Consider the following 140,439-nt stretch of genomic DNA (forward strand, 5'->3'; position numbering starts at 1 on the left):
TGGTGTTGCATGTGGTAGCTTAAACCACTGCGCCACAATGCAGGCCCCTGCAGCTTTAGTTTTAATTATATGACAAACATGGTTATGCCTTGCCCAAGTTACAGTCTCCCCGCACTGCAGCCAAACTACAGGGACCCATTCAAATCTCCCCCCGCATTCTGTTCTGCAGTGTAGAGCAGCCCGTTTGTCCCCTCTTCCCACCAGTAGCCTATGCTTCAAGGCCCCTTGAGACCCAGCACAATCACACCCAGGGTCCCTGTCACTTGCTGGGGAAGGGAGAGCTATCGCCAGCCCCAGCCCAGCTGCCTGGCATCCTACAGCTCTCACCAAGCCCCTGCCCTATCAGCACGGTACCCCAAAGGGTCATATGCACCCAGAACCTCAGAATATAGAAGGAGGGTCTTTGCTGATGTAAGTGATTGAAGAGGTCAAGATGAAATAAGCCTGGACTCAGAGTGGGCCCTAAATCCTATGACTGGGATTCTTACAAGACGATGAAATGGGGGGGCCAGCACAGTGGTACAGAGGTAAAGCCGCCGCCTGCCACACTGGCATCCCATATAGGTGCCGGTTCGTGTCCTGCTGCTCCACTTCCCATCCAGCTCCTGCTAATGCACCTGGGAAAGCAGCGGAGGATGGCCCAAGTGCTTGAGCTCCTGCACTCATGTGGGAGACCCGGAAGAAGCTCCTGGCTCCTGGCTTCAGCCTGGCCAAACCCTGGCCATTGCAGCCATTTGGGGAGTGAACCAGCGGGTGGAAGACCTCGCTCTCTCTCTCTGTCTCTCCCCCTCTCTCTCTGTAACTCTTCAAGTAAATAAATAAATCTTTTTAAAGTGAGGAAGAGGAAGATACACAAGAGAGAGAAGACCAGGTGAGGACGGAGGCAGAATTCGGAGCCAGGCTGCCACAAGCCACGGACACTGAGGCCATCAGAAGCCGAAACAAAGCCAGAGTCTTCCCTAGAGCCTGTGGCCTCGCTGAACGTGAACCTCTAGAGAATCAATTCATGTGATTTTTAGGCCACCCAACCTCAAGTACTTTGTTTTGGCCACCCCAGGACATTTGAACTCCATCACACCCCATCCCTGCAGCCCCAGCAGGAATGCAAGCCAGGGCCCGCTGCCCTGTGCCAGGCCTGGGACACAGACCGGACTGTACCTTCACATGACCCGGCTCTGTCCACACTCCCCTGCTGAGCAGCCCCAGGAGAAAATCTGAGCAGCTCACAACAAGCCCAGGGCCCTGGGGGTGTCGGCTCCTGCTCCCGGTCACCTGCCCTCCCTCGGGAATTTTCCACTCTCCCCACCCCCTTGTCAAAGTCATTAGATTTAATCATTAACCGGGCGGGTGTTAATTAGCGGAGCAGGGTGGTCACCCTTGCTGGGGAGGACACAACCACACATCAAGAGCGCTGCTCCGACAAAGGGGCCGGGGCAGGAGGAGCAGATGTCCAGCACACACCTCTGTCCCGGGGTCCAGGAAAGCCCCAGGCTCCAGGCCTGCTTTCCCTGGAGTCCAGGGAGAAAACTTTCCCAGGTACTTCTCGGCTTGCGTCATCCCAGCCCTCACTGTAGATACCGGGGCTGCCTGTCATTCATCTACTTTTAAGGGTGAGGAAACTAAAACTCAGAGAGGTCAAGCAACTTGCCCGAGGTCACAGAGCTGCAAGGCAACACAGCTGGTATCTGAAGGTGGCCAGAATGCCCCAGCGGCTGGGGATTTGAATGCCACAGTGTGGGGGGTGGGGGTGGGGTCTGAGCAGTCGGAGGTCATGCTGGCTCCTTCCTGCCCCCACTCCCCCATTGCTCCCTTTCGAGTGATGATGGCTCCTTGGTCACTCCACCAGCGCCCTGGCTCCCGCCAGGCTGTAGTTGGGACAGAAGCTCTCTGTTTTCCGCTCCACTGGGTCCCTAGTGCTCAGCACAATGCTAAGCACATACCAATCCCCAGTGTGGCACCCTGGCGTGAGCATCAACATTTTTGAAAGGGGGCCAGCGGCTGCAGCTGCGGTACAGCCAGCGGGTTAAGCTGCGCCTGTGGTGTTGGTATCCCATAGAAGGCCAGTGCAAGTCCCAGCTGCTCCACTTCCAGTCCAGCTCCCCACTAATGGAAGATGACCCAATTGCTGGGGCCCCTGTACCCCCATGGGAGACCCAGATGAAGCTCCTCCTGGCTCCTGGCTTCAGCCTGGCCCAGCCCCAGCCACTGTGGCCATTTGGGGAGTGAACCAGCAGGTGGAAGAACTCTCTCTCTCGCTCTCGCTCTCTCTCTTTTCTTCCTATGTAACTCTGTCTTTCAAATAAGTGAACAAATCTTATATCCACATGTAAATATTCAAAATTCAACCTGTGAGAGAGTTGGGGATGGCAGGGGCTGACCGGGGTGCTGGGGACCAGAGGCTACACTACATCTCGAGGGTCATCTGGGCCTTGCTGTTTCAGTCTGCTTCTCCCAGGAAAACACAGGCAAGCTTCCAGGCCTTGAGGGAGCTGCTTCCTCCCTCTCTCGGGCCTCAGTGTGGCCCTCCCAGCCCAGAAGCTTGGCCCGGCTGATCCCACAGGCTGTGCCCCCTACCCGTGCCAGTGGTTTCCACAGTTTGCAAAGAGGCAAAGCACTTGGGAAGTGAGCAGCCCCTCTGTGTGAGTCAGCAGCTCTGGCCTCATTCCCAAGAGCGCCAGCTGCAGGGCTGTGCACCCCAGCCTGGCAGAACGGCTGCCATGGGCTTTTTCACAGGCACACGGAGCTGCACACCGCCCCGGGGCCTGGGCCTCCCAAGGTCTCCCCGGGGAACCCACGTCACTATTCCAGTGCTGCTCCTGGGGCTCCAAAGAAGCTCTACAGATTCCTAGGTGGGCTCTGGCACCCCTGGGGGACGAGGGGACACACAGACTCCACAGGGCACCCATGCTTTGGCTCCAGATCAAGGCCTGCCCCCTACCTGGCCTCCCTCCCTCTTCATAAGACTTGGCCCCTAGAGACTCTGAGCCATTTCCAAAAGAGCAAACCCCGCAAAGGTCAAAGACTACCCCCCCGGGGGGGGGGGGGAGAGGGCAGGTTTTCAGAGCATCTGTCACAGCTCTGAGATGCAGCCCTTAGTGCAAGCACATGGCTTCCCGGGAGGCCCCTGTGGGTGGGGTCATTGCTCCTTCCGGGGAATGAAGGCAGCTGCTTGGCTTAGCAGTCAGGGCGCTGGACCTGGTGCCTGTGTCCCACATCAGAGTGCCGCTTTTATGCCCCCAATTCCAGCTTCCTGAGAATACAGGCCCTGGCAGACTCGTGTAATTGAATTCCTGCCACCCATGTGGGAGAACTAGATTGGGAACCTGGCTCCGGGCTTTGCCCTAGCTCAGCAGTTGGGGAATGAACCAGCAGAAGAAAACACTTGCGCTCGCTCTCTCGCTCTCACTCTCGCTCTCACTCTCACTCTAGCTCTCTCTCACCCTCCCCCATCTAGCTCTCCCTCGCTACCTCCTTCCATCTGCCTTTCAAACACATAAAAATTTTAAAACAAAAGCCATCTCCAGCCCTAGGTCTTAAAGCTGTATGGGACACAGCACGTGCGCACCCTGTATTCAACAAGCAGGAGCCTCCCGCACCACCCCAGCTGGATAAGGAGAAATGCAAAGCCAAAGACAAGGTCCCTCTCTGCTGGGTGCTAAAAGCTGGGTTCTGAGATGTCCTGACTGTGTGACGCCCCCCCACCCCACCCCGCAACTCAGAGTGACAATATTAGGACAGGAAGAGACCCCCATGGTTGCCAGATCCCTGTCATAGGGCATGCAGGCATGTGTGTGTACATGTGTGCACTGTGTGTGTACATGTGTATGTTCATGTGTGCATGTGTGTGCCTGTGCGTGCATTGTTAGGGGAGGACTCACCCAGGGAGTTGGCAGCAAGGGTGGGAATTGGACCCTCACCTCCCAGATGCCAGCCCAGGTGGCCCCTGTCAGCAACCCCGCCCTACAGTTTCCTTGGAAAATGAAGACCCTAATACCTACCCCTCCACCCGGTTGTTTGTGAGGATCGGCAAATTAATGCAGCTGGAGGTAGGTGGGAGTGAGCAGAGTAGATAAATAAAAGCAGAAAGTGCTGAGGGCAACAAAGAATGGCCCCATTAACCTGGAGGAGGGGAGAGGGGGAGCCGCTAAGTGGCTGCATCACCCTGTCACAGCCCTGTAACCTTAAATATTCATGGACTCAGAAGTGTACCACGCGGGGCAGCTGCGGCTCCAGCCCCGGCTGTGGGATGCCAACACCTGCACACTGAGGCACACCTGATGTGGGCTCAAGCAAGCTGCGGGAGGGGCTGGCACCCGGTTCTACCTCTCGCTCGATCTAGCAAGGGCTCCGAGAGCAGGTGCAGTCCGTGACAGCTCCCCAGCCATGCGTGGGCAGCCCAGGCTTCTCACACCCACGAGCCCAGCAGGCACTCACACAGCTATGGGTGTAAATAAAGGTCACAATGACACACACACACCTTTCCAGATGGCCCCCGCCAGCCACACTCCCCTCCCCACCACCCACACTGGCCCACCTGCCCCCAGGCTCCCCCTGCTGCTCCTCCTCTGCCTCCGCCCCAGCCACAGCTGCTCCTGCCCCTCTTCCCACACACACACACACACACACACACACACACACCCGCCAGCCACCTCTGCAAAGCCCCAGCTCTGTCAGCCCCGTCTGCACCTGCAGCTCTGCAGACAAGGAGGTCTGAGGATCTAGCACCTATGGGGGCCACACTTGAAGGGTGGGTGTGAGACTCGGGGAGGAATTTCCACAACCAGGCCGAAGTTTGAGAGAAAGAAGGGGATATGGAGGAGGCCCAGGCTAAATAGCGGGAGAGGTGGTTGTGGCACAGGGGGCTAAGCTGCAGCTTGGGACTCCCACATCCCACATCGGCTGCTCCGCTTCCGATCCAGCTCCTTGCAAATGAGCCTGGGAAAGCAGCAGAAGATGGCCCAAGTGCTTGGGCCCCTGCACCCTCATGGGAGACAGAGGGAGTTCCTGGCTCCCAGCTTTGACCTGACCCAGCTCCAGCTGTTGTGGGCATTTGGGGAGTGAACCAACAGATGGAAGAGGCAGGTGCACTCGCGTGTGCATGTGCGTGTGTGTGTGTGTGCGTGTGTCCCAATCACTCTATCTTTCAAATAAATGAAGGAATCTTTCGTTAATAATGGACATGGGGTAGCGGCGTGGATCTGAAGAGAAGCTGGAGAGCTGCCTCCCAGTGCGGCAGCCGGGCTAGGAGCGGGCGAAACAGAAATAGCAAGGTGCCAGGTGCCTTACCTCCTCGGACGCTCAACCCCAGGAGGCAGGAACCAGTATGCCCATTTGACAAATGAGATCAGGGCTCAGTGAGCAGGGCCTCAGCCCCCAGAGATGAGGGTGTGGGAGGGAATCCTGGCTCCAAGTCCTACCCATGGGCCTGGCAGAACAGGATGAGAACAGAGAAGCCACCTATTTTAGAGGATTCCATTCTGTGCGCACAGGAGGTGGAGTGTATGGGAGGAGGCTGGAGCAGTGACTTGGCCCTAATGGGCCTGGCAGCTCCCCCCACCCCCACCTCCACCCCACACACACCCTCATTCCCTCTGCTTCGGTGCCTCCACAACAGCTCCCTCCCTCCCGCAGGGTGGGGGGGTGCAAAGCTGGGGGTGGGGGCACCACTGGGAAACCCCCATGTCCAGAGAACCCCACAACAAAGGGGCTCTGAGGGAGCAGGCTGGGTGTAGGCACCGTGGCTGGAGGCCAAGTGAGGGCAAAAGGGGGCCGCTTAAGCAAAGCAAGGCGAGGGCTCCTGGGTTCCTCTAACCCAGCCTGGCCCAGAGAAAACTGAGCCCAGCAGATGTAAAGGGATATGGCCAGGGGGGAGGGCAAGAGAGGTTATTTTGGGAGGTAGGAGGGGAAGGGGCCACGTGCAATCCAGGCCGGGGAAGGGCTGCCCAGAAGAGGAGGCAACTGGGAGTTGAAGATGATCCTAAGAGCCCCAGAGAAGCAGCCAGAAACCTGCAGGGAACTCATGCTTGGCTTAAGATTCAAAAGAAACAGATTCCTCTGACCCAGCCTAGGCTGCTCCCTCAGCACTCCTGGTACCTCTCCCCACCCCCTGCCTGCCCCCAACACAGAGGCGGCCAGCCAGCCCTGCCCCTGTCCTAGACCCAGCACCCATCTCCCTCTGCCCAGCGATTCCCTGAAAGCCCTGGCTCCCTCACTCCATGATATGGATGGACGCCTGGGCTCTCCCCCAAACAAGTAAGTTCTTCACGTAGTCTAACTTGCACCCCTTCAATCACAGATCATTTCCACGGAGGCCCAGTGTGTAAGTAAACAAGCCATCAGTAAACAAGCCGCCCCATGGAAAGGCCTTTCACCTACTTTCCAATCCCTATAATTTAGCAAGCAGAAAGTGGAATCTATTTCACAAGCTTTGTTGGCTGCCCATCCTATGCTACTTCTGCCCAGTCCCACATGAGCCTCTCTCTCTCCAAGCCCCACACCACCACCCCCGCAAGGGGGCGTCCAGAGAGACGCCCCCACCCCCAACCCCTCCCCGCCCGGGGCTCAGCTCCCCTCAGGGTTTTCACCTCCACCAGTGTGTCCTCTCCGAATCTAACCCTAGACCCGGCTGCTGCACGCCCAAATCCCCCTTCCGGCCTTTTCTCTGGGAGACACCCCCCTGGAAGACCTTACACAAATTCTTCCTCTGGGGTTTGCGCCGCCTCCTCTCCCGCAGCGCCCCTCCACCTACCTGCCCAGTCCCCCAGACCTGCCCCAGCTTGGAAAAGTTCCTCGCAGCCGCTCTCCACCTCTACTCCCTGGCGAGAACTCCGAGGAGAGCCGGCCGGCCGCTGGCACAGTCCACTCAGACTGCCACCCGGCCACGCCCGGGCCTTCGCACCCGCCCGCGGGGCGGTGACCCCCGCCGCCGCGGGCGCGGCCACGACGGGGTTAAGGCTACGGGCTGGGGGAGGGGGAGGGGGCCGGGAGGGGCGGGTGCGGAGCCAATCGGCAGCCACAGAGTCCCCGAAGCCGCGAGCTGGGAGCGCTGAGCCGGGAGCCGGGAGCCGGGAGCCGGGAGCCGGGAGCCGTGCACGCCGGGCTGGGGCCGGGGCCGGAGCGGAGCGGAGAAGGGAGCGCGCCCGCCCCAGCCCCGAGTCCCTCCGTCTTTCCCCTCGCCGCCGCAGCGCGGGCGCAGCGGCCGCCGCCCCAGTCATGGAGCAAGACAACAGTCCCCGGAAGATCCAGTTCACGGTCCCGCTGCTGGAGCCGCACCTTGACCCCGAGGCGGCGGAGCAGGTGCGGAGCAGGGCGGGGCGGCAGGGGACTCGCCCAGCGGAGGACGGGGGACCGCTGGACCGGGGGCACCCAGGATCCCTGCCTAGTCTTGGCGGCAGCAGCGCGCCCCTTTGAGGACAAACGCGCTCCTTTGGGGGTCTTCCGTCCCCTCCCCCACCGCCGGAGCCACATCTGCCCATCTGTGCCTTGAGACGGACCGCAGGAGGAGCGCCTCCACCCGCTGCCTGTCCCCGCGAGAGTCACTCCCCACGCCCCAGCCCTGGGGGAGGGGGCCTGCCCGAGGACACGACCCCTCCCCCTTTACCCGTCTTGCCTCCCCCACCCAGTCAGCCCCCGCCAGAGTTTCTGAGGTTGGTGTCTGCTCGGGGGGCAGGGAGGGGATCGGTGAGGGAGGGCGCGGGCGGATAAGGTGGGAGTTGGAGAAGCAGCTCTCCCTGTCCCCTCCTACCTGGAGGCACACCTTGCAGGCTCCAGGGAGTGTCGGCTTTGGGAAGGGGCTGAGGACAGCCGCCCAGAGGCCTGCAGCTTTGGGGGAGGGGGCTGCTCGGGTCTGTAGGCTGAGGCTCCTTCTCCTGTGAGTCTGGACACGTGGGTCCAGAGTCCCGGCTCCTGCCCTTCGGATGCTGGAGTGGGATGGGATGGAGTGAGTGGTGCTCAGAGGCCAGAGATGGGGGCTTTCTAGAGATGGGGGTCCCAGCTTTGCCACAGGAAAGGAAGAGGCACAGTGACAGCCCCGCTCAAGAGGTGGGAGTCCAGGGCCCTGGCCCAGCCTCCTGGCCTGGCCTATTTTTAGCTCAGCAGCCTGGCAGAGCGGCAGTGTCTGAGCTGTGAGCAAGTGCGTGTCTCAGCGAGAGAGTGAGCAGTGAGCGTGTGTGGAGAGGGCGGCCACCCATGGTCCTTACTACTGCCTGTTTGCCAGATGCCTCCGTATTCGCCCATTGCTCCATCTCTCTGTATTCTCTGCCCACCTGCCTAGACACCCATCCCTAGAACATCCCATTCCCGCAAGGTCAGCTCTCTGCTTCCCCCAACAGCTGCCAGGCCCTGGCTGTGCTGCAACACCCCCCCACCCCCAAAGAAAAACCGGTGAGCCCTCTTGTTGGGGTGGGCTGGGAGAGGGCCTCTGTGGTTGCTACTCTGGCTGTGTGGCAGCCTCAGCTGTGGATGATGGGAAAGGGCAGGTGCACACTCCACAACTCCTGGGTCTCTACCCCACCCACCCCTGGCCTGGGCTGAGTGGCACCTGCAGCCTCTAAGGTGTGACTGTGGGAGGGGCCAGATGCAGCTCCACAAGCCTCCTGAGAATGAGGAAGATGGAGAGAGCTTCTAGCACGAAGCGTTCCCTTGGGGTCAAAGGGGAAAGCTGTTATGCTTGGAGGCAGGGGACTGGCTACAATGACCTCACACCCCAGAAGAAGGCCCAAAAGTTGGGCTGCGGTGGGGTGGGATGGGAGGTTCCAAATGCCTCTCACTGGCCCAGACAGGGCCTGACACCTGCTTCTGTTTGCTGTTGGAGGAGGCAGGTGGAGTAGGTGTGGGTTGGTGGGGGGGGAGGGGCAACTGGCTTAGGGATTTGGGGGACAAGGGAGGAGTGTAGGGCAGTGCCAAGGAGCAAGATGGAGCCAGAGAGCTGGGATGCAGACCTGCCTTACTGAGATCTTTAGAAATCTGTGTCTCTACGGCCTGAAATTCTACCTGCAGTCGAACCTCGGCCCCTCCTGCTGCGTCACCAAGTGTATAGGCAGAAAGTTCCAGGCTTGGCAGGAACCCCTAACCCAGCCCTGCATGGAGCGGCCAAAGGAGTTGGACACTCTGAGCTACGGAGCACAGAGTGGCGGGCGGCGAGGGAGGACCCAGCTCCCAGGTCCTCGGCCTGACTGTTGTGGAAATAAATAGAGAAGCAAAGGCACCGTGTGACCTTGAGAGCCAGAATCGAGAAAGGTGCGAGGCGAAGAGCCCCAGCAAGTGTGACCTCCCTGCCTCCCGCTGTAGGCTGTCTCCAGGATTCAGAGTGATTAGAAACCTTGTCCAAGGCAAGAAAATAGGATAAGGGAGGGGCTTGTCCAGGGTCGCAGAGCCCCGCCACCCTCTCAGGCCGCCACGTTGGCAGGCTCTTCTCCCCGCGTGGATGGCCATCTCAACCGAGCCACCCCCACCGCCGCCTCCCCCTGCCTCTTCCGCTCTTCTGCCCTCCCTGCAGGGAGGAAGAGTTTCTCCTAGTAAAAAGAGGGCTCCACCCCCTTTGCACAGATCGCCCAGGAATGGGCAGAGACAATCGACGGTTAATATCTGAGCAGTGCGTGCACACACACACAGAGGACCGCTACTGCTAGGGACCTTGAAATGTCACCAAAAACAGATGCTACTCGAGGCTCCTGGGAAACAGTGCCCCACTCCCACCAGCCCCATTGGGAGCCCCTGCTTCTTCTTTGGGGAAAGCCCCCCTCACTCAGGCTTGCACAGCCCCCCTTCCCTAGCTAGCACCACTGGTATAGAGGAGGGCCGTGTTTCACCACCCCCCACCCCACACTGCCAGTGGCTTTGATGCCGAGTAAGCCAGCTGCAAAGCAGGGGGATTTGATCATTCAGTGTTGTTGGTCTTCCTCCTCGCTGCCCTCCTGGAGGGAGCTGCCGCCTAGACTCCAACCCCCTTCATTCCACTCATTTCCAAGGCTCTGAGTCCAGAGGAAGGGGAAAACTACATGTCCCAGGAGTCCTTGGGCTGACTTCAACAACAACTGACTTTATTGGCAGCATGACAGAAGAACAGCAGCAGGGGAGGGGGTGCTCCGGGGGTCCAGCAGTGCACCAGCTTTGTGTGTTAATGTCTTAGAAGGAGACCTCAAAACTCAGCATAAGAGCTTCCAGCTCAACTTTAAGGCCTGACCCGGGTCCTAGCTGGGGCTCCTCCCGGTGTTGTAGATCTGCTGGAGGATCAGAAACACGCTGCATCCAAGGACTCTGAGGGGAAGAGAGGGGCTCGGAGGGATGCTGTTGGCCCCCTGAGGGTTAATGTCTTCTTGGGTGGGGATGGCTGAGAGCCAAGGGAAAGGCCTGGACCCTCCCGGGTTATTTCTGACCATTGATCCAGGATGGACGGAAGGACTGCTGGCCAGAGATCGATGCACTAGAGCAGATCTGGCCACTAAGATGGAGCAGCCAGACGGGGCGAGGGGGCGAGTGTGAGACCCATGGGCTCTGGGTGCTCAGGAGCGGCTCCCCCCAGGAAGGGGGATGGGCACAGTGGGTCCAGGGCACTGTGGGGTTTTCTGAGGTATGTTAAGGGGCAGAGCGTTCATGGTCCCATCTGTCCTTGACCTCTTCCCACTTCCCCACCTCCCCCCCCAGATTCGGAGGCGCCGCCCTACCCCTGCCACCCTCGTGCTGACCAGTGACCAGTCTTCCCCAGGTAACCCAGGGACGGATCACTGATGGGACTGGGGGCCTGAAGCAGACAGCTGCTGGGTGCCGGTGGGAGAAGTAGGGTACCAGGTAGCCAGAGAGCAGGGCCCTGGGATGCTAAAGGCCAGCAAATGGTGGCTACAGTAGCAGGATCTCCTCCTGCGGTTGGCAAGACAGGGCAGTGCCAGGAAGCTGAAGAGACCACCCAAGTCCTAACCCCCCAGGAGGAGTTCGGTGGTCATCGGAGTGCCGGTTGCTGTGGCAACAGCCTCCCAGGTTTCTCCAGCACTGCTGCCCCCACCCCCAGAGGCAGTGACAGCTGTGAGGGGGAGGGCCCGCCTCCACCAGCTTGCTTGGCGGCCCCCAGAGGGGACAGGGAAGGTTAGAAACAGCCCCGGGAGCAGCTGGGATGCTGGCCGCCCATGTCCTCATGAAGGGCTCGGAGACCATGGAGGGCCAGTGAGCTGGACGAGAAGCCGGGGGCAGGGGGCTCCACCTCCTGGGAATGCCAGAGCCTCTTTGGCCCCTGCACAGAATGAATTTGCTGTCGTCTCTCAGTGTCACCTACTGTACAGGGCCCAGGGGTGGGGAAGAGACCTGGAGAGGGAAAGAGTGGCTGGAGGTCCCTGCTTTCAGGGACCTCTGGGGCTGAGGCAAAAATGGAGTCTCCAACTGACCTCGTGGTCAAGGACAACACTAGGGGCATGGGTCAGAGCCAGCCAGCAGAGCAGGAGGGGAACTGGAGGGAGAAGGCCTGGGGCAGGCATCAGGGCCAGCTTCTTGGAGGTGGAGGTAAGGGACACCAGACTGCAGAGCTTCCCCACCTTGGTAACTGTGGAGTCCCCTGGGTCTCCTGTCCTTATCACCTTCTCCTCTCCCTGTCCCCCTCAGAGGTCGATGAAGACAGGATCCCCAACCCACTTCTCAAGGTGAGCTGGCCCCTTCCACTCGGCTCAGCCCAAGGGACCCACAACTCATTGGGGTGAGGGGGCAAGTCCTCAAAACCCTGCATCCCAACAGGTGGATGGGTGGACCTACACACACACACACACACACACACCTCCCTATACCACCGAGCAGGTGGCTGGGGAAGCAGGAATTCTTTGCCCTCCCTTGCTGAAGCCCCCTCCCCTCCGACCTGTTCCCAGCCTCCGATCCAGCATCGAGGCATGGCAGGGGAGGAGGGCGAGGAGGGCTGGCACCCATCTGTGCTCCGTGTTCTTCACAGCCCAGTCTGGCAATGTCTCCACGGCAACGGAAGAAGATGACAAGGACCACACCCACCATGAAAGGTTCGCCCCCCGCCCCGAGGGCCCGTTTGGAAGGGGTCCTGGGGGGGGGGGTCCCTCAGGTCTGCCTCTGCCTTTGTCATGGCGGAGCTCATGCTAGATGACTGAGGGCTGCCGCTGACCGGAGAAACTGCCTGAACATGAACCTCGAAGATGGCAGAAAAATGAAAAACACTGGCGACCCCACAGCATAGCGCGCAGCTCATAGCAGCTATGCAAAGGCTGCCGGAGTCTTTCCTTCCCTTAGGGGATGCCCTGTGTCCCAGCAAGCCCAGTATCTTTCTTGTTTGTTTGGGTTTTTTTTTTAGAATGATTTTATTTGAAAGGCAGAGTGACTGAGAGAGAGGCAGAGACAGGGAGATAAGATCATCCATCTGCTGGTTCACTCCCCAGAGAGCTGCAATGGCCAGGCTTGGGCCAGGCCAAAGCCTCCTTCCATGTGGTGGCAGGGGCCCTAGCACTTGGGCCATCTTCCGCTGCTCTCCCAGGTGCATCAGCTGGGAGCTGGACTGGAAGCAGAGCGGTCAGGACTCGAACCAGCGCCCCTATAGGTTGTTGGTGTTGTAGGCAGCAGCTCAACCCACTATACCACACCAGCCCCACCAACCTTTGGAGGAAGTATTTTAAGGTGTATTTACTTAGTTATTTGAAAGGCAGAGCAAGAGAGAGAGAGAGAGAGAGAGAGAGAAGATCTTCCACCTGCTGGTTCACTCCCCAAGTGGCCATGACAGCCAGGGCTGGGCCAGGCTGAAGCCAGGAGCCAGGAGCTACAGAACTCCATCCAGGTGTCTCCCATGAGTGACAGGAGCCCAAATATGTGGGCCGTCTTCTGCCGTCTTCCCAGGCGCATTAGCAGGAAGCTGGGTGGGAAGCAGAGTATCCGGGACTCAAAGCGGCTCTCTGATATGGGATACCGGCCTCACACGCAGGGGCTTCACCTGCTGCCCCGGCAGAAGCCCTTCTTGTGGTCTAGCTTTTGTGCCTCCTTATTGCCCAGCTCGGTGCTCTCCTTGTTCAAATCTCAGTGCCCTCGGGGAGGCTGCTGAGTTCAGGGGGACCCCAGGCAGCCGTGTCCACTGTCGCCTCCCCCTCTCTGTGCCTCCAGAGCTCCAGATGATGGTTGAACACCACCTAGGGCAACAGCAGCAAGGAGAGGAGCCCGAAGGAGCCGCCGAGAGCACAGGGGCCCAGGAGTGCCAGCCACCTGGGGCCCCAGGCACAGGAGCCGAGTCCAGGCTGGGCCCCTCAGCGACAGCGCAAAGTATGTGCGGGCCCCAGGCAAACCATTTCCCCCAGCCCAGCAGAAAACAAGATTGCACACTGGGGAGGGTGAGGGCCAGGGCTCAAGGCTGGGGATGCATCTACATGTACTCCAGTCCACACCTTTCCTTTCTAACCCCACCCCTCCCACCTTGGACCCCCAAGGCCCCCCACGGGGGCGGTGTCGGGGAAGCTAGAACCCTAAACGTGTCACTCAGCACCTCCTCTGCCCAGAGCAGAGCTCAGTGTATAAAAGAGAAGGTGCCGCTGTCCACTGGGTGGTGTGTGACTATTAAATGAAACTGTAGCACAGCCCCTGAAATGCACAAGCCCACCAGCCTTGCAGTAGGCATGGTGCTAATGTGTCCACAGTCTTTATTCTAGCTGTATTCCATAAGCCAGGAGTTTGCCAACAGCATGAAGGTGATACAGTGTCTATGCTGTTACACAGTACTCCCCACAGGGCACCCACAAGCCAGCACATTACTATTTCTGCAATGCAGTGCAAAGTATGCTGGCATGGGTGGCATAAAGACCAAAATAGTAGTGGTCTCCTGTCAGTTCAGGTCCACACGGAGTGTCTGCTCCAACTCTTCCTAACATTCTGCAGAGGTTTGTTTTGGGTGGCTCTTGTGTTTCCTGTTGTTTTTGCGATTTTGCTGATGGCAGATTGTTAAGAAACAGCAGTGAGCCTAAGGGAGCCATGGTGACCAGAGAAGGCACTGCAGGTCCTGGGCTCCTCTCCCGGCTCCTCGCAGCTCAGGACGCAGGGAGCAGGGCTCTGCCCTCTCCAAGTTCCCCACAAATGCCACCTCTCCCTCCCCAGAGCCTGCACAGCCCAGCCCCAGAGCTCAGGAGAGGCCCGGCGAGGAACCCTCCACCGCGAAAACATCGCAAGACTCCCAGGGAGCCAGCGCGGTAAGCAGGGCCAGGGGCTGGGCCGCCCGGCCCGCAGAATAGGCCATGTTCTTAAGGGCAAGGGGGCGGGAGGGTGTCTCTGGCAACAGAGAAAGGGAACTCATTTCTGTCGCTGAGAACTTATCCTCTCTGGTAAGAGGACTTGGGTCTCCTTGGACGGGCCCACAGCGGAATGGGACTAAGCTGCAGCACCAGGGAGTGAGGTCAGACTCCATGTCGGACCTCTGACCCCCGCAGTGGGGAACAGGTGACCAAAGCCAATTTGGGGATAATGGATGTTGACTGCCAAAGGGTGCTCCTCACCTTTCCCGGGGCCAGGATGGCAGGAGGGACATTGGTGAGAGGCCCTCCTGTCTGAGAATACTTGCTGCCCCTGCATAGACTAGAAACAGGCAGAGACCCGTGTCCCGCGACACCGGGTGCTGGGCAGGTGGCGGGTGGGCAGGTCAGCGCGCATGCGCAAGGGGACCAGCTGGCTTTGGCTTCAACCTTCTCTTTCTGCCTCCTCCCTCACCACAGGTCTGAGAGAGGAGGAGGTGTCCTGGAATCAAGGCCGCGGTTGGGGGATGCATGGACACTGGATTTGTTTCTTATTTCCTCACTTTTGGAGAAAAAAAATCTCTTGTTTTTAAAAAGTGATAAATTTGGTTTTAGGTCCTTGGCACTTTCCTTTTTTCTGGACCTAGAGACTCTTCCCTCCAGCCCGGCCGCCTGGGGTGGGGGCAGAAGCCTGCGCTGCTTGCTGCAGATAGAGGGGTGGGGGCCAGGCAGGTGGGAGTTCTTTTTCTAGTAAGGAAAGGCGCCACCATCTGCCCCGGATGCCCTGCACCTGACGACTGAAAGCTGTTAACTGTGCCGTGGGTGCCGCCTGCTGACCAAAGTGGGGAACTGCACTTGGACAAGGCCCTCGGGAGCCGGGATACCGAAATGGGTGGGTGCCCCCTTGACAGCCCTCGCAGCCTCTCCTGCCTTCTTTATGGATGGGTTTCTTCCTCCAGCTCCCTCATTCCAGCTCTATCCAAGAGGCGCTGGCTGGGAGCTGCAAGGGTGCTCTCTCCCTTTGAGGGGCGCAAAGCAAGGGTGTGTTAAGACCCTCTTCCTTCCATCCCAGACCCAGGCCTCTCCTGCCGCTGTTTAGACTGTGCCAGGTAGTGCAGGGCAAATGGGCAGGGAGGCAACGCCACAGAGAACAAAGAGCAGAGCCAAAGACGGGCACAGGGTCGCACCTGGGGCAGGGCGAGCTCTCCGTGGGCCTCAGCTTGCCAGGACCTTCCGGAGCCTCAGAGAGCTTAGTGCGTGCAACGGGGCTCGGCCGACTTCACCCAGTGAACACCCGACACAGGCAAGGCCCGGTCTCCCTTCTTTATTGATCTCTGGCTATAGAAGGGGCGTGGGAGACCAGGGCGGGCGTGAGTCACATGCGTCAGGGGCGAGTACTGGGGTGGCGGGTCTCAGACCGCGGATGCGGAGCTCACACGCACGGGGCCCACGGTACAAATGCATGGCTCGTATGTACACGGGCGGAGGAGGGCGGTCACCTGGGGCAGGGGGCGGGAGGGGCCTGGGGAGGGGAAGGGGCACCAGACGACCTGATAGCCGCCGCCTGGAGCCCCTTCCCATCTGCCCAGCACACGCCCCTCCCCAGGGTCCCTGGGGAGGGCCTGGTGGTGCGGGAGACTGCACAGGGTTCCGGGGCCACGCCTCAATCGCCCCCCACCCAGCTCTCTCCAGCCAGAGCTCTAAGACGCTTCCTGAAGACACCCCGCCCCTTTTACAGACATTGGTCGGATGGGAGCCTCTGAGTCCCCCCCCAGGGGGGTTGGGGGGAAAGGGGGAGGAAGAGGGCAGAGGGCTCAGCCGGGGGCCCAACCCAATCCTTCCAGCCCCTAGCCCTCGTGGCTCCCCTGCCCCGAGTCCCTGCGGCAGAATGGGAGAGAGGGAGGGATGTTGGCAGGGAGTCAGGCTGGGCCGGGGGCTGAAGCAGTGCAGGTGCGGGCGCCGAGGCTGCCCCCAGCCCACTCCCGGGGGGCCCAGAAAGGAACTAGGCCCCGAGGAAGCCACTCCCCTCCCCCCACACTTGGGCGGGGGGGACCCCAGCTTTCTACCCTACTTCAGCCCTTCCCAGGGGGAGGAGAAGGGGGCCCCAGACCTGCCAGCTAAGATCTGGGGTGGGGGTGCGGGCCGAGGGAACCCCCGAAATGTATTGCTTAGAAACTTGGAGGCAAAAAGGATGGGGGAGGGCCCGGGGGCTGGCAGCTCTGACCCTACCCCCAGGAGGCTCCCCAGCTCCCAGACAGCCAAGGCCATGGGGGGAGTCCAGAGGCAAGGGGATGGACACAGTGACCACTGGGAGCCTGGGCTTGCTCAGTCCTGCCGCCCAGAGATTAAAGTGGGACCCAGTGGGTGGCAGGTGGAAGGGGCCCTCCCCCAACCCAAGATCTCTGGCACGTGGCCTCCGGGCGGGCGGCCCCTTGGAGCAGATGTCCTGATGGATGGTGCTGATGACATCGAACACTCTGGACTCGGGAGAACCTGGGGAGAGACGGGGAGGCCTCAGCGCCCTGGCCGCTGCCTTCACCTGCAGGCTGGCCTGCTGTCTGAGCCCTGCCAGGCCCCCACTCCCGGGAAGGTGACCCTCCAAGGGGAAATCACCCATCTCCCCGGGCCTGGCATCAAGGCCGGCACCTCTTCTCTGTGGCCCTCAACAGGCACAGACCCCACCCTCCGGCTCCCAGGGCGGGGCATTGCCTCCCTCATTCCTGCCGCAGGGGCTGGGGGACAGAGCAAGGTGGGGGGCCCTGCTCCCGCCCATGCCCTGACTCAGTACTCCACCGGCACTCCCTCGGACCCTCACATCCACAGACCTCCCCCCCACCAGATGGCTGACGGCTGATGCTGTATGGAACCCCCAGCTCCCTCCTGCACCCCAGGCTCACCCGGGCCAGCCCCAGGGCTAGTCCAGATTTCCATTCTGGTTGTGTTCATCCTCAGCAGGCGAGGGCGGGGCCTCTTCTTCACAGGGGGACAGCTCGTCAATGGACATCTGGTTGGTGACGCCTGCAGGGGGCGTACAGGCAGCCAAGGCTGGACCACCGCCGCCCCATTGCTAGGCTACATTCAACCAATCCCCACCTAGGACAGCCTTTCGGGCCTCACTGAGACTCACAACCCTCCAGCCCCACTCGAGGGCCATCCGAGCCCCAGGTGCCCTGGGGCCCATGTGCAGAGGCCGCAACACGCCTGGCCCCTGGGTTGTAGAATGTTACAACTGCCACTGCCCTCTCTCCCGCACCCATTCAGCCAGTTTCGTCTTTCCTGGGATCTAACTTGAGTTTGAGTGCTTGTAGTCCCAATTCCCAAAGTCTGCTCCGGGGGCTTAAGGAAAACGGACCTGCCTGCAGTACCACTGGCTGCCCCCAGGGGGTCTCCCCGCCCCGCCCCCACGGCACCCACCGCTCGCTGCCCTTTCCTTCCACTTCTGCTTGTTCTCCTGAATGTACTTGGTCCAGGTGGAGCGGAAGCTGACCACGTCAGGGTTGGGGTCCCCCACGTCCACATCCAGAGAAGGCTGGCGCCACTGGAAGCTGAAAGCAAGCCGCCCGCCCCCGCATCCAGTGATGAGAGCCAGCCCACCCCAGAACTGCCCCAGACCTCAGTGTGGAGGGGACGGGGAGGCCGTGAGGAGCTCTACAGAGCCAAGGCCTCTCTTCCTTCTATTGCACACACCCAAGTCCCTGCCCCCCTCCTCCGCCTCCCCCCCCACACACACATGCACTCCACATCTTCTCTCCAGGCAGAACAGAAATAAAAACATGGTTAGCCAAAAGGCAATGCAGAAAGAGCCAAAGGAAGAAACAGTCACAGCGGAGGGCCGCACAGATGCAGGCCACCCCCTCCGGGCTTCATCCTGGGTGACAAGCAGCACGGGGGACTCCCACGGCCTCCGCGGCGGCCACACCCAGTGGCAGACACACACACACCCTCTCCCCGTAGGGCCCAGAACCAGGAGAGCTGGCGCCCCCTGCCGTCCTCACCTGGGCTGGTTCTTAGACTTGGAGTCCTCATCTACCAGGGGCTGCACACTCTTCTCAGCCACGTCGGTGAGCACGGAGAACGTGGGCTCCACTATGAAGTCAATGAAACCTGCGGGGCAGGGGGCAGCTCAGTGGAGGGCCAGCCCCCCCCCAATGTCCCCAGCTGCACAGAGAGGTCACCTGGACTGGCAGCTTCTCAGTGGGCACAAGCCCAGAGACGCTCTCCCACCACTAGCAGCCCCTGGACTCCTGGCCCCAGCACGGCAGGCTTTCCCCCACACAGAGTGGCTTGGGGGCTTGGGCACCTGGCACAATCCTAGCCCGGGCCCAGGAAGCATCCCTGTGCCTCCCCCATCTTGTCTGCCCTGCGGGGCGGGACACTCACCAATCTGGGACTGGGCCACCAGAGTGGAGGTGCGATCACAGAGCGGAGAGAAGGGCAGGCCCAGCTCTGCCTCCTTGTCACCCTGCAGAAGAGGGAAGTGGGGGACACTGGATGGAGACCCTGGGTGCAGCTGGGGAGGAGAGGGGAAAGTGGCTGGGGGAGGGGGAAGAGGACAGGAAAGTCCTCACTGCTGACCTGGAAATGAGTGACAGGCAATGGAATGGAATACAGCTATCGGTGACCACCGCGGGGCTGTTAGGATAATGAGATTTTTATCCCCCCGTATTTGGGATCAGGTCAGGAGGGGGAGGTAGCAGAATGATCTGGAGTAGGAGTAGGGAACTTGGAGAGCAACAGGGGCAGGGGGTGGGCAAGACGCCTCCGTACCTGGCGGAAGAATTCCTCCATGAGCGCCTTGGTCCAGCGGCTGTGCACTGCCCACTGCTTGGTGGGGTGGCTGATATCGGCGGCATGCAGCAGGAGGGACAGAGCCTTGGACTTGTCGATTCTGGTGAGGGCAGGGGGCAAACAAAGGGAGCCTGGACTTGTAGGGAAAGGAGGCTTCGACCGATTCCCATCTCAAACCCATTCCTGCACATCCTCTCACCTGTCTTCAACACGCACACGCACAGGAGATACTTCCAAATGACCACACAAGTGGAATTGAAAGATAAATTTATTTTGGTGCACACACACACACACAAGATACTTGAAACCCATGCATAGGAGAGATCATCAAAGAGTTCCTGACAAGTGCACACTGTGACAAACACTGCCTTTCAACTTCCTTTGCCCCAAAATAAATGTAACCTTTTCATCCCATTCCCATGAACTTTCTGAAGCACCCTTGTGTGTAGAAGCAGCTGTGCAGGGTGGTAGCCAGGAGGAACCCTGGGATCCTAGCATCCGAGGATCCGGCTTCAAACCTGTACCATACCTACCACTCAGCAGCCGCCATCTCAATCTGCACATTTCCTGTCCCTCAACCCTCCCATGGAAAGCAGCGGCTCGACTCCGAGAAATAAATGGCACCAACAAGTGAGTATTTGGAAGAGCGCGTAGCTCATAATAAGCGCTCGGCAGGTGTCGTTAGAATCATGCCCTCGACAATGACCTGCCGAGACACCGCACACATCCGGTACACAGACTCACATCCGGAGGGCCTGCGCAGGCGCACACAGCCCGCTCTCCCTCATCCATTCAGATTACACAGACTCACATCCGGAGGGCCTGCGCAGGCGCACACAGCCCGCTCTCCCTCATCCATTCGGATACCCCGCCGCCCACCTGAGCGCAGCATTAGATGCAAGCGCGGCACTTGCTCTGGCCCCCTTTGCGGTGACTCTCACAACAGGGCTCTCCAGCAGAAAGCTGGGGGTGGGGGTTTGGGCTGCAGTGGAGGGGGCCTCACCTTTTCACAGAGAAGGGTGCTGCAGCCCCAGGGCATGGGGGCACTGAATAAATGGCCCTCAGATTTCACAGGCAGCCCATCCTGAAGACGTGACAGAATCTGCCCCGACCCCCAGCCCCAAGCCCTCTCTAGATGCTGTGCTGTCTGTACACCCGGGGGCCACATTCTCTCTCTCACACACACACACACACACTCAGATACCTGGAGCCAGGACAGGTAAAGACCCAGTCCCCAACTCCCCTCCGTGCTACCCCCGCCCCATTCGCACACCCATCCCGCCAGCCCCACCCCGCCCCACGCCACCTCTCCAGCTGCTGCAGCGCAGTCTTCATGGACTTCACTTGCTGGAAATGGCAGGACATGTCGGTGGCCAGCACCATCTCGATGACCAGGGCCCGCAGCTCCCTGGAGAGACCAAGGCAAGGCGTGCTCAGTGGCCCGTGCGCCACGATGCCAGGAGGACTAGGAGAGGCTGTGTGAGGGACACCCCGGGGCAGGCTCTGCTTACGCAAACTCGTCCTTGGTGAGGTTGATGAAAATGTTCATCTCGTCATCCTGCATCATGCGGAAGACGGAGCTGATGTGGTGGTTCTCCAGCACCGAGCGGTCATTGTACAAGATGGCACACTCCGACCTGCACAGCCAGAGGCGGCCGCGTCCAGCGCCCTGCGAGGAGGGATGCCGGCACCCACACTCCACTGCCCCCGCCCCAGCCCCTCCTCCTGCCCCTGCCACGTCACCGGTCTCACTTGGTCTGGATGTGGAAGCTGTTGGTGGTGCCCGTGTGCTCATAGTCATGGATGGCCGCGGCGAAGATGATGGCCAAGACCTCGATCTCCGACAAGCAGTGCTGGGCAGACACAGACGGCCTGAGAGACAGCCGACCCGCGCGGGCCAGTCGCCGCCCAGAGACCGCAGCCAGGCTATACCACCAGCGGCCCCTCCCGCCAACCTCCAGGGCCAGCTCTTGGGTGAACGCAGCCAGGTGCCTGCGTCCCAGCCTGCAACACGCCCCCCGCATCCCGCTGCCCATCAAGTGCAGGCCCCCCAGGAATTCAGTAAAGTGAGTCCGTCCTGCCACCACCAGGGGCTGGAGCGAGGTCCAGGGCGCCACCTACCACCATCCCCGTGCGGAGCAAGAAGCAGTGGACGGTCTGGGTGACGTCGGCTGCATGGATCTGGTTGTGGTAGGGATTCTTGTACTTGCCGTAGCCCGTCTCCAGGGCGTCCAGGAGAGTCATCAGGAACACAGTAGGTATCTGCAGCGGAGAGAGGCGCTGCAGCCACGTCCAGACGGGCCAGGCTGACCTCAGCAGCCCCAGCGGAGGCAGAGAGCAGGGGCGCCACAGCCAGGTGAACCTGGCCGCCCATCCTGGCTCCACTACCTGCCGGCTGTGCGACCTTGGGCAGGTCATGTGCCGCCCTGTGCCTCAGATACCGAATTCCAGAAGGCAGCTAATACCACCTACCTGGAATTTAATGAGATAAGTACAAGGCAGTTAGTAAGTACTCTCTCGAGAGTAGCTATAATTATTATTATTTCCCTGGAGATTTTTAGTAAAAGGGGAGAAAGCTTCTCTCCTCCCTTCCCACTACCCTGCCCCATCCCCAATTCTAGTATCATGGAAAAGGACTCAGAGGCAGGGGAAAGAGTGACCAGGCAGCCACACAGACCCTTGCAGCCACACGTGGATCAACTCTCCTCCAAGAAGCCTTCCCTGACCACAGCCAGCCCATGTGCACTGACATGTGGTGCACAGCGCGCGCGCACGCACACACACACACACACACCATAGCCAGTGCTCTACCCAGGGGCTCTCAACTCCACTGTATCTCTGCGTATTGGGGTAACTCAGTCTCCTTGGGAAGCCTGGGGGCTCCCAGGGGGCAGGGCCGGAGGGGTCTTTCCCTGTCCCTGGATCTGCTGCCGCTCAGGCCTCGGGGGAGCGCCTTCAGAGAAAGCCACAGAGTGGCAGAAGACACGGGAGACGTGCTACCACTCGGGCAAACCCTGCGTCCCCACCCCTACCCCTGGAGGGCTGTGCCCCAAATTCAGGGAATCTAAAGGACTGTTTCCATGACAACTGCCCTTGCTTTTGCGTTGCCATGGCGTCCCTGAAGGGAAGGGAAGGAGAAGGGAGGAGCAGAGGACGAGTTTGCATAGCTTGAGAAGGGCGGCTCCACCGGCTGGGTCTCCACCACCAGAGGGGACCAAAGCCACATGCACCCTGCTTTCTCCAACTGCCCCAGGCCAGGGCAGCCTGGGCCTGGGCCAAAGCCACGGCAGTGCAGTCCCCCAAGGCATGCGCTGCCAGGTGAGCAGGCAGTGTTTAGGAGTAGCCGATGTGTGAACCTGACCTGAGAACCAGTCTTGAGAAACAGGAGCTGGGGAAAGTCTCGGGAAAGGGGGACCCTGCTGCTCTGTGTCCTGGAGAGGGCAGGATGGGAAGGGAGAAATGACATTGCTGAAGCAGGGGCCTGGGGGGTGAACCCCCCAGTGAGCATCCAGCCCCCTGGAGGGAGCCGTCTCCTTAGCTGCTATAAGAGGAGAGGTCAAAATCACAGACGGGCCCACAGGACGCGCAGTGTGCGATGGGCAGGTGCAGGCCGGGATGGAGGGACCGAGCTCCCTAAGGCGGTCACCTCCCGGGACGGCCGCTCTCCGCCGCCCCTAGTACACATGTTTCTCTCCACCTCTGGCTCCGACTCCCTCTTAACCCTGCTTCTAAATGTGTTTTGTCCTCATGGAAATTTCTTCCTGGCCCTTATTCCTTCCCCAAAGAGGCTCTCTCCCACACAGGCTCTGGAGGAGACCTTAATCCAGGGCTGGCACTGTGGCATAGTGGGCTAAGCCTCTGCCTGCAGTGCCAGCATCCCTCCCGTATGGGCACCAGTTCGAGTCCCAGCTGCTCCACTTCCGATCCAGCTCTCTGCTATGGCCTGGGAAAGCAGCAGAGGATAGCACAAGTCCTTGGGCCCCTGCACCCACGTGGGATACCCAGAAGAAGCTCCTGGCTCCTGGTTTCAGATCAGCTCAGCTCCGGCCATTGTGGCCATTTGGGGAATGAACGAGAAGATGGAAGACCTCTCTCTGTCACCACTTCTCTCTATAACTCTACCTCTCAAATAAATAAATAAATCTCAAAAAAAAAAAAAAAGATTTTAATCCAGGTTATTCTTCCCAGCTAGCCAAGCTGAAGATGCAGGGGAACTCACATACCTTCTCTCCCAGCCCTGCTGGGGGAGGGTGGGACAAGTTTTTTCCCCCTCTCCCGTCCCCAGGAAACAATGGCGAGACCCCAGTCCCAAAGCACCCAGCCAGCAATATGCAGACTCCAGGTCTCGGGGGTCCACGGGCAGGAGACAAAATAACTGAGAAGGGGTTGAATGGCAAGGCAAGCTGGGGTGCCAGGAAGGCAGGACCCCAGGCTACACGGTGGCAGATCAGCAATCAACCAAGCCAGAGGCAAGGGCTGCAGCAAGTGCAGGTGGAACGGGGTGGCAGCCCTGACCTGGAGCCTCCCAGAACAGCGGAACCTTCCAGAACAGGCGCCCCACCTTGAAACGGCTGATGAGGTTGTGCCGGGTCAGCAACTCGAAAACAATGGTCCTCAGGGCATGGTCATCGGCTGCCCGGTTCAGGGCGAAGACGTCAAAGCACCAGAGGTCCAGATTCTGCAGAGAAACAACGCATGAGGCAGGGAGGCCCCCGCTTCACAGAGCACCACTGCAGCAGCCAGGGTTGGAGTCAGACTTGAAGGAGGACTTCCCAGCAATGGCAGGGACACGGGAAGCAGGAAGACCGGGGCGGGGGGGGGGGGGGGGAGGTGACATGGGTCTCGCTTCCCACGGTCCTCACGGTATGGGGGAGCCAAGGAGGCAGGGTGTGTGACCCAGGGAAGAAAGGTTACAAGTCAGGCCATAAGCAGAGCTTGCTGTCCCAACAGCTGCTGCAACCCTAACCCTGCCCCTCGCCCGCCAACGCAGGCATCACCTTGAGACAGTTGTGGACAGCGGTGGAGTAGGTGGGGCCCACAGCGGTATATGTTCTCCGGAACATCCTAGGAGAGAACAATGGGGAGAGCCCAAGCATAAGGGTCTGGGAGAAGGGGTGCAGCCGAGTCAGGGGCCCCAGGGCCACAGGGCCTAGGGCTGGGAGGGAGGGGCTGAGCGCGGGCCAGCCTTACCTTTCCACGAAGATGCCGGCCTGCACGGCGTGCACGATGCTGCGGAACTTCGGCTTCTCCTCCGCCCGGCGGCCTTTGGCCCGGGTCTGCTGCGTGAAGGTGGACGCCAGCCAGTCACGCACCTCCGAGGGCACCGCATCTGACCGCAGCTCCTGCAGCTCGTCCTCCGTGTCCAGGATTTGCCTGTGGCCCCAGAAGAAGAGTCACCAGGGAAGGACAGCAGGTGCCTCCCTCCGCACCCCACACCCTGCACTTGGCAGCCCTCGTGCCCCCCCTCCTTGAATCTCTCTGTCTCTGCATCTCTATCTGCCATCCCCAGGAACGATACAGGCCACACCATGTGGGGTAGTGAGCTCTCCAGCTATCAGGGGATTCAAGCAGGCATTGGGATGCCATCTGTCAGGGGTGCTCTAGAATAGCACTGTTCAGTAGAAAGAAATTGCACATCACATGTGTGACATTTTAAACTAGCTAGTTACTACCATAAAAAGATAAAAAGAAACAGGTGAGATTTGTTTTCACAATAAATTTTATTTAACCCAATACCTCCAAAATATTATCATTTCAACATGAGTCAATCTAAAATATTTGAATGACATATTGCATAAATCTTTTTTTGTTTCCTAAGCCTTGGAGATCCAGCATGTCTTTTCATATAAATTTCAGCTCACCCTCAGCATATCTCAAGCACTCAGGAGCCACTTGGATCCAGGGGCCCCGCACAGGTGGGGGCTCCGAGGACTCCACGCTGGGGCAGCTGTTTGGCCTAGCAGCTAAGACACCCACATCAGAGTGCCCAGGGCTGAGACCCACCTCTGGCTCCTGACCTTAACCTCCTGCCAGGGCACAGCCTGGAAGGCAGCAGTAACTGGGCGCCTGCCACCCACGTGGGCACCTGGATGGAGCTCCCAGCTCCCAGGTTCAACCCAACTCAGTCTTGGCTATTTGTGAAAACTGGGGAGTGAACCAGCAGATGGGAACATACTTCCTCTCTCTCTCTCTCTCTCTCTCTCTCTCTCTCTCTCTCTCTCTCTCTATATATATATATATATATATATATATATATATATATATATATATATATCTCCCTCTGAAACAGATAACAACTACAATACGTTTAGCGGTATTTCACACTATGAGACTTGCGGTCTGATGCGGGAACAGCCTTCTCTCCCTCTTGTCCTCTGCGTCTGTCTCTGCACCTCTGCTTGTCCCTACCTCTGTCCACAGCCCTGTACACCTGCCCGCCCCGCCCCGCCCCCGGCCCTCTGCAGGCCCACCGTGGCCTCCCCTCACCGTGTCTCGTCGATATAGACGGCCTCCAGCAGAGAAGCCGTGTACTCCAGGTTCTTCTTCAGCTCCTCGATGTTGACCTCCCCATTCTCCAGCTGCTTCACCATGTAGCGCAGCCTGTGGGCAGCGGGGCCATACAGCCGACTCAGGCACGGCCACCCAGTCCCACCGCCTCTGCTCTGCTAGAAGACGCCTCTCTCTCTCACACACATAGAGGCTCGCCCGTCTCCCATCCGCAATCACAACTCAGACCTTCCTCATCGTAAGAGCAGCCAACGTCTTTCACCTCGCCGCCTACCTCACTTCACCTACCCCTAACGTGTAAGCCCAGGCTGTCCTGCCTCGGCCATCACCCCACCCTCTCCTCTCAACACCACCGCCCTACCCCCAAGTCAGGGTTGGCTGGAAACAGCCAGGGCCTGGCAGAACGAGGCAGGTATGAGCCTCTCAGGTGTTGGGGGGGGTGGGGGGGGGATCTGTTTCCCAGTCTGGAAAATCATGATCTGAAACTGCTTGTCCCCACCCCCCCAACCCCACCCCAAGAGAAGGTTTCTGCACCAGCAGCCATCAGAGTAGCCTGAGGACTCCCTCATTGTCAAGGCCCAGAGCGGGTGGGAGTCCACACCCCCTCAGTCCCTAGCGGGGACAGCAAAAGCTCAGAACAAAGACCCATCTGAATGCCCTCGCCTGGCCTCGCTCCACGCATGCAGAGCTAATGGATTATGATTCCAGAATCCATCAACCAGGACAGAGCTGGATTAACCCCCGCCTCCCCGCCTTGCACCAGAGGCGACCTCTGGCAGAGTTTCTGTCGCGATGCATGGAGTCTGCCCCAGCTGCGGCTTCTCCCAGGACAGAAGTGGGGAGGCAGGCCCAGGGACCTCATTGTCTGGCCGCTCTGCCTCAAGGGGCAACGCACTTATGAAGTCTTGGGGGGCGGGGGTCAGTAAGGAACCGACCTACTGAAGGTGTCGTGGAAGGCTGGCGAGTCCAGCTCTTGGACCTCAGAGTGAGCCATTGAAGGTCCCCCTCTTGCTCCTTCCCCACCCCTCCCAAAACCAGGGTGAAATCACAGCCATCACAATGCCCCCCCAACCTGGGAAAGGGGCTTCGGAAACCCAAGGGCACCCTCCGAGTCAGGGAGGAGGAGAATGAGTCAGGGACCAGAGGCTGAAATTAGCATCGATTCCCAGGCTGCCAGGGGAGCGAGAACAATGGCATTCCCGAACAGCAGCAGCTCGGGAGTCCTGGGGTCTCCGCGGCTTCTTGGCTTCTTCGGAGTAAGGGCCTCCCAAAATAGCCAGCCACAGGCAGCCTCCCTCGGCCCTGCAGTCCTGGCCCGGGGGGCTGAGAGCAAGCAGGAGGCAGAGAAGGAGTGGGGTGCTGTGGCCTGCGGGGGGGGCTGCCCTCAAGTCTCACCCCCAGGCCCCTTCCTGCCGGCTTCCCTGTGGACGAAGCAGGGTATTTAAGAGACAGGACAGCAAGCACAGCCCAGCTCTGGCTTCATGAGGGAGGAGCAACAGAGGTAGACATCATAAACAGTCCTCCCAGGCCAAGGAGCTGGGGGAGCTACCAGCCAGAATCTTCCAGAACACTACCGAGAGATCACAGACAGAACAAAGAGGGTGACACTGAGCCTTTGGGACCCAGGCACAGGCACGTCTCCCGGGGCTCTCAAATCTGGGGACCCAACCCACCTCTCCCCCAGATCCTCATCCAAGCCCTAACCTTTCTCTGCCCCCAGGGGTCCACATTTCTCCCCACTCCTAAAAGACACATCCCAAAGTGAACAGCCACACCCATGGGATTTGCATAATCACTAACAATGCTGCCAGCTCCACATTTTAAGAAGCAACAGTCTCCTACATTGTCTCATTTTATTCTCACAATGGGCCTGCCAAGGAGGGAGGTAGGGGGAGAACTGTAACCCCATTTCCAATGCAAAACCCAAGTCTCTGGCACTCAGCAGCAACCCCAGGTTCAAAGCTCTCTCTCTGCCGTGAAGCCTTGGGCAAGTCACTAATGCTGGATCCATGTTTATTACAACATGGCCTGCCCGCCACCAGCACCACCATTACCTTGTCCACATGCTAATAACGTGGATGGGCCGGGTGTGCGGCCGGCAGTGAAGATGCAGGGTAGGACCCACATCCCATCCTAGAGCTACCTAGTCCCAGTCTGTGATTCCAGCTTCCTGCGAAGGCACACCTTGGGAGGCAGCAGTTATGATGGCTTAAGTAGTTGGGTCTCTGCCACCCACATGGGAGACATGGCTTGAGTCCCAGACTCCTTGTGATGCAGCAGTTGGGGAGCAAAACAGCATATGGGAGCACTCTCTGTCTCTGAAATAAATAAATAAATGGAGGCCAGTGCTGTGGCATTGAGGGTAAAGCCGCCGCCTGTAGTGTCGGCATCCCATATGGGCACTAGTTCAAGTCCCGGCTGCTCCTCTTCCGATCCAGCTCTCTACTATGGCCTGGGAAAGCAGTAGAAGATGGCCCAAGTCCTTGGGCCCCTGCACCCACATGGGAGACCTGGAAGAAGCTCCTGGCTGCCGGCTTCGGATCAAGCCAGTGCATGGAAGACCTCTCTCTCTCTGCCTCACCTTCTCTCTCTCTCTCTCTCTCTCTGTGTAACTCATTCAAATAAATAAATAAATCTTTTTTAAAAAATAAAATAAAATAAAAATCATAGGCCTCACTGCACACCTGCAGAAGCAGAATCTCTGAGGGTGTGGTCCAAGGATCTATACTTTTAAACATCCCACACACACACCCCAAACAACCCTAATGCACACTAAAGGTTGAGGACTTTTATCTTAGAGCCTTAATCAGCTCCTCTGTAAAAGTGTGCGGATGACAATAAACCACCTCACAGGGCTGTTAACAGGAGCATTAAGGGAAGGGATACGAGCCAAATGCCTGGGACACTCAACTGTCGCTGTAAATGTAGTCTGCAAAGGAATTAACCAGCCGGCATCATGTTCACGCTACCCAGCCCTACCACCCTCAGATCCAACACGCAGGGCACAGAAGGTTAAGCAGCCACTTGGGGTACCCGCATCCCATATCCATGAGCGCCTGGAATCCAGTCCCGCCCCGGCTTTCCATCCTGCTTCCTGCTGAAGTACCCAGGAGGCGGCAGGTGATGGTTCAAGTACTTGGGTTCTTGCCACCCACATGGGAAGCCTGGATGGAGTTCCTGGCTTATGGCCTCAGCATGGTGTCGTCCTGGCCGTTGCGAGCGAACCAGCAGACGGAAGCTATCTGTCTCTGTCTCTCTGCCTTTCAAGTAAATAAATAAATCTTAAAAAAAAAAAAATCCAACAAGCACCTGCTTTCACTATCCAAGTCCAGGTGGAGCAGAGTGAATCCAGCACACTGGTAATTAGGAAAGGAAGGGAGGGAGGGAATGGGAGCGCGACAATGGCTATGACCTCCTGCTTACAATCATCTCATCTCACGAGCACTTCATGAAGGGAGCTTACGTACTTGTCCTGTCCACCTCAGGTTGGCGAAGCCTACAGCTCTCGCCCGTGGACCCCAGCTGTGTCCCACAATGAGGCAGGTGTAGGAGCAGGGCAAGCGCACGCACAGAGTGAGCCTGTGGCGAGGCCGAAGCCCACTCCCCACAGCTCCCCAATCCCCCTCAGCAGGGCAACCTTCCTGGAGTGCTGGTGGCAGGCGGCCCGCAGGGGAGACTGGGAATGTGCTGGTGGCGCTGACGGTGACTTGTTTATCCTGGTCTCCATGCTCAGAGCACACAGGACGCGCCCAGAAAGAGTTCGTTAAATAAATAAAAGGGAGAGGAGGCAAATTAATCAGGTGTGCGCACAGCCTGGGATGTCTGAGCCAGGGTTTCTGCACCGCTCACAGCAGGCGGAGAAGAGCGAGGTCAGGGTAGGCCGACTCACAGCACATCTCTCCCTCCCTTCCAGACCCCGTCCAGGAGCTCCGGTATGGCTTCTGTTGGAATCTCAACGCAACAGGATCCAGACACCGGAGAGAGGGGGCAGGCAGGGAAAGAAAGACCAAAGAATCAGTCTGACAAACAAGAAGTCCAAGGGGAGGCTGCTGAGAGGAGCCAGGTGCTGCAGCCAGATCCGGCCCCTATATACACATCACACACACACACACATATCCATACACACACATCACACACACATACACCACACACATACCCATAAATACCTACACATCACACATACATACACACCCATACACATACATCACACACACATACCCATAAACACACACACATACACACCACCACACACACACATACACCACACACATACCCATAAACACCAACACATCATACATACACACACTTACACACACACATACACTGCACACATACACATACACCACACACATACATCACACACATAGCCATAAACACACATACATATACACCACACACATACATCACACACATAGCCATAAACACACATACATATACACAATCACACATATACACACATCACAAATACACATATACCACACACATCACACATACCCATAAACACCTATACATCACATCTACACACACATCACACATACACCACACACACATTTACATACACTACACACACATAGCCATAAACACACACATATGCACACATACACACATACCCATACACATACACATATATACCCACACATCACACATACACATACACCACACACATACATACACACCCACACATCACACATACACACACACATTCATAACACCCACACATCACACATACACACACATACACTACACACACATATACCACACACATACACATACATCACACACACACACCCATAAACACCCATACATCACACACACATACCCATAAACATCCACACATCACACATACCCATAAACATCCACACAGACACACACCACACACATCACATATACACACATACACCACACACATACACTACACATACCCATAAACACCCACACATAGACATAAACACATATATACACATGCACCACACATACACACACATACACTACACACACATATACCACATGCATACACATACATCACACACACACCCATAAACACCCATACATCACATACACATACCCATAAACATCCACACATCACACATACACACATACACACACACATACCCATAAACACCCATACATCACACACACATACCCATAAACATCCACACATCACACATACACACATACACCACACACATACACTACACACATACCCATAAACACCCACACATACAGACATAAACATATATATACACATGCACCACACATATACACACATACCCATAAATACCAATACCCACACATACACATACACACATATATACACTACACACATACACATACACATACATACAGACACCCACAAATACACATATACCATACATACATACCCAGATACCTACACATACACACAAACACACACATACCCATAAACACCCACATATACATACACACATGTACATACTATACACATACACACATACATCCACACCACACACCATAAACATACATACCCACACCCACATACACATGCATACACACACCACACATATACATACACACATACATACACATCACACACATACCCACAAACATGTCATATGCACATATACACTACACACACAACACATACATAAACATACACACATATACACCCTCACCCATACATATGCCACACACATAAACACACATGTGCGCACACTATACACAACATGTATACATTCATATACACACCACACCCGTACACATGTCACACACATACCACATATGCACATACACACACCACACACATGAACACACATACATGCATGTACGCACGCACACATGGCACCGTGGGCCTGCAGGGACCCCTGCCCGTCTCTCAAGGCTTCAGGGTGAGGGTCTCCGCAGTCCCACCCAACCCCTCACTTGGATACTCCTCTCCAGGAAGTGCTTCTCCCTCCCAGCCCCAGCAGTTCCCATGCAGTTCAGCCCTGGGGAGACAGGGCACTGCAACGGTCCCCTTCTGTGCCGCCCAGGCTGGGCCACATCAGGACCCCAGGAACACCTCCCTCCTGCCCCCTCCCCACACCACTTCTGTCTCCTCTTCCTCCAGTCCCCGCACAATGGAAAAACGCCTTAGCTCCTGCCCACCCCGGGGAAGGCCCAGGTCTCTCCTAGCTCCAGGCGGCCAGCTGGGAGGACTCCCGGCAGGAAGAACCCCAGCACCTCCGCGGAGCTCAGCGTCCCCAGCCCCCACCTGCTCACTTCTGCGCTCACTACAGAGCTACGGTCTGGGGATTTCCAGTACCCTCTGCCACTTCTCCCAGCACCCACACTCCCCAAATGACCAATAGGCGACTGGGACAGGGCAGCCTCCAGGCAGGGGCTGGGAGTTCAGAGAAGACTTCTGTCTCCAGCTTGTGTTCTTAAGGCAAGATGGGGACATTTCAAAGGGATGGGAAGTCCCCAGGATGCTGGGGTTAGGAGAGAGGGGGGCAGGGGAGGCACTGCTACATCACCGTCCATGGCCGGCAGGCAGGCAAGCAGGATGCAAAGGGGACAGGGAGAAGGTGAGGGGCGACACGGAGGGAGTGGGAGGTCAGGGAAGGCGGCACACAGGTGCACAAGACACACAGGGTCCTGTCTCAGGTCCTGACCCTCCCTGGTGCTACACTACAACTGGTGGAGCCTCAGGCAACCTGTCCTCCTCCTCCTCCTCCCCTGTCCTCAACCCTGCCACCTACCTGAGGATGGGGCCCTGAAGGTGGCTCCTCTGAACAGGAGCCCGGCTGGCCATGGGGATCCAAGTTTCCTACTGCAAAGTTCCAAGGTGCTGACCCCGGGGCAAAGGGGCCCAGGGCCCCTATCGGGGGAACAACGCCCTCTTGAGCCCCTGGCTTCCTCCTCCAGGTCCCAGAAGTACTGAGCAACTAGCCAGAGACAACCCTGGGGAGGGGCTTGGCCCGGGGAAGCAGGCAGTGATGAGGCAGAGACCCAGCCCACAGGAACCGGGTGAGAGGCCGCGGGAAAAGTTTCACATCTGAATCAGACTGAAAACAAGAATCCGCTGTCAGGAGAGTCCCAGAAAGGCCAGAAATAGCACGGGCCAGCCCCCTGCTCCGAGGAGGTGGGGCTGCGCTCTGGGAACAAGGGGTTAGCAGGAGGCTGGGGATGTGGGGACAGGAGGCCATCCTGAGCCAGCAGTGGGAGGGGAAGGGGCTCTGCAAGAGGCCCCTGGCCCCCACCCCACAGGGGGCCACGACGCGCCCTCTCCGGGGGGTCTTTTTCCAGGACCACTCTCCAAAAAGAATGGAAGCTGGGAGGATGCACGTTGCACCGGGCATTGGAAATGCAGGGCAGAGGGGCTTGCCGAACGAAGGGCGCGGGGAAGGGCTCCCGGCCCCCAGGAGTTGGCGCGTGTGGCTTTCACCTTCCCAGCCCTGGTTTTCTCATCTGTAAAATGGGGCTTGGGGCACCATCGAGGACGAAACTAGAAACAGGCCAGTCCGGCCCAGAGGTGGAGAAGCGAGGAAACCGCCCAGAAGCGGCCGAAGCTGGCACCCCAGAGGGTCTCAGGGCCCAGGACGCCCCGCTCCGCCCGCCGGCAAGCAGCCGGCCCTGCAGCACCCGGGGGACGTGCGCACACAGCCCCAGCCGCCTGCCGATTGGCTGCGCGGCGACGTCACCGCGACGCGGACTCCCGAGCCGCGATTGGCCGGCTTGCGGAGCTGGGCGGGGCGGAGGCAGGGCGGGGCTGGGGACGAGGCCGACCGCGTCCTGGGCCGAGCTGCCGGCGCCTTCAGTCTGCGTCCTCTGGGGTCTCGCGCTGGCGGTGCTGTGGGGCTGTGGGGCCGAGGAAGAGGAGCGAACGGGGAAGAGGCTGGCGAGAGAAGGAACGGGCCTAGAGCTAGGGCTTTGCGACGGGAAGCCCCCTCCCTCCCTCCCTCCCCGCCATCCACCACCACCCCAAAGTGGGGAGAAATGAAAAAATACCTCGTCACCGTGCCCAGGCCTTGAAGTTCGGGAGTCTGGGCTCTCTCGGGGGCCACGGAGCAGCGGGTGGGAGGAGTGTAAGGGCGGTTTGACTGTATCTACAGTTGTTTTCTGGTGAACTCGCAGCCCCAAGCAGGGCCGCTGCAGGTTTTGCAAAAAAAAAAAAAAGGACCCACTCTGCACCCCTCCCCGCAGCCATCACAAACTGATGAGTGTTTGCAGAGAGAACTGGAGCCAGCGTCAGGGACCCTGGAGGCCCATCCCCAAGGGGCCAGGGATGCCGCACGCGGCCCACTGTGGGACCTGCTGGCGCACGCGCACACACATACATAGAGTACACCACCCCTCCTAGCTGGCTGTTACTGCCTGCTCCTACTGAGGACGGATACTGGCCCACCACCATGCCTCCTGGGGAAGATTTTGCACACACACACACCACACTCTACCTCTGAGGCCATCACCTGGCTGGGAGGCCGGATTTAGGTGTGCTAACCTCAGCAAAAGGTCCAGCATGGGTTTTCCTAGAACTTTCCCATGGAGCCTATAAAGAGAAAGGTAACTGCTGTGTTCCCAGGCCCGGGCGCCGAGGGGTAGAAAAGTGAATGCATAAAAACAGAAAGGGGAAGGGGCGGCGCTGTGGCATAGCAGGTAAAGGCACCGCCTGCAGGGCCAGCATCCCATATGGGCACCAGTTCGAGTCCCGGCTGCTCCACTTCCCATCTAGCTCTCTGCTATGGCCTGGGAAAGCAATAGAAGGTGGCCCAAGTCCTTGGGCCCCTGCACCCACGTGGGAGACCTGAAAGAAGCTCCTGGCTTCGATCAGCTCAACTTCAGCCATTGTGGCCACTTGGGGAGTGAACCAGAGATAGAAGACTCTCTCTCTCTCTCTCTCTCTCTCTCTCTCTGCCTCTCCTTCTCTCTGTGTAACTCATTCAAATAAATAAATAAATCTTAAAAAAAAAAAAAACACCAGAAAGGAACCCAATCGTGTCGCCTTCCTCTACCCATCCCCAGCTTTCCCCCTCTCTGCAGTGAGGAATAGAAGCTGGGATAGGGAGCAAAGGATGGGAGACTCTGCCCCCAGTTAGAAAAGAGGAGTGCTGGAGAATGGACTAACTGGCTGATCTTGAGGCCCAAAAAATTTCAGAAATTGAAAGAACCAAAGAAATCATCAAAATCCAATAGAAAGAGGACATGAGTTAAAACCAGGTGATCTTGCCTGGGACTCCTCGCCATGTGTGACCTTGGGCAAGCCACTTGTGCAAGCCCATTTCCTTGTCTAAATAGCACAGGCTCCACTGTGACAGCACATTGGGTCCATAAAGTGACAGCTGAATGCAAAGGGTCATGGTTTACTCAGCAAATATTAAGAGTTCCTCATAAACACAATTCCCCCGGGCCCACGCTTACAGCCAGGACTCCTGATTTTTCCATCCAGGCCCCAAAAGGCACCTGGGTTATGTGTGGAAAAGCTGAGGTCTCCCTGCCACCAGCTCTCCAGAGAGCTAGGTCTTCTTTCTGACTTCTTAACTCTGCAGGGACCAGGGAGGCAGTGGAAGCAGAGGCCGGGGAGCCTGAAGAGCACAGAGCTCCAGAAACCAAGAACAACCAGCTCGCATCACCCAGGCACGCCCGCTCCTCTCATTCCCCATAGCTAGAGGAGCAGCCCAAGCCCTGGCAGCTGGCTGGGCATAGTGGCGGGGGTGGCTCCAGAGATAAAAATAGCTCCCCTGGTGGCAGAGCTGGGAGGTGCAGGCCCCAGGTTGCAGCAGCAGCAGTGAGAGGTCTCAAGACAATGGACAGAGGCGAGGGACAGGGCACAGCCAAGGGAAGACTAGGAAAGAAGGGGGTAGGCACAGGAACCAGGAGAGCGGAGGGGCAGGAAGAGGGCAGGGAGGGGAGGAAAGGAGATTTGGACGCCGGTGCTGCAGAAGACGGCCTGGGAGACCCCGAAGGAGGGGCTGTCTAAAGGAGCAGGAGCCCGTGCTCACAGGTGCAGCTGAAAGCAGCCCAGCACTGCTCAGCTGGCAGGAGGAAGGCAGGGACATAAACCAGACCAGGAAGAGCCCAGGCACCCCAGCTCCCAGCCCAGAGCACGGCCGAGTCACCTCTGCCCTTGAGATGGGGAGAAATTAGGAGGGATTGGGCTAGACGGTCTGATGGAAGGCGGGCGGGAGAGGAGGCCCCCAGGCTCCAGCCAGAGGAACTCCCTCCAGCTCCCTTGTCCACCTCTCTCCTCTTCCCTGCACCGCTTAATTCTGCTCATTAACCATCTCCACGTGGACCACCCCACCAGCCCCCACACTGCTTCCTGACAGCTGTTCCCAGCAGATGGCCAGCTTCCAGGAGACCTCACAGATGTGGAAGGCAGCCTGGGATGGGCAGGGGAGTAGGAAGCTTGGCAAGGGCCTGGCTGCAGGTGTGCCGGGGCCAGCACTAGATTGCGCATCAGCAGGATTGGGGTCTGGTCCCAGCGCTGCCCCTCCATACCTGACCAAGCATCTCTGCGCATCAGTTTCCACTGCCTCGGGATGGCTTCCAGATTCAGGGCCTGGGCCAGAAGCAGCAGGGAAGCAGGATGCCTGAGCCTGGATCCTCAGGTTCCAGAGGGTATCCTTTCTGCCCAGCTCACTGCTTTCCCCAAATCAGCTCTGAGCCGGTGCTTCCGAGAGCAGTGTGGCTCTCGTCTTCATCAGAGGGAGGCCAAATCCTGACTCCATCCATTTTGCAGGCAATTCTCCTGCATACCTACCTTCAATCCATGTCCCTGCCAATAAGACAACAGGAAACCTTCTTGGCATCTCCAAGGAAGAGCAGAAGCAAAGGGGCTAAGACACCCTCGGGGTGAGGCTGGAGCAATTGGATGTATTAGACACCTTCCAGGCTGGAATTTCCAAAGCTCCAACTTGGTAGAGAGGTGGCCAGGGTTCAGGGATGTGGTGGCGATGCCGCTGGCATATGTACTCACTCAGTCTGGGCTCAAGAAGTTTCCAGACCAGGTGGGCACAGAAGAGAGAGCCAGGGAGCTGGTGTCAAACTGGATATGCAGAAACTGATAAACAGGGCAGCAGGGGAGCCAAGGAATGGGAATGAAAGGAGGAACTTCCCGAGCCCCTGGTCCTGCACGCGCCAGAGAGTCACAAAGCACCTGCCCCCCAGCCCCCCGCGAGCCAAGCTCCCTGCCCAATCTAAATGGTGCCCACACCAGCTGGCAGCCTAATCGCCCCGCTGCAGCCGCCATAATTATTTGCAAATCTGACTTTTCCTTGCAGCTGTGGAATCAGACTGACCCGGAGCCTGGCTCTAAGCAACAACATCCACTAAAGCGCCCCCACTTCCCAGTTCTTCTCCCAGCCTCCCACCCCCAGGTGTACCTCCCTGGACACACCTTGGCCCTTTTCCCACCAAGCCTGCCTCTCTCCCAAAAGCCCATCCCCGCTCCCTCCGTGGACTCTGCCAGGGCCGGGAGGCTGGAGAGATGAATCCCAAGTTGCAGTCTTCTCCCGAGATGGGACTGCAGCGGCAGCGGCAGGGCTGGGAGATGCGGGGCAGAGGGCAAGAGCACTGGCACGAGGGGCTGCCCCGTGCTCACTGGCTGACAACCCGGCTTCCTCCTCTTCCTGGCTCAGCAGCCCCTCCTCCCTGCTCAGTTCCTGGCCAGGCCCCTCTCCAGGATGCTCTCCCAGTTCTCTTGGACCATTCAGTCCTGCTCCCTTGGGGGGACGATCTCATTATCTAACAGCTTCCAGTCTCCCCGGTGGTCTCACCTCCACCCCACCTGCTGCCCTGCTTCTATCTCTCTGTCTCTCTGCTGCTGTCCTCAGAGTTGGAAAATAGCTACTCAACTTCCGGACCTGCAAAAGCAGCCTCCCGAGATTCAAAGGCAATTACGTGCTTCCTCCCGGGAGGGTCTGGGCTGGGCGGATGAAGTCACTGAGAAGGCCAAAGGATAGGCCTTGCAGAAGTCAGGAGTTAAGGGCTGGACCCCAGAGGGGGCCTGAGGCTGGGGGTCCAGCACCAGTACCAGCAACACCTGGAGGGAAGGGGGCGGCACCAGCCCCGGAGGAAGAGGAGGAGGAGGAGGGAGCAGACTGCAGGCTAGAGCAAGAGGCTAAGTCACAGGAAACAGGCCAGAGAGACAGGAAACGGGGCCGAAAGGAATAAAACTGAGCCTGAGCTCCGGAAAGCAAAGGAACTGAGGGCTAGAGTTCCAGACTCCTGGCTGCTGCAGGCATTTGGAGAGTGTCTGTCTGTCACTTTCTCTCTCTCTCTCTCTCTCTCTCTCTCTCTCAAGACTCAAGGAGAGCCAAGAACTGTTCCAAAATTTCCTTCTCTAGGGGAAGGGAGACAGAGGAGGGGGTGGACGCTGGGCTGCAGCCACTCAGTTCACTGGTCGCAGAAATCCCTGGACCTGGGACAGGTGTGGAAGGGTCTAGAGATGTCCAGACTTCTCTCCCACAGCCTGCCAGTCCCACAGCACCCCCAAGCCCCCTCATCTTCCTCTGGTCAAAACCGACAAAGCATCTTGTGAAGCCAGCATCCCATACAGGAGTGCTAGTTTGAGTCCCAGCTGCTCCACTTCCAATCCAGCTCCCTGCTAATGTACCGGGAAAGCAGCAGAAGATGGCCCAAGTGCTTGGGCCCCTGGTCCCATGTGGGAGACCCGGATGGAGTTCAAGGCTCCTGGCTTTGGCCTGGCCCAGCCACAGCTGTTGTGGCTATTTGGGAAGTGAACCAGCAGCAGATGCAAGATCTGTCTGCCTCTTCCCTCCTGCCTCCTACTCCCATCACTCCGGCTTTCAAATAAATACAATCTTATTTAAAAAGTAAGAAATGCAACCTGCAATGTGACATCGCATCTCTATCTCTTTGGCTCCTGGACAAGAAAAGCGATACCTGGTTCCAAGGGCCTTTGGAAAGTATCTAAAGTAGGTCACGGCCACCTGATGACATTCCCCTCCCCCACCTCCACCAGCCTGGGGAACCCCAGTGCTCCCAGAACCAACCCTGGCAGCCCCTGGCTCCCCACACTCAGCAGTCTCCTGCAATTGCTCCATCCATGTCTGGGCTGACCGCTGGGCTGAACACAGGAACCCACATCCTCACCTGCACAGCCCTCCTCCAGCCCCGCCAGCCTCCCACTCTCTAAGCTCAGGCTCCTGGCCCTCACTCCTGCCCTCGTTCATCAACAACACTCTTCCAAATCCTTTCCCAGGCACTGGGATTTGAATTTATGAGAACGCATATTCTGGCTTCTTGTACCTGGATCCTTCTCCCCTACCCCAGCCAATAGTTACCTGTTCATTGCCATTCCTCTGCCTCTTCACAAATCAAGCTCTCTCATGGTGAAAATTCTCCAGGTTTAGTATTTAAAATCCACTTTCCTATGGATGCTACCAAATGATAGGAAGGAGACTCAGAGAGACCATGTGACCTCAAGACCACACAGCTGGTGCCTGGCAGAGTGGGCATGAGAACTCAGATGCACAGGTCCCAGTATTCCCTACACTCTTCCAGCACCACCGCCCCCGCCTCCCTCTTTGGAAGAGGTTCCTGAAGTGCATCCCTTGGTCTGAATCTGATTTCCCTATCTCTGCACCTCCCTGCAGGAATTTTCCATCCTCTTCTATCCCACGGATGCCACACAGTCCTCAACTCAATCAACACTGCTGGAGTAAAACAACAGAAGACGCCTGATGGACCCACAGGGGAGAGGTCCTCTTTGCCATGGTTGGACGTAAAGGAGGAAGGGCTCACCCGCGGGGCGGGGGGGGGGGGGGGGGGAACAGCGCTAAACATCGCCGCCACCATGGCCTGGGAGAAAGGGTTCTCTTTTTTCTCCAGCAGTTCAGGGAGCCACACTTTCTCCTGCAGTCTTCACAGCAGCTCCCCAGCCATATGCAGAGAAAGGAGGATGCAGCATCATTTTCAAAATTGGTGAGAGCCACCCAGGATCACCCCCTGGGGCACACAGCAAATGAGGACAAAAGGTGGGCCGAGTCAGCGGGGCACTCAGGCGGGTCCCTCAGCATCCTGCTCCTGTCCCTGCCTCGCCCCGGGACTGCCAACAAATGTGAGTGCCGCACATATGTCAGCTCTCACTCACACACACACACATTATCCCATTACTTACACACAGTCACACACATACACATACTGTACATGCACACTCATACACACACATACATATTATACATGCACACTCACACACACATATCCCATTACCTACATACACACACATACACATGCATATTGTACATGTACACTCACACACTCATACACACATACATACTGCACATGCATACTCACACACACATACACACACATGCATACTGCACGTGGCCACTCATACACACACATATATATTGTATATGCACACTCACAATTATCCCATTACCTATATACACACATACATACTGTACATGCACACTCATACACATACATATTGTACATGCACACTCACACACTCATACACACACACATACTGCACATGCATACTCACACACACATACACACACATGCATACTGCACGTGGCCACTAATACACACATACATATTGTATATGCACACTCACAATTATCCCATTACCTATATACACACATACATACTGTACATGCACACTCATACACATACATATTGTACATGCACACTCACACACATACACACATACATACTGTACATGCACACTCACACACATACATCTATATTGTATATATACTCACATACATACATACATACTGTACATGCACACTCACACACATACATATTGTACATGCACACTCACACATACATATTATCCCATTACTGGCATACACACATACATACATATTGTACATGCACACTCACACACACATACACATACATCATCTCATTCATCCCTAAGACAATTTCAGGTACTCAGCAATCCTGAAATATGCATGCCACCCCAACATATTTATTATCACAACGCCGCTTCTGAACATAACAACCAAGAGATCTCACCATGACGCTCTGCTCCCACTGTCCCCAAACGCATGTCAACCTTTACCCACAGGTATGCACGCGACTCAGGCACTCCCAGCTTCACCCTGACATATCTCACGCACACATCCTAATGCCTCGGCTTCTGTGTCCTCTCTGTAAATCCTTTAGGCCCGGGCTCTGTCCTGAGGTCACCAGTTCCAAAAACAACATCACCATCCCCCTTTCCTCCACCTCCATTTCCTGTCTCTCCCACCCCAGCCCCACACAGAGGTAGACACAGAACCGGCTCCGAGACATCGATTCATGCGTTAATACCTTTGCTCATTTCTTTCCTTAACAGCATTTATTGAGCGTCTATTATGTTCAGGGCACCACACTGCTATACTCCCAAGAAAAACAAAAATCAGCAAAGATAAGCCCCAGCCTGGCTCTTGGCTCTGGCGCACTTGTACCGACCTTGACCCACAGCACGCGACTCAGCCTGAACCATGGGGGTCCCAAGAGCATGCGACGCAGGAAAAGGAGAGGGGAGAGGGACCATGTCCAGACCGTCCCCCGAAGGGAAGTGGAAAGTTCTATCTAAGTGTAAAATTCCTAAAGAAACTGAGAGATGAAAGTGAGGCTTGTCCTATCCAGGGAGAGAAAACTCACCAGGCCTTTCCTGTGTGCATGACGCCCTGTGAGCAAAAACTAGGCAGAAATCCAGCACAGTGGACTGCCACTGCTTCAGTGCATGTAGCAAAAGGAGGTACACCGTGCCTCCCCCACTCTCTACACCCTTAGGGAGCTGAACCAGACTACAAGCTCCATGGGACCAGGGATGGTGTCCACCTTGTAAACTGTGTATCCCCAGCACCCAGCACCTAACCTGGCCACCAGAGGTGTTCAGTATATACAGAGACACTTCAAAACGTTCATAGAAACTGGAATTAAATCTTCTTTGGTGGCCAGCGTTGTGGCGCAGTGGGTGAAGCTGCCGCTTGCAACACCGGCATCCCCTATCACAGTTCCGGTTGAATCCCTGCTGTTCTGTTTTTCATACAGCTCCCTGATAACGTACCTTGGGAAGCAGTGGAAGATGAACTAAGTACTTGGGCCCCTGCATCCATGTGGGAGACGGATGCAGTTCCTGGCTTCAGCCCCAGCTCTGGCTGTTACAGGCTTTTCGGGAGTAAACAAACAGAAAATCTCAATCTCTATCTCTCCCTCTCTCTCTCTCTCTCTCCCTCTCCCTCTCCCTCTCTCTCTCTCTGTGTCTCTGTCTCTCTGTCTCTCTGTCACTCTTTCAAATATTTTTTTAGAAAAAGTTTATTTTGGTGCAAAAACATTGAAATCTGTGCATATGAAGGTTCTTCAAAAGGTTCATGGGAAATGCTTATTATGGAAACTTGTGAGTGAATTTTAGATTTTTTGGCACCAAAAGAAACTTACCTTTTAACTCTCATTTTCCACAAACTTTCTGAAGTGCCCTCACAGTTGCTGAGCTGAGGATGGCAAACCAATCCCTGCTCGGGGTTCATCCGGAGTCACAAAAGGCACAGAAAAGTCCTCCTCTGCTGGCCCTCCCCACGCCCGCCAGAGCCCTCTGGGCTCAGAGAAGGGGAGACAGGCAGATGAAACCCTTCCTCGGGCGCTAAGGCACCATGAAAGTCATCCTGGCCAGCGCTTCGTTTCCAGACACTCCCTCAGCCCTAGCTGATGAGACGGCGCAGTTAGGAACCTTTCCTGCCAGCCAGAGGTAAGCCCCACAGTTAGGGGAGACGCTCCCCAGCTCACGTGCTCCCGACTCTGAATTCCTTGACAAGCTTCTAAAGAGGGCAACAGGACTCTGGGCGCTCTTCTCAACAAGAAACCGCCCTGCCCAACTACACTAGCTAGGTTTCTTATTCAGAGAGGCAAAACACCAGGCCCGGCCCCCTGAAGACAGCCTAGAAGTTCAAGATTAGAAATGGTAAAAGTAGAGAGGAGAAAATAGGATAGATTGAGTAGGCGGTCAAGATACATACAGGGGCCGGCGTTGTGGCGCAGTACATTAGGCTGCCGCTCGCGATACCTGTATCCAATATGGAAGGGCAGTTTGTGTCCTGGTTGCTCCACTCCCAGCCCAGCTTCCTATTAATGGCCTGGGAAAGCGGCAGAAGATGGCCCAAGTGCTTGGGGTCCTGCCACCCACATAGGAGACCTGGATGGAGTTCTGGGCTCCTAGCTTCAGTCTGGGCTAACCTTGGCTCTTGTGGGCATTTGAGGAGTGAACCAGCACATGAGAAATATTTCTCTGTGTGTGTATGTGTGTGTGTTGTTCTGCCTTTCAAGTAGATGAAAACAAACATTTTTTAAAAGACATCTATCTAGATAGACATATTTTTTCCATCTGTCTTCATTTTCACTCGGGGCCGAGATAGTCCTGTCGACCCGACTGCTTCCGGAATAAACAAGTCCTTCCTCCTCTGACCCATCCGTGGGGAGGAGCTCTGTGTCCATTTAAAAGCAGGAGCACCTCTTCAGAAACGGCCGGGGGAACTTCGGTCCTCCTACCCAGCAAAAGCCCTAAACCCTTTGATTTCTCTGCACCAGCCTGTCACAGCGCCCCCAGTACCCAAAGAAGGCTGAGCGCATAAAGCCCTCAACCCAGGATCCACCCTGCCTCCTTTCCTGCCCTGAGGAAGTGAGAGTGGGAATGCGTTCGCGGCGATTAGTATTCAGGAGACGGTACCTTTCTGGATGAGTTATTGCATGTAGCCGGCATGCATCAGGACCAGACTGTGGAAGTGAATGAAGACTAGGACAAACCAATCAGAAAGATCCTGGTCCACCACGCTCCCAGGAGAGGCCATCGTCCACTCGGGCACTCTGCAGGGGCAGCTACCTGTGCTCGCTTCCTCCCCAGGTGTCAATGCCTCCTTCCCACGCCACTGGGCACTTCCCACACCAAAGGGAGAAAGAGCAATTCGTTTCCAGGAAAGACTTTTGCTTAGAAGGGTGTGGGAGATGGTGAAACAGGTAAAGCCCACTCTTGCGCAGGGCCCTCTAACCTGCCGTGGAGGGGATGTGAGGATGAGCTGAGCCACCACACCCTGGGTTTGCAGTAGGCGAGGCGGGGGGGGGGGGACCGTCCTGCCACACTTGTCCCCTCAACTGACTCTCAGGCCTCTCTGTTGCCTTCCAACCACTTGCTCCCCTGTTCCCCTCCTCATCTTAGTCACCAAAAGCAGAGCATCATTGTCTATGAAGAATCACCCATGCTCCTCAAATAAAAATCAGTTCAATCCGGTTTTCCATTTCTCCACCCCAGAACTCATTCCAAGGCTGCGCTTCATGGAGCCAGGCAAATTGCATTGGCCAGAGACAGCACAAGACGGGGCTGAGGAGGACGTTTGGATTCCAAACCTTGGTGCCCACCATGTCCGGGGTCTCCCTAAGGCCTCTCTAAGCAGCCAGCCTATCAGTCAGGCCCACCTGCCCCATACAAAGGCCTCCTCTTCCTGCCCCAGGTGAAGTACGACACAGCCAGACGCACCCACCTCCTCCGCTCCCTTACAAGCCCAGTGCTCCCCACTGGGGATACTGGCAGGGAACTGGGCTCCGGGGCTGTGCCTCCTCACTAACCATCCACACTCCTCTAGCTCTTGCTGCTCTCCTGGGACTGTGGGGAGGCGTCTCAGGGACAGGGGCCCCTGCCCTCGCTCTCGGAATAAGAACCCAGCATCACAGAGATTACCGGATGGCAGCTGACCCGGACGCAAACAGGGGGCATGGTTGGTCTTTGACCCAATCCTCTCCTTTTCTGAGAGGCAGGATAAAAAGTTCCTCTCCTCCCCTGAGACTGGATATGGGACACCTGAGTCCCTCCTTTACCCATTTATTCCTCCCCACACGCTCTGGTCCTGAAACAATAAGACGGATGCCTACGCGCTTGCTGGCAGGTACTGGAAGATCCTATAGAAACAAAAAGGCTTTAATTAAGCCAATTACCTTGCTCCTGTCAATCAATGTCTTCACTGCCACCCCCTCTTTCCAGCTCCCAGGTGGGGGCACCATCCCCCTCCTCCAGATTCCAAGTGGGGCCATTAAAAACATGCAGAGTGAATTTCCAGGTCCCAGGAGAAATGAGCAGTTTGAGTAGGGGGTGCCCCCTTCCCCTCCCCGACCTCCACTCCCTGTAGGATGCCGGAGGCTGAGACTCCCATCCCAACCAAAGAGCCATAGGACCCACAGGTTGGCACTAGACCTGCCGCTGTGTGCAGGACACTGAGGCACACACATGTGCCATGTCTCACATCTACACAACCCTGCATGCACATGGATACGTGTGAGTCAGCCTGGCACCTCCTGCTTGTCTGCAGCCCTACCACACCGCCAGTGCTGTGCCGCCTCTCCTGTCGGCGCTGCGTGTGTCACCGGGGGTCCACGGGCACAGGCATCTCATTAGCTTTGCAACTCCTAAGCCGCGCCAACCAGCCGACTCGCTCCGCACATGCCTGGCACATGTGGGCCGGCCACGCGTGTCAGGGCCCTGTGTCCTCGCACCTGCCAACATGTGTGCCCTAGAGAATCCACCAGCCCGGCTCTGGCTAACCCCCCCCCCAAAAAAAATAAAAAATAAAAAGAACGCCGCCAATCCAGGTTCCCGGAGGTCCCTTCCCCCCATTGCCCAGCCGAGACTCACAGGGACCGGAGCTTAATCCACATCTTCTTGCTGGGCGCTGACTTTAGCTCCAGGGGTGACGGACAATCCGACTCCAGCATCTCCGGAGGGCTGCGGGGGGACAGCTCCATGCTCAGCCACCGTCTACGGAACTGGAGGAGACAGTAGCTCTGCTCAGCATCAGCCCCAGAGCCGAGAGCCCCTCTCACCCTCATCCCAGCCCCTTCCCACCTGCGGCTGGTGGGGCCAGCCAGGCCGGTGTCTCTAGGCTCGGCCCAAGCTGGCAGAGATGCAGCCCCTGCGGCTCCTCCTCTCCCGCTGCCCCGCCGAGCTCTGGGCTCCCGGTCCACGCTCTCCGCGCCGCCGCCGCCGCCGCCGCGCGCTGCCAGAGCCGCCTCCTCGCCTCTCTCCGCCTCCCCCGGCCCGGCTCCCCTCCCTCTGCTCCCTCCCTCCTCCTCGGCCTGCCCGCCCGTCTCTCACTCCTCGCAGTCGCTCCTCCCCCTCCCAGAGGCAGGATCGGGAGCCGGGGGCACACGCAGACCCAAGCGCCCAAGGGCGAGCGCACGCACACCCGCGCCCGGTGCGAGCGGCTGCGTGTGCCCTGCGCGGGCGGCTGCGAGCGCGAATGCGTGCTTATCCCGCGCAGCGCAGCGCAGGCGGCCTGCGGGCAGCGCTCGCCTGTGGGTGGGTGCCTGGGCGCCCCCCTCCGCGTGTGTTTTGAGTCTCTGTGTCCGTGCGTGTGGCTTCGTATATGCACGTGTGCCCCGCCGCCTGGTGTGTCCCGCCCCTATCTCTCCGGGGGTGTGGGGGGGAACCAGGACACTGGTGGACTGAAGCTGCCCAGCCGGACCAGACCCCACCTGTGCTCTGTCTTTTTAGGGCCAGCTTGCGGTCTGCTCTGAGCCGGACTGGCATCCTGCACCTCTCCAAGCTGCCCTGCGCGGACCTGAGATTCCAGAGGGCTCCCTCCGTGTGCCTTCCCCGTGCTGCCTGCATCGACCGCAGGGCCCCTGGAAATCTCTCCTGAGATGAAGGCTCTTCAGACCAGGCAGTTCCACAGACACCTTCCTAGGCTCTTAACAGCCGGGAAATATTTCTCGATAGCTCTTCTCAACCCCCACCTCACTCTCCCCAGCCGTTCCAGCTCATTTCCTTTCAGTTTGTCTGCAGAGAGAGGAACCTAAGAGCTCAAAGCCTAGCACAAAACCACCTAGCTGCTTGATCACCGCTGTGGAATGAGGGAACTGGTGTTTGATCAAGACCTGGTAGCAGGACAAAGCCTGGTGTATCCCCCTGAGCCCTGCTGGGACTCCTCAGGCCTGCCTGTCTCCCTCGGGCAGGCACGTTTCTCTGCTTCTCAGGTGAACACCAGCTCTAGCTTTGGGGAAACGCCTGCAGAAATGGAACATGCATTCACTTAACTGCCGGCTCCAAAACAAAAACAAAAACAGGCTACTAATCCAGGATCCCAGACCGTGAACCTAGTGCAAGAGCTCTGATGGTTGGAAGGAGAGGTGATGAGGAGAAGGCATTTTCTTGACTCTTGATATCAGTGCCCCCCCTCCTTCCTTTCCCAGGCAAAGGGGGAGAAGAGAACAGAAATGGAGTGGTGGAGTGAAGATGGACTCTCACAGCTGAGACTTCCACCGTAAAGGAATGGCCATGGGGTGTGCATTTAGCCCTGTGGTTCAGGTGCCCACATCCACATCAGAGCGCCTGGCTTTCACACCTGGCTCTGACTTCCAGCTCCAGTTTCCCGCTGGTGTAGACACTGAGAGGCAGTGGTCACAGTGCAGGTGATTGGCAGCCTGCCACCCACATGGGAGACCTGGATTGCATTCCTGGTCCCTGGATATTTCGGGCATTTGGGGAGGAAACCAGCAGATGGAAATACTTTCTCTTGCGTGCACGCGCGCTTTCTCTTTCTCTCTCTCTCTCTCTCTCTCTCTCTCTCTCTCTCTCTCATTAATTTTTTTAAAAGGATCACCAAATTAGGTCAGGGCTTCAGATCAAGCAGAAGCAGCAGCAGAACCAGCTCCTAGGATGCACCAAGGCGGGAGGAGATGGCAGAGTCATAGATGGAGGAAAAGTGGAAAGAAAACCTGGGGCTTGGCGCTCTGCACCCTGTCCGGTCAGCCTGACTTCAGCATACACAGCCAATTTCCCTCCAGGAGAGAAGGGGCTGCCTCTGAGACCCTCACACTCCTGCACAAGCCCGCTCTCAATTTGGGAGCAATCTCCTTCCTTATCAGCAGGAAAGAGTGGGCTGGAAACTACAAAAGAGTTGTAAATTAGGATTAGCACTAAAGGCTTCTAATTAGCAAATTAGGATTGGAGCTAAGGAGTTTCCTAGTTCCGAGCAGGGATTTAAACTAGACGAGATGGAAGACCTCCTTCCACAGGTATCTCTCAATGCTTTTTTTTTTTTTTAAGATTTATGTATGTATTAGAAAAGCAGGGAGAAAGGGAGAGAGAGAGACAGAGAGGGCGAGAGAGAGAGAGAGAGAGAAAGAGAGAGAGAGAGAGAGACTTCCATTCCAAATGGGTGCAGCAGCCAGAAGCAGCCAGAGCTGGGTCAGGCTGAAGCCAAGAGCCAGGAACGCCATCGCGGTCTCCCACAGGGGTGGCAGGAACTTGAGCCATTATTTGCTGCCTTCCCAGGTGCATTAGCAGAAAGCAGAGCAGCCAGGCCCCCCCACCAAGGGATGCAGGTGTCCCCAGCAGCGGCTTAACCCTTCGGGCCACTGTCAACACTGAGGTGCACCCTGCTCTCCCAGGTCCCCAGCGCTGAGCCCATTTCAAGGAAAGAGGAATTCACCGACAAAAACAAATGACGAATGAAACGGACTTCAGAGTCTATGTCATCTAATCCCCTTGGTATAATAATGGAAAAATTAAGCCCAGAAAGATTATGGGTCCCACGGAGAGTCAGGGACAAAGCCAGAGCCGAGTCTCCAACCTTCAGCAGCCGCCTGCTCGTCCCCCCGCGGCTCTCTCCCACTTTCTGTAGCCACCGCTCCCGGTGTTCAGCCTCAGGCTCGGCCTCGTTCCTCGCCTTGCGATCCTGTCCTGTTTCTGCTTTACTGCACCTCTAAAGAGACAAGAATGGGGTACACATGTTCCATTCACAGGCTCAAAGACAGCTCTCCTTTTCTCCCTGTCTTTTCCTCTTGTCCCCCAGACCCCCACTTCTCCCAACCTCACCTTTCGGCTTCTGAGCTGTCCCCTGCCCCTTGGGGACCCTGCCTCCTCACTCCCCTGACCCCACAGTCCCTTCCAACAAGCTTGGAGTTTGATCGCGACCCAAAATGCTGCTTTGGCAGTGGTGACGGATGGATGTGATCTGCCTCCTACGGGAATGCTATTTAAAGGGGCGGCCTCCCAATCCTCTCCTTCCCGGTGACAAGAGAAAGCCTGCTCCTCAATCTCTCCAGAGCTGCAAACTCAGCTCAAGTTCACTTCTGAGTTCTTCCACCTGCAGCCTGGCCTGCTCCTGCTTCCCATTCAGGTGGGAGGGAGAGTACTTGACATCTCACTGAGGTGTGGGGGCTGGGGAGGGGTTCATCTTCATCTCCTGTGATGACAGGTACTTAGGAGAGGCAGGAGGCCCTGTGGGGAGGAGGGTGGAAGAACACTCTTCCCCCAGCCGCTGCGTGAGTGTGTCCCCACCCCCCGCCGTGCACCAGCTTCTGCTCAAAGTCAAACTTTGTTGAAGAAGATCCGGCACAGATGTGAGACCCAAGGCCAAGGAAGCCCTGTCCCCTGCTGGGCCCTCCCCCTCTCCTGGTGCTCCGCTCCACACACACAGTTGCTCCCTCCTGCAAGGAGAAAGGCCAGAGGCCAAGATCCTCTTGGCCAGGCTCCAGGCCCGCTGCACTTGGAGGGTACCCTCCTCCCCCGGCCCCTGGACTGAACCCCGTGTTTCCTCTGCCCACAGGGAAGAGAGATGCTCTGTGAGCATCACGTGTCTGCGCTCTGGCTTGGTGGGAGGGATGATTCCATCTCATTACTGCAAACAAGTTAATGGAGATTTTAATGAAAACACTGCGCTAATGAAAATGGTGAGGCTGGATCCTACTCTCTGCCTGCAAGACAAAACAATTGGGGTCAGACTTTCTCCCCGATTTTCATTGCTCCGTTCCTCTTGGAAGCGGGGTGGGGGGGGGGGGTGTGTGAAAACACAAAGGAGCTCACCGTTGATGGTGTCCCAGGTTGTAAGAGGCCAGAGACCCTCCTGGGCAAGGAAGCAGACTGCCTGGCATGTCAGAGTCCGGTTACCTCCTCTGTCCCTAGACGGCCACTTATTGTCTCAGCTGGCAATGGCCATCGTGTCCTCCCCTTCTCTGGCTGGCTTGTTCTAGGCTCTGTAGAACCAAAGCAGGAGGTCTTCCCACATGAGGAGGCATTTGGGACAGGCAGGACAGAGCTAAGACTGAACGCCAGACTTGGGTCCTGGTTCTAGTTCTACTGTTAAGCCTGTGGCCTTCATTCAGTCATCTCACAGTGCTGGAAGTTTCTTGCCCTGGGGTAGGGAAGCCTTCCCTGGCCGCCCTGCAGAAGTGCTCTGAGAGTGCAAAAGCTCTTTGAAAAAGAATAGGCTGTGTGTGTGTGTGTGTGTGTGTTTATAAAAAGATTCAGTAACAAAGTGTTAAAGCAATCTGTGCGTTGCCAGGGGCCAGAGAAGAGAAACAGATTGCAGGATTCGGGAAGCGAGTATGGTTACAAAAGACCAACAGGAGGAATCTTTGTGGTGATGGAGCTGTTCAATATCCCAGCTGTGGTGGCGGATCCAGAAACCAGCACGTGTGCCAACGCCGCATTGAGCCGAATAGGCATCCACAGAGCAAAACTGGAGACATCTGAATGGGACTGGTGGATTCCGTCAATGTCCATAGCCTGCTTCACTATGGTGCTAAGCTTTGTGAGATGTTGCCATTGAGGGAAATTGTGTAAAGTACATGGGACCTGTTTTTTAAATAAATGTTTATGTATTTCATTTATATAAAAGACACAGATCTCTCATCCACTGATGTGCTTTCCAAATGCCTGCAGCAGCCAAGATTGGGCCAAGCTGAAGCCAGGAGCCAGGAACACAATCCAGGTCTCCCAAATGGGTGCAGGGACCCAAACACTTAAGTCATCATCTACTGCCTCTAAAGGTGCACATTAACAGGGAATAGAACTAGCAGCAGGGGCCGGCGCTGTGGCGTAGCGAGTTAAGGCTCCGGCCTGCAGTGCCGGCATCCCATATGGGTGCTGGTTCAAGTCCCAGCTGCTCCACTTCCAATCCAGCTCCCTGCTAATGTGCCTGGGAAAGCAGTAGAAGATGGCCCAAGTGCTTGGGCCCCTGCACCCACGTGAAAGACCGAGAAGAAACTCCTGGCTCCTGGCTTTGGATCAGCCCAGCTCCAGCTGTTGTGGCCATCTGGGGAGTGAACCAGAGGACAGAAGACCTCTCTCTCTCTCTCTCTACCTCTGCCTCTCTCTGTAACTCTTTCAAATAAATAAAATTTAAAAAAAAAAAAAAAAAAAAAAAAAAAAAACAGGAGCAGAGCTGAGATTCAAATCCAGGCACTCAGATTCTTTCTTTCTTATTTTTTTTTTTTTTTTTTGAGCGAGAGAGACAGGTATCTCCTACTCACTGGATCACCCCCAAATATCAGCAACAGTTGGGATTGAACTGGGCCAAAGCTGGAAAGAATTCAACCCAGGTCTCTGGTGTGGGTGGCAGGAGCCCAAGTACTTGAGCCATCACCACAGCCTCCCAGGGTCTGCATTAGCAGGGAGCTGGAGGCAGGAGCCAGAGCCAGGAAGGGAACGCAGGCTGTCCAACACACGACGTGGGCGTCTCCACTGATATCAGCCACCAGGCGGTACTGTTTCCTACAAGTGTAAGTGGATTAGCCATCTCAACAGATTTTTCAATTTGGCTCCTCCAAGCAGGGTCTGGACCACAGGTGGCAAAGAAATCCCCACCCCCTCGGGCAGAAGGACCCAGCGCAGATGTGGTGGGGGAGGTGTTCAGATGCTCCCGAGCCTTCTTTTCCTCGGCGGCTTTGCCCTCTGCCCCCGGCAGGCCTGACACTGAATCACTGCTTGGAACACAGTGTCCTTCCCACGGCAAAGACGGATGATCGGCTGATGCAAGAAGCAGGACGCTCTGCTGCTTCTGTCCCCAGGAGCTGACAACTGTTGCTAAGAAAACCTTGTGTGTTGATTATGGGTGCCAAGGTAAGGAAGTATTGACTAAGCCTGGATCTCGAGAAAGAAAAAACAAAGCACACATAACGAAATCCGAAAATAGCTTTACTGGAGGCCGGACGTCTGACTCCCACAGTTGCTGCCCGGGTTTGGACGTGACCTTCATGAATCGACGGGCTGATTGCCTCTGCCTGTCCTGGGCACTCTGGACCAGTTGCCGAAGTCTTCCCTGGCAGTGGACGCCCAGCGGTGCTGGACGAGGAGGCCACGGTTCCCAGCTTCGGAGTTCACTACACCTAGTTTAGTGCGATCGTGAACGCCTCAGGCTCTGTGACCCTTGAAATTCTAATTAGTGCAGAAAAGGGCTCGGTTGAAACAGCTTGTGCTCCCTTAAGGATACCCACTCTCCAGGCCCTACAACCTAATGAGGTCTGGGCAATGTAGGATTTAGGAGAGAAATCCCTGCCCCTAGCAACAGCTGTGCCCAGGCTGAGGCGAAGGTGCGGGGTTAAATCGGTCCCTCCAGGCAAGAGGGAGAGGACCCCCAAACGGTATAGGAGGGAAAGCCAGCCCAAGTCTGGTCTACCGAGCTGCCGTATGGCTGTAATTGACCGAAACCGTCCCTGCTCCCAGAGAAAGCAGCAGAGGCTGAGGCAAGGAAGGAGGTGCTCCCCACCCAGGGTGGGAGTGGAGTAGTGGGCAGTGCGCATCTCTTGGGGTCACTGCCTCCTTGCCCCAGGGAGGCAAGGCAAACTGGGGTGAAGGAAAGAGACACAATGACCCCTCAAAGAGGCCCCCCAAGGCGAAGAGGGGGGATCCTTGGCTCCAACTGTGCACGCAGTAGGAACAGGCTGCGTGTTTGCCAAACACACTCGGAAAAGGAAGAGAGGAGCTAATGGTCCTAATGAATGTGCAGGAGACAATTGCAGCTCCGGTGGGAGGATTATAAGCTCATTATGGTTTAATATGATGATTGATCACCCCTGCCTGCCAGCGCCATCCTAGAATAGTGATGAAGGTCGGAGAGACCCATGCAGAGCCCAAGCCCCGGTCCCCAGGAGGTAAAAACTGGTACTGGTTTGTCACTGCTTTCTCATTGTCCAAAATCATGGCCTCCATCCCCCACCTTCCCCCACACACTGTCCCCCACCGCACTGCACAGCCCCGGGGGGTGCCTCGGTCACCTCCTCCTCAGCTCTGGCTCCAGCCCCACCCCCCACGACCCCTCACCCTGCTCCCGCCCCCACAAGCAAATGTCCACAGACTCCAGTACAGTGCAGGCTCGCATAGCTCCAAGGGACCCTTCAGTGGGTGCTGGCAGGCACCCGGTTCAGGTGGAAGGCCCGGGAGACATCCCTGTAGGCGTTGCGCAGCAGGACGTAGGGGAAACAGGACTCCAGCATGTCCAAGGTCAAGAAGGACGACTCCTCCACCACCTGCAATAGACGGAGCCAGGTGGTGAGAAGCCCGGGCAAAGCGTCTGTTTCTCATCTCGCAGGTCCCGGGAGCCCTCTGAGACTCCCTCACCCCCAGAGCTACAAGTGCCCCACTCTGTCAGGCACCAGGAAGGCAGCGCGGCCTCCTCGGCTCTGTTACAACGGCCCTGATCGGGGTCCTGCCGTGGCACAGAAGCCGAAGGCAGGAAAGAGCCAGTCTCCTCGTGGCTGGATGCAGCATCGTGCATGGGTGGGCAGCACAGATGCAGGTAGAGACAGACAGAAGTGCGAATGGTAGAGCTTCGCACAAGAGAAGCAGGTGCCACAGCCGGCCAAGGAAGAGGGGCTGGCATCCACAGTGGTCCTCTCGTGTCTCTTCCTCTCACAGCACAGCACTCAGGGAACAGCGAGGACACTGCATAGAGGAGCAGGCATGATTAATTAGTTTAATTAGAAGCCTGCATGTCGTGGTAATCCCAGCAGCCCCCACAGGCAAGCAGGAAGATGGATCAAGATGCCTGGATGAGACTGGGGGTGGGGGAGAGAAGGGCATATTCACAAACAGCAGCCCCAACCCAGCGTGGCACACCAGAGGGTCCCCACCCTTGAGGAAGGAGCAGGTGTATTTCCCTGGTAGGTCAGGGATGAGGACTCATGCTCCAGGCCCACCCCACACGGCTGGAAATCCACAGAAAACCCACACATCCACTCTAGTGTGCTTCTATGTCTCAAGTCCGACTTGTGAAATGTATGGGGGTTTGCTGTCACACACACACACACACACATATACACATGCACATTCACAAGACACACAACCGCCTCGGAGGAGAAGACACTGCTGCTGGCTGAAGGCAGAGAAATCTGCTGGCTAAACAGCAGCCCTGAGCTTCCGTCTGATAACAAAGAATTCCTTGGGGTCAGCGTTGTGGCACAGCAGGTGAAGCTGCTGCTCACCATGTGACGCTGGCATCCCATATCAGAGCGCAGGCTCAAGTCCCAGCCACTCTGCTTCCAATCCAGCTCCTGGTGACGCCCCTGGGAAGGCAACTGAAGATGGCCCCAGAGTTTGGGTCCCTGCTACCCACATGGGAGACCCATATGGAGTCCTGGCTCTTGGCTTCAGCCTGGCTCAGCCCCGGCTGTTGTGGGGAGTGAACCAGTGGATGGAAGATTCTCTCTCTCTCTCTCTCTCTCTCTCTCTCTCTCTCTCACACACACACACTGCCTGTCATATAAATAAATATTCTTTAAAAAGAATTTCTTGCTCAGTGGGTTTCAGACCCTAAATCAGGAGAGAGGTGAGCTCTCTTCTCCAAGACACTGCTCTCAGGTCCAGGAAAATGAGGGATGAACTCAAGAAGGATCCACTGGGCTGGCTCCTAGCTGGCAGGTGCTCTTGGAGGTGGAAGCAGCCCTGGAGTGGAGGCCAAGGAAGGGGTTCTGGAGCCACCTTGGTCCATGTGTCACAGGGAGGCCCTGGGTACCACGCTCGCCTGCCTCTGCCTCAGTTTCCTGTAAGTACGGAGCCAACTGGCAGGATCTGGCGTGCTTCTGACATCCAGGGTTCCTCGAGTTAGCTCCTGCCCTCTCCCCCCCCCCAAAAAAAACTCGGTCAGGAGCTCAGGAGCAGGCCAGCAGCACGGGGCGGCCGCAAACTGCCCCAGGACAAGGAGAGGTGTGAAATGAGCAGTAGAGAGGGAGCTAATCCACTATGTACTAGGCACTTTCAAATTGATTTATCCCACAAAGTCTTAAGAACCACCACCCACTTTTATGGATAAAGAATCAGAGTTAATTACTTTGCCAAGGTCAAGCTGTTCCGAATGGGGTGCTCTGCCTCACCTACCTCCTTCCTCTGCCCTCACCACACACACACACACACACACACACTCCCCTATGTATTCTCTCCTCCATCACAACCCTCAACCAGTGTCCCCTAGGCTTTCTGCTAGCTGGAGAAACCGAGGCACAAACACCACTCAATGCCCGTGTGCTGGAGGGGGTCCCAGGAACACCTGCCCCTAACATTTCTGGGCCTGGGCCTAGAGCACAAAGGGAGGCCCACACACTGTAGACTAAACAGAGTAAACTGACACACTCAGGTTCTCTCCTCCCACCGTGACCATGTTCCCGCATAATCCCATGGAAGTCTGGGCTCCCGGTGGTGAAGGTGGGGAGCCAGCCTCCTGGTCCCTCCCTGAAGTCTGGGAGACTCGTACCCACGGGTAGACTTCTCTACCAGCACATAGAACTCCAGCCATGTGCTCCCAGAGCAGCACCGGCCCTGGGGCGGACCCCACACAGGCCCCAGGTGTCTGCGGAGTGGGCCCAGTCTCCGGGTGAGCTCCTCCTCTCCTGTGCGCAGAGGTGGCCTCGGAAGCACTGGGTCCAGGGCAGGAGCCCCTCCTGTCCACGCACAGGGGCAGAGCTCACCTGGAGAATCCAATTCGTGGAGCAGAAGTGAGTACCAGTGTCGGAGACAAAAACAGGCTCACGATGGGGGAGATTTTCAAACACTGACTTGAGTCAGAATTGCCGCAGCTTTCTGCCAGAGCGGAGGGGGCACCCCCAGCCCGGGAAGCAAGGGGCAGTCTGACTCACGGCCCGCTGGGCCCCTTGCCGGCCAGCTTCTCTGTGCAAGCTGCCCCTCCTCCCAGCCCCCATCCACGTGCCCCACCCCCTCGGTTCAGCTCTGTGCTAACCAGGACCCTCTTCAGAGTCCCCCAGAGAGGAGAAATGCAGTGGCAGGAAGTTACCGCCAAAGCCTCTTACTGGACAGGAAGTTACCGCTGTAGCCACCTCCTAGACAGGAAGTTACCGCCAAAGCCACCTCCTGGACAGGAAGTTACCGCTACAGCCACCTCCTGGACAGGAAGTTACCGCCAAAGCCACTTACTGGACAGGAAGTTACCGCCAAAGCCACCTCCTGGACAGGAAGTTACCGCCGTAGCCACCTCCTGGACAGGAAGTTACCGCCAAAGCCACCTCCTGGACAGGAAGCTACCGCTACAGCCACCTCCTGGACAGGAAGTTACCGCTGTAGCCACCTCCTGGACAGGAAGTTACTGCTGTAGCCACCTACTACAGGAAGTTACCGCTACAGCCACCTCCTGGACAGGAAGTTACCGCCAAAGCCTCTTACTGGACAGGAAGTTACCGCTGTAGCCACCTCCTGGACAGGAAGTTACCGCCAAAGCCACCTCCTGGACAGGAAGTTACCGCTACAGCCACCTCCTGGACAGGAAGTTACCGCCAAAGCCTCTTACTGGACAGGAAGTTACCGCCAAAGCCACCTCCTGGACAGGAAGTTACCGCCAAAGCCACTTACTGGACAGGAAGTTACCACTACAGCCACCTACTGGACAGGAAGTTACCGCCAAAGCCACCTACTGGACAGGAAGTTACCGCTACAGCCACCTACTGGACAGGAAGCTACCACCAAAGCCACCTCCTGGACAGGAAGCTACTGCCAAAGCCACCTACTGGACAGGAAGTTACCGCTAAAGCTACCTACTGGACAGGAAGTTACCGCCAAAGCCACCTCCTGGACAGGAAGTTACCGCTAAAGCCTCATACTGGACAGGAAGTTGTTCACTAAAGGTACACACTGGACAGGAAGTTACCGCTAAAGCTACCTACTGGACAGGAAGTTACCACCAAAGCCACCTCCTGGACAGGAAGTTACTGCTAAAGGTCCCAACAGCACTCCCAGGTCGGACTCGGGAGCACTGCGGGAAAAGTGGCGCCCAGGACATGAGGACTAGAGCCAGGGGGTACCAGGTAGCTTTTGTCTGATGACAAAGGCCTGGACCAAGAGACCTGAAAGAGGACTCCCCCCACCCGGCCCCGGGGTCCTTCTCCCTCTCCCCCCAGCAGCCTGAACAGGACACATACCAAGCGCATGAGCAGGAAGATGGACTCCCGATTTCTGGTCTTGAGCTTGTCAGTCTCCTGGCCCAGCTGCAAGAGGCTGACAGACGCCACCTGGAAGGGAAGGCTTTGTAAAGCAGCAAATTTTTATAGAGGTCACCATAGGACATCCTCGGGCTGCAGGAAGTGAGGAAAAGATCAAGGCGGAGAGTTAAGAAGCCCCAGCAGTATTGGTGGGGGAAAAGCGGCAGGTCCCGGAGGCTACTGAGACACACAGGTGCCTGGAGAGCAGCCCGGAGCCTGTGGGTCCCCTCCCAGTGCAGCCACTAGCGCGGGGGGGGGGGGGGGGGGGGTTTGCAAGGGGCAAAGAGGAGGCCTAGAACAAAGGCAGGTGAGGCTGTCTTCTGCCCGGAGATTAATCCCAGGCGGCCTCCAGACACCACGTCTGGGCTGTTTGCGGGCCTCTGATTCAGAGCGGAGCCCTTAGTATTCTCCTCCTGTCAGCTCCCCAGCGGCTGTCATCTCCCTTCACCTCCCGGCCCCAGCAGATCAAAGAGAGAGGAAGAAATCTGATTCATGTATGCCAGCCCCAGGTTACCTGCATTTAGCAAACAAACAGGATAAGAGGGAGGCTGCAGGGGGCTGGGGTGGGGAGGAGTTGCCTTCTTTCTCACCCCGTCTTCAAGATCGAGATCTGATGTGAATCGGTTGTAAATCTAAGAGGCCCAGAGCCCCTTCTGTCGAGTTGGTTGTCCCAGCTTAAACAGAGCCCCTCTAACTGGGGCGACAGGCCCTGCCGTGGATTTCTCAAGACAAGGAAATGATTCCAGAGAGCTCGGTATGATTTACTACTGTGTTCCTCCCGGAGAGAGACAAATGAGGCCCTAGTTCTTAAATCAGGACCACGCTTTGCAAAAGCATAAGCTCCTATTAACTGAGAACGCGCCGGCAGGCAGTGGGTAATGGACCATGTATCCAAAGTGTGTGGCTGGGACGCCTCCGTGGAGGATTCGGGACGAAAAACTCTAGGGCCTCTTTCAACAATAGCAAGAGGTTATTTATTGTGTTTTTCCGGAGGCAAAACGAAGATCAATGGTGATAGTTATAAGGAGTCAACGTTGGCTACAAAATAAAAACATTTTTCAGCAATTTTTTCAAACATAACTTGCAGCAGCAATGACTGCCTGGCTGCAAACTGTGGGCCCTAGAAACCTGGACCAGCGGTTCTCCGAGTGAGACCCCAAGACCACAGCCTCATCACCTGGGAACCTGCCTGAAATGCAGATTTGCCGGAAATGCAGGTTTGCCAGCCCCACCCTCATTCGCAGAATCTGGAAGCCTCCAGGTGATTCTGATGGACAGTCAAATCTGAGAACCGACCCTGTCCACTCTCCGGAAGACCCGGGTGAGAAACACAGAGGCCGGCACTCACCCCCGTGTGCTCTGATTCAGCGGGTCCAGGCTAAAGTTCAGACAAGGTACACACCCCACCTGGATTCATTTACTCTCCCTAAATTTACAAATGAGAAGGCACCCGGAGTTTGAGGCCACACTGCCTAGTTAGGCAGATCCAGAACCAGAACTCAGAGCTTCTGACGCTGTGTGCAACCACCTTGCCGGATGTTCAAGTGGCAGCGGAAACACTGGTTATTAGGGGAATCAGAGAAACACCCGCCTTGCACAGAGCAGCCACTCGCCCTGTTATATATTAATGTTAGCCATCGCAAAACACACCGGACACAGGAGTAAGGGAAAGGGTTTATTGGGAACACCCTACAGACCGGAGTGAAGGGGCGGTGAAGGGAAAAGAGAGAGAGTATAAGAGAGAGAGACAGAGAGGAGGGAGAAGAGAGACCAGAGGAGGAGACTAGAAAGCAGAACCCAGAGAGCGCAGGAGAGAAAGGCCAAGAGAGCACGTGTTCAGGAACAGGCCCTTTTAAAACTTCGCCTGAGGGTGGGCAGGGAAGCAGGAGCAGCAAATCCCATTAGGATGGGGGTGGAGCCTGGCTCAGGTAGCTGGGCAATGCAGCCACCTGGCTAAAACTGCCCCAGTTTCCTAACACGCGCTTCGCTGAGCGCAGTGGGGCTTAGACCCAACAGCCTGATCCCTGCTGACCCTGTGTGGATGGAAGCCAGGCCCCCCGCAGCCCACTCACCACCAGGAATTCCTTGAGGTGAGTCTCGATGTTCTTGTTGTAGAGCGTGAAGAGGGCAGCGGACACCTGGATGATGGCTTTGGTCAAGCAATGGATGTTGTTGTTGTAACCTGGGGGCAGGGGACAAGAGGAAGGGACAGTGTGAGTCTCCCGCCACTGAAACCAAACAGGAAGTGGCCATTTTTTCCAGGCTGGACCACCACCTCTAGGTGGCATCAAAAGACTAAAGGCCTTTGGGGTCAAGGGGGGGCTATTTCCACAAGGGTTTATTAGAAGGGGATTTTTTTTTTTAGCCTAGTTCACTGTGCAGTGCTTTTGGAAGTAGAACTTCATCTCTGGGTCAGAAGTCTGTATTTTCCAGGAAAGCATTTCAGTTCAGCTCTCGACCCCCAGACATGGGCCTGGGCCGGACCTGGCCCGTACTCACCGTCCTTCTCAATGCTGTAGAAGGAAGAGGGGTCGGTGGCGAGGAGCGGGAGGGAGACGGCAAGGAAGACCAGGAGCAGGCAGGCCACCTTGTACTCCTCCTCAGGGGATGTGCTGTCTGGGGAGGGCAGAGGGAGGGGAAGGTCAGCGAGCAGGAGTTGTCTCCTACGGGCTCACAGAACCACTGTGAGGACCACATGGGAAAATACCGGTGAACACACTGCATACACTGGCAAGTGACCATCGCTGGACGGGGTGGGACAAGCAGCCACTGACGGCAAAGGGTCCGTCCTGGAGAGAACCCACAGACAGCAGAGGCACCTGCCAGCCTCCTGATGGGCGGAGAGGCAGGAAGAGAAGACTCACCAACAGGGAAGGGCGGGGTGATGGATGGGCTGGATGCCAGCCCCTAGGCTCCACCCTGTGCAGACTACGAATGGGCCAATCCGCAGGAATGCGTAATGGCAAACGGAAGAGACGAGCGGAAGGCTGGGAGGAAGTGGACACGAGAAAGAGAGTGCATGGGAGGGGACAGCACAGGACGGCTGTGAGAAACTGAGATGCTTCACCACACAACCCAGCACGACACCCCATGCTGTCTTGCACGGTTCTCTCATGCAAACACAGGCTCCTCTGATGCCAACACCTCCCCGTCCTCAACCCTTGTTGAGGACGTCCCTGCTCCCCCCGACCCCAATCTCACCAGCTTTCAGATTGGCAATGGCAGCCACCAAGGCTGGGTCAATGTCACAGCCCACACCTGCAGCAGATGCCAGCTCAAAAACACTCAGGGTCACCTGGCAGGAAGAAAAATGAGAGTCTGGAGAGGATTCCAGAGAGAAGGCCTTGGCAGAAGCGACGAGAAGCCGGGATTCCTGGGCCACAGGCTTTAAACTTCTGGAATAGTATCTTTTTTTTTTTTTAAGATTTATTTATTTACTACAAAGGCAGAGTTACAGAGAAGCAAAGACAAGAGGGAGAGATCTTCCATCGCTGGTTCACTCCCCAAATAGCCACAATGGCCAGAGCTGGGCTGATCCAAAGCTAGGAGCCAGGAGCTTCTTCTGGGTCTCCCACGTGGGTGCAGGGACCCAAGGACTTGGGCCATCTTCTACTACTTTCCCAGGCAGGCCACAGCAGGGAGCTGGATCAGAAGTGGAGCAGCCAGAACTTGAACCAGTGCCTATATGGGATGCCAGCACAGTAGGAGACAGCTTTACCGGCTACACCACAGGGCTAGCTCCTATCCTCTTTTTAAGAGCTTCCTTTCATAGCTCTCCCTAGTCTACAGGGAGAAAAAAAGAGCCCAAATGCTTCAGCGTGGAATTCAGGATGCTCCACAGTATAAACTTCCTTGTTCAACCTTATTTTCCCAAAGGCTTCCCCTGCCGTTGCAGCCAGCGTCATCTGTTCACTTCCTCTCTTGCCTCCGTGCTCTGGTTCACATCTTCCTCCTCCTATCCCATCCCTTTCTCTCCTCTGTGTCTCTTCTCTTATGTCTAAGTGATGCTTAGTCATAACTAAGACTTCACCTCCTCTGTGGAGCCCTCCCTGATTTCCTGGTTCAAACCTATCTCTCCCTCCTTAAAGCGGAACGCTGACTTAGCATCAGACGCACACAGTCTGTATACAGTTATCTTTTTAGGTAGGAGGTGAGACTCCTGGCTTAGCTCACCCAGGGGAAGGCATAAAAGGGCTTTGGAGTGAGACAAATCCGGGGTTCCAGTCCTAGCAACACCACTTAGTCACTGTGTGATTTTGGCCAAAAATCACTTAATTCCTTGAGCCCCAGTTTTCTCATCTTAAAACTGGGTGATAATAATGCTCACCTCACCATGAGCCACATGCATAAAGCATTGATCTTCAGTGGCTAAAGTGCAAACGACCCGCCTTTATTGCCTCTCCCTTTACCTTTCTTTCCTTGACGATGTCCTGTTTAATTTGCGAGCTGGGGAAACCCTGAGACAGACAGACAGACAGACAGAGCCCTCTTCCGCGAGCCACTCCCCAGATGCCTACTCCACACCTGCACTGAAACTTTTCCTTGATCTCGAAAGCAGGGACTCTGCACTTCCCCTTGTGCGCTGCAGTGTTTGGCCCCGGAGTCCCTCCTTGTCCTTAGAACCAGGCTCTCAGCCATAGCCGCAAACCACCACTCCCACCCCAAGCCCTGGGAGCCCTTTGGATGCTGACCACAAGTTGAATTTGACGGTTCTGAGAAAACAAAGAGAAGGGTCCCAGCACCAGACCGCTACGTGTTTTCCACAGACACAACCCACGCACTCACAGAAGCCACACTCTCGCCTCCTCCAGCTCTGCCCCTTAACAAGCCCCCTCCTGCCCTGGAAGTGGCCACTGCTTGTGGCAACCTCCACCTAGGAGACCGTGTGGCTTCCTGGAGGAAGAAGCAGATGATGGAGGAGTCTCATGTTCTGTTCTCCCAATCTTCCCGCCCCGCCGAGGCACCGGCAAGCTCTCTCTCTGACGGACAGGCTGTCCCCCTCTCTCTGTCTCCCCTGCTTGTTTGTACAGGCATGCGGAGCCTAAAGCAGCCCAGGACATATCAGCTGGCTGAGCTCCTGCTGCGCCGGGGCATTTGGCCCTGGCAGGAGGGCAGGCTCTGCATAAGCCAGCTGTGTGGATGGTACTGCCCTCACTGCCCCCACGGCCACTTGGCCCCTGTGTGGTTCCTGGCAGGTGCAGGGAAGTGGCTTCACTCTTCCGATCTCAAGGTGAGGACGTTTTTCTTAACCTGGAACTTTACTCCTCTGGCTCAGCAAGGTACCCTTTATCACAGCCCTCTCTCTGTTAAAGGAGGCCATCTGCATGGGGCAGGGGCGGGGGGGGGGGGGAGGGGGGTGCGGTATTCCCAGGCTTTGGCTGTTTCCTGTGCAACACACTCGTTTGCTGCAGGGCACTCAAAAGACAAGGAGGGGGCCAGCGCTGTGGTATAGTGGGTAAAGCTGCCGCCTGCAGTGCCGGCATCCCATATGAGCGCTGGTTTGAGTCCCAGCTGTTCTACTTCTGACCCAGCTCTCTGCTATGGCCTGAGAAAGCAGTAGAAGATGATCCAAGTCCTTGGGCCCCTGCACCCATGTGGGACACCCAGAGGAAGCTCCTGGATCCTGGCTTTGGATCGGCACAGCTCTGGCTGTAGCAACCATTTGGGGAGTGAACCAGCGGATGGAAGATCTCTCTCTCTCTCTCTCTCTCTCTCTCTCTCTCTCCCCCTGTGCCTCTGCCTCTCTGTAATTCTGCCTTTCAAATAAATAAATAAGTCTTAAAGAAAAAGAAGACAAGGTCGGGAAGGGTGGGGCGTGACTGCGTGCTCGGGTAGGCTTTGCCTCCTGTAGCAATGGGGCATGCGAGTAGGTGGTACTGACACAGAGGAGCCAGAAAGGTTAAGAATTGGGAGGACGCAAAGGCCAGGAAAGAAAGGAGACTCTGAAGGCAGGCTGGGGATGGGGAAGAAGGGATAAGTCTTCCCCAGCAAATACCAGGCTCCTGCCTGAGACGCCAGCAGCGTCTCCCACCCTCTTGGCCCTGGTGTCCCTGCAGTGCCCCTCTCTCTCTGCAGGAAGATCCGCCCAAGCAGTTCTGCGATTCAAACCCTGGCTTGGCACAGCACAGCGCATCCCAGGCTGGAGTGCCCCAGGCTTGAGTCGAGCGAACCTCCTGCTAACGCGCACCCTGGGCGTGCAGCACCTGAGGGCTCAGGCACTTGGGTTCCTGCCACCTCCATGGGAGACCTGGAAGGAGCTCCTGGGTCACAGCCTTGGCCTGCCCCAGCCCTGCCCCACCTGTTGCCAGCATTTGGGGTGGGGGGTGGTTAAACCAGTGAATGGGAGCTCTCTGCCTCTGTCAAAGAAATAAATAAAACTCACGAAGCCCAGCTCCACCGCCCAGCACATCCTCCAGCGCCCTCCTCCCTCACAGGCCCTCATCTCTCGCTTCCCACCAGCAGAGCGTCCCAACCCCACTCCCCCACGTTCCCCCCCACCCCACACACACCTTGATGTCTGTGTCTGGAGTGACGAACTCCTTTAAGCACTCGATGGGCCCCATAAGGAACGGGCAGTGGGAGGAGAAGACCTGGAGGAAGGAGAAGAGACATCCAGGACAGCGGCCGGGGCCTTCGAAACCAGCTGAGGCTTAACCCAGGTCCCCAAGCCATGGCCTCTCCCATGCCTCTGCGGGCTCCCCAAACTTCCCCATCCCCAGGCTCCTCGCAGGACCCCTTCGAGACTAAGCCACATCTCAGGGTTGGCTGGCCCCTGCCACGCCCCCCCCTCACCTCCCGAAGTCCTTCCTGGGCCATGGCCCTGAAACTGAGAATCACCCCGATGATTGTCATGCGCTTCAACACGTTCTCAGCGCCTAGGACAAAGGGGACAAGGGCACACGGCGGCCGTGGCGGTGGAACCCCTTCAGGCCCAGCCTGTCCCCCCGTCCCACCCTGCCCTCCCCTTACCCATCAGCTGGGGCAGCAGGGAAGCCAGCAGGCCTGGCTTGCTGAAGTTGGATCTGATCTGCACAAGCACATCCATGTTTTCCACCACCAGCTTCTGCAGCCCGGGAGCACGGAGATGTGAGGCGGGGAGGGACCAACGCCTCTGCCACCCGCCCGCCCGCCTGCTGTCTCCCTCCACCCCAGCCCAGCCTCCCGCCCCTCTCCCCCACCCCCAGGGAGGGTCATCATCCTCGTCATCCCTCTCCCCGGGACAGAGGGGGGGCTGGTTTCCACAGTACCTTCAGCTCCACGATCTGAGAAGTCACGTGCCACATCAAGTTTTCACTCAGGAACTTCATGCCATAGGGGCCCAGGAGCTCAGCCAAGGCCCGCATCTCTGCAACAGAGTTACAGAGGCCCAGCTGGGACTCAGAGAGCCCTGGGCAGCTCCGGGGGCGGGGAGCTGGATGGAGAGCACGCCGCCCAGCAAGCAGAGCAGGAGGGGAGTCGCCCAACACCCTGCACGCAGGTGGCAGGTGGCAGGTGTCTGGTCCCCAGCCGTGGACCATCTGCCTCCTCCCTCCCTGCACACACCTACCACACACAGTAAGCATTTACTCTCTTTCATGCAGCTCTGCTCTCCCAAGTCCTGTCAGGGTTTTCCACCTGCTGTACCCACTCTGTGAGATGTGAAACCCCCCAACAAGTCATCGAGCTTCTCTTTGTCAAGTGAAGAACTTACTATCTGTCATGAAAACCTGACAGGGGGCCGGCGCTGTGGCTCAGCAGGGAAAGCCACCTTCTGCAGTGCCGGCATCCCATATGGGCGCTGCACTTCCGATCCAGCTCCCTGCTAAGGTGCCTGGGAAAGCAGCAGAGGATGGCCCAAGTCCTCGGGCCCCTACAGACACATAGGAGGCCCAGAAGAAGCTCCTGGCTCCTGGCTTTGGCTTGGCCTAACCCTGGTTGTTGCAGAGTGAACCAGCAGATAGGAGATCTCTCTCCTCCCTCTCCCTCTCTCTGCTTCTCTCTCTCTCTCTCTCTGCTTCTCTCTCTGTATCTCTGCCTTTCAAATAAACAAATCAATCTCTTTAAAAAAAGAAAGAAAACCTGATAACGTTGACGTGCGTGCAGATAAGATACCACATTATAAAACCATCTGAGACTATAAAGATATATATATATATATATATATATATATATATATATGGGGGCCGGCGTGGTGGGTAAGACCATGGCCTGCAGTGCCAGCATCCCATATGGGCGCCAGTTCGAGTCCCGGCTGCTCCACTTCCAATCCAGCTCTCTGCTGTAGCCTGGGAAAGCAGCAGAAGATGACCCAAGTGCTTGGGTCCCTGCACCCATGTGGGAGACCCGGAAGAAGCTCCCGGCTTCTGGTTTCGGATAGGCACAGCTCTGGCTGTAGCAGCCATTTAGGGAAAAGGAACCAGAGATGGAGGGCCTCTCTCTTTCTCTACCTCTCCTTCTCTCTGTGTGTAGCTCTGACTTTCAAATAAATAAAAATAAATCTTTTAAAAAAAGATAATCTGAACAATGGATGCTTATTAGGAGATTGATTGACAGCTGTCTTGGGCCCATGGCACAGGCACTGTCATGGTGGTTTTGCAGCGCGGGCCCAAGTTCACGGAACCACATCCAGAGCTACAGCCTGACACGGTGCGACGTCCTGCTGGCCCTGATGTGTTGGCAAACACAACTGCTTCCCAGCCTGAGCCAGAGCTTGGCCCACGTAGCTCCCTCCACGGCCCTGACTTATGCCTCCCTGCCCGAGTTTTCCTCTCTTCCTTCATGATTGGCACATGTTCCCCAAAGCGTCTAAACCCTTCCTCCATCCAGTCTGCCCCAGTGCCTTCTCCCTCCTCCGCGTGGCCTGCTCTGGCCCTTTGTGACTTAGATGAAGCCCTCCCAGAGAAGTCCCACGTCAGGAGCACCAGCGGCCAGTTCAGACAGGAAGCAGAGCTATGATCTCTGGCCACGGGCCATCCCAGCAGGGAAAGCCATGAAAGACCAGAGGCAACATCAACAAGTCAGTGCTGGAAGAAAGACAGGCTAGATAGCGTGAATAACCGAGTTCAGACAGAAAAGGAAGTCGGGGCTCCACGCCCGGGTCTTTGAAGGTGGGACCAGTTGTTCTCCACCCGCACGGACGGCGGAAGAAGCGGAACTGGCCGCCGCCGCTGATGGACAGCCGTGTCCAGAGGAGACAGCGGACATTTTTAGAGTCACCTATTTACAACAGGAAGCGCCGAGCTGGGAACTATAAAAGGATCTCTCAGCTGGCCAGCTCATTCGGTGCAAACGCGGCCGAGAGAGGGGACGAGGGGCTGAAAGGCCCCACTCCGGGGCTGATCGGCCAGACCTCTGTACTCTGGTCTCCTCTTCCCCCCTAGGGCATCCTTCTCTTCCCATCTATCTATTTTTGCAATAGCATTGCCCCATCACCATGGCAACCCAGGGAAATTGGGGTGGGGGTGGGCGAAGGGGAATGAGCATCACCTCCTGCTGCTTGTCACTTGTCAGCGAGACCTAGAGTTGCTTTTGGAGGCTGCCTAGAGTTTGCGGGTGGAGGGGGGGGGGGGGGGCGGCCAGCTGAAGCCTCCGGCAGGCAGGGAGCAGGGTGGGGAGGACTGTGAGGAGGCCCAGCTGGACAGCGGGACTGTCACCGGAACACCTGCCTGTCCAGATGCCACACGGGACCTGTGACTTGTGTGCAGGGGAGAAGGACGAGGAGGGAGCAGGACAGTCCGTACGGCTCGGCTCCTTACCCCGCCATCGTCAAGGGCAAAGGCCCCACAGCCCATTGCTAAGAAGGATGGCGCCGTGACATCAGAGCCCTGGGGAGGAAGCCCCAAGCACAGAGCCAAGTCCTCCTCTTTCCACTCGTCCTCTGCCCTCTCCATTCGTCTTCATGCTGGTGGAGAGCAACCATGTGTCCGTCCCTGCCTGACTCCTAAAACCCCCTTGGTTTCCCCCTCTCCGCCCAGTTCTGGGCCTTGCTCTCTCCCTGCTCAGGCCCTGCAGGTGGAGTCCGGCAGAGACGCCCAGGTGAGCAGAGAGTGGGCCCCGGCAACAGCAGAATTCACAGGGGCTTCCGCGGCCCTGGGTGGAGGAGAAAGGCTCAGCTCGTGGGCAGGGTGGGGCCGGGCCCTGGACTCACCAGAGATGTCGGAGTACTCCTCGGCGCTGAAGCTCTGCTCCCCCTCTCGGGGGAGGCTGACGAAGGCCTGCATGGCGGGGCACAGGAGGATGGTCCCGCTGCTCGCCTGCCTCAGCAGACTTTCCAGGTACCTGCAGCGAGAGCCAGGAAGCACAGGAGAGACACATCCATGAGGCTCGGGAAGCGGAACCTGCCGGACGCTGGGGCGGGGACGAGGGTGGCAGAGGAGACCCGGGCCGCTTGTCCCCCCAGTCCACCTGTGCTCTTTTCCCACAGCTGCTCTCCCCTGTCCTCGCTTTGCTGGGCAGGGAAAAAATTCCTACTGAGAATGAGAATGTTGGGCTGAGAACATCCTGGATGGCAGTGTCCAGCCCGACCTCCGTGGGCGCTGCGGTCATCCGGCCTCCAAATCTTCCCTCGAGCACGGAGGGGCTGAGCCCCAGCCGCCGGCAGCAGACAGGCCTGACCGACCCCTGCCTCTTACCCAGCCACTAGCCAGCAGTGTGTGCCTACAGACATCACAAGCTAGCCACCGGTGGGGCCAAACCCACCCATCCAACATGGGCTTTTTTTTTTTCCTTTTCAATTAAATTAGTGATCAAAAGTTTGACACAGATTTTTACATGGCAAAAGTCAGGATTTAGTGGGGCAGCAAGCAGGTGCAGCTAAGAGGTGGTCGTCTCCTTTAGAGGGTGTCCCCTCTCTGACTCCTCAAAGTCCCCACCTGGCCCAGGCCACCCATTTACCTCAGCTGCCCGGCCCCTGTTGGCATTTGTCTATTTGCAAACTTTCTGTCCCCTTCCCCAGAGAGTTTTTCTCTGCCACCTGGATCCTGCTGGGCTGATATTGGATTAAGAGCGCCACCCAGTGGCTTGAGGCAGTACGAATCCAGTTACTTTCCATTCCTTAAAATCTCAAGAGAAAGGGGGCTGATTCCCACCTTCAATTTGGGAAAGGGGGCCCTCTTCCCTATGAAGAACAATCTATTCAGTCTGAGCCGGTCACCTCTGAGCATGAAGGGGTAGCGATCGGGAGAGCCGCAGGCAGCAACAAGCCTCCCTGGCTGGGGCCCTGGGCATGGTGTGCAGGGAAAGCAGGCGCTGCACTGACCAGTTGGTGTAGAGAGTGGTGATGGTCTGGTCTCCACTTGAGTCCAGCGGCTGCGTCTGCTGCAGGAGGGCATTGCGGATGATTCTGGAGGCGTCCGCACCCACAAACTGGGCCAGCGACTGGATGAAACCGATGTACGCTTTCACTCCTGCCAGGAGTTCAGACGGCCTTACGATTTCCTGCGTGCTGGCGTTGTAGCCAGCCAGCCACACGATGGCTCTGGGTGATAGAAATCATCGTTCCAATCACAATGGGAAACACAGCAACAATTACTGAGGGTATACCATGTTCTGGATCCTGTGCTATGGTTTTACTGCATGTATTATCTCATTTAAACCTTATAGCAGGGCCCAGCGCTGTGGCGTAGTGGGTTAAAGCCCTGGCCTGAAGCACCAGCATCCCATATGGGCGCCGGTTCTAGTCCCAGCTTCTCCTCTTCCGATCCAGCTCTCTGCTATGACCTGGAAAAGCAGTAGAAGATGGCCTAAGTCCTTGGGCCCCTGCACCTACATGGGAGACCCAGAAGAAGCTTCTGGCTCCTGGCTTTGGATCGGCACACCTCCAGCCGTGGCGGCCACCTGGGGAGTAAACCAGCAGATGGAAGACCTCTCTCTCTCTCTGTAACTCTTTCAAATAAATAAAATAAATATTTTAAATAAATAAATAAACCTTATAGCAACTCAACAAGGTGGGGTTGGGTTCCCATTTTATGGATGAGTAAACTGAGACACAGAGATAGCACAGCACTTGCTGAAGGCTGTACAGCTGGCTAGTGGCCGGGCTGGGCCTCGAATCCAATAACATTTGATTTCTCACCACGCTAGCCTCCTGCCTTCTCTGAAGAAATCAGGTTGAGTGGTAGCACGGGATCCCAGATTCCACCCAACACTGCCTGCCTTCTCGGAATCGGCGTTCACCTTTCTCCGCAGAAAGAAGCCATTCCAACTACCCGCAAAGCTGGGAAACAGGGCAGACGTGGCGGCTCGGCAGGTTAACCTGCTACTGGGGACGCCCACACCCCACATCAGAGAGCCTGGGGTCAACTTCCGCCTCCGCTTCTGCTCCGGCTTCCTGCTGAGGCACACTGGGAGGCAGCAGGTGATGGCTCAAGGACCTGGATCCCTGCCACCTACATGGGAGGCCCAGATGGAGTCCCTGGCTCCCGGCTTCTGCCTGGTGCAGCTCCAGCGGCCCCAGGCATCTGGGGAGTGAACCAGCAGATGGAAGATCTGTGTGTGTGCGTGCACAAATAAGTAAATAAATAAGAAATAAAATAAATAAAGCCTAAAATTAAATAAAAAATAAATGTTTCAAATAATAAATAAAATTAAATAAATAAATAAAATTAATGTTTTTAAAGATGGAAGCCATGAAAAAAAAAAGGCCGGCGCGTGGCTCAACAGGTTAATCCTCTGCCTAGCGGTGCTGGCACACCGGGTTCTAGTCCCAGTCAGGGCGCCGGATTCTGTCCTGGTTGCCCCTCTTCCAGGCCAGCTCTCTGCTGTGGCCCGGGAGTGCAGTGGAGGATGGCCCAAGTGCTTGGGCCCTGCACCCGCATGGGAGACCAGGAGAAGCACCTGGCTCTTGCCTTCGGATCAGCGCGGTGCGCAGCCGCGGCGGCCATTGGAGGGTGAACCAACGGCAAAAAGGAAGACCTTTCTCTCTGTCTCTCTCTCTCTCTCTCACTGTCCACTCTGCCTGTCAGATAAAAAAAAAAAAAAAAAAGGAAGCCATGCCTGGAAATCCTTGGAAGTTGTATGTGGTCTCTAGGCTATGGGAGAGCAGGGTTGGCCAGCTCGCAGCTATAGCCAATCTTGTCCACTATGCTGTGTAGGAGCACCAGAAAGACCTCACCCCACTAAATGCCCAGCTCCTTGGGGCCAGCACCATGGCACAGTAGGTTAATCCTCTGCCTACGGCGCCGCCATCCCATATGGGCGCCAGTTCGTGTCCCGGCTGCTCCTCTTCCGACCCAGCTCTCTGCTATGGCCTGGGAAAGCAGTAGAAGATGGCCCGAGTCCTTGGGCCCCTGCACCCACGTGGGAGATCTGGAAGAAGCTCCTGGCTCCTGGCTTCAGATCGGCACAGCTCCAACCATTGCAGCCATTTGGGGAATTAACCAACGGAAGAAAGACCCTTCTCTCTGTCTCTCCCTCTTACCCTCTGTAACTCTACCTCTCAAATAAATAAATAAATCTTTTAAAAAAAATTTAAATGCCCAGCTCCTTCCAAAGCACTGTCCCGGAACCCAGGCTCTCACAATGAGAGGGGACGAGAAACGTCACACTTCATGGGCTCCTTCCTCGGGCCACTAATGTTTGGAAGTTCCGGGGTGGGAAGGGAGTCTTTGTGGCAGGGGAGAGGGGAGCGGGAAAGGCCCCTCCCTGCCTCGCGCGGGGACATACTGCAGACAGGCAGACAGAGAGCAAGTCCCATCTGTGCAGTCATTTTCACCAAGCCAGGCCTCGAGGCCAGTCTTCGGACGTAGACGGGGGCATGGTATCAGGGAAGCAAGCGGCAGAGACCCTCGGAGAAAACCAGGATACGCTGGCCGGGGTGCTCCGGGCGCCGGCGGCCTCTGCCCGCTTCCGAAGGTTTGCTTTCAGGCAGCTACGCAGCGCTCCCCTTCCAGACGTCCTGAGACGCTCCATCCGTGCAGCTAGCGAGTGCATGGAAACCTGCTAATGTCACTTCCCCCAAGCCGTAACCTCATTGAAAACTAAATCTGCATCTCCCACAACCCCAGACACGGGCTCTTCACCGGCCTCCGGCATCAGCCCGGCCTCTGCTAATGCAGAGTGAAAATCTGAGTCAACTCGCGTTACAGCTGCGCTCCACACCTGCCACGCCGCCGCAGCTCATCACCACGGAAGCCAAAGCCCTCCTTGTGACACACGAGCACCTACACAGCAAGCCTCTCCCCCGGTCTCTCTGGCCCCCACCCTGTGGCCTTCCCCAGGCTCGCTTTGCCACGGGGACACCCCAGCCGTGTCTACTGCCCTTGCACGTCCTCTCCCCACAGTGCTCCTCCCCCTGGTCACCACGTGCCTGGCCCCTCGGCCCCGTTGGGGCTCCATGCCTGTATGTGTCACCTTCTCCAGCAAGCCCTCCCAAGCTACCCTCCCTAACCCCGTGACACCCCAGCTCCTGCACCGCACCGCCCACCGGCTCCCGAGCTCCCTGCTGGATTTTGCTGCTGAGTGTTTATCACATCCAATCCACCATCCACTGTGTCTTCTAGTTCTGTCTTCTGTTGTTCTGTCTCCCCCGCTAGGAGGGAGGCTTCGTAGGGACGGGGTTTGTGTGTGTGTCGTAGGCTGCTTTATCAACACGCCTGACACAGGGTAGGTGTTCAGTGAGTATTTGCTCCATGAACAAACACATTCCAGCACAGGGCTCCGAGTGCCGATCTCTCATAATTCTTCCCTCTCCAACCCACCCCCTAATTTCTGACTCTGAGGCCTGATGTCAATCAAAGGGGTGTTCCTCCTACTTCTGGGGGCAGTGGAATGAGGAGAAAGTGTAGAGAAGGGAACTTGTTTTACTAAGGTCTCTTATATGTCGGGGTCGTAACACTCACTATTATCTCTAATTCTCCACAGTTCTCAATGGCAGGTCATTCTGTTAGGTGAATACCATATTCCTCACCTTATGGGCAGGATAAATTAGATCATCTGCTCCAGGGTCGGAGCTGGGACGTCAGCACGAGACCCTGCTCACCGGACTAAACCAGTACACGTTAATTCTGGCCACGCATCGTAACTACCCGCAGGGGTCTGGATTCTCTTTGTTTGCTTTTGGTAAGGACACAAGGGACCCAGGCCAGGACAACCACTCCAGCACCTCCTGCGGGAGCCAGCTCCGCCGGCTCCACTCTGCGCCAGCGTGGGCAAGGAGAGAGCGATACCTGTTGAGTCTGGTCTCCAGGTGGCTGCTGAGGTACTCAGCAGGGAAGATGGTGTGTTCGAAGACAGAGAAGCTGTGTACGTGGTTCATGGTCAGTGCCAATTCCGTCAAGGTCAGGTGTAGCTTGTCCATGCTGGAAAGCAGAATGGCCCCAGTTACAGGTCTGGCCCTGCCTGCTAATGTTTGGGAAAGAAGGGTCAGGCCTGTTGAGGGGTCCCTCAAACCCCTTACATCTTCTAGGGGTACTCCACCGGGAACAGTGCCCCCCACCCCACACTGACTTCAAAGGCAAGGTAGAAAAGTCTACCGCCAGTGTTTTCCTACAGCCAGCATCCGCACCACCACTCCCATGGTCCTTTGCTGCTTCACCTTCCCTCGGCCCCCGGCGCCCAGGTCTCACTTGGTGACGATGCTGCGGTTCTTTCGGTGACTCTCGGCGCCCGGCTTGTCCCTCTCGGGCTCCCCTTTCCTGGGGGTCTGCCTCTGCTTCATGGTTTTCTTGTTCTTGGCCTTGCTAATGGTAGTGGCACAGTGCTTGGGGAGAAGCTTCAGAGACAGACGCACATGAGTGGGGGGATGAGGGTGTCACCGGAGCCGCCCAGCAGCCCGTCCAAGAGTTACGAAAGGACCCTCCATTACCGTCGGTCCTTGATCGCTCTGCCTTTCTCTTTAGCCCAGCGTCAAAAATACCCACCCCAGGATGGGCTCAGCCTCTTGCAGGGGTCCCCGGCACCTGGGAGGCCTTTCCTGGTTAAAGGGGAAGCTCTAACAGCTCCGCCGGTGGGGGTGCTTGGTGCCCGGCGAGGTTGCCACCTGGGACCCCAGAGTGGCAGGGTTTCAGTCCCAGCTGCCCCATGTTCCCATTTCCCCATTCCTGCTAGGTGCGCCCCGACAGGCAGCAGGTGAAGTCAGTACCTGGGTCCCTAACACCCAAGTGGGAGACACAGGACCAACTTCCTGGCTCCTGGCTGTTGGGAGAGTAAACCAGCAGATGGCATTTCTCTCTCTCTCTCTCTCTCTCTCGCTGCCTTTCAGATAAATACATCTTTCCACTTCGATTTTATTTGTTATTTTTTGAGAGGACATTTTTAATTTACATTCTAATCCAAGGCTAAACGCTGCACTAAATAAAGACTTCAACAAATGCAAAGACTGTAGGCCAGCAGCGACGCAGACAAGGGCTATAAACAATACGCAAATGAAAAATGTTCACCTTCACTCACGTAAAGTCAATTTGTAAATGGTCACAAAACCATTACAACTACGGCAGTATACAACTTCTATTGACTCATTTGATGAAGATTTAAAACAAAGTTCTTTTCTCTCTCTCTCATCTCTGCCTTTCACATAAACGTTTTCTTTTTTTTAAGATTTTTTTTTTTTATTTGACAGGTAGAGTTATAGACAGTGAGAGAGAGACAGAGAGAAAGGTCTTCCTTCTGTTGGTTCACTCCCCAAATGGCCGCTACGGCTGGTGCTGCGCCAATCTGAAGCCAGGAGCCAGGTGCTTCCTCCTGGTCTCCCCAGGGGAGAGTGCAGGGGCCCAAGCACTCGGGCCATCCTCCACTGCCCTCCCGGGCCACAGCAGAGAGCTGGACTGGAAGAGGAGCAACCGGGTCTAGAACCGGAGCTCATATGGGATGCTGGCGGCGCAGGCAGAGGATTAACCAAGTGAGCCATGGCACTGGCCCCCACATAAACGTTTTCCAAACACATGTAAGAGCAACACTCCGTTGTGCTTTCTAGGGTGTTCCATCCTGGAGAAGGGCTGGGTTTTTTGTGGGTTTTTGTTTGTTTGTTTGTTTGTTTGTTTTTCCAGATGGAACAGCCATCGCACCAGCCTCATTCCTCCACAGCCTACCCATGGTGACAGTCCCCCACACCCCCGCAGCGCCCAGAGACACAGCCCTGTCTTCTCATGGCTTTTTTTTTTTTTTTTTTTTTGGAAAGGCAGAGTGGACAGTGAGAGAGAGAAACAGAGAGAAAGGTCTTCCTTTTCCGTTGGTTCACTCCCCAATGGCCGCTACGGCCGGCGCACTGCAGCCAGCGCACCATCCTGATCCGAAGCCAGGAGCCAAGTGCCTCTCCTGGTCTCCCATGCGGGTGCAGGGCCCAAGCACTTGGGCCATCCTCCACTGCCTTCCCGGGCCACAGCAGAGAACTGGACTGGAAGAGGAGCAACTGGGACAGAACCGGCGCCCCGACCGGGACTAGAACCCGGGGTGCCAGCACCACAGGCGGAAGATTAGCCTATTGAGCCGCGGCACCGGCCATGGCTTTTTTTAATATCAGATTTCCTGCTACTGAGTTCAGACATCAGTCCTGCATGTCCCCTCTTCGCTGTGACACCCCAGTTAGCCAGACAGCATCGGAGACGAGCGCGTGTTCGGGTGTCCCCTGCCAGGTCAGCGCCCGGGATCCCATGCCCTCTGCTCCCACACTGCCAAGCACGTGGGGAGCCTGTGTGGAAATCCCTCGGCTGGAATCACTCTTGGGGTGGCACAAAAGCCACACGAGAAAACAGGGTGGGGTATTACTTTACAGTCATGATTCCTTAAGTCCAGGCTGTTGGTTGTTTCAGAAAAAAAAAGCAAACGGAAGTCCATCAAGGATGATGAACAAAGATGAGCTGAGCCTGAGATTATGCAAAGCATCTGTTGTAGATTCTGAAAGCACTTCCAGAAAAGCCAACTCCGTGAGTAACGGCAGCGTCACAAATCACTCAGAGCGCTACCTTTGGAGTGCCAACACTCACGGGGTTGCGAAAGTTCTGATCAGTTAGACTCATCGCGTTGGGGTCGGGCCTGAGGCAGCACTGGGCCAGCCTTTCCGCCTGTGTCCCTTGCGTGCTGGTCATTCCCCCTGAGTAATGGCAACACCTGCACTTGTACTTATTTGCATATCTCCCTCGCATTAATCACTTATGTTTTTTTCAAACATGGAGCATGCTCTGTTTTCCCTTAAACTGGGACATTTCCAGGAGCAGGGGTTGTTTCCTTCACTCGGGGGTCTCTAACCCAAAACCCAGCACAGGGCCTAAAGCACCAACTAATACAACAGCTACACATCCGGAGGGCTGCCTACAAAATAGTCAATGTCCTCCACTCGTTCAATCCCGCCCCCCCACGCCTAGGCAAAGACCGTGTCTCTGATCCCCATTTACCTGTGAGAAAATGACCGGGTTACGTGATGATGTAACTGCAGCTGGAGATCCTTCCCCTGCCCCCACTCCCCTCCTGCCCAAAGTTGCTGCAAAGCCCGACCCAAGCCCGGGAAGGGTGGGTAGCCTGGGAAGTCGGAACGACTCCAGTGCAACAACAAAGCAAGTTCCTCGTTTTCAAACTGTCTGAAATTTAGGTTGACTTCATCATGACCAGGTGCTATGAGTCAGTCTCGAGAGGAGAGGCGAAAACCCGGAGAGAAAGACGAGAAAGCAGCCCCCGGTGTAGGCCCGGAAGAGGTGCCCGAGCCGCCCAGCCAGCCACAGACGAGGATGCACAGGAACAAAAAGATGGATGCCACCGCTGACCTGGGGTCACTGGCCTGAGTGTGCGCGCATCGGGCAAAGACAGGAGGGGTAGTAAATCAGAAAATAAGCTCCTGGGGGCCGGCGCTGTGGCGCAGCGGGTAAAGCCGGTGCCTGCAGTGCCAGCATCCTATGTGGGCGCTGGTTCGAGTCCCGGCTGCTCCACTTCCCATCCAGCTCTCTGCTATGGCCTGGGAAAGCAGTGGAAGATGGCCCAAGTCCTTGGACCCCTGCACCCCAGGGAGACCTGGAAGAAGCTCCTGGCTTCGAATGGGTGCAGCTCCAGCCGTTGTAGCCATTTGCAGAGTGAACCAGCAGATAGGAGACCTCTCTCTGCCTCTGTCTCTCTCTAACTCTGCCTTTCAAATAAATAAATAAATCTTTAAGAAAAAAGAAAGAAAGAAAATAAACTCCTCTCCCAGAGCCCTTCAACTGAGAGCAGATTCTGTCGGCGTGCAGCTGTTCAAATAAGAGTATTTTTAGACACCTCTCTCCGGCCCTCAGGGACCAAAGACAAGGGACTATGCAAAGAAAAGAATCTTGCCAGAAGCTCCAGCACACAACAGCCCTGGACCCACTTGAGAGCTGGAGAACTTGGCATCTGAGAGCGAGCCAAGCAGGCAGAGAAGGGAGGCGCCGAGGGCCGGCAGAGTGGAGACCTGAACAGGACGGCCGGCGCCCACCTGCTCGCTCAGGTTCCGCTGCTCCGCGCAGATCTCCAGGACACAGTTGCTGGTCTGCTTGGCCAGCTCCTCCAGGAAGGAGTTGCAGTGGTGAAGGCCGTGGTTCTTCAGGTGGGGGTACTGCGGGAAAGAGGGACCGACCAGAAGCTGCCTCAAGACTGTGTCTGTCCCCTGGCTACAGCAGAAGAGACCAAGGCCCAGAGGGAGGGAGAGCACTCATTCTACACCAGATCGAGCTACCAGGGCCTCAGCATCACAAACCCATCCTTGTGGCCTTCCTGGAACCAAGGCCAACCCTTGCAGCTGGGTTTTGGGGAGGAGGGGGCAAGGACGAGATATGACCAGAGACGACGATAGGGCTTAGGGTCCAGGGTACCCACCTCCTCTGGGCACATCTCATGTGTGCAGTGGACAAAATGGGCACAAATCAGGGGAAAAGCGATGGCATAGCGCAGCATGGTGGGCTCCTCCAGGGTCACGGCAAACATCTTCTCAAAGGTACGCAGGTGAAAGCTACAGAGAAGGGGCAAGGAGGCCTGAGACCAGAATTTGAGCACTGGTCCCAGGGAGGCAGGGAGAATGTTCACTCATCCTGTCAAAAGATATTTGCAATAATTCATCGGGCCCTCTACCCATGGGGCACAGAAGCTAAGACTGCTTGGGACAGCAGCACCCCGGATCCGAGTGCCTGGTTTGAGGCCTGGCTCCCCTGCTTCAGATCCGTGTTCTTCCTTCTGCACACCCTGGGAAGTAGCAGACGGTGGCTCAAGCGCTGGGGTCCCAACTACCCATCCAAGAGACCCAGACTGGGCTCCAGGCTTCTGCCTGGCCCAGTCCCAGCTGTTGTAGGCATTTGGGGAGTTAGCCAGTGAATGGAAGATCTCTCTGTGTCTCTTTTTCTTTGTCTCTACCTTTCAAATAAAGTGGAAATAAGTAAAGACGATTGACATTAAAAAAAATTTCCCTGGGGGCCGGCGTTGTGGCATAGCAGGTAAAGCTGAAGCCTGTGATGTCAGCATCCTATGTGTGAGCCAATTCAAGTCCTGGCTGCTCCACTTCCGATCCATCTCTCTGCTATGGCCTGGGAAAGCAGTAGAAGACGGCCCAAGTCCTTGGGCCCCTGCACCCACGTGGGAGACTGGAAGAAGCTCCTGGCTCCATGCTTCAGCCTGACCCTGCACTGGCTGTTGCAGCTATCTGGGGAGTGAACCAGCAGACAGAAGATCTCTCTCTCTCTCTCTCTCTCTCTCTCTCTCTCTCTCAATTCTAACTTTCAAATAAATAAATTCCCTATGCTTGAGGTAGTAAGGAACCCAGAAACCTAACCCTTTCAGACTTTTACAACAACCCCAGGGCAGCTCAGTAATCATCTACCTCCCTTTCCCCACACACAATTTGCTTTTTCCCCCTCTGCCTCTTCCTGCGGTTTAGAAGTCCTGGGTCAGTACCGCTGGTTCACACACCTCCCAGCATCTGACACTAAGGGTCCAGGAAAGCCTGGGCTAAGGTCCACGAGACTGATCTCCAGCCTGCACCCTGCCCACTTCGAGTTCTCTTTCCACATTTCCTTACGTTTCCCAGTGCCACGCTGACGTTCTCCAAACAGAAGGGTCTCCCATCTCCCCACGCGTGCTGACTGCCGACAGCAAAGACGACAGGTTGCCTTCTTGTTCGTTTGATCCTCCAAAGAGCAGAGCTGTGCACAGCAGCAGTCACCTAATAGATGTCGAACGCTGCCGCAGGCAGACAAGCGGCAGACGGCCGTTCTCCAAGACCCCATGCTACAACACTCCTCATTGTTCTCCATTCTCCCAACGACATCACTGAAGTTTCATTCGTTTGGTTGGTTGGTTGATTGGTTCACTTCTGGGTTTTTGGTTGTTGGTTTTCATTTTATGTGAAGGGCAGAGAGACAGATGGAGAGAGATCTTCCATTCACTAATTCCCTCCCCAAATGCTCGCAACAGCCAGGACTGAAGCCAGAAGCCTGGAACTCATTCAATCCAGGTCTCCTATGTCGATGACAGGGACCCAAATGTTTGCGCCATCCTCTGCCGCCTCCCCTCATTAGCAGGGTACCCATTAGCGGGAAGCTGGACCAGGGGGCCAAGCCGAGGCTGGAACCAGGCATGCCAGTGCAGACTGCAGGCATCCCAAACAGCGACTTCAGCCGTGGTGCCAAACGCCCACTTCCAAGAGCTCTTTTAAAATCACAGTGTCCCAAGAGCTTAAAAAAAGAAAAAAGCTAGAGAGTTTTCCAAATAAAACAGTGAAGATGAGACAATATTGGAAAGAGACATATGGACCAATTATCCTGGAGAAGAGAGAGCCCAGGAGACGTTCCTCAAGAGGACGGATGCCAGACAAAAGGGAATCAGCTGAGGATTCCTAGCACTGAGGATTACTGGGAGAAGCTGGCACGAGTAAGCTGCGGAGTTTGAGCATCTGCCTTTAAGATTTCAAAAAAGAACCCAAGACTTTCCCATCTGTCCAGGGGCAATCCCATCCTCCACAGAGGCCAGGCAAGAGATCAGAGGAGTTGATAAAGAGCTGGGAGCCGGGACCCACCAGAAAATGGACAAATCCGAGGTTTCCACCAGCATTTTCTCCACTGAGTCCAGCATGCGGGAGTGAAAGACAATGAGGTTCATCACCTTGGCCAAGTCGGGGTTCTCATGCAGGTGCAGGGGGGCCTTGGCCACACTGGTGTACGCCTGTGGTACAGTTGGCAAAAAGAGAGAGGGAAAAAAGTGAATGACAGTGCCCCTAGCCTTGGACTGCACTTGGGCCAATCAGCAGTTCTCAAGGTGGATTCGCTCCCTAACGCAGAGCTTAGGAAATAAAGAGAAAGAACTGCAGTGCAGAAGAAAACTGAAGATGAACAGGAACAGACAATTACCTGTAGGCGGAACCAGTCCAGCCTCAATCCCGAAAATTCAAATTTTTCTCCGCTATCAACTGCAAGAAAACCAGGAACAAGCTTAAAAGGAAACAATGAAACTGCACCTAACGCCCCACTGCATGGATCGGTGGCTCCTCTTCAAAGTCATCTCGTCCCCTTCGGTGGCTCCAAGATCAGTAGTTCCAGGAAGAAGCTGACCCCCAATGCACACATCCCCCGCGCCTTCCCCCGCCTTCAGTTACCTTGCTTGGGATTCAGAGAAGACAGAGTACTGACGAAGGAAGACATGATGATGGACTCCTCCTCGGGACACACGGACAGGTTCTGAAAGGGGCGGCAGCGGTGGCGTCACTTCAAGCGGGCATAGGTTCAGGCAGGGTAGAAAGTAGCACCATGAGGCACAACAGGTGAATGAAGAGCCATAAAGAATTGCTAAGTGGGGGCCAGTGCTGTGGCGCAGAAGGTTAAGCATCCGCCTGTGACGCCAGCATCCCACATGGGCACCGGTTCGAATCCTGGCTGCTCCACTCCCAATCCAGCTCCCTACTGATGGCTTGGAAAGTAGTAGAAGTCCTTGGGCCCCTGCACCCAAGTGGGAGACCTGGAAGAAGCTCTAGGCTCCTTCTGGCTTCAGATTTGCCCAGCTCCAGCCATTGCAGCCAATGGGAAGTGAATCAGCGGATGGAAGACTCTCTCTCTCTCTCTCTCCTTCTCTCTGCCTCTGCTTCTCTGTAACTCTGCCTCTCAGCTCTCAAGTAAATAAATAAATCTTTTTTAAAAAAATTGCTAAGTGCCCCAAACAGAAAATGCCAAACAAGAGACGGTGGGTAGTTCCGGCTAGCTAAGCCAACACCCAGTTACACTTTATTTTTCCTCTCTTAAATGCTATGTAGTTTCATTAGGAGAAGGGAACAGAGCTGAGGCAGCCATCTGCCCTCCTGATGAAGAGGCCAGTTAAGTAACCCACATCCACGGCAGAGGAGCTGGATCTGGTTCCTGTCTCTGGCGTCCAACTCTGGCTCCTGCTACTGCAGACCCTGGGCCATGGTGAGGGCTCAGGCCCTGCAGTGCAAGACCCCAGTGATGTTCCCCAGCCCTGTCTCCAACCTTGGCCCAGCTCCGTGGGCAACTGGGGGAGGAACCAGCAGACAGAAGCTCACTTGTTTTCTCCCTCAGCCCTCTCCAATTTGTTTTTGTTTGCGATTTTTTTTTAAAGAGTGCTGAGATTTTTAGTCTTTTATTTGAGCAAACATGGAGGGGAAGAAATGGGCTTTTGACAGAGCAGGACACTCAGCCAGGGTTGGTCATACCTGAATGATGTCACTGAGCAGCAGGGCGTCAAACCTGGCCAGGTACTGCAGGTGGTACTGCTGTATCACCTTGGTGTGCTTTCGGACCAGAGCCCTCAGCTCCTCCAACAAGAAAAGCAGCTCTGCGATGCTCCTAGAAAGTTGAGGATGGGAACAGAGAGGGTGTACGGGAGGGGAGATACGAGGTAAGGCACACATGCAGATGACGGGATGTGGTGGAATGAAAAGGCCATGCCAAGATGGCCGCTGGCAAGCCAGCATCAGTTACTCAGGAATGGCTCTGAATACCACCTGGCAACGGAGCCTGCCTGGCAACAGGCTGTGATTGGATGGTTGTGCAAACCACAAGGCAAACGGAGCCTGCCTGGCAACAGGCTGTGATTGGATGGCTCCAGATACTGCCTGGCAACAGGCTGTGATTGGTTAGGGCATAGACCGCCCCTTGACCTGATTGGCTGTCTTGACTATATAAGCTGTTGTGCCAACCGAAATAAATGAGTCTGCTGGCTGGTTGCCTCTGGCCTGCTTTCACCGGACTCCCGGGGTCTGTGTGGTGACTCCGCGCCTCTTGTCCCCACCACGCTCCTCCTCTCAGAACTAATCCACTGCAACAACGGGACAGAGCCCGAAGCCCCCCGAGCCCATTCAGTGCTTCCCTGCGCCCCTTTTCCTAGCCCACTTTAAGGACAGGGCTCTCGGTGGTGGCAACTACTAACGAGTCAGCGTAGTCCTCCGGCGTCTTTGTCTTGGTGACATTGTCCGTGTGGCGGACCAGCCAGGTGACCTCATCACGAATGAAGGACAGGGCCATGAAAGCAAAAAGAGCCTAAGGCAAGAAAAGGGACTGTTGGAATTCTCAACTTTAAAAATGGATTTCAAAGCACAGAGCAAACAACTGTAATATGCATATGGGTACCACAGTGCCCCTTAAGAAACCCTCAGACACGCACATATGTCAGCACTGGCTCCGGTCAGTCCTCCTCCCTCCCTGTCCAAGGTCTGATTCCTTCTAGATATATTTAGTGACGTGGTTTAACTAAAAGGCAAGCTCTGTCACCAGTTAGGTCACACTCAGATAGAGAATCCAAACAGCTATCATCCAAGACGGACTATAATGGTGCCAAAAAGGAAGAGCTTCAAGGTTTTGGGGTGCGGAATCACCATAGTCACACACAGATAAATCCCAAAAGGCTCAGAAACGGAAGATCTCAGGAACGCCAAGCCACCCCCCGCCCCCCATCGAGTGTCCTCCCATTGGTCACCAACCGCTCCCCCGCCCCCAGTAGTCCTGGGACTTGCCTTGGGACCCAGTAGTCCTGGCTCATCGCTTAACACAGCCTGCAGCTCCTTCACCGCCATCCGCAGGAACTGGCGCCGCTGACTGTGAAACTGGCCACTGGGAAGAAAAGGGGAAACTAGAGACCCACGGCGCTCCCGCCCTTCAAAATCCTTCAAGGGTGGCACGGAGGGAGGCAGAAGTGAGCAGGCACCAGCGCTAAGGCTGGGGTTGGTTTGAAAGCACCGGATCTGTGGGGCAGCAGCCGGTTCTTGGGTTGAAGACTGCAACAAGGCCATGCAGAACCTCAGGGTGGCATGGGTGAGAACAGAAGTCGGGGGAAGATGCCAGGCCCTCCCGGAGAGCCCCTCGCCCACCCTTACCTGTTAGCAATCGCGTGCTCCTTGCTCTCCTTGATGTCTGCCACTCGCTTGCCGTACCTGAGCATGGATACACACACAGCAAGGTTGGCCGTCCCGCTGGCCTGGGAGGCCTGGCCCACCTGCCCAGCTCTCCGGGAGTCCGGGCAGCCCTCACCAGGGGGGGTCTTCCCAAACCCTGACTGCCCACCCTGGCCTGTTAATAATCCAAGACACTGGAGTGCAGAGATCGTTCCCGATGAGAAAGCAAAACCCAGGGAAGGGAAAGACTTGGCAAGATGGGGGGGGGGGGGGGGGGCGGTGCTCCTGACAGATTGGAGGCTGCGCCTTCCTCCTCCCCTTTCCAGGTTGCGGGGGCGGGAGGGCAGAGGTGAGGAAAGCTGGACACTGGTGGTCGCTCAGGCCCTGCTCACAAGTGGGGCTCCGTCTCTACCATTCCCACCCGCTTCACTTTGTCGCTTGTCTCTTGGTGGCTTCAACCTCCCCCGCCCCCCGGGCACGGGCACACATAAATAGGCTCAGAGTCTCCCTGATTTTAAAAAACATCCTTGCTGGGCCCGGACAACCCACCGGACTTCGGCTGTTCTTCCACCAAGTTTCCCCACAGAGACACTTGTACTGTTTTTCTTTTTATCTGCTCTGCTCTCTCTCAGGTTTTTAAATCCCACAAGGCCTTCAACACCAAACTGCTCTCCCTAGGGTCAGCGTGAACCCGTGAATCAGCGAATCAAGCAGCATTTTCACTTGTCAGACTCTTCACAACTCTCCCAACCACGTCTCCTGCGGTTTCCTAGAGATTCGAGCTGGAAGCCCCGCATTCCTGCAGGCTCTTTGCCCCCGTATTCCTTGCAGCTGTCTTCGCTCAGCCCGGGTCAGCTCTGCCGCCACATCAGTGGGACTACAGAACTGCTCCTTTCCCTCTTCTAGCCACGCCTTTAAGTGCACGTGGCACAATCAAAGCCAGTGGGAGTTGGAATACTACTCAGCCATGAAAAGGATGACACTCTGTCATGTGTGACCGACCACCTGTGTGGAGCTAGACGTCATTACAGCAAGTGAAATCAGCCAGGCAAAGAAAGACAGGTACCACATGTCGGAGGCTTAAAGTCCCGGCCTGCGGTGCTGGGATCCCATATGGGCTCTTGGCTGCTCTACTTCTGATACAACTTTCTGCTAATGGCCTGGGAGAGCAGTAGAAGATGGCCCAAGTCCTTGGGCCTCTGCACCCAGGTGGGAGACCCAGAAGAAGCATCTGGCTCCTGGCTTCGGATCGGTGCAGCTCTGGCCGTTGCAGCCATCTGGGGAGTGAGTCAGTGGATGGAAGACCTCTCTCTCTCTCTCTCTCTCTCTCTCTCTCTGCCTCTCTAGAACTCTGCCTTTCAAATAAATAAATCTTAAAAAAAAAAAAAAACAACATTCACATAGTTTCACTAAAACATACGTCTAAGGATGTCATTATAACATTTTGCAATGATTTTTTTAAAGGAAACAGTTCTGATGTCCACCCATAATGGGCTGGGTAAATGAATTGTACTATGACCACCTAACAGAAGGTTACTCAACTATTAAAAAGGACAAAATGGTGCTGGCGCTGTGGCACAGCAGGTGAAGCCTCCCCGTGTGACGCTGGCATCCCTTCTCTAAGCCCCCATGCAAATCCTGGCAGCTCTGCCCCGATCCAGTTCCCTGATAATGCACTGGGAAGACAGCAGATGACTGCCAACAATGTGCCTGGGCCCCTGCCACCCGCATGGAAGACCAGGCCGGAGCTCCTGGCTCCTGGCTTCAGCTTGGCCCAGACCTTGTGGCTATTTAGGGTGTGAACCAGTGAATATCACTCTGTCTTTTAAACAAATTGACAAATCCTTTTTTAAAAAGAATAAATTCAGTCTCTATAAAGTGAAAATCAAAGATATACAGAATACAGTAAGTGAAAAAATTTTTTAAGAAAAACTACAATATAATATAAGGCATGGATCCATCACTTTTTAAAGGACTTGAAAATACATGAGTCTCTTTATAAGTATACACATCCAGACAGACATCTGGGGAATGCACATCAGACTCTTCTGGGAAGTGAGATTACAGCCAAACTCCACTTTAAATTTTTCACAGTTCTGGATTTTATATTTGCAACCAGAAAGAAAAAAAAAATACAGGTATTTTGACCTCACCCTTCATTGTAAAACTCCTGCTCCTTGTAGCTCTCTCTATCCTACCCTTCACTGTGAAACTTAAAAGATTCTTTATTAAGGGGCCAGCACCGTGGTGCATAGGTTAATCCTCTGCCTGCGGCACCGGCATCCCATATGGGCGCCGGTTCTAGTCCCGGCTGCTCCTCTTCCAGTCCAGCTCTCTGCTGTTGCCTGGGAAAGCAGTAGAAGATGGCCCAAGTCCTTGGGCCCCTGAACCCATGTGGGAGACCTGAAAGAACCTCCCGGCTCCTGGCTTCAGATCGGCGCAGCTCCGGACATTGTGGCCATCTGGGGAGTGAACCAATGGAAGGAAGACCTCTCTCTCTGTCTCTCCCTCTCACTGTCTGTAACTCTACCTCTCAAATAAATAAATAAATCTTTTTAAAAAGATTCTTTATTAAATCCCTCATCTCCTATCTGCTCGTCGACTCACTGAAACCCAGCTTTCAACCTCACCACCCAGCTGAAGGTGTTCACAGGAAGGGCGCTGAGATATCTTCACAGCCAAGTCCAATGAGCGCCTATCTTTTTGTTTACTTACTTACTTTCATTTTATTTTAGAGTCAGAGACAGATGGAGAGAGATCTTCCCTCCAATGATTCACTCCCCAGATGCCGCAACCACCGGGGCTGAGCCGAACCAACGCCAGGATCTCCCCCGTGGGTGGCAAGGACCCAAGCACTTGAGCCACCATCTGCTGCCTCCCAGGGTGCGCACTTGCAGGAAGCCGGATGGGAAGCAGAGCCGTCATTGCTCAGAGCAGACGTTCTGATGCACGGTACAGACGTCCAGGCACTGAGCCGAATGCCTGCCCTGTGAGTGTTTTTCACTCTCCATTTCACTTGCTCTCACAGCATCCTGTAACAGAGATAACCAGTCCTTCCTTCTTGGAAGGCTGTCTTCCCTCGGCTTCTGTTTTTTCTCTTCTTCTCATCATCCCTCACTGATTTTTCTGCCTCTGCCCGGTCCTTAAGTCCCAGGGCACCCAGAGGTGTGCCCCATTGTTTCCACCTCCCTGCGCCTTCTTCAGCAACCTCGCCTACTCTCATGGCTTTGAGTGCCATTCCGAATCCTCATGACTGCAGACCTCACTCCTAAGCTCCAGCCTAGCACACAGCTGCTCATTACTTCAGAGTCCCACAGACACGTGGAATCCACCTGTTCCAATCTCAATTCACAGCCTTTCCCGGGACCAATTGTTGTCCATGTGTTCGAGAACACTTCCGGTTCCTCCGAATTTACTGAGTTAATCCCTGTGCCTAGCTTTGCACCTCTAACCTCTTTTCTTCTCTGCAATCAAAGGGGTCTTTGCTAAAATATGCAAATCTGGTCATTTCACGCCCCTGTTGAACTCCCTCAGGGGACCGAGTCAGACTCCGTGGCCAAGGCTACAAGGCCTGGTTAACTCTCCAGATCTGTCTCTTACCATCGCCACCTCTGCAGCCCAGCTGCCCTCGCCCTGAACTATTTGAACTCCCCTGAGCTTGTTACATCCCCTCCTACCTCCAAAATCAGCAGAAAATGTCTTTCTCTGCCTTAAGCAGCTCCTCTGCGTGTCCACCCAACACACACACACACACACACCTGCCTCCAGGTTTTCCTGGACAAAGCAAGGCCAGTGTGTGCATCCTTCTCAGTGCTGCCTAACCCTTTGTGCTTACTCATCACAGTCCCATCCCACATCACAACAGTCGGTCTACTTCCCACCACTCTGTGAATCCTTGACAACAGGCTCTTTGTTATTTTACAAGCGCATTGCACAATGTGCCCAGCATTCTCCTGCATGCTTTGCACACAGCAGCTGTCTTGTTCCTCTGAGGTGGGTTCATTGGCAGGTCACTGCCGTTACCCACATTTCACAGATGGGGAAACTGAGGAAATGGCATGGAGAGGTTGTGTAACTTGCCCAAGGTCACACAGCTAGTAAGTGGTAGGGCTTGAATTCATACCCAGACAGAGTCCACTCTCTTAACTTTGGTGCTATCTTATTAATTATTGTATCCCTAAAACCCAGCGAAGCACCTAGCAAGTGGTGGAGATGTAATAAATATTTCTTCGCTAGTTAGAAATTGATCCTTACCACCTGTGCCCAGGAAACACACGTGGAAAGTGAGAAGGGGTGCAGGAAGGAGCTAAAAATAATCCCGAAAGGAAACCAGGACCTTGGGCTTCTGAGACTGACCTACTGCACCAAGGAGACAGGTTTCTCTCACCCTTTCAAACTGCTAAACAGGTCCTCGGTGACCTTGTGCACCTGCAGCACGTCATCCCGGATGAGGGTGACGTACAGGGAGCCCTGCAGACACAGCTTCCAGAGCTTCTGGCACTCGCTGTTGGAGTTGAGGCACCCATGGCAGAGAAGAAAGCCAACTGTAGGGAGGTAAAACCATGCAGAAGAAGACTTTTAGAACTTGCCCCCTGCACAACCCGCCCCTACCTCCTCCCCCGCCCGACCCCACAGGGCTTACTTATAATCCAGCGCTCCATCACTTCCATGGACAGATACTCACAGGCCATCTGTAAGAAGAGGCGACCGCGCAATTATGTAACCCAGTCTTCCCCTACAGAGGAAAAGGCAGCCTAGAATCTGAGTGGCGAAACCAACTTTTATTTTGCTGAATTGATTATGGCACTTTGATAAGTCAACAGGGGAAACCTCCAGGCTTAGACTCTAAGTTTTTTTGAGGGGAAGACTTGGGGCCAACAGTACTTGAACAAAAAAACATTTTTTTGATGAATTTACTCCTTACACTCAAATTCCTACAGGGCTAACTGATGCCTGATGATTTGGTTTCATCCATCCATTCATTCTTCTATGTCTACTGGATTCCTTCTGTGAGCAGGCACACTACCAATCCTGATCCAAACAAAAGCTCCAACACCACCGTGGTTTTTAGCTACAAGAAGTGACTGACTTAGATTTTGCACACCCTAGAAGAGAGCTAACGCATTCTTAGGGGTGACATTTTCTGAAAGAATCGCCCTCCGGAGACACTGCCTGGCTGAGCGAAGGGAGAGGGAACTCACTGTGTCGGAGTTAGCAGGGTTAATCATGGCCGGGGGAATGCTGATGACACTCAGGAGCTGGGCATTGCGCCACTGCTCTGCCCCTTGGTTCCTCCGGGCAAAGAGGTAGTGCAAAGAGAGAAGGGCTCCGCTCACAGCCTGCGGGGAGAAGCAAAGGCTGTCAACCCTGGGCACAGTGGATCGCTGCTGGAGCGACTCCCTACTCTCTCTGGGAACCTGCCTTTGTGTGAGGCCCAAACTCTTCCGTCAGCTTCTTCAGAGGATGGTCATACTCCAAGACCATCTGACCCAGGCGAGCAAAACTGGGGTCCCTAGAAGGAAGCAGAGGAAAGAGGAGTTGGGGCCCTGCCTGAAGCACTGAGGAGATGATTCTATGACAGCAAATAGGACAAAGATGGGGGTTCAGGCTGGTACTCCCCATCACCTCGCAACACACTAAGCTGTGACTCCCAGAGGCAGGACCCCCCCCCCCCCAGCATCAGGTGAACTAAGCTACAGTGAGACAGAACCACACCATCTGGGGCAGGTCCATGAAACTTTCTCTCTCAAAAGCTCCCAGACTAGGGTTGGACACATGCCAGGAACTCTGTAAGCTTGTGCCGCCTACCTGGAGACCTGGTAACATGGCTGGACCCAAATCTCTGTACAGCCCAAATGTAAATATTCAACTCTCATGGGTGAGGAACCCGCGGTGGTGCCCCTGTACACACGCATGGGGAAGGCATTTCCCACACAGAACGACGCACCACAGCCCAATCGGATCCCTCTGATCTTTAGTCCCTCAGCCCTTAAGCTGGAGGCGGGGAACGTGTGGCTCATGGCAGGGTGAGGCCCGCAAAATCATTCAATCCGGCCCTGCCAAGGCGACCACAGGCAGCACTCGAATTCACTAACTCTACAGCAGACTAGTTTTTAGTTTGACCATTTTGTATGATCCACAAGTGAAATATCTGAGAGGGGGGCCGGCACTGTGGCGTAGCAGGTAAAGCTGCCACCTTCAGTGCCGGCATCCCATATGGGTGCCAGTTCGAATCCCGGCTGCTCCACTTCCAATCCAGCTCTCTGCTATGGCCTGGGAAAGCAGTAAAAGATGGCCCAAGTCCTCCCCCTGCACCCACGTGGGGGGATCAAAATAAGCTCCTGGCTCACATTATAACTTGCTTCTAATGGCTTTACCTCACTCATACTATCCCTACAAATACCAAAAAGAAGTTACTTGCCTTTTGCAATAACCTGAAAAGCAAAATGGAAGCCAGTACAGGATTAAAAAAACAGATCAGAAATAAAACAGATGGGTAATCCACTAGGAGCGATTCCAAAATTCTCTACCCATCAAGGTGTACCTGGCCATGCTGGCTCATCACGCAGCTTCCAGGCTGTCACCTGGGAAGTCACAGCTCTACCTCCTTGGTGTCCACCCCCTACCTCAGAGCAGGTGCATGACAGCCTCCGGAGAACACAACCCTTTAACTCACCCGTGCCCATGCAGCATCTCGTGAGCACAGTTGTACATGCCGATGAGCAGCCGTCGGTCCTCAATCCGTGACAGAAGCAAAATAACTGAGGCGTACGTGACGATCAAGTCCAGGTAGCTCCGGGTGAAGTCAAAGTTGACAGTCTACAAGGGAAACACACAGGACAGCAGGGACAGCGGCCAGCCCCGGGCGGCTCCCTGTCTCCCCAGCCACTCCAAAGAGACTCGGAATAGACCTCGTTTAAAAGTAGGAACTGATGGGACAGAAAATGTGGAGGAAAACTGGAACAAAAGTCCAAGGCTAAAAAAAGAAGCTCAAGGCCGGTGCCGCGGCTCAATAGGCTAATCCTCCACCTGTGGTGCCGGCACACTGGGTTCTAGTCCCGGTCGGGGCACCGGATTCTGTCCCAGTTGCCCCTCTTCCAGGCCAGCTCTCTGCTATTGCCCTGGAGTGCAGTGGAGGATGGCCCAAGTGCTTGGGCCCTGCACCCCATGGGAGACCAAGAGAAGCACCTGGCTCCTGGCTTCAGATCAGCACGGTGCACCGGCCGCAGTGCGCTGGCCGCGGCGGCCATTGGAGGGTGAACCAACGGTAAAGGAAGACCTCTCTTTCTCTTTCTCTCTCACTGTCCACTCTGCCTGTCAAAAAAAAAAAAAAAGAAGAAGAAGAAGCAGCTCAACAGGGACCAGCACTGTGGCATAGCAGGTAAAGCCGCTGCCCGCAGCGTCAGCTTCCAATATGGGCACCGGTTCAAGTCCCAGCTGCTCCACTTCCGATCCAGCTCTCTGCTATGGCCTGGAAAAACAGTAGAAGATGGCCCAAGTCCTTGGGTCTCTGCACTCATGTGGAAGAAGCTCCTGGCTCCTGGCTTCGGATCAGCTCAGCTCTGGCCGTTGTGGCCAAGTGGGGAGTGAACCATCGGATGGAAGACCCCTCTCTCTCCGCCTCTCCTTCTCTCTCTGTATAACTCTGCTACTCTGCCTTTCAAATAAATAAATAAATAAATCTTTAAAAAAAGAAAAAGAAGCTCCACATACAAAAAGGCAAAGAAATAAGGTAACATTTGGGGGGCGGGGAATAAGAGTTTTGTATAATTTTTGTATTAATTGCACTGCTGCTCTGCTTGACATGTAAATTCATTGTAATCTCAGTGGTTTTTATTTAAAAAAAAAAAAAAAAAACACTATAGCCTTGAAGCAACAACTAGTCTCACCCCACCCGACCTGACCCGGACCCAGCCCAGACCTGGCCCCTTCCTTGATTCCACGGCAGAAGAAAATGGTAAAGGATCTTACAATGTCAAAATGGCACTGGCAGGCATCAATGGTGTTGAGAAGCTCATACACGTGGTCCTGGGGGGAGACGGAGGAGGGCAGGGGTAAAGAGAAGGTGGCACGGGCTGCCCAAGCTCTAGGGGAGGGGACACCCTGCCCGCTCACAAGGGGTGGCATCGTCAAACAGAGGGAGGAGGCTCCTCCTCACTCACCTTCCGTCCCACCCCCCCGGCGCCCCGTCAGTCAACCCTGCCAAATACCCACGTTCCCCTGACTTTATCACCCGTGGGTCACATTCCTCCACAAAAAGAAAGCCTACAAAATGTTGAGAGTCTACTAGGTGGTTTCAAAAATGCCAAGAGTCAAACCCATTTTTATGGACGAACCCCAAAGTACACTCTTCCTGGATTCCATCTCCTTTTCTGAGGAGCAAAACATCAACACGCAGGAATACGACCCAACTTCCCACGGGTTTCTATTTGCTGACCACCTACCAAGTGTCAACTATTGCCTAGGGAATTTGTCTATATTTCACTTAACTCTCATTCTAGGGGCCGGCGCTGTGCCATAGCAGGTAAGCTGCCGCCTGCAGTGCCGGCATCCCATATGGGTGCTGGTTCGAGATTCGGCTGCCCCACTTCTGATCCAGCTCTCTGCTATGGCCTGGGAAAGCAGTAGAGGATGGCCCAGGACCTTAGACCCCTACACCCACATGGGAGACCCGGAAGAAGCTCCTGGTTCCTGGCTTCAGATCAGCACAGCTCCGGCCATTGGGGCCAATTGCAGAGTGAATGAGCAGATGGAAGACCTCTCTCTCTGTCTCTCTGTCTCTCCTTCTTTCTCTGTGTAACTCTGCCTTTCAAATCAATCAATCAATCAATCAAATTCACCTGCTGTAGATTCACTGCATTTTGAGTCCCGCCTGCGGGCACCTTGGCAGGGCCGGACCAGGCATTCCCCACCTGTGTTCCAGAGTGGTGGGGATTTTTCTTTTCACACACGATTCTACCCAAATAAATACACTTCCCTCCCCCACACTGGGCACCCGCTCTCCATCCTGCCCCAGCCCTCAAGAAATTCCCCCTCACAGCCTGGTGTGCTCATCCTTGGTTTATATAATCCTCTACTGACGGAAAAGAAGAAAAAGGGAGACTTTGCTTATCGCGTGTGTTACAAAATTGAGATAATTTTATATCCTTCCTGTCGTTTTGCATTTCTCCTTCAACCTGGTCAAACGACCTCAAAGCCATCTGGTGGAGAACTAACTCATTCTTCTCGACAGGCCCACAATAGCCCCTGGTTTAGTGCCAGGAGCCAGGAGCTTCTTCTGGGCCTCCCACATGGGTGCAGGGGCCCAAGGACTTGGGCATCTTCCACTGCTATCCCAGGCCATAGCAGAGAACCAGACTGGAAGTGGAGCAGCTGGGACTCGAACCGGCACCCATATAGGATGCCGGCACTGCAGGCAGTGGCTTTTCCTGCTATGCCACAGTGCCAGCCCTGGTACTTTTCATTTCTACAAAAGTAGAATTGCTCAAATACTATATAAATATAAATGTATGTATGGATGCATGTATTCTTTTTTTTTGACAGATAGAGTTAGTGAGAGAGAGAGAGAGAGACAGAGAGAAAGGTCTTCCTTCCGTTGGTTCACCCCCTAAATGGCTGGAGCTACGCCGATCTGAAGCCAGGAGCCAGGTCCTTCCTCCTGGTCTCCCATGCAGGTGCAGGGCCCAAGCACTTGGGCCATCCTCCACTGCATTCCCAGGCCACAGCAGAGAGTTGGACTGGAAGAGGAGCAACCAGGACTAGAATCCAGCACCCATATGGGATGTTGGTGCCACAGGCGGAGGATTAGCCAAGCAAGCCACGGCGCCGGCCTCTATATATTCTTTTAAAATATATTAGAGTGTACATTTGGCACAGTGGTTAAGACACTGCTTAGGATGCCTGCATCATGTATCAGAATGCCAGGGTTCAAGTTCTGGTGCAGCTAATACACACTCTGGAAGACAGCTGGTGATGGTCCAAGCACTTAGGGTCCTGCCACCCCCATGGGAGACACAGGTTCAATTCCTGACTCCTAATTTCAGCCTGACCCAGCCTGTCTATTGCAAGCATTTTGGGGAGTGAACGGCACTCCTTTTCAGAAAAAAATGAATTAGGGGATGGCACTGTGACATAGCGGGTAAAGCGCTGCCTGCAGTACCGGCATCCCATATGGGCGCCTGTTTGAGTCCCGGCTGCTCCACTTCCAACCCAGCTCTCTGCTATGGCCTGGGAAAGCAGTGGAAGATGGAACAAGTCCTTGGGCCCCTGCACCCACGTGGAAGACCCGGAAGAAGCTCCTGTCTCCTGGCTTCGGATCGGCACAGCACTGCCATTGTGGCCATTTACAGAGTGAACCAGCAAATAGAAGACCTCTCTCTCTCTGCCTCTGCCTCTCTATAACTCTGCCTTTCAAATAAATAAATAAATCTTAAATAAAAAATAAATGAAAGTCTCAATATGCAGCCCCTCCTCCACTTTTTTTTTTCCTGTAGAAACTGGTGTTTATTTTCCGTCAACCTCATTTCCATGACAAGCAGCTTAAGACCACTGGGTGGTTGTTCCCACCCATTCGGTGGCCTGAGCAGTGGGCGTGCAGACCAGTCCTCAGTGGGGAACTGCCGAATAGGCACAGAGGGCACCTGCACGCCTTCGGGCCAGTCAGCAACCTCAGGCTGGGTAACAGTGAACTCAGGCGCTGGGGCTGTCCATTCACCCTGAAACTCCTCCTTGGTCACAGCTTTTTCAGCGGCGGTCTGCTCTTCTTTTTCAATCTCTTCAGGATCTCTGTAGAAGTAGAGATCAGGCATGACCTCCCAGGGGTGTTCACGGGAGATGGTACCACGCATGCGCAGAACCTCCCGGGCCAGCATCCACCACATCAGACCCACTGAGTGGGCTCCCTTGTTGTTGCACGGGATGGCAATGTCCACGTAGCGCAGAGGAGAGTCTGTGTTACACAGAACAATGGTAGGCAGGTTCACGTAAGAGGCCTCCGTGAGAGGCTGGTGGTCAGCCCGAGGATCAGTAACCACCAGAAGCCGTGGTTCCCGGAAGGCTGCCTGGATCTGGTTAGTGAAGGTTCCAGGTGTGAAGCGGCCAGCCATGGGAGTAGCTCCAGTGGCAGCAGCAAACTTCAGCACAGCCCTCTGGCCAGTGTTCCTGGAGGACATCACACTGACATCAGCAGGGTTTTCAATGGCCACAATAGCATGAGCCACCTACAGAAGCTTCTCCCAGGTCCTCTTCAGATTGATGGTGCAGATGCCATCATTTTTCCTTTCGTGGATGTACTGTTCCATCTGGAAGTCAAGGTTGGTGCCACCTAGGTGGGTTCCTGCTGCAAGGAACTTGAGGATGTCCTCCTCCTTCATTTGCAGGACATCAAGGGCTCCGGACATTGTGACAGCTTCCCCTTAAGTTACGCCAGGAATCAAAAACAACACTGTATGGACCCCTCGCCGGGTAGCGCGGAAAAGCTCCCCTCCTCCACTTCTAATCCTGCTTCCTGCTAACGTACATCCTGGGAGTCAGCAGATGATGGCTCGAGTACTTCAGATCACACTATCCACACAGGGGACCTGGCTAGAGTTCCAAGGCTGCTGGCTTTGACTTGACCACTCTAGCTGTTGTGGGCACTGGGGGAATGAACCAGAGGATGAAAGATCTCTCTCTCTCTCTCTCTCTCTCTCTCTCTCTCTCTCTTCCTCCCTCCCTCCCTCCCTCTCTCTCTTCTTCCTCTCTGTCTTTCAAATAATAAATAAACTTTTTAATAATTAAACTTGTTCTTACCACATGATTGGGCAATTCAACTTCTGGATAATTCCCCCAAGTGAGATGAAAAATACATCCCCACAAATATTTGCACTTGAACAATGGCAACTTATACATAATAATAGCTAAAAACTGAAAACAGCCTAAATGCCCATTAGCAGGTAAATGGCTAAACAAATTGTATCAATTACACAATGGTTTTCAACAAAAATGAGAATGGAGCCTTGATCCGTGCAACAACCTGGGTAAATCTCAGTGGACACTTCATGCTGCGCTGAGAGGCAGAGCCAGGCACAAAAGAACATGCGCTGTACAATTGCATTCATTTCAACCTTGGAAAGAGACGACTATAGTAGAAGGCAGATCAGCAGCAGCTGCCTGGGGCCAGAGTGCAGGGCGGGATTGACTGGGGGAAAAGGCACCTGGGAACCTGGGAGGTGACGGAAATTCTCCATACCTTGTGCTGGTTACACAAGTGTATCCATGTGTCAACACTTGCTAAAATGTATAGAAAAAAATGTCTCCAGGGTATTCTCTCAACAAGGCTTTGTCTGAATTAACAGATGGGGAAACAGAAGCTAGGAACAGCTATGAAATTCGCCCACGATCACAGAACAATTAAGGGACAATGTCAGAATTTGAACCCAGAGCCTATTATGGTTATGGCGTGCTAGGTGACCTGTCCACCTCCCTGCAGGTCCAGGTTGCCTTGACTGCCAGGAGCGCCTTACCACAACCCCAGTCAGCTGCCCGGGGTCTCCAGGGGACAGTGGCTGATGAGGCTCACTTCCAGCCACTCACACAAATCATGTCACCATACAGATCTTACATTCAGAAGACCAGAATGTGAGATCTGCTGAGCACTGAGGTGCATGCCTCCCAAGCCTTGTCTCATTTAATTCTCACCCACACCCCACGTGGTAAATCTAATGTCCCCAGCCTTCCTCGTCTGAAGTCACACAACGCGTAAGTGGCAGGGCTGAGATCCGAAGCCAGGTCCGTCTGACCCTGCACACAGGAGGGAGACCTGGACTGAGTTCCTAGCTCCTGGCTTCAGACTGGTCCAGCCCTGGCTGTCACAGATATTTGGTAAGTGAACCAGTAGACAGGAGATTTTCCTCTCTCTCCCAGTCTCTCCTTCTGCCTTTCAAGTAGATAAAAATAACTAAATGAAATTTTTAAATAAGTATTATATTAATTTAGCTTCCAAAAACATTGTATTAAATAATGCTTTATATTTTTATGTCAATAAAAATAGTACATGCTCATTGTCCAAAATCCAAATAAAATGTCACCCATGTAATATTGCTACCAACAACTATTAACGATAAGACAAATCCAAATAGAAGGATATTCTGAAAAGTACATAGCCTGGACTCTTCAGAAAGGTCAATGTTATGAAAGACAAAGGCTGGGAATTACTCTAGATTAAAGGAAGACTTCAGAGACATAACTAAATCTAATGTATGATCCCCAAGACAATTGAAGAAATATGAATATGGGCTATGTTTTTGCAGCAACATTGGAGTACATTTCCTAAGCACAATAATTACATTAGGGTTATGTAAGAAAATATTCTTGTTCTTAGCAGATGTATACTAAAATATTTTGGGACTGAAATGTCATGATGTCTCCAACTAACTCAAATGGCTTGGAAACAAAAACAGAGATTAGCAAAGATGACAAAACACTAACAATTATGGCATCCAGCAGAACAAGAGCAAAATAATATTCAGGGCACTGCTCTTGGAACTTTTTATCAGGTTTGTTATAAAATATTCGGGGAAAATACTTAAAATTTTTTAACTCAATACAGAAACATACCTTATTTAGAGAATGTCTAAAACTCAGCAATAACAAAATAATTGAAAAATGGGCAAAGAACTTAAAGCACACATTATCCAAAGACAATACACAAATGGCTCAGAAGATGTACAAATGGCTAATAAGCACATAAAAAGACACTCAGCATCACTGAGCATTAGCAAAATGCAAATCAAAGCTACAAGGAGATAACAACTTACACCCAGTGGGAAGGCTACTATCAAAACAGAAAATCACAAATGTTCGCAAGAATGTGGAAAAATGATAACCCTTGTGCACTACTGGTGGGAATGTAAAATGCTCTTTGGAGAACTGGGTGGTGGTTCATCAAAAAGTTCAAAATAGAGTTATCGTGGGGCTGGCACTGTGGTACAGAGGGTAAAGCCACCACCTGCAGTGCCAGCACCCCATATGGGCACTAGTTCGAGTCCTGGCTGCTACACTTCCTGTCCAGCTCTCTGCTATGGCCTGGGAAAGCAGTGGAAGATGGAACAAGTCCTTGGGCCCCTGCACCCCATGTGGGAGACCTAGATGAAGCTCCTGGCTCCTGGCTTTGGATCACTGCAGCTCCGGCTGCTACGACTAACTGGGGAGTGAACCAGCAGATGGAAGACCGACCTCTCTCTCTGCCTCTCCTTCTGTCTCTGTGTAACTCTGACTTTCAAGTAAATAAATAAATCTTAAAAAAATAGAATTATCATACCATCTAGCACTTCCACTGCTGGGTGTATTTGCCACAGAACTGAGAGCAGGTTCGCAAAGAGCTACTTGTTCACCTCCGCTCATAGTAGCATTGCTCATAGTAGCATTGCTCATAGTAGCATTGCTCATAGTAGCATTGCTCATAGTAGCATTGCTCATATTATTCACAGCTCACAGATAAATGGATAAGCAAAATGCCGCTTAGCCACGCAAAGGAATACTATTCAGCCTTAAAGAGGAAGGGAATTTTGCACTGTGCAACAAGGATGAACTTTAAGGCCGCTGTGCTAGGTGAAATAAGCCAGTCACACAAAAGACAAGTACTTTACAGTTCCACTTACAAGAGATATTTAGAATAATCAAGATCAGAGAAACTGAAAATAGATGGGTGGTGGCCAGGGGAAATTATCATTGAAAGGGTATAAAGTTTCAGTTTTGCCCGATGAAAAGATGGTTATGTGACCTTGTAGATGTCTTTAACATCACTGTGTATTTTATCACAATGACATTGAAAACAGGGGAGCTTAGTACATTGTTTGACGGAAGTCATAATCCATGGCCAGAGGTGGCTGCTGCTGACAGTTTGATGTATAATATTCTACAGCTTCCCTATGCCTATGCTAACACTGTGTGCGCGTAAGCACGAGCAGCCACTACAATAAAAGCATGACATCTACGACGCTACGCTTTGCATCATCTAACAATACAACTTGGATCTCTCTCCACATCAGCACCTCACTCATTTGCTCAAGCACACAAAGCAAGACCTACTCAAGCAGGGTGAGCCTCTGAGAGGGAGTGGGGGCGCCTGGACCAAAGCGAGCTCACCCGGAACTCCATGACATCCACAAACGACTGGTAGTAGTTGGTGAGGAACCTAATGATCTCCGCTTTTTCACGATGAACCGGTCCCAGATGTTGCTGAGAGAAGCAAAAACACAACAAAATTAAAAATGCAAAGTAAAAGAATGATTGGTCACATGAACTCAAGAGCAAGGCCACCCCCAAAACGTCCTGGAAGAGGGTTGAAATATGCTGGGACTCCTGAAGACTTGCCATCTGGGGAGGATGCTGTGTGTGACCCTGACCCCAGGTGGAGGGCTGAGACCAAGGTCAAGGCCGCCTCAGCTGCACGGTTCACCATTTGCCTCAAAATCAAGAATATGGTATGGGTAAGATGGGTGATAATCTGGGAATAACTTTTTTTTTTTTTTTTTTTTTTGACAGGCAGAGTGGATAGTGAGAGAGAGACAGAGAGAAGGGTCTTCCTTTTTGCCGTTGGTTCACCCTCCAATGGCCGCTGTGGCCGGCGCATCGTGCTGATCCGAAGCCAGGAGCCAGGTGCTTCTCCTGGTCTCCCATGCGGGTGTAGGGCCCAAGGACTTGGGCCATCCTCCACTGCCTTCCCGGGCCATAGCAGAGAGCTGGCCTGGAAGAGGGGCAACCGGGATAGAATCCGGCGCCCCGGCCGGGACTAGAACCTGGTGTGCAGGCGCCGCAAGGCGGAGGATGAGCCTGTTAAGCCACGGCGCCGGCCAGGGAATAACTTTTTTTAAGATGTATTTCAAATTTATATTCATTAAATAAAAGTTAAAAAAAAAAAGATGTATTTCAAAGTCAGAGTTACAGAGAGAGGGAGGGAGGGAGGGGGAGAGAGAGAGAGAGAGAGAGAGAGATCTTCCATCCACTGGCGCACTCCCCTGCAATGGCCAGGGCTGGGCCAGGCTGAAGCCAAGAGCCAGGAGCTTCATTTGCATCTCCCCTATGTGGGGCAGGGGTCCAAGCACTTGGGCCATCTTCTGCTGCTTTTCCCAGGTGCATCAGCAGGGAGCTGGATCAGAAGTAGGGTAGCTGGGACACGAACCGGTGCCCATATGGGATGCCAACATTGCAGGCGGTGGCTTAACCCACTCCGCCACAACCTGGACCTCAGCAGCTAAGATTTACTAGGGGAGAAGTCAGGGATAACGCACCTGACACCTAACTGTAAGGCAGGGAAATGGGAACCAGGAACAGGAAGAAGGTGCCCCACCTCGCGGAGTTGCTCCAGCTGCCTTCCCCTGCGAGCACACGGTGAACTCCCGCATCCTGCAGTGGAGAACCGGGCACTGCTTTGCCCCAGCTTCCCCCGGAAAGCTCACAGCTTAGCATTCTCCAGACGGAAAACCCTATAACCTAGGAAGGCTGAAAGAGGGCTACCCCTCCCTGCAGTGTGAAGAAAGCCAGTGGCGAGGGGCGCATCTGAGCCACCGAGCACAGAGGTACGACAGAGAGAGCAGACAAGAGGGGCCCCTGCTCTCACCGTGCTGTTGCGGACGTCTATGTTGGGAAATTTCTTGTTGATGTACTTGAGAGACGATTCCATGGACTTTTCCAGTAAGAATGGAGGCTTGGATTTGGGGTCTGAACAAGTCTGCAGAGACGAACCACACAGTGTTTGCATCCCTCCTCCTGTCCACACGGAGACAGCCCTTGCCCTGCACTGTTCCGTCCCCGGCCTCTCTTAGGAAAAGGCCTTCGGGGAAGTCATTCTGAAAGCAGTGCCAGTGGGGCGGGGACAACTTCCAGGACTCTAAGCCCATTAGCTGAGAGCTGAGGAGCAACCCGGGCACCCGGCCTTGCTGGCGAAACCACAGCGTCTGCTCGGCCCCAGCACAAAGGGGAAGCTGTCTCCCCACCCTCCGCTGAAGCCGGAAGGAGTGAGAAAAGCAGACGCTTGGGGCTCAGGGTCACAATTAAGTGCATTGTACAATTATCTCATCCCGAAGAGCATTCACAGGTGATGTGGGGACAGAGAAGCCACGTTCCTGACGGTTCCTCTTATTACAAAATGCACAAAAGGCCCGCTCCTTAAGCCCCTATTTTCTCTTCAAGAACTCCCCAGAAAATACCCCTGTCTTTATCTGTTTCCTAGACTGACTCATTCCCTGCCCACCTCTGGCCACCAGCTTCTCCCAGTTCCAGTTCTATCCTACACACACACACACACACACAGAGCATGAATTGCCCCAGACTAAGCGCTCCAGAAGGCACCTACCCCTTGAATCTAACTAATGTCTATGGTTTTCCTTTTAGAGAAGTCAGTCCACAGAAAAATGTATGCTATAAACCCAGCTTCAGGTCTCAGCAATAAACAAGAAGACCCAGAATCCTAGACACCAGAGCCTTATCCAACTCACTCATAACCCAAGGACCACCGCCCCACCCTCCCCCTCCCCCTCCCCCCAGCGGGAAGCAGATGCTCCTGTTGGGGGGTGGGAATCATACTTAGAAAGGGGAAATGCTGTGAAGAAGCCTCCTCCTACTGGCAGGCTTGTAGGACCGGAGGGACCAGAGGCCAAAGCAGTGCGAAGAGGAAGGAGTCGGCCTGCTGCACCTGCAGATCTGGGGTTCCCGCCCCACTACTGCTGAGACAATCTATACTGTCCATCACCCGTGCTCACCTTCCTGATGTTGTACATTCGGATCAGAACCCCCTGGCCCCGATCGTTCAGGATGGTGAGCTTCTCTGCTAACTTGTGCTGATAGGTGGAGGTCAAAGACATGGTGGCCACTGAGAGACAGCAGCATCGGGACAGCAATGTCTGATGTTCCCAAACACCTCCAGCCTGGGCGGAGGGACCCTGCCTGGTTGGTGCAGCGCTCTTCCGGTTGCCTCTACAATTGGCTCATGGGTGACAGGCGTCATCATGGCTCCCCGGCGCTCAGAGGCGTCTTGTGCTTCCTCCTGCACACTCAGCAGGGGAGACTTCCTCTTTCTGGCTGTGCAGCACTTTGGGTAAGGCTGGGAAGTCGCGGGAGGCGCGGGAGAGGGACGGGCTTTCCAGGCTCTTCACAATGCGGCGCCGACCATTTTGGCCTTGCTCTACCACAAGTGTCCTGCAGAAGTGCCACACCGAAAACTACCTACCACCCCCTCCACCTCTTGACTTTCTTTTCTGTTCCCATCGAGGACATCTGGGGCGGCCGTTTATTGTAGACATTAAGGTGCAGGAGTACCTGGGTTCAATTCCCAGTTCCAGCTCCTCACTATAGCTTCCTGCTTAAAAAGACCCTGAGAGGCACCAGTGATGGTTCGAGTGATTAGGTTCCTGCTACGCACATGGGAGACCCGGATGGAGTTCCAGACTCTTAGCTTCAGACTGGCCCAGCCCTGGCCTTTTCTGCCTCTAGGAGAATAAACTAGCAGATGGAACATTATCCCTCCCTCCCTCCCTCTCTCTCTCTCTCTATCTCTATCTCTATCTCTTTCTCCCTCTCTCACTCAGCCTTCCAAATAAATAGATAATTAAATCTTTTTTTTTTTAAATTTCTTTCTGGGGCCGGCATTGTGGTATAGTGGGTAAAGCCTCCACCTGCAACGCCAGCATCCCATGTGGGTGCCTGTTCATGTCCAGGCTGCTCCAATTTCAGCTCCCTGCTAATGGCTAATGGCTCCAATCAAGCTCCCTTCTAATGTCCTAAGGAAAGTAGCAGAAGATGGCCTAAGTGCTTGGGCCCCTGCACCCACGTGGGAGACCCAGAAGAAGCTCCTGGCTCCTGGCTTCAGATCGATGCAGCTCCAGCCATTGCAGCCATCTGGGGAGTGAACCAGCAGGTGGAAGACCTCTCTCTGTCTCTACCTCTCTCTCTCTGTAACCCCACCTTTCAAGTAAATAAATAAATCACTTTTAAAAAAACAAATAGGCATTTTTGTTGAATTATTAAGACTAAACTGGGGGGGGGGGGTGCGTATCATGGTGCAGTGGGTAAGCCACCTGCTGCAAGGCCAGCATCCCAAATAGGTGCCAGTAACAGTTCCAACTGCTCCACTTCTGATCCAGTTCCTGCTAATGCACCTGGGAAAGCAGAAGAAGGTGCCCAAGTGTTTGTACCTTTGCCATCCAGGTGGAATCCCTAGATGGAGTTCCAGGCTCCTGGCTTCGGCCTTTCCCAGCAGGGCCATTGTGGCCATCTGAGGAGTGAATCAGCAAATGGAAGATTCTCTCTCTCTCTCTCTCTCTCTCTCTCTCTCTCTCTGTCTCTCTCTCTCTCTCTCCCCTCTCTAACTCTGCCTTTCAAATAAAGAAATAAATCTTTTAAAAAAAAAAAAGTATATAGGGCAGCACTGTGGCATAGTAGGCTAAGCCTCCGCCCTCAATGCCGGCATCTCATATGGGCACTGGTTCGAGTCCCGGCTGCTTCTCTTGCTATCCAGCTTTCTGCTCTTGGTCTGGAAAATCAGTGGAAGATGGCAGCCCCTGCACCCACGTGGAGTCCAGAAGAAGCTCCTGGCTTTGGCTCATCTCCAGCCATTGGTACCATTTGGAAAGTGAACCAACGGATGGAAGACCTCTCTCTTTGTGTCTCCCTCTCTCTGTCTGAAACTCTATCTCTTAAATAAATAAATAATAACATCTTTAAAAATAAATAAATATGGCCGGCACTGTGGCTCACTTGGCTAATCCTGTGCCTGCGGCACCGGCACCCCAGGTTCTAGTCCCAGTTGGGGCACCAGATTCTGTCCCGGTTGCTCCTCTTCCAGTCCAGCTCTCTGCTGTGGCCCGGGAAGGCAGTGGAGGATGGCCCAAGTGCTTGAGCCTTGCACCCACATGGGAGACCAGGAGGAAGCACCTGGCTCCTGGCTTCAGATCTGCACAGCACTGGCCATGGCGGCCATTTGGGGGGTGTACCAACGGAAGGAAGACCTTTCTCTCTGTCTCTCTCTCTCACTGTCTTTAACACTCTCTCTGTCTCTCTCACTGTCTAACTCTGCCTGGCAAAAAAAATAAATAAATAAAAATTTTAAAAATAAATAAAAGGTTCTTAGATAAATAAAAGTAAAAGTGAGTTTATTTTTTAAAAAGAAAATAAGTGTTACAAAAACACTATGCACAGATTTCAAATATTTTGAAGGGCAGCTGTTTGGCACAGATGCCACTCAGGATGCCTGCATCCCATATCGGCGCACCAGGTTCAAGTCCCAGCTTCTCTGCTTCCAATCCAGCTTCCAGAAGGCTAGTGTGCATCCCAGGAGACAGCAGATGAAGGCTGCCACCCACATGGGAGACCCGAATCCAGTTCAGGCTCCCGGTTTGGCCTGGCCCAGCTCTAGCTGTTGCAGGCATCTGGGGAAGAAACCAAAGCACAGAAGCTCTCTGCTGTCTTTCTCTGTGCCTTTCAAATAAAATGAAAATAAATAAAAATTTTTGGACCAAAATAAACTTATCCATTAATCCCATTCTTCCACAAACTTTTTTAAAGGAGATGGATTTTTTCATTATTATTTTCATGTTTATTTGAAAGGCAGAGAGAGAAATGCGCAGAGATCTTCCATGTGGATGCCAAGTTCCCAAGCACCTTGGCCATCACCTGCTGCCTTCCCAGGAGCATCAGCAGGAAGCTGGATCAGAAGCAGAGCAGGTATTGTGAGTGATGGCTTAGCCACTGTGTCAGAATGCAGGAGTGTTTGAAAGCCGCAGTCTGGGGCCAGCGCTGTGGCACAGCGGGTTAAAGCCCTGGCCTGAAGCACCAGCATCCCATATGGGCTCTGCTTTGAGTCCCAGCTGCTCCTCTTCCAATCCAGCTCTCTGCTATGGCCTCGGAAAGCAGTAGAAGATGGCCCAAGTCCTTGGGCCCCTTCACCCATGTGGGAGACTCGGAAAAAGCTCCTGGCTCCTGGCTTCAGATCAGCACAGCTCTGGCCATTGCGGCCATCTGGGGAGTGAATCAGTGGATGAAAGACCTCTCTCTCTCTGTCTCTACCTCCCTCTGTAACTCTGTCTTTCAAATAAATAAAATTTAAAAAAAAAAAAGAAAGCCACAGTCTGCCAGACTCCATTCTTGAAAATTCTGGTCCAGTAGTTCCTGCTGCTGGTTCACTCCCCAAATGCCTGCCACAGCCAGCGCTGGACCAGGCCAAAACCAGAAGCCTAGAAGCTCCATCTGGGTCTTCCACGTAGTAGCAGAGGCCCAAGCACTTGGGTCATCATCCACTGCCTCCCAGGATGCATTGGGAAACTGGATCAGAAGCAGAGCAGCCAGAACTTGAACCTGCATTCTAGCATGGGATGTGTGCATCACACATGGTGGCTTTACCTCCTGTACCACAATACTCACCCCTAAGTTTAGATTCAAAAACTCTTTTCCCGTTATCTTGAAGAATCTGAAGATAACTGTACACCTCAGCCTTTATTTTCCAATTCACTTGATAATAAGTGTTCATGGCTCTAATATAATCATTAATATGCAGTGAACACTTTAAAGCACCATCCTGGCTTGTGTTCCTGAAACCTACTGAAGTCTAAATCCCTGGATTTATTCACCAAAATGCCCGCAGGAAAAGCTGACATTTAACGGTCTGATTCTGTGCCCTTTGCCTATGCCCCAGGCATGGAGCAAAACAGAACTGAAATGGGCCATCCTGGGACATTTTTCTATCCCTACTGCTTATGCCACTCTTCCCTGATCTCCTCTCCCCGCCACGGCCCCAGCAAACCACACAGCCCTCCTTTTCAGAAATCCCAGCTGTAGCTACTGCTTGGAAACTTGGAAGTCCTTGCAACAAGTATCCGCTGGGGTAGCTAAAGACAGGTAGCCAGTGGGGAAAGAAGGCCTCCTACTGGCAGTAAAGACGCAGCAGATTTGAGATGGTTCTTCTTAGCTCACTCCTAGAGTCTTCGACGTCAGAGATTTCAGACTGGCGTCCTCAAATGATTATAAAGCAGCCTGAACTTCAACATCATTGTCTTCATTCTTCTGATTCCCTCTCCCTGTGCGTGTCTATGCTGACCTAGCTGACAATTAGTAACCTTCCCTTGCAAAGAGTTTAATTTAGCTTGAGTTGGAGAAGGGATGAGATGGGAGAGAGCGATGCTAAACAGTAAATGAACATGCCACCCCAGCCTTGCTCTCTCCAGCCCTCGAACTGACAGTGTTGAACTTCACCTACCCACGACTGCGGGTTTTCTGAAAATTCCTATCTGTTTAACACTCTATATTGGAGCCATTTAAAACAACCTATACAACTAAATGTGTTGGGACCGGTGTTGTGGCACAGCAAGTAAAACCAATGCCTGTGATGCTGGCATCTCATATGGGTGCTGGTTCGAGCCCCAGCTGCTCCACTTCAGATCCCGCTCTCTGCTAATAGGCCTGGGAAAGCAGTAGAAGATGGCCCAAGTGCCTGGGCCCCTACACCCACGTAGGAGACCCGGAGGAAATTCCTGGCTCCTGGCTCGATGGAAGATCTCCATCTCTCCCTCTTTCTGACTCTGACTTTGAAATGAATAAATAAATCTCTTTTTAAAAATGTTAATTACTGCTCTTCCAAGATGTAGAAGCAGTGGGTTTCCCGTACTAAGTGGCTGGGCTATAGGCTAGGCTATACCTTTGGTTACTCAAAACGTTCACATATAAGACCTGAGATACCTACATCTTTCACAGCACTTTTCTTTCAAAAATAGAAAATAGGCTGACATCAAGACTGCCTGATCATAAATGTCAGTCCTTTCTTTGTCAGCTCACAGGTCCTGTCATTTAGCCGTCATGGAGCCAGAAGCCTTAGAAATACATCCTTTAAAAAAAAAAAGATTTACTTTATTTTTATTTAAAAGACAGAGTTACAGAGAGAGGCAGAGACAGAGAGAGAGAGAGAGGTCCTCCATTCCGCCGGTTCACTCCCCAAATGACCACAATGGCCGGAACTGAACCAGTCCAAAGCCAGGAGCTTCTCCCAGGTCTCCCATGCGGGTGCAAGGGCCCAAGGACTTGGGCCATCCTCCACTGCCCTCCCAGGCCACAGCAGAGAGTTGGATCAGAAAAGAAGCAGCTGGGACTCAAACCGGTGCCCACACGGGATGCCGGCACTGCAGGCTGAGGCTTTCACCCCTCCACTGCACCACAGCGCCAACCCCAAAACTATGTCCTTCTGACCCAAGCCTCAGCCGGCAGCTCACAGCACCCGCCGGCATCTGCCAGGAAGGGAAGTTTACCTGCCAAGCACTGTAAATCACTAGAGGGAGGAAATACATCCAGAATACAAAGTTTTTGCTTTTAAAAAACAAGTTTCCGGCCGGCGCCGTGGCTTAACAGGCTAATCCTCTGCCTTGTGGTGCTGGCACACCAGGTTCTAGTCCCGGTTGGGGCACCAGATTCTATCCCGGTTGCCCCTCTTCCAGGCCAGCTCTCTGCTATGGCCCGGGAAGGCAGTGGAGGATGGCCCAAGTGCTTGGGCCCTGCACCCGCATGGGAGACCAGGAGAAGCACCTGGCTCCTGGCTTCGGATCAGCGAGATGTGCCGGCCGCAGCGGCTATTGGAGGGTGAACCAACGGCAAAAGGAAGACCTTTCTCTCTGTCTCTCTCTCACTATCCACTCTGCCTGTCCAAAAAAAAAAAAGAGAGAGAGAGAGAGAGATCCCTCCTTCTCCCTGTAACTCTTGCTTTCAAATAAATAAATAAAATCCTTTAAAAAAAAAAAAAAAAAAACAAGTTTCCAACCATAGGTAGCATCTGGAAGTTCTTACTGTTGGAACATGATATCTGGACTGGAGGGTAGAATACAGGCAAAACCTAATAAGAACGTTCTCATTCTAGAAAAGTCCAAAGGTAGCTAAAAATAGGGCCAATTGCAAAATATCATGCTTGGCATGTGGTGCCAATCAAAAGGCTCAGGGAACACGAACCTGTGTCCACAGAACTGCTGTAGACGATAGTAAGGTTTCCATTTTTTAAAAAAGATTTATTTATTTATTTATTTGAAAGGCAGAGAGTTACAGAGAGGGAGAGAGAGAGAGAGAGAAAAAGGTCTTCCATCCACAGGTTCACTCCCCAAATGGCTGCAATAGCCAGAGCTGAGCCAATCTGAAGCCAGGAGCCAGGAGCTTCTTCTGGGTCTCCCACACAGGTACAGGGACCCAGATCCTCTGCTACTTTTCCAGGCCATGCAGAGAGCTGGATCAGAAGTGGTGCAACCAGGCCCATATGGGATGCCGGCACTGCAGACGGTGGCTTTACCCACTATGCCACAGCACCAGCCCAAGACTATATTTTTTTTTAATATTTATTTTATTTATTCGAAAAGCAGTGTTACAGAGACAGAGGGATAGACAGAGAGAGAGGAGAGTCTTCCAACTGCCATTCACTCCCAAGATGGCTGCAATGGCCAGGGCTGAGCCAGGCAGAAGCCAGGAGCTTCACTCAGGTCTCCCATATAAGTTATATGGGTCTCCCTCTCTCTGAAACTTTCAAATGAAATAAATCTAAGAAAAGAAAGAAAGGAAGGAAGGAAGGAAGGAAGGAAGGAAGGAAGGAAGGAAGGAAGGAAGGAAGGAAAGAGAAGGAAAGAAAGAAAGGAGGAAAGAAAGGAGGAAAGAAAGACTGGGGGCAGTCACCAGTTACTACCTGCATCCTGTATGAGCACTAGTTCAAGTCCAGGCTGCTCCACTTTCAATCCAGCTCCCTGATAATGCACCTGGGAAAGCAGTGGAAGATGGCCCAAGAATTTGGGCCCTGCCACCCACATGGGAGATCTGGATGGAATTCCAGGCTCTTGGCTTTGGCCTGGCCCACCAGTGGCCATTGCAGCCATCTGAGGAGTGAACCAGTGGATGGAAGATATTTCTCTCTCTCTCTCTTTCTCTCTCTCTCTCCAACTCTGTCTTTTAAAAAGTTATTTCAAAAACATTGTCACTAAAATCTAAATTCACTTATCTGGTCACCTTCCTAGCCATAGAAAACGTTAACAATTTAAACTGAAATTTGTGACCTGAAAGGTTGGGATTTATATTAACAGAAATCTTTTATCTAAGACGCAACGTGTTATACCAGAGACCTCACTAGCTTTTCATTAGATATAGATTCAACTACCTGCCCCAGCCTTAAGAGAATTTACTACTTTTTATTCTTTTTTTTTTTTTTGAAGATTTATTTATTTATTTGAAAGGCAGAGTTACAGAGAGAGAAGGAAAGACAGAGAGAGAGGTCTTCCATCCACTGGTTCACTCCCCAGTTGGCCGCAACGGCCGGAGCTGGGCCAAGCTGAAGCCAGGAGCCAGGAGCTTCTTCCGGGTCTCCCATGTGCGGGCTGGAGCCCAAGGGCTTGGGCCATCATCTACTGCTTTCCCAGACCATAACAGAGAGCCAAATTTAAGTGGAGCAGCCAAGACTCGAACCAGCACCTATATGGGATGCCAGCACTGCAGGTGGCAGCTTTACCCGCTATACCACAGCACCGGCTCCAGAGAATTTACTTTTTTTTTTTTTTTTTTTGACAGGCAGAGTGGACAGTGAGAGAGAGAGACAGAGAGAAAGGTCTTCCTTTTCTGTTGGTTCACTCCCCCATGGCCGCTGCGGCCGGCGCACTACGGCCGGCACATCGCGCTGATCCGAAGGCAGGAGCCAGATGCTTCTCCTGGTCTCCCATGTGGGTGCAGGGCCCAAGGACTTGGGCCATCCTCCACTGCACTCCCGGGCAATAGCAGAGAGCTGGCCTGGAAGAGGAGCGACTGGGACAGAATCCAGCGCCCGGACCGGGACTAGAGGCGGAGGATTAGCCTATTGAGCCGCGGTGCCGGCCTGGAATTTACTTCCTAAACACATCTCCCTCGGTCTATAAAAGGCTGCCTTGCCGGTTCAAGTCCCGGCTGCTGCACTTGCAATCCAGCTCTCTGCTGGTGGCCTGGGGAAGCAGTGGAGGATGGCCCAGGTGCTTGGGTCTCTACACCCACAAGGGAGACCCAGAAGAAGTTCCAGGCTTCTGACTTTGGATCTGCCCAGTTGCCGTTGCGGCCATTTGGGGAATGAACCAGTAGATGGAATATCTCTTTCTGTGTCTACAACTCTGCCTTTCAAATAAATAAATCTTTTTTAAAAAAAAATAAAATTAAATAATTGAAAAGGCTGCCTCACAATCTACCTGACAACGTTGACTGTCAGTAAAGATGTGTGTCGGGCCAATGCGAGCCTTGTAACATGTAATCTCCCTGGGAGGTGGGCATGTGGCAGAGCGGGTTAAGCCACACTTGGGACACCCACATCTCGTGTCAGAATGCCTTGGAGCAAGTGCCACCTCTGCCCTGATCCCAGGCTCCTAGGATGCAGATCGCGGCCCAGGTACTTAGGTCCCTGCCACCCACATGCAAGACCTGGATGGAGCTCCTGGCTCCCAGCTCTGGCTGTTGCAGGCATTTGGGGAGTGAACCAGAGGAACTTTCAAATAAAGACATAAGGTTGAACTCCAAATTGTGTCCATATCATGGCTTATCACAACAGAAGTTTTCTCACATAAACCCCAGTGGGTGATGGTCATTTGAGGACATGGGCTCTTTTCATCCTGCAACTGTCACCTCCCATATTTGGCTTCCAGAGCGGCCACAACAGGAGAATGGAGAAGGCACAGCTGCCTTCGAAGCACCTCCACCTGGAGGAGAATGCTTTCCTTCTTACTCCATCGGTGGAACTAGTCACACGGGCAACCAAACCGCACAGAAGTGAGCAGGCAGTCCCTGGCAGAGCAGCCGCCTCCCACAGCAGCCCTGGAAGGGAGACTCAAACCTCTGTTGCCAGCGAGTTTTCCTGCAACCGTATGGAAATGCCTAGTGCTTGGGGAACTTCTTTCTCCTTTTTTTCTTCCTAGATAACTTTCTCCCTCACTTGTTCCTAAGAATCTTACTCCAAAAATACTTGTGAAAGGTAACATCATCTTTCCATTGTCAGGATAGAAAGCAGAATACCTTTTTTTTTTTAATTAAACTTTTATTTAATGAATATAAATTTCCAAAGTACAGCTTATGGGTTACAATGGTTTCCCCCTCCCAAAACTTCCCTCCCACCCACAACCCTCCCCTTTCCTGCTCCCTCTCCCCTCCCAATCACATCATGATTCATTTTCAATTCTCTTTATATACAGAAGATCAGTTTAGTATATATTAGGTAACGATTTCAACAGTTTGCCCCCATATAGCAACACAAAGTGAAAAAAAAAAATACTGTTGGAGCACTAGTTATAGCATTAAATAAGAGTGTACAGCACATTAAAGACAGAGATCCTACATAATATTTTTTTTAAAAATTAATTAATTTTCTATGCCATTTCCAATTTAACACCAGGTTTGGTTTTGTTTTTTGTTTTTTGTTTTTTTTTTTTTTCATTTCCAATTATCTTTATATACAGAAGATCGATTCAGTATATAATTAGTGAAGATCTCATCAGTTTGTACCTACGCAGAAACACAAAGTGTAAAATTACTGTTTCAATACTAGTTATAGCATCGCTGCACATTAGACAACACATTAAGGACAGATCTCACATGGGATGTAAGTACACAGTGACTTCTGTTGCTGACTTAACAATTTGACACTCCTGTTCATGGCGTCAGTAATCTCCCTAGGCTCTAGTCATGAGTTGCCAGGGCTATGGAAGCCTTTAGAGTTCGCTGACTTTGATCTTATTCCGATAGGGTCATAGTCAAAGTGGAAGTTCTATTCTCCCTTCAGAGAAAGGTACCTCCTTCTTTGATGGCCCATTCTTTCCACTGGGATCTCACTCACAGAGATCTTTCATTTAGGTCTTCTTTTTTTTTTTTTCTTTTCCATGGTATCTTGGCTTTCCAAAAAGCAGAATACCTTTAAAGTTAGACTCTTGGGCTGGCGCCGCGGCTCACTAGGCTAATCCTCCGCCTTGCAGCACCGGCACATCGGGTTCTAGTCCCAGTAGGGTCACCGATCCTATCCCAGTTGCCCCTCTTCCAGGCCAGCTCTCTGCTGTGGCCAGGGAGTGCAGTGGAGGATGGCCCAAGTGCTTGGGCCCTGCACCCCATGGGAGACCAGGAGAAGCACCTGGCTCCTGCCATCGGATCAGCGCGGTGCGCCAGCCACAGCGCGCCTACCGCGGCGGCCATTGGAGGGTGAACCAATGGCAAAAGGAAGACCTTTCTCCCTGTCTCTCTCTCTCACTGTCCACTCTGCCTGTCAAAAAAAAAAAATTTAAAGTTAGACTCTTACTGAGAGGTGGCCGTTAGGTCATAAACATGGCGAATGATACATGCCTGTGCTCTAATTATGAACCTAAAAGATGTGTGTTGGCGGGCTCTGAGTTTTCCTCTTCCTTCTCAATGGCTCTATTTGGGACTATATTCCATCAAAAACATGTGTCCTTGATTCTTTGTAAGATTTTCCAAGTTCAATTCCAGGGGCTGCCATTGTGGCACAGTGGGTTAAGCCACTGCTTTTGATGCCAGTGCTTCATATTGGAGTGCCGGTTCAAGCTCCGACTGTTCCACTTCCAATCCAGCTTCCTGCCAATGTACCTGGGAGAGCAGCAGAAGATGGCCCAAATGCTTAGGTCCCTACCACACACGTTAGAGACTCAGAAGGAGCTCCTGATTCCTGGATTCAGCCGGACCCGACCCTGGCCATTGCAGCCATCTGTGGAGTAAACCAACAGATGGAAGATTCTGTCTCTCTCTCTCTGTGTGTCTCTCCCTCTCTCTGTATATATTGACTTTCAAATAAATAAATAAATCTTGTTTAAAGATTTATTTGAAAGGCAGAGTTACAGAGATGCAGAGGTGAAGAGAGAAAGAAAGAGAGAGAGAGAGAGAGAGAGAGAGAGAGAGGTCTTCCATTCACTGGTTCACTCCCCAAATGGCTACAATGGCTGGAGCTGTGCCAATCCAAAGCCAGGAGCCAGGAGCTTCTTCCGGGTCTCCCATGTGGATGCAAGGACCTAAGAACTTGGGCCATCCTCCATTGCTTTCCCAGGTCATAGCAGAGAGCTGGAACTGAAGTGGAGCAGCCAGGACTCGAACCAGCACCCACATAGGATGCCAGCACTGTAAGTGGCAGCTTTACCCATTATGCCACAGTGCCGGCCCCTAAATAAATAAATCTTAAAAAAAAAAAAAAGACACCATCTGTGATGTCTACATCCCATATCAGAGTTCCAGCTCCACTCCCAATTTCACTTTCCTGCCAATGAGCACCCTGGGAGGCAGTAGATGATGGCTCAAGCACTTGCAAATCTGCCACCCAAGTGGAAACCTAGGTTAAGTTCCTGGCTCCTGGCTTCAGTCTGGCCCAGCCCCAGCTGTTGCAGACATTTAGGGAGTGGGAGAGTGACAGAAGCTATCTATCTGTCTCTCTCTCATTCAATCTGTCTTCAAATAAATACAAGAATAAATTTTTTCTTAAATAAATCATAGCTTCTATTCTATTCTAAGTCTTTCCTCCACCCACAAAAGAATTGAGGGAAAGACCTGATGGCCTTAAATCAGACGTTGCAGAGGCTGTCCAGGTTCTACCTGAAATGCTACTAACACAATTCAAGCTTACCTCTTCCATAAAAACACTCACCCTCAAAACACCAGCACCTCAATCTTTTCTTTCTCCCCACAGGATGGAAAAAACTGATGGAAAAGTTGTCAGCTATGGAGGTGGGAGACAATTTCTCCCCTGAACTCCACATTAGTCTAAAAGCAGGAGATACTTGTCACCGTCCCCTTGCGTCCACCAGTGCCCCAGATCCCTTCAGACCTCAAGCTGTGTGTGCATCTGCATCCATACGGCCAGGCCAGTGTCCAGACTGCCAGCTGGGAGCTCTACTTCCTAGAACCCAGCATCTAGCCCAGTGGTAAGACCACTGGGGGAGGAAATGACTCCTCTGACAGCTCCTTCAGTGACACCGGCACAGGCAAGCTCATGCCCAGGGCAGTGTTTGCAGACCCGGATCTCATGGTCATTGACAAAGTTTGCACCAGGAGCAGCTCGTCACAGGCAAGGACCATGCTGCCAACAACGATGCCCATGGGCACTACATCAACAGGGAGATCACGGAGCTTGTCTGGTCCCAAATTAGCAAGCCGGCTTACAGATCTTCAGTGCATGGGCCTTTTGGGCTTCTTGGGTTTCCACAGTCTGGGTGGGAGAATTAGTTCTGGGTTCACCTCCCTGCTGATGGAACATCTCTCTGCTGATTGTGGCAACAAGTCCACGCATGGGGCAGGCATTGAGCGCAGCAGGTTAAGCCACCACTTATGACACCCACATCCTATATCAGAGTGCTGATTTCAGTCCGGCTGCTCCATTTTCCCATCCAGCTTCCTGCTGAAGCATCCTAGGAAGCAGAGATGATGGCTCAAGCTAGGAATTCCTGGCCCCTACCCCCCAGGAATCCCTAGCTCCTGGGTTCAGCCCAGCCATTTGGCCAAATGCTTTTGTAGGCATTTGGGAAGTGAACCAGCAGATGAAGAGCTCTCTCTCCCTCTCTTTCACTCTCTCTACCTCTCTCCTTCTCTCCCTCTATATCTGTCAAATAGATAAAAATAAGTAAACATTTAAAAACAAAAAGTCCCAACTGGCGTTTTCCATTTAGCTAGCTACCCTGGTTTCCACTGCTATGGCATAGTTGTAAGGTTCTTACAACTCTACCCACACCACTCTGGAGCACTCTGATTGTGCCTTCATGGTAGAAAATGAGGCCATCGATGACATTCGTCATAGAAACTTTGATATCAGGTGCCCAATCTACACTAACCTGAACAGGTTGACAGGTCAAATTTCGTCCTCCATCACTGTTTCCCTCTGAGTTGATGGAACCCTGAATGTTGATCTGACAGAATTCCAGAACAACCTGGTGCTCTGTCCCCACATCTACTTCCCTCTGGCCAGATAAGCCCTCACCGTCTCTGCTGAGAAAGACTTCCATGGGGGCTGGTGCTGTGGCATAACAGGTAAAGTCGCCGCCTGCAGTTCCAGCATCCCATATGGGCACTGGTTCGAGTCCCGGATGTTCTACTTCTGACCCAGCGCTCTGCTGTGGCCTGGGAAAGCAGCAGAAGATGGACCAAGTGCTTGGGCCCCTGCACCCACATGGGAGACCCAGAAGAGGCTCCTGGCTCCTGGCTCCGGATCCGCCCAGTGCCAGCCGCTGTGAGCCAGCAGGTGGAAGATTCTCTCTGCCTCTGCCTCTGCCTCTCTGTAACTCTGCCTTTCAAATAAATAAATAAATCTGTTTTAAAAGAAAGAAAGAAAACCTACCATGAACAGCTTCCTGTAGCAGAGATCACCAGTGCTTGCTTTGAACCAGCCAGCCAGATAGGAAAATGTGACCCTCGCCACAATAAATACATGGCTTGCTGCCTGCTCTACATGCCTGTGGTGACATGGTTCCCAAAGATGTCAAGGCCACCACTGCCACCATCAAGACTAAGAGCAGCATCCAGTTTGTGGATTGGGGCTTCAAGGTCAGCATTAATTACCAGCCTCCCACCGTGGTGCCCAGTGGAGACCTTGCCAGGGTCCAGTGAGCTGTGTGCACACTGAGCAACACTACAGCCATAGCCAAGGCCTGGGCTCACCTGCACCTCGAGTTAGACCTGACGGATGCCAAGCGAGCCTTTGTTCACTGGTTCAGAGGGAAGGGGAGGGAGGAGGGAGCGTTTCTGGAGGCTCAGAGGACGTGGCTGAATGCCCTAGAGAAGGATTAAGAGGAGGTCGGAGCAGACAGAGCAGAGAGAGAGGAGGAGGGTGAAGAGGATTAACCTGTCTGCTGCGTCTGTGCACTCCACTGTCTGAGACTGTCTATTTCCATCCTGTGCAACTGTCCATTGTGGCTCTAACCTGTCAGTAAAAGTGGTGTTTGCATAAAGAAAGAAAGAACCGGCAGACTGCAGATTTATTTTTGTCTTTTTTTTTTTAAACTTTGGAGATATCCTGTCAAGCTTTAGGCAACAACCCTTACCACTGTTGGCATCTGAACATGTTTTTATTTATTTAAAAAAACATTTCTCCTGGAGCCAGCATTGTGGCACAGCAGGTTAAGGTGCTACCTGCAAATCTGGCCTCCATATGAGCATTGGTTCAAGTCCCAGCTGCTCCACTTTCAATCCAGCTCCCTGCCAATGTGCCTGGGAAGGCAGAAAAATATGGCCCAAGTACTTGGGCCCCTACACCCACATGGGAGACCTGGATGGAGTTCCAGCCTCCAGGATGGCCTGGCCCAGCCCAGGCCATTGTGACCATTTAGGGAATGAACCAGTGGATGGAAAAGTTTTCCCTCTCTGTCCTTCTCTCTATATATGACTCTGCCTTTCAAATAAATAAATAAATCTTTAAAAAATAACATTTTTCCTAGGACAAGTCTCATTTGGATTTTTTTTAAAGATTTATTTATTTTTCATTAAAAGGCAGAGTTACAGAGAAGGAGAGGCAGAGAGAGAGAGAGAAGTCTTCCATCTGCTGGTTCACTCCCCAAATGGCCAGAATGGCTGGAGCTGGGCCGATCTGAAGCCAGGAGCCAGCAGCTTCTTCCAGATCTCCCACGAGAGTGCAGATGACTTTTGGGCCATCTTCTACTGCTTTCCCAGGCCATAGCAGAGAGCTGGATCGGAAGTGGAGCAGCCAGAACACGAACCAGTGCCCATCTGGGACGCTGGCACTGCAGGCAGTGGCTTTACCCACTATGCCACAGCACTGGCCCCCCATTTGGTTTTTTTATTCCTCCCTTGTTTCATATACTAATTAGTCAACCAAAAGGTTGGAGGGCTTACTTTCCTTATTAGCAGGGGATTACGTAAAGTCTGCCTGTGGGCTAAAAGTTATTCCATAATCTGGATCTATACCCTAAAACTTTTTCCCAAGTCAGTTGCTACATGATCATAAGAACAACCTTCTTCAATCAATTCTCTGTACAAATCTTCCATGCTTAAAGAATATAGTTTTTAATGACTAGTTGAGTTTGGAACATGGCTGCAAATTTACCTTCCTAACTCTATAGAATTTACACCCATCTTAAATATGCCTTATTCTTTGTCAATCTATTTTAAAATCTGAAACCTGGCCCTTCAACCATTTATACCCCTATTCTAGCTTTTTTGTTTTTCCTTAAATATTTATTTATTTGCAAGTCAGTTATAGAGAAAGAGAGGGAGAGACAAGATCTTCCATCTACTGGTTCACTCCCAAGATATCCACAACAGCTAGGCCTGGGCCAGACCAAAGCCAGGAAGCAGGAGTTTCATCTGGGTCTCCCACACAGGTAATAGGGACCCAAGCACTTGGTCCATCTTTCATTGCTTTTCCCAGGCCATTAGCAGGGAGCTGGATTGGAAGTCAAGCGGTCAGGACACAAAACAGCGCCCCTAGTGATGTGAGTGTTGCAGACGGTGGCTTTACCCGCTACACCACAACATAGGCCCAAATCATTATATTTTTTATGTATTTGTATGTATGTCATAAATACCCAAATTAATTTAGAAGTCCCTTTGAGGCAAGTGTTTGGCACAGCAGTTCAGACACTCACTGGATGCCTGCATCCCACATCTGAGTGCCTGGGTTTGAGTCCTGGCTCCACTCCCTGTTCCAGCTTCCTGCTAATGCACAACTGGGAGGCAGCAGGTCATGGGTGTCTGCTACCCACAGGGGAGGTCTGGGCTGAGTTGCCAGCTCCCGGCCAAGCCCTGGCTGCTGTGGGCACTTGTGGAGTGAATCAGAGGATGGAGTACTCTCTCCTCCCACCCACTCTCACCTCGCAAGTACAAATTTAAATTTTTTTATATTCAAAATCCTTTTATTTTTCACTTAAGCTTTCCCTGTCTTCTTCAGTGCCTTTCTAACATCACAGTTGAATAAAGGTGATTTTCTCTAACCTCAACCATGCCACCAACCTCTGTGCGGGAATTCAGAACCATGTGTGGCTTCCGTCTGTGACACAATTCATCTGGTACTGTGCATATAACAGATATTTACATGCTTGGTGCTCAAGCTGAACCAAGACACAACTTGTGACAGGCCAGAACCAAGTCCTCATAGGCTGTAATTTTTGAAATTACACGTTGGTATATTAGCACCAGACTATAAAACAAACGAATGAACAACTGGCCCAACATAATCAGATGTCTAAGAAAAATAGCCCCGAATCACCAGACTTCTTCCTTTGTTATCCTGAGGCAAACAGACTCTTCCCCTAATAGGCCTTGCAGTCTTAGGGTGACGGCATAATTCTTCCTGCAAACCAGGATGCGTTTCAGCACGAAAGTGGTGTGCTATCAATAACTGTCATTGGTACAACCACACAAACCACATTGGCCATTCTAGACTTAAGAGAGAAAATGGCAGGGCTGGCGCTGTGGCATAGTGGGTAAAGCCACCACCTGCAGTGCCAGCATCCCATATGGGCGTCAGTTCGAGTCCTGGCTGCTCCACTTCCGATCCAGCTCTCTGCTATGGCTTGGGAAAGCAGTAGAAATGGCCCAAGTGCTTGGGCCCCTACACCCACTTAGGAGTCCCAGAAGAAGCTCCTGACTCCTGGCTTCGGATCTGCGCAACTCCTGCCATTGCGGCCATCTGGGGAGTGAACCAGCGGAAGACCTCTCTCTCTCTCTCTGCCTCTCCTTCCCTCTCTGTGTAATTCTGACTTTCAAATAAATAAATAAATCTTTAAAAAAAAAAAAAAAGAAGAAATCAATCTTTAGAAAACCCTGGAGTGGGGCCAACATTGTTGCACAGTAGGTTAAGCTGCTGTCTGCAATACACACACCTCATATGGGTGCCAGTTCAAAACTCAGCCACTCCACTTTTGATCCAGCTTCCTGTTAATGGCCTAGGAAAACAGCAGAAGATAGCCCAAGTGCTTGGGACTGGCTACCCACATGGGAGACCCAGAAGACACTCCAGAGACCAGGCTCCTGGTTTCCACCTGACACAGCCCTGGTTATTATAGCCATCTGGAGAACAGACCAGCAGATGGAGGGTATCGCTCTCTCTAACCCCTCCCCTCTGGAACTCTTTCAAATAAACAAAAATAAATTTTTATTTTAAAAAATGTGTTTATCTTGTAGAAGATTCTCTATCTCTGTCTCTCTATCTCTATCTCTATATCTCTCTCTCAGCACCCCTCACCCCCAAACTACAGAGACACACACAGGAAAGCTTCCATCTGCTAGTTCATTCCCCAAATGCCTGCAACAGGCAGGGCTGAGCCAGGCAGAAGCCCAGAGTTGAGAACTTAATCTACATCTCCCATGTAGGGGATGGCAGGGACCCAAGCGCTTGAACCTGGCTGATGCCCGACTTGAGACCTGGCTCTTTTGTTTCTGATTCAGCTTCCTGCTAACGTGCATCCTAAGGGGCAGCCCAAGTGGCTGGTTCCCTCCCATCCATGTAGAAGACCTGGATTGAGTTCCTGGTTCCTGGCTTCAGCTTGGTCCTGCCCTGGCTGTTCCAAGCACTTGGGGAGTGAAGCAGCAGATGGCAGCATGCTCTCTCTCCCTCCTTTCTCTTTGTCTCTCTGAATCTCAAGTGAAAAATAATCAAGTACAGTAATGTGTCATTTACTGATGAAGATGCAGTCTGAGAAATGCACTGTTAGCCGATTTTATCACCGTGAACATCAGAGTAGATTTGCACACAGATAGTATAGCCTAGGCTATATGGCAGAGCATGCCGTTCCTAGGCTAAAACCAGTTCAGAATATTACAAATATCACATATCTATTTCTGACACTATTTAAGGACCATCATGGCATGGGGAAATGGGGAGAACTGGTCAAAGGGTGCAAACATTGTAAGATGAATAAGTTCTAGGGGTGGGTACTTGGCACAGTGTTTGCATCCTATATCAGAAAGCCTGGGTTCAAGTCTCGGCTCTGGTTCTGATTCTAGCTTTCGGCTAATGAGCTCTAGAAGGCAACGACTGATGGCCCAAGTACTAGGGTCCCTGTCACCCACGTGGGAAACCTGGATTGTGTTCTACACACCTAACTTTAGCCTGTCCCATTACCCCAGCTATTGTGGGTATTTGGGAAGTGAACCACTGTATGGGAGATCTCTGTCTCTCCGCCTTTCAAATAAAAGGTAATTAAAAAAAAAAATCTATCTATTCATGGGGCCGGCGCTGTGATGTACTGGGCTAAGCCTCCTTCTGCAGCACCAGCATCCCATATGGGTGCCGATTTGAGTCCTGGCTGCTCCACTTCCAATCCAGCTCCCAGATAATGCACCTGGGAAAGCAACGGAAGGTGGCCCAAGTGTTTGGGCTCCCTGCACCCATGTGGTAGACCCGGAAGAAGCTCCTGGCTCTTGGCTTTGGGTCAGCCTAGCTCCAGCTGTTGCAGCCATTTGGGGAGTGAATCAGCAGATGGAAGACCTTTCTCTCTGACCCTCTCTCTGTAACTCTACCTCTCAAATAAATAAAATAAAATAAAAAGACCTGTTTAAAAAATTCTTTTAGGAAAAAAAAATTTATCTATTCATTTAAAAGTCAGAGAGAGAGAGAGAGATCTTTCATCTGCTGACTCACTCCCCAGTTGGCTACAACAGCCAGGGCTGGGCCAGGCCAAAGCCAGGAGCTTTTTCCTGGTCTCCCACGTGAGTGCAGGGCCCAAGCACTTGGGCCATCTTCTGCTTTCCCATGTGTTAGCAGGCAGCTGGATGGGAAGTGGAGCAGCCAGGATTCGAACCAGCGCTCATATGGAATGCTGGCGCTGTAGGTAGCGGCTTTACTCACTGTGCCACAGCAAAGACCCCCAAAACTCTTTTAAACATAAACTCATTTTTTTGACAGGCAGAGTGGACAGTGAGAGAGAGAGACAGAAAGAAAGGTCTTCCTTTGCCTTTGGTTCACCCTCCAATGGCCGCCGCGGCCAGCACACTGTGGCCAGCGCATCGTGCTGATCCAAAGGCAGGAGCCAGGTGCTTCTCCTGGTCTCCCATGCGGGTGCAGGGCCCAAGCACTTGGGCCATCCTCCACTGCACTCCCAGGCCACAGCAGAGAGCTGGCCTGGAAGAAGAGCAACTGGGACAGAATCCGGCACCCTGACCCGGAGCCAGCGCCGCAGGCAGAGGATTAGCCTATTGAGCCATGGCACCGACCCATAAACTCATTTTCATTGGCTTTTACTACTTCTCCGTGATCCACTGCCTGACCAATTGTAACCAACATACTTTTCACCCACCTCTAAAGCAATGTTTTCCAATTTATCCTCATCAACAAGAACACCTTCTACATTTCTCTATAGACTCCTCTTGTTGAAAGACTGTTGCAACCAGATCTATTAAATAGTTTTGCTATTTTAACTATATACTTAAGTATCAATCAGATATAAGAATTAGATGAGCAAACAAGGAGCTGATAAAATTCAAGCAAAAAAATAAATACTTTAGTCTTGTGATGGGTAAAAATTTAAGTTTTGTTTGACTTTCTGAAACACAAAGTTTCCAAAAAAAAAAGCTCGGGTCCCATGCTGTGGGTAAGGCTACCACCTTTAGTGCTGGCATACCATATGGGCACCGGTTCGAGGCCCGGCTGCTCCACTTCCCATGCAGCTCCTTGCTATGGCCTGGGAAAGCAGCAGAAGATGGCCCAAGTGCTTGGGCCCCTGCACCCGCATGGGAGACCCAGAGAAGGCTCCTAGCTCCTAGCTTTGGATTGGCCCAGCTCCAGCCATTGTGGCCATCTGGGGAGTGAACAAGTGGATGAAAGACCTATCTCTCTCTCTCTCTCTGCCTCTCCTTATCTCTCTGTGTAACTCTTTCAAATAAATAAATAAATCTTAAAAAAAAAAAAAAAGGCTCAAGGATTACTAGAATTCCTTCAACCCTTAGAATTGAGAAAACCAGGCTATAGCACTGCCATCCCATATGGCACCAGTTCAAGTCCCGGCTGCTGCTCTTCCAATCCAGCTCCCTGTTATGTGCCTAGAAAAGCAGGGGAGAATGACCCAAGTCCTTGGGCCCCTATGCCCACGTGGGAGACCCAGAGAAAGCTCCTGGCTTTCACCTGACCCAGCTCCGGCTATTGTAGCCATTTGGGGAGCAAACCAGTGGATGGAAGACCTCTGTCTCTCTGTCTCTATGTAACACTTTCAAATAAATATAATAAATTTTAAAAAGTAATAACTGAGAAAACTCATTTTCTAACAAAGGTTTTTTTTTTTTTTCAGTCACTTAAAGAGTCTTCTTTTTAGTCTTTAGTCCAGAGACTTGATTTCTAGTAACTATTAATTCTAAAACTATAGGCTATAATTTAGAGATAAACACTAGTATACACATAGATAAAACCAGCAAGGATCAGATTCAGTTCAGGATATTAATCTCTCCTTAGAATGACCCCTTTGTAAATGCCTTAGTCTCTCATTGTTTTTTTCCTTTTCAAATATAATCAACCTGGCTGGGAAAGCAGTCTGAAAGGAACCTCAGCAGGGATCCTTCTGGGTTAGAAAGGAATGAACAGAGCAGTTAAAATAGAAAGAATAGATGTGTGGTGCATTTTCATTTCAAAATCGCCACAGAAAGACAGGCTTGGCTTCTGTGTGTTGGGAAGTTGGTGGGTTTGCTCACTGGTGCTAAATGGAACCGCTTTATCAGCTGAGGACCCTGTCACCCTGACAAGGCATTACCGAATGCAGTGAAGCCTGACTTGGGATTCTGATTTGTACCCGCTTCTCATCCTCCCAAACTCTTAGCTCTTTCTTCCTCAGAAATTTCAATCTGCAGGTGTACTTCTGGGTCACAGCCGCAGTGTCAACCATTGCTGCAATTTCCAACCTGAAAAATCGCATTTCGGTTCAAATCACACTGGCCCCCACCAATTCTGCATGAATGCTATTGTGCTCAATTCATAGGTTTAGGGTTTCAAAAATTATCTTAAAATATTTCCTAACAATCTAAAACTGATTTGCCAAAACAGCAGCTTTTTCTAAAATGCTTTGTGCAAAGCTTGCAATGAGGCTTTTATTCTTAGCAATTATCTTTCCAGAAGCACTTTAACAGCTTGCTCCTCCCTCATGTGAATCACTCAGGCCACCCAGGTGAAAGAATAGCTTTTGTAAATTCAAAACAGTGCCTAGGTCAGTGGTTCTCAGCCCTAGCTGCACATTAGAATCATCTGGCTAGGTTTTTAAAAATAACTATGCCTGACTCTTTCTAATTAATTGGTCTGGGATGAGAACTTGGCGTGGCATGTCTAAGAGCTCCCCAGATGATTCTAATGTGCAGACTCGATTAAGAACCAGCAGTCTACAACAATCATGACTGCAGCCCAGCTTCCATCAACACCTATTTCATTTTTTTAAGATTTATTTCTTTATTTACTTGAAAGTCAGAGTTACAGAGATGTGGAAGCAGAGAGAGACAAAAAGGTCTTCCATCCATTGGTTCACTCCCTTTATGGCCAAAATGGCCAGGGCTGGGCCAGCCCAAAGCCAGGAGCTTCTTCCAGGTCTCCCACATGAGTGCAGGGGCCCAAGCACTTGGGCCATCTCCCGCTGCTTTCCCAGGCCATAGCAGAGCTGGATCACAAGTGGGACAGACAGGAGTAGAACCGGTGCTCAGATGGGATGCCCGCACAGCAGGTGGCGGTTTCACCCGCTTCGCCACAGTGCTGGGCCCAACACCTGTTTCATTTTAGGGTCTTAATGTGAGCCTAAGGCTACAAAACACGCCCTCTTCAACCCAAAAAATTCTAAATGAAGGGTGGGGAAATTATAATACTTACAAATTATTCAGATAAATAAAATGTCCCACTCCCATAATCCTTTCCACTAAATCTACATTCAGTTTTTGCTGTCAGGATAGGTTCTCTCAAATCTTTTTTTTTTTTTTTTGACAGGCAGAGTGGACGGTGAGAGAGACAGAGAGAAAGGTCTTCCTTTTTGCCGTTGGTTCACCCTCCAATGGCTGCCGCGGCCCGCACACCGCGCTGATCCGAAGGCAGGAGCCAGGTGCTTCTCCTAGTCTCCCATGGGGTGCAGGGCCCAAGCACTTGGGCCATCCTCCACTGCACTCCTAGGCCACAGCAGAGAGCTGGCCTGCAAGAGGGGCAACCGGGACAGAATCCGGTACCCCGACCGGGACTAGAACCCGGTGTGCCGGCGCCGCAGGTGGAGGATTAGCCTATTGAGCCACGGCGCCGGTCTCTCAAATCATTTTTAGGCTCTTAAGCCACTTAAGTCTTCCAGAAATCCCAATATAATAGCACTCAGATTAATTTCCCAGACTGCTTCCCAAGCCTTGGACAGCACAAATTTGCCTCTTTTACATCTTTTACATCTTGATTGAGAAAAATATTATCACCAGATTAACCTACAGCATCAACACCATCCCTTGTTCCTGTCTAGCCTTCAAAGGCCACACCCCCTTTTCTCCAGAGAGCCTTCCCGATTCATTTCAGGCCCCACTGATTTCTCCCTCATAGGAGCCGGCAGCCTAACGCTTCTTTGACATCCGTTGTATTGCGAGTTAACCCTTCATCCACTCTGGGGACAAAAACGGCTGCTTGTACTTTTATAGGGAAAGGAATCAGAGTTTTCAGACCAGCAGTTCACAAGATGTTTGGGGTTTTTTTCCCTATCAAGTTAACTCTTGCTGTCTTTTCCTCTCCAGCTTTCATTGAACTCTCTCGCAAACGCTAAGTTTCCCTATAATGCTACCAAACACTCTCAGTTCCTATCACTGTCTTTCTGAATTCTGAGATTCTCTTAACACTTGCTACACAGAAGCAAACCCTCCTGTTCTTGGTTTGTTTCCTGGCTGTTCTGCCCACCTCCTGTTAAGTACCTTTCTTCCCTCAATCTAAATTACCTTGCTAGCTAGACAACTTCCACAAACGAGGCTTCTCCCCACCTCCAGCCAGTCCCACTGACTCCTCAAGGGCCCCCACTAAGGCTTGGTCTTTTTGTAAGATGGCCGCCACAAGGCCGGGGAGCGAAGCACGAGTCCCGGCCAAAAAGAACAGCCTCATTCTGGGGGCCAAAGGAGGAAGAGCTAAAGGGATGGGCCCCAGGCAGGGCTGGCGACCCCCGAGGGAGCAGTGGGGACTCAGGGAGGAGCCCTCCGCGGTCACTGTTGTCACAAACACCCCCACCCAGCCCGCCGGAAGAATGACGTCACAGGAAGTGGGTGCCCCGCCCCGAGCGTCAGCGACCGGAAGTGAGCGTTGCTGGGGCGCGGAAGTGGGCGAAGGCCTGTGTGGGTAGAGCGTGTCGCGACCGAGGTAGGAAAGGAGGCCGGGGCCTGGCCCTGCGCCATCAAACACTTGGGGTTTAGTGTAGCGGGGGCCCTTTGCGGCCTGCTGTAATTTTCGGCTTGGGACCTGCGGCCCTCGGTTTTTGGCTGTGCCGGCTCTCCGCGTGTTGCGCGCCGTCGTCCTCTCGAGGGCCTCGCTAGCACCTTTTCCTTCGTTCTTTTTAAATTAACATCTCCCCCCACCGCTCTGTTTCTTCATCCACTCTGTCTTAGTGTGTTTAAGGGAAAAGAAAAATAAAAGAATGTTAGAGACCGCGCGCTCTGTTAGGATTTTAACTCGAAGCTGCGGTCTCCACCCGGCCCCTAAACCTCGCGGCTTCTCCTGGTTTGCCCACTTCATGGCGGTCTGGTCCTAGGGAAGAGGGGAAAAGCTCCCGCGAACGGTTTGATGTGGTGGATTCTCGAGTGGGCGGCTGAGTGTCCGTTGTGAATCACGGAGCCCTTAGCCTGCTGTAATTACTGGGCTTTGCTCGGCGGGCGGAGGCTGGCCTTCATGTTAAGAATTACGGTCCTTGATTCTTCAAAATCTCTTTTAGTTTTAATGGAAAAGTATGAGCTACCTATGTGTAAGTAAAACACGTCCAGAAAGCTCGGGGCTGCTTGATCTAAACATGAAAAAAATGTTTTTGAGGACAGTTTCTCTGGCGGTTGGCGTTTACAGATGACCTGTGCAGCAAATTACTGACCTGGAGTTCCAGCGGATGGCTTGTCTATTCCATCACGGGTTCTAGTGCTGCTGCTGTCATAGAATGGGGAAGAGTGGTGGAATTGTGTGAGGCAGCAGAGGAGAGCTCGCCTAGAGAAGAGCTGTAAATTTTACCGATTTTTGACCGTTTCCAATTGGGGGGGGTAGTTTTATATAAATGTAATTTTTTTCTATGATAATAAGCTCTTTTTACTCATAGTCAGTAGTAGAGATCTAACGGAAGAAGACTCAAACTCAGCTTTTCTCGTCTAATCTTCCCCATGGCTGTTATCTGCTCTTTTATGACTGTGTTCACCATAATATGGACAGCTCTTAAGTCCTAACAGAAGTTGTCCCTCAGCTCATAGAGGGAATGACTAAGAGCTGGAGACGCTTAAGTCAACAAATCTTGTGATTGTGGCCTAGAAGACCGAGGAGGAGAGAATAGTGAGCATCACTAGAAAAAAGGGAGTGATCATGTTTAAGAAAAGTCGCCAAAGTGGTGAACTAGAATGTCTCCCGGCATTTTGGATGGGTTAGAGGCAGACTGCCTGGTGCAGTTACCAAGCTCTCCTGGGTTCCAGAGAGGGGCAAGACTGGTAATCTGCCCACCTTGTATTTTTAAGAAACTCTTAAGAGGAAAGCTTTAAAATAGTAAGCTATTCCGATGTTTATCCAGAAGTTTAACAGTATTCTTTGGTCTTCACTCGCCCCCTCTAACATTAAATAGATTAAATCCTAATGCAAGTCCACAGTGGCAGGCTGTTGTAGCGGCACGTAACATAGACTGACATCTTGTTACTGAGTACGGTTTAGATTAGTAGTCACATGTGATCTCAACCAGTAGTGGACCCCACAATATATTGCAGGAGTGTAAAGTAGACAGTAATGTCAAAATGTTTCTAAGAAGTGGGAGGAAAAAAATAACCCTTAAAGAGGAGAGAACTTCAAAGGGAGGGCAGGTACTTTGGGTTTCTCCTATTGAACTTGGGTAGCTTCATTTCTAGAAGCGACTGCGCTTCTTAGGGGAGCCTTTCAATGCATTTCATTTCTGACCCTGTGACTCACACTTTTCTTCCCCCAGCACTTGGATACAAAGCTCCTTCATTTCCACCATGGAAGAAACTTACAGTACGTACTTCTTGTTGCTTTTAGAAAATTAGTTAAAACTTTGTTGTGAAAATTCAGATTTCCCCCTGAACTGCTAAGGAGGAAAGGGGTCTGTGTGGCATTGATGTAGAGAAGTACCTATGTTTGAAATAACTCATTTGAAGTGTAGGTAATTGAAGAGGTTTGAGAAGTCCTAGGGCTTGGAAAGCCAGTAGTTAGGACATCCGTGTTAAACTGTGTCTTTATTGAATGAGGCATTTTAACTCATCAAGGCTCTAGCTTCTCGCTGGATGTAGGACAGAGAGATAGTAGCTTCTGCTCTCTTCGTATTTTAAGGAGTAAGAGGGTATACGTGATAACGTTGGTGTTCCCCGGGTCTTTAACATGGGACATACTAGGAAGGGATCTGGGCGGGGCGGTGGAGGGTTGGAGGAGAACAGCAAAGACAAACCTTCCATTTGCTAGCTCAGTCCTCCAAATGCCAGCAATAGCCAGGCTGGGCCAGACCAAAACCAGGAAGTGGAAACTCCATGTAGGCTTCCCGCAGGGGTGGCAGGATCGCAAGTACTTGAACCATCACCTGCTGCTTCATGGGATGCACATGAGCAGGACTGGATCCAGGCACTCCACTGTGGGATGTGGGCCTTCCTAGCAGCATCTTAACCACTTGCACCCAAATGCCCACCCGACCCAGAGTTCTTAGTGATGTTTTTCAGCCATTTTTTTCCTTACCAAAAAAAAAAAAAGTTTTTTTTCACCTGGGGACATGTTAGAAATTCACAATTTCAGGCCCCATCCCATACCCACTCTGAGAATACACATTTTACCACAGTCCCTAAGTGATGTAACAATTATGTTAAAGTTTGAGATGTGTAACCTTAGAGTGTACCTGACTGCTTTCCCAAGTTGATTCCTGAAGATGTCCAGCTGTGTCAGCGCTGTTATCTCCTTGTACTTCTGGGAGGTCTAGTGTCCCATTCCATTGAAGTGTCTCCTCCGTTTCTGGCTGTAGATTCTATCCAAATGTGAGCTACAGCTGAGTCTGTGCTTTTGGAAGAGGCTGGTCTGTAGGACCTACTTTGCCTTCCAAAGTAAATTATGTTCCCAGAAGCCAAACAAAATGTTTGCAGAGTAGTTTGGGAGTATTTATTATAACTTTAAATGTCTGTGCACTTCAATTCAGCACCCAAAAGTAATACTCATCAAGTGCACAAAATTGTTAGTCACAAAATTGTATAGAATACTAAAATACCGGAAACAACCTAAACGCCCATCCATAAAGGAACTAAGAATGAGTCTAGTACAGCCTCCTGCAGCAGTAAAATATTCTTTAGGTGTACTGACACTGAAAGAGCTCTTACCTTCCTTAAGTAAAAGAAAAAACAAATCTCAAAATAGTTGCAGGAAATCCTGTTGCATACTGCAACATGGATGATCCTTGAGGATATTATGCTGAGTGAAGTAAGCTAGTCACAAAATGACAGACGCTCTGATTTCACATATATGATAAATCTGGAGTAGTCAAACTCATTAAAAAAGAAAAATTACCAGGAGCTGAAGGAAATAAGGAATGGGGAGCTGATGTTTTAGTGGCTGTAGTGTGTCAGTTCTGCAGGATGAAGTTTTCAGAGATTGGTGCCCGACAGTGTGTGTACTTCACACTACCAAGCTTAAAAATTATTAAAATGATAAACTTTATTTTACCACAATTTGAAATATTTTTAAAATAAAAGACATTTTTTTTAAAGTGGAAAACTAGAGTGACCTAAATTGCCAGTGACCGAGAAGCAAAGCACTGAGGTAGGAAACTCATTATCTAGTCTGACATATGCCACTATATGGACAGTATAATGCGTATGAATCATAAGATACGTCCAGTCTGTCAGCTGCCAACATGGCCTAGCATTTTGCTAGTGATGGAATGTATTAAATGAAGGGAAACTAATAAGAATTTCATCTGTAAACTCTGCCTGGGTGTCCTGGAGCTTCAAAAATAAGGAAAGATTACTGGTCAAGAAGAGCCTGCTTGGCATAATAAGCCTGTTTGTCCTCTCGCATGTTTCCTTCCTACTCATTATGTCCTTCAAGTCACCTTCCTGGCTCATTTGCATCACGATCATGGTTAGCAATTTATTCCATGTTTACCACTCTTGCAGTGAAACTGTCTGTTTCAATTCCCCACTGGCTTTTGATTTTCATAACAATCTACCGGTTTATATGCTTCTTATCAAATGAGAATTGTTTTTCTTATTTTATTTTTATCATTGCCTTCAGGTATGGCAAGAGCATTTTACTATTAGGTTGTCCCTTGTCCTTATAATGCAAAGGGGTTTCAAAGTTTGTGGGGAAAATGGAGTTAAAAGATGATGCACATACTCAAATTGCTTAGCCATTTAATTTTCTCCCTTAACCAGGGTCATTAAAACTGGGGGATCAGCCTGGGCATCTTAGGTAGCCCGAGGGTAGTTCTGAATAACGGGGCACAGGTTGGGCTGGTCTTTTACAAAGCAGTTTCCTATCTCCGCAATTGTCTTAAGTTCAGGAGTTTTTTTACGTTTTTCTATTTTCTTAAGTAGCCAATTTGGCAGTCACTAGATTAAAGAATTCTCTTTTTCCTTCATGCATGTTCCAAAATATAATAAATGAAACCACTTATTTGATGACAGTATTGGTTTCACTTGAGAGGTAATTAGAGTAACCAAAATCAGGAAATACTTACCACAGTAGCTTCAAGTCGACAGACCAAAACGATGCCTTTTGTCCGCTCATAATTCTCAAACTTGCATGGAGCACGTACCTGGCGTAGAACAGTGCTTACAGACTTTTTCATCTCATGGAATACTAGTAATAGAATGCTGGTACTGGGATAACCTCCCTCCTCTTACTGTAGGACCAGTGGACAGGAGGTGTTGGCACACCAGCAAGCCGTTCTACCTTGAGTTGGGCTAGCTAGAGAATAGGAATGACCCTGAATTAGCCCTCTCAGAAAAGGAAAAGAAAATGTCATTTTTATTTAACTTTTTGTTTTACAGTAAAGGTAATCAGCAATGAATATTTATGAACTGAAGGGGTGGCAGTTTGACACTGTTTGGGATGCCCACATCCCATATTAGAGTGCATGGGTTGGAGTCGTAGCTCCACTTCCAATTCCAGCTTCCTGCTGATGCACACTCTGGGAGGCAGCAGGTGATGGCTCAAGTAGTTGGGTCCCTGCCTCCCCTGTGGGAGACCCACACTGAGTTTCAGTCTCCTGGCTTCAACCTGTCCCAGCCATGGCTGCGTGGGCATTTGAGTGAGTGAACCAGCAGGTGGAAGATCTCTGTGTCTCTGCCTTTCAGATATTAATTAATGAAACAATTATGAACGGAGACCTTCCCTACCCACAGTTGCTGCCGGTTCTGCTTGACTTGAGACAGTGACACTACAGCTCCATCTTCTCAGTGTTCCATTTTCATTGTAAATGTTTCGTCCCCCTTAAAGGCTGTCTTGTTTTATCATTACATACTCTTGGGAAAAAAATTCAGTGTGCCTGTGATGGTTCAGTTGTACAAGGGCCTGCTATACTTTATACCTGCTGTCTTTTCCTTTCTCTTAGTTGACTCCTTGGACCCTGAGAAGCTATTACAATGCCCCTATGATAAAAACCACCACATCAGGGCCTGCAGATTTCCTTATCACCTCATCAAGTGCAGAAAGGTGAGTGCTGGGTTCCTAATTTGCCCTCTGATGCCCTCCTGACTTCTGTTTAAAAGCCAGATTTTATAAACATCAAGTAATTTCAGCATAAATGTTTTAATTGGACGTCAGAACTATTTTGGGAATCTACTTCGGTGTTAAATACCAACATTTATAGAAAGCAGTTTGTTTATTCCTTGAGTACATAAACTTTTTTATTGTTTTGGTTTTCTTTCTCATGACTAGTGACACCCATTTGAACAGCATCTCTGGCATCTTCTCACACTTTATAAAGCAGAGGAAACACGAATTCTTGTTGGCAATGAGAGATCCTTCTTACCTTATAAATTTAATGTGTTCATTGTCCCAGTAAGGGTTAAGTGCTATAATACACCTCTTTGTGCTTTTTGTTTAGAAATTTTAGAGAAATTGAGCAGCCAGAGATTAGCCCAAGAAAGAGTATTCCTAAAAATAACAGTTTCTCGAAGTTTCAGTAATAAACATCTTTTAAAAAAAAAAAGAGTTTTTTCTCCCTGGTCACTGTTTTATAAGCGACTGCTCTGTTGCATTGGTTGAGGCACTTTAACAGATTGTTAGGATGCAGGTGTCAGGTACAGAGGCCAAAATTCTGCCAGGATTTACACTTGGAAAACAGTTTTGGTGCTTAATCCAAACTGTATACAATTAGATTCAACAGCCTTTGAAAAGTGTTTCTCTTACAGTCCTGGAACTGTAATTTGCCTTTGTTGATTATTTCTCCAGCTCTCTTTAATCTCTGGAGCAGGGATCTCTGAAGGATCTCTGGACAATATAGATAAGCAAATACCACTACCACTTCCTCCGCTAGGCTTTCAAACACCTCCCAAGGATAATGGTTGGTAAAGGGAGCCAGTGATAAAACAACACTTTTATAACCCCCTTCTAATATTCTTAAATTTTGACCACAAAATCTTTGCACTGAATATATGCTGTCCCTCATCAAAATGATGGGGATTTCTGCTCTCACAAGTTTCTCAGCCCTGTGGCTTTCCAGCTTTCTCATCATTCCTTCACTTTTTTTTTTTTTTTTAGTTTCATTTGTTGCACCTTTTTCTTTTCCTAATAAATAAATTTCATAATTCCTGGTATATTTGCAGTAGAATTTGGGCAGCATTAAACCCTTTATTTTGTTTTAAAATAAAGAACTTGATCAGCAAAGTAGTCTCTCTAATTTGGGCTTTTTCTTAGTGAAATAGCTGGAACAAAGTTCAGAGTGTTTGCAGCCTCCTTTCCAGCCCCCTTGCTTTAAGTAAGTGTCCCTGTGTTAATCAGATCACTAGTTCACCTCTCCCACAGCTCCTTTCCATCACTGTGGTATTGCAATTGCAGGAGCACTACTGCAATGCAGTCTGAGTGTTTTAGCATTACCATTCATCCTGAATATCAGCTTTCGGGGTCATTCAGAGAGCTCTACCATTACAAGCTATGCCGCCTAAATCTTGTGACCCTGAGGAATCAACGGAAAAGGTGTAGTTTAAGTACCCAATTATAAATTCACGCTTACCTCTATATAAGCTACTTAACCTCCAGTATCTGTTGTCAATCTCTATTATAACAAAGAGGCTTACATTCTGATGATTTTGAAGTAGTGTCTGTATGAATGACAAGTAATTCACTTTTAATTTCCTACTATGAGCTTGCCTACCATAGATAAGCCATAAATTTATTGAAGCGTTTTAGGGGAGCAATTTATAGAATAAGACTGAGTCATTCCCATTGAGCTTTAAGAGATCTGAAGAACTGACAGTTCCCTTCATTTTGGCTCCACAGAATCATCCTGATGTTGCAAACAAATTGGCTACTTGTCCCTTCAATGCTCGCCACCAGGTTCCACGGGCTGAAATCAGTCATCATATCTCCAGCTGTGATGATAAGAGCTGTATTGAGCAGGATGTTGGTAAGACTGACTAGCTAAAGTATTTCAATACCAGAGGTTGGCCCCTCAGATTTGTATTATGCTATGTTATCATCTTCATTTTTGGCATTTATCATTTCAAAAGAACAGTGCTTTTCTGCCCTTGAAATTTTTATCTCAGAGCAGCAATGAGTTGTCAGTATGTGTGTCAGAATGCTTTCTCAACTGAATGTCCTGATTCCCTTTGCTAATAAATCATCTGAAAGTAAAATCCTTTTATTACCATAAATATGGTAAACATCTTTCTGTTTCCTGTCTTCTGTGATATTCTTCTGTTTAACTTTCATGTTACCTGTTTTTTAGAAACAAAGACCCATTAGGCCACCCTGCAACATTTTAAGCTGCTAATCTCTTTAAACAGATTACCTTGGCAATATCCCCTTTTTGTGTCAAACTCTGTTGTCTTACAGTCAACCAAACCAGGAACCTTGGACAAGAGACTCTGACTGAGAGCACATGGCAGTGCCCTCCTTGCGATGAAGACTGGGACAAAGGTGAAGTGCCTCCACATCTTCCTCTTTACCATGTCTGCGTCCCAAGTCATTTCCTTAAAACAAAAGGACTGTTTTCCTTTTTTATGAACATACCATGTTGTTTAGAAATGTCTTTATTTTTATCGGGCCCCAAAGTGAACACATTTGTATCGCTATGTACACTGGTGGAACAGTCTATCCCCCTTGGTGAGAAAAGGCACTTCCTTACATCTGTTTTGTTCTATAAATTGTGTTGTACCATCTGTGTTTCATTGTTCCTGGGCACGTTTATTATTATTTATGTCATTTGTGTTTATATCCTTCAATTAAATTCCTGCTACTGTGTCACTTAGGCAGATATTTGATCAGTTTTTACATCTTCAGACTTACATGAGTCATTTCCCTTCTTACAAATTCAACTAGCATGAACTCATGTCTTACCTTATTTTCTAGAAGTATCACCAACTATATTTTGTTTCCTTTGGCAGATTTGTGGGACCAGACCAGCACCCCATTTGTCTGGGGCACAGCCAACTTCTGTGGCAACAACAGGTAATTAATCTCATTCCAAGCCTTGCCTCCCCAAATCACAGTGCTCTGGTACCAGAAGAAGCTGCCAAAGCATAAATTAATTGACCTCTTCCCTTGGTGATGTTCCTTAACTCTTAAATATTATTTTGGTAGTATTTTTTCCCTATTTATTCCTTAATTAATAAAAAAGTCACATGCTTTATGCTGATCAGTGAGGATACAAAAATACTACCTTAAAATTTTAACATATGAGACAATGCTGCTAGACATTCTTATGTTTTAATTGGAGGTTTTGCTAAGTTTATATTAATACTTTGAAAAATTTTATCCAGGTATGCCACTTGGGTCACTTTTATTGTAAGAAACTAGCAACTAAGAAAAAGTAGTACTAAAAGTTCTTAATTTGAGACCAGGAAATCCCAAGTACTTTTTTTTTAAAGGGACATGGAAGTTTTTGTTTGTTTTGTTTTTAAGATTTATTTGTTTATCTGTTTGAAAGGCAGAGCTATAAAGAGGCAGAGGCAGGGAAAGAGAGAGATCTCCTATCCGCTGGTTCACTCCTCAAATGGCTACAATGGCCGGAGCTAGGCCAATCTGAAACCAGGAGCCAGGAGCTTCTTCCAGGATTCCCAAGTGGGTGTAGGGGCCCAAGGACTTGGGCCATCTTCCACTGCTTTCCCAGGCCATAGCAAAGGGCTGGATCAGAAGTGGAACAACCAGGACTCAAACCTGTGCCCACATGGGATGCTGGCACTGCAGGTGGCAGCTTTACCCCCCTATGCCACAGTACCGGCCGCCTCTTTTTTTTTTTTTTTTTAAGTTTTTTGTTGTTGTTGCTGTTGTTTTTTGACAGGCAGAGTGGACAGTGAGAGAGAGAGACAGAGAGAAAGGTCTTCCTTTGCCGTTGGTTCACCCTCCAATGGCCGCCACGGCCCACGCACCGCGCTGATCCAATAACAGGAGCCAGGTGCTTCTCCTGGTCTCCCATGGGGTGCAGGGCCCAAGCACTTGGGCCATCCTCCACTGCACTCCCTGGCCACAATAGAGAGCTGGTCTGGAAGAGGGGCAACCGGGACAGAATCCTGCACCCCAACCGGGACTAGAACCCGGTGTGCCGGCGCCGCAAGGCAGAGGATTAGCCTATTAAGCCACGGCGCCTGCTAAAGTTTTATTTATTTGAAAGGCAGAGTTAGAGAGAAGGAGAGACAGAGAAGTCTTCCATCAGTTGGTTCAATCCCCAGATGGCCACAGGTGGCCATGGGTGAACCAGACCAAAGCCAGGACCCAGGAGCTGCTTCTGGGCCTCCCATGTGGGTGAGCCCAAGCATTTGGGCCATCCTTCACTGCAGGGAGTTGGATCAGAAGTGGAGCAGCCAGGACTCAAACTGGCACCCATATGGGATGCCGGTGTCACAAGTGGTAGCTTTACCCACTACACCACAACACCGGCCCCCAGAGTACTTAGTGGGTAGAAAAAGCATCTTTTCTTCCCACTGATTTTGTATCTAATTTAAAACTGTAAAATTTCTCATTGCCACCAATATTCAGACCTTAGAAAATGAAGTTTCAAACCCAAATAAGAATACTTCTGGATGTTCACCAAGTAAAATCTTTACTGATTTTTTATTTCTTAGTTACTGAGATCAGTTAATAACTTTAAATGTATACTATTTTATATCCACTAAGATAGAAAAACTTAAAGATGAATTCAGTTGGTTACAACTTTAATTTTGCCACAGTTTTATGAGATTTTCTTTCTTGGTTTGGTTGTCTTAGCATTTTATTTTTTATCTCTTAGTGTGTCGAGTGAGTTGATGAGCTTGTCATAGAGCTGAACAGTAGATGGCATTGCTGTTTATCTCAGTTTCTGGAAAAAGAAAATGGTTAGACCCATCTTAATGGCAGCACAGATCAGGGAGTTTTTCAGAGAAGTGGTAATCATTCTAATTGCAGGAGTGTTTTGATGGAAATGTGTTTACATTTCAGATTAATGTAGGTTGTTATTTTCCCCAAAATTGGGGAAAAAAAAAACATTTGATTGTCTTGTGCATATGCCTGAAGAATACAGATTTGCCAACAGAGTCACATTCATCTCTTTGCAGCCCTGCAAGCAACATAGTTATGGAACATAAGAGTAACTTGGCTTCAGGCATGCGGGTGCCCAAATCTCTGCCCTATGTGCTGCCATGGAAGAACAGTAAGTGAAGTAGGGGCAAGGCGCCTTCCTCTCCGCTGTGCCAGATACAGGTGCTCTGCACATTCAGACGTCTTCAGTCTGAGTGCCGTGTGCTTGCATGGTGCTGAAAGTGAGCGCCTCTCAGATTGTTGTCCTGAGCACCTCCCTGACTTCATGCCACTTCTGGCCCTAGTTTGAATAGGAAATCATCAACGTGGAAGTGTAAGATCTCAGAAGACAAAAGGTTATTTTCAAGATAGGTGGCCACTGACAACAGATATTGTGAATGAATCTGGGGATCAATAAGGAAACCATTATCTTAGCTAGAAAAAGTCATTCCTGATTTTCAAGACTCAGTGGCAGTCGGGAGTTGGGGCTAGAAATTATATTGCCAGAGCTTCCTAAAAGGTATGGATAGAGATGAAAAGAAAGCACTGTGTCATCAGAACCAGTGTGAAAAGTGGTATCCAGATGTCCTCTGGACATCAGAGGCCGTTCTGGGGAAGCAGACACTAAGGCCACCTGATGTTTCCCTGGTGAATTCCCATGTGTACAACACCCAAAACATTGTCATTTTCACATCATACAAACTACCTTTTCCAATGCTGCTCCCAAACTCAGTTCCCCTTGATTTCAGGCTTTGCTGCTAATAGAGCTAATCTTGGGGTGCCTAGATGATTCCCTTTAAAATATTTCCCTTTGGATACTTGAAATTGCCAAAAAACAAGATCACCAAATCATATACCAAAAAGCCTAACAGGTGAAGGACTGGGACTCTGGCCTATGGCCTTGAATGGAATCCAAGCACTAATTTTATTTGTTTCTACTTTTATATTATAATTCAGGATGCCATAGGAGTAAGTCCTTTATGTTCAGTAAGAATAGGGATGTAATGAATTTCATTTGACATGGTGTATTTATTTTGAAATATTTCTACTCATAGATGGAAATGCACAGTAACTGAATATCTGTCTCATCAAGTAAGTGTTTCAGTTTTATTTCACTATCTATTCAGATGGTAGCAAGATTTAACTGGACATAATGTAATTTTCTTTCAGATTATGGTACCAAATTAAAACTTTGTGTGTGCATGTGTTTTTTAAGTATATAGCTTCTGTTATGGCTTTACACGCTAATGAATAGACATCTACTCGTTAAGTTAGAATTCTGTTCACATGCCACGTGTTTTCCCAACATGAGTACACATTGCCTTTTTCCGTTTTCTCAGAGTTGCCTTTTAGATCTATTGTGCCTCCTGTAATGGCCTGAGATTAATCAAGCAGCTGTGCTTCACTGCTCTGCAATTCGTTCCCTGCGCAGTATAGTTTAACACTCATCAAAAAATGCACAGTCTTTGTAATGAGCACTGCAAAGTTTGCAGTCTCCAAGGGGGTTGCACTGTTGAGCTTTTCTGGGCATTTGAGTTAGCAGTAATTCACGAAATCCATATGAAGAGACCAGAATCTTCTGCTTTTCACAGATGAAGCCTGCCTTTGAGGTTATCCCAGGTACCCACGACAGAGCCACGTTTGGTGCTTTAAATACGCGTCTTGGCTGAGGTTGCCCAGCCACATTTTTCTTGGCAAAGGGAATATTATAAAGGCAGGGAGTGGAAATATATCCCAGCTGTCTTGCAGATGTAGGCCCGTAGTGGATAGTCATTGAGTGAACAAATAATTGGCCCGTTGCTTTCCAGTCCAGCACTCTCCCTGGACAGTGAAGCTGCTTAATCTGCATGAGGGTTCATTTTACACCAAAAGTAATGTATCTGCTGTTGAGAAGCAGAAGGAGGATGCTAAAGGGGGCCAGCATTATGGCACAACAGGTAAAGCCACCACCAGCGACATTGGCATCCCACGTGGGCGCTGGTTCAAGTCCCGGCTGCTCTGTTTCTATCTAGCTCTCTGCTAGTGCTTCTTGGAAAGCAGCAGAGGATGGTCCACGTGCTTGGGCCCCTGCACCCACATAGGAGACCAGGAGGAAGCTCCTGGGTCCTGGCTTCAGCCTGGCCCAGCCCTGACCACTGCAGCCATTTGGGGAGTGAACCAGCTGACAGAAGAATGATATCTCCCTCTCCCCTCTCCCCTCTCCCCACTTCCCCTTCTCCCCTCTCTCTCTGCCTGCTTCTGCTTTTCCTTCTCTGTAGCTCTGACTTTCAAATAAATAAATAAATCTTAAGAAAAAAAATTCTGGAAGCCAGAAACTGTGATTTGGCCCCAGAAAGGGAAAAAGCACAGCAGCACTGGAACATCAGGAAAGCACACATTGAACATACCTGGGTACACCATGAGCTCTGAGCTCCCGCACACTGCGCAAGTGTCTGACAGTCACATCAGTAATACTGGCTACTTGGAGATGAAAACCTAGGAGGAACTTGTATATAACTTAAGACCAAACACGTTTCTCCTTGGAATTTAACTTTTATTTTTTAACTGTAGAACAGTTCTTTTGAAGATTGATTGATTTGAAAGGCAGAGCTACAGAGAGGCAAAGGCAGAAAGGGAGAGAGAGGGAAAGGTCTTCCATCCACTGGCTCATTCCCCAGATGGCCAGAGCTGTGCCAATCTGAATCCAGGAGCTTCCTCCAGGTCTCCCACATGGTGCAAGGGCCCAAGGACTTGAGCCATCCCATACTGCTTTCCCAGGCCACAGCAGAGAACTGGGTCGGAAGTAGAGCAGCTGTGACCCAAACCAGCACCTATATGGGATGCCAGCACTGTAGGTGGTAGCTTCACCCACTACACCACAGCGCCAGCCCCAAAACTTAACTGTTTACTAAACTTACACACTAAGGGGCCAGTGCTGTGGTGTAGTAGGTGAAGCCTCCACCTGTAGCCCCAGCATCCCATATGGGCACCAGTTCATGTCCCAGCTGCTCTTCTGATCCAGCTCTCTGCTAGTGACCTAGGAAAGCAGAGCAAGATGGCCACGTCCTTGGGCACATGCACCCACATGGGAAGAAGCTTCTGGCTCCTGCCTTCAGATCAGACCAGCTAAGGCCATTTGGGGGAGTGAACCAGTGGATGGAAGATTCTCCCAAACTCCCTCCCCCCCCCCAACTTTATCTCTCAAATATTTTAAAAAATTAAAAAGCTTGCACACTGAAAATTTATTTTTCGTGTAACCCCTGAGGAATTAGAAAAAAAGAAAATTATCCTAAGTTAGAAGTCCTTAAGAAGCCACAAACCCTCTGAAATGAAGCACCATTTTTTTTGAATGCTTGTTACAGAATTTTCTAGCTTCTTTGGAAGAATACAAAAATTACAAGACATGCCTTACTCCTATAGGAAACCTAAGTGGAGATTGAAGTTTAGTTTGTTTTTTTTTTTTTAATTTGAAAGGCAGAATTAGAGGGAGAGAAAGAGCTTCTACTAGTTGGTTCACTCCCCCAAAAGGCTACAACCCCTAGCCAAAACTAGAAGGCAAGAGCTTCATCTGGGTCTCCCATGTGGGTACGAGGGCCCAAGCGCTGAGGCGGTCTTCCACTGCTTTCCAGGCACATTAGCAGGGAGCTGAATCAGAAAGGGAGCGTCCAGGACTCTAACCAGAACTCATGTGGGATGCCAGTATTATAGGTGGCACAGCCTGGGCCCAGCCTCCCAGAAGGAGTCATTTGCCTAAAGAGTCAGTGTCTGTATAGGCTGCTTCGTAATGTAACAAGGTTGTACGCTCAGTGGTACTAAAGAGCTGGGGGTCAGGAGGTCCCGGGTTCTTCCTTCGGCAGCAGCTGACTCCAGGCAGACCTGAAGCGTTGCGTTGGGTAGTAGCTGCACAGCCTGTTGTCAGGTATAGTTAGTGCTTTTGTCCCTCAGAGGAACTCAGGACTCGTTTTTTATTTCCTTGCAGATGCCAGACGCTAGAAGACTCATTTGTTCCTGCTACCCATGAGTTCTTCATTTTTTTCCTCCTAATCTGATTATAGAATGATAAACTGTGACTTTCAAACTGACAAGTACCTTTTATTTCTACTCCTTTAAATCCTCACTCAGTGCTGCAAGAGTACTCACTCTCAGAAGAACTCCCAAATCCATCAGTGTAGACAGCTTCCTATAGTTTGGTGAAGTATGTGCCACTGCCAGATCAGAAGTCATATGCTGTTCTTCGTCAGTGAGACTTGGTTCTCTCCAAGTAGGCAGGGAACCTGGGTTGAGAAAAGTAATCGTGTGTATGTGTGCTCTGACACGCGTGGACCAAGTCTTTTTTAGGCATGTAGAGAACAGGCACTCTTCTGTGCATCTGTATGTCCAAAAGCATTATATGGTAAACTCGCCATTGTTCAGATCCTTAAGACGTCTTACTGCCTGAGTATTTTCTGCCCAAGATAGGTTTGTTTTAGTTCTCTCCACAATTCCAGCTAGAAACGGTACCAGTTGTCAGACTAGGTGTGGATTGCATAAGGGTAAAGACTGGAGTGGCAGGGAGATGCCAGTGTGCATGTGGGCAAGGTGGGCTTTCCACCTGCGTGTGCGACCCGGTGCTGCTTTCGAGCTGAGACACGCGCCCTGCCATGGGCCTGGGCTGTGTGTAACACTGGAAGTGCCCAAGGCGCTGGCTGCTGGCATCTTGCAGACCCTTCTTTAGAGACCGGAGTCTCCCCAGACCAGCTGTTTCTTGGTTTGTTGAGTTGTTTTTCAGGTTTGGTTTGGGTTGATTTTAAGCTGTCTAGGGTAGAGAGGAACTTGGGAGCTGGTCTAGATAGGGACTTGGATGAAGCGAAGTGACAAGTATTTCCAAAATGTTCTCTTGAGCATTGTTTGTAGATGACAGTTAAGGGGTGGGCTCCTGTGGAATGCCTCCTTCCAAGGATTATGTACAAAATGGGATTCTCCTCACGCAGCAGAGCTCAGTTTATATTTAGTCCCAAGTTCAAGAGAAGCCCCGGTCCAGTGCTGTTTCTTCCCCCAGCCTTGTGCTCTGGAGTGAGTGACAGGCCGTTTCTCCTGGAGAGGAAGATGATGTATCAAGGAGGGGAAGCCCCCGAGCCTGGCCACTCTGTGTGTGCGTGAGTCCACACCTCACAGCTGAGCTGTGGCACCGGAACAAGCAGCGCTCTCTGGAGTTGTCTGTTTCGCTTATGACAGTACAGAACTCGCTATTACACTTGTAACAGGGAACTCCTGCTAGTTTAGGAAAAGCAAATAGAGAAAAACAGTGGTTACAAACAATTCACTGCTTGACTACAACTCAACGAAAGAATTAAGTAGACAACAGTTACTTTGTGTTTCTTAAATATCTTGAAGTGGCAAGGTAAGTTAACAATCTATCATGAGAGAGTCTGGCTGTTTTAGAAAGGCTTCGATCTACTCGGGAGCTCTACTCTGCTTGATTGCAGAGCATCTGACCTGGTAGGGGTGAGCAGCACTCGCTGAGAGAGTGCCTGCCTGTGTGCGTTGCATTGGCTCACAGGGTAGACAATCCTGTTTTTTTCTTTAGTAAACTAATAATTCAAGTCGCCAATTTGTCTGGGTCACACGCTTTCAGAGACTGCTGAGTATTTTTATTGGGCCTGGGACTCACTAATCTGGACTTAGTTTGCCGAAAATGTGGGGAGGATTCCCACCCACTAGTATGCAGAAGTGGCTCTTTATCTCCCTGCTTCTGCCAGAGACTGGGGAGGAAGCCTGCTTATCTGGGGACCCTCGTTTCCAGAGGATGCCCTTCCTTCGGAATGTGAGTGCTGGGGGGTAAACAGTTGGGCACTCTGCTGAGTGTTAGGGCTGGAGATTAAATGCAGAGATTCTTGAAAAGCTTAGCCTGCAGAGCTGGGCTTTGAGCCCTGCATTTTGGTCTTATCCAGGAATTCCATGCTCTACCCAAGGAGAGGACTTGCTTTTTGGAAGATTGCTTTTCCCTGTAGGGGTTCAAGAAGTGCCATTGTGATGTGCAAATGTTCTCTCCAGGAATAAACAAATGCAGATGATAAGTGATGCTTAGCTCTCTGGGCGCGCACCTGAGCTACACTGAGAAGGAGTTTGGATTTAGCTTCAGATAACACACCACAGTGCTGCTCCTTGCTGAGGCAGAACCGGAGCGGCTGTGTCGGCCTCCTAGAAGAACTACATGCAGACTGTATGTCCTTCTCACAGTTCATAGCAAACCAAAGTAAGCCAAAACCGAGGAGACAGCATACTTACTTCTCTTGTTCTTGAAAAGGCAGGTTGTGGAAAGTCGGGGTAATTTGTGTACTGTATACTGTGAGTGAGCGAAGCTGCACTGGCCTCAAGGAAAGAGCTTTAAGAAAGTTCACATTTCCATATGCCAACGCAACATGTAAAGTAGGGAAAATGTACCGAATTTATGAGGAAAATCCTGCAGCCAGTGGCTGCCGCGTGATCCCTGTCTTCCTGAGGCTGTCCAGGCTCCGTGTCACATCCTTCCTCATGGCCTCCGCCCCGCAGAGTGCCCTGAAGACGGCGGGCCTTCACCGCACACCACCGCACACCCGCAGTGCCAGCCAGGCGTCTGCCTTTCCCACGGCATGCCCAGCTCCGCGTACTCTTCCTAGCAAACCTGAGGTTGTCCACAGACGGTAGCCCCTACAGCTGTTCGCCCAACAGAGTTGTTTGTTGTCGCCTTACCAAGATACTGTTGTAAATGCAAGTATGTCGTTAAGAGACTGAGGAAACCTGAAGAAGAC

At 52.6% G+C, this 140,439-nt stretch overlaps 4 protein-coding genes and 2 pseudogenes across 5 annotated transcripts; 3 read left to right on the top strand and 3 right to left on the bottom strand.

The window, feature by feature from the left end:
* Window positions 1-7,028: 7,028 nt before the first annotated feature.
* On the top strand, window positions 7,029-14,822 carry PPP1R1A (protein phosphatase 1 regulatory inhibitor subunit 1A). Its single transcript, XM_062202150.1, has 7 exons — window positions 7,029-7,296; window positions 10,645-10,705; window positions 11,590-11,627; window positions 11,927-11,990; window positions 13,093-13,248; window positions 14,074-14,165; window positions 14,685-14,822. Exons 1-7 carry the CDS (start codon window positions 7,213-7,215, stop codon window positions 14,688-14,690), a joined length of 501 nt encoding a protein of 166 aa, XP_062058134.1. The 5' UTR covers window positions 7,029-7,212; the 3' UTR covers window positions 14,691-14,822.
* Window positions 14,823-15,519: 697 nt separating this feature from the next.
* On the bottom strand, window positions 15,520-45,386 carry PDE1B (phosphodiesterase 1B). 2 transcript variants are annotated; one of them, XM_062202151.1, is made up of 16 exons: window positions 45,304-45,386; window positions 45,094-45,224; window positions 25,479-25,592; window positions 24,183-24,365; window positions 23,990-24,056; window positions 23,554-23,670; window positions 21,114-21,254; window positions 20,745-20,845; window positions 20,504-20,629; window positions 20,299-20,400; window positions 18,972-19,092; window positions 18,585-18,666; window positions 18,200-18,308; window positions 17,619-17,749; window positions 17,102-17,222; window positions 15,520-16,697 (listed from the first exon to the last, which is right to left on the bottom strand). In XM_062202151.1, exons 2-15 carry the CDS (start codon window positions 45,201-45,203, stop codon window positions 17,119-17,121), a joined length of 1,608 nt encoding a protein of 535 aa, XP_062058135.1. In that variant the 5' UTR covers window positions 45,204-45,224; window positions 45,304-45,386; the 3' UTR covers window positions 15,520-16,697; window positions 17,102-17,118. The 2 variants fall into 2 exon arrangements, with proteins under 2 accessions (XP_062058135.1, XP_062058136.1); XM_062202152.1 differs by lacking the exons at window positions 45,094-45,224; window positions 45,304-45,386 and adding an exon at window positions 32,216-33,020.
* A 7,150-nt stretch (window positions 45,387-52,536) lies between these two features.
* NCKAP1L (NCK associated protein 1 like) lies at window positions 52,537-99,746 on the bottom strand. The gene is made up of 31 exons (XM_062202153.1): window positions 99,645-99,746; window positions 98,504-98,614; window positions 97,030-97,122; window positions 89,875-89,931; window positions 88,580-88,722; window positions 87,325-87,415; window positions 87,105-87,242; window positions 86,546-86,594; window positions 86,291-86,447; window positions 81,886-81,942; window positions 81,526-81,622; window positions 80,943-81,052; window positions 80,227-80,359; window positions 79,159-79,240; window positions 78,914-78,972; window positions 78,583-78,728; window positions 76,395-76,527; window positions 76,015-76,134; window positions 72,206-72,351; window positions 71,807-71,938; window positions 67,900-68,118; window positions 66,790-66,920; window positions 63,911-64,008; window positions 63,633-63,726; window positions 63,456-63,538; window positions 63,173-63,253; window positions 59,865-59,958; window positions 59,163-59,279; window positions 58,736-58,845; window positions 56,604-56,693; window positions 52,537-52,709 (listed from the first exon to the last, which is right to left on the bottom strand). Exons 1-31 carry the CDS (start codon window positions 99,744-99,746, stop codon window positions 52,578-52,580), a joined length of 3,405 nt encoding a protein of 1,134 aa, XP_062058137.1. The 3' UTR covers window positions 52,537-52,577.
* Window positions 92,411-93,323, bottom strand: LOC133767718 (small ribosomal subunit protein uS2-like; annotated as a pseudogene).
* Window positions 99,747-111,606: 11,860 nt separating the features above from the next.
* On the top strand, window positions 111,607-113,718 carry LOC133768066 (tubulin alpha-3 chain-like; annotated as a pseudogene).
* Window positions 113,719-124,998: 11,280 nt separating this feature from the next.
* GTSF1 (gametocyte specific factor 1) lies at window positions 124,999-133,831 on the top strand. Its single transcript, XM_062202478.1, has 6 exons — window positions 124,999-125,014; window positions 128,589-128,689; window positions 130,478-130,604; window positions 131,033-131,116; window positions 131,584-131,647; window positions 133,729-133,831. The coding sequence occupies exons 1-6, from the start codon at window positions 124,999-125,001 to the stop codon at window positions 133,829-133,831; spliced, it is 495 nt and encodes a 164-aa protein (XP_062058462.1).
* Window positions 133,832-140,439: the final 6,608 nt, after the last annotated feature.

This window comes from Lepus europaeus, chromosome 10 (genome assembly GCF_033115175.1).
Source record: "Lepus europaeus isolate LE1 chromosome 10, mLepTim1.pri, whole genome shotgun sequence".
Lineage (NCBI taxonomy): Eukaryota > Metazoa > Chordata > Mammalia > Lagomorpha > Leporidae > Lepus > Lepus europaeus.

What these genes read in the sequence shown, in the direction of transcription:
- PDE1B (XM_062202151.1), bottom strand. Translation starts at nt 45,203, where the DNA reads ATGGAGCTGTCCCCCCGCAGCCCTCCGGAGATGCTGGAGTCGGATTGT. An exon ending in GCGCTGCAGCAGCTGGAGAG is followed by an intron (nt 19,093 to 20,298) that starts GTGGCGTGGGGC and finishes TGCCCTCACCAG; the next exon opens with AATCGACAAGTCCAAGGCTC. An exon ending in GGTGGCCCAGTCCCAGATTG is followed by an intron (nt 18,309 to 18,584) that starts GTGAGTGTCCCG and finishes CCTGCCCCGCAG; the next exon opens with GTTTCATTGACTTCATAGTG.
- PPP1R1A (XM_062202150.1), top strand. Translation starts at nt 7,213, where the DNA reads ATGGAGCAAGACAACAGTCCCCGGAAGATCCAGTTCACGGTCCCGCTG. An exon ending in ACCCCGAGGCGGCGGAGCAG is followed by an intron (nt 7,297 to 10,644) that starts GTGCGGAGCAGG and finishes CTCCCCCCCCAG; the next exon opens with ATTCGGAGGCGCCGCCCTAC. An exon ending in CAGTGACCAGTCTTCCCCAG is followed by an intron (nt 10,706 to 11,589) that starts GTAACCCAGGGA and finishes TGTCCCCCTCAG; the next exon opens with AGGTCGATGAAGACAGGATC.
- NCKAP1L (XM_062202153.1), bottom strand. Translation starts at nt 99,746, where the DNA reads ATGTCTTTGACCTCCACCTATCAGCACAAGTTAGCAGAGAAGCTCACC. An exon ending in TGGATGTCATGGAGTTCCGG is followed by an intron (nt 89,932 to 97,029) that starts GTGAGCTCGCTT and finishes GTCTCCCCCCAG; the next exon opens with GACCACGTGTATGAGCTTCT. An exon ending in TCTTCCTGCTCATGCGCTTG is followed by an intron (nt 52,710 to 56,603) that starts GTATGTGTCCTG and finishes CGTCTATTGCAG; the next exon opens with GTGGTGGAGGAGTCGTCCTT.
- GTSF1 (XM_062202478.1), top strand. An exon ending in CTGTATTGAGCAGGATGTTG is followed by an intron (nt 130,605 to 131,032) that starts GTAAGACTGACT and finishes GTTGTCTTACAG; the next exon opens with TCAACCAAACCAGGAACCTT. An exon ending in CGATGAAGACTGGGACAAAG is followed by an intron (nt 131,117 to 131,583) that starts GTGAAGTGCCTC and finishes TTCCTTTGGCAG; the next exon opens with ATTTGTGGGACCAGACCAGC.